Source organism: Pseudonaja textilis, chromosome 2, assembly GCF_049901715.1.
Source record: "Pseudonaja textilis isolate UNSWEBS1 chromosome 2, rPseTex1.2, whole genome shotgun sequence".
Classification (NCBI taxonomy): Eukaryota; Metazoa; Chordata; class Lepidosauria; order Squamata; family Elapidae; genus Pseudonaja; species Pseudonaja textilis.
The window spans coordinates 157,337,104-157,455,324 of record NC_141991.1 but is presented as its reverse complement, the minus strand read 5'-3'; the positions used below and the strand labels follow the sequence as shown (position 1 = coordinate 157,455,324).

General features: G+C 36.5%; 5 protein-coding genes and 1 long non-coding RNA gene across 12 annotated transcripts; 4 read left to right on the top strand and 2 right to left on the bottom strand.

The window, feature by feature from the left end:
• Positions 1–455: 455 nt before the first annotated feature.
• On the bottom strand, positions 456–9,241 carry GTF2E1 (general transcription factor IIE subunit 1). Of its 3 annotated transcripts, none has more exons than XM_026713261.2 (5): positions 9,071–9,241; positions 7,759–8,289; positions 6,278–6,479; positions 4,048–4,289; positions 456–1,159 (listed from the first exon to the last, which is right to left on the bottom strand). In XM_026713261.2, exons 2-5 carry the CDS (start codon positions 8,204–8,206, stop codon positions 729–731), a joined length of 1,323 nt encoding a protein of 440 aa, XP_026569046.1. In that variant the 5' UTR covers positions 8,207–8,289; positions 9,071–9,241; the 3' UTR covers positions 456–728. The 3 variants fall into 3 exon arrangements, with proteins under 3 accessions (XP_026569046.1, XP_087782293.1, XP_087782294.1); XM_087926167.1 differs by having other exon boundaries at positions 7,759–8,215; positions 9,071–9,203; XM_087926168.1 differs by having other exon boundaries at positions 7,759–8,208; positions 9,071–9,203.
• An 86-nt stretch (positions 9,242–9,327) lies between these two features.
• Positions 9,328–27,774, top strand: RABL3 (RAB, member of RAS oncogene family like 3). Of its 5 annotated transcripts, none has more exons than XM_087926169.1 (8): positions 9,328–9,381; positions 10,627–10,718; positions 12,272–12,401; positions 16,452–16,566; positions 18,331–18,481; positions 21,398–21,469; positions 24,741–24,779; positions 26,376–27,774. In XM_087926169.1, exons 1-8 carry the CDS (start codon positions 9,342–9,344, stop codon positions 26,439–26,441), a joined length of 705 nt encoding a protein of 234 aa, XP_087782295.1. In that variant the 5' UTR covers positions 9,328–9,341; the 3' UTR covers positions 26,442–27,774. The 5 variants fall into 5 exon arrangements, with proteins under 5 accessions (XP_087782295.1, XP_087782299.1, XP_026569156.1 ...); XM_087926173.1 differs by having other exon boundaries at positions 12,253–12,401; XM_026713371.2 differs by having other exon boundaries at positions 9,328–9,451.
• Positions 27,775–29,883: 2,109 nt separating this feature from the next.
• Positions 29,884–65,504, top strand: HGD (homogentisate 1,2-dioxygenase). Its single transcript, XM_026713369.2, has 14 exons — positions 29,884–30,053; positions 36,987–37,058; positions 38,047–38,135; positions 40,508–40,613; positions 41,893–41,952; positions 42,717–42,808; positions 47,491–47,525; positions 49,290–49,369; positions 51,165–51,264; positions 59,381–59,505; positions 61,413–61,517; positions 61,768–61,894; positions 62,973–63,154; positions 65,239–65,504. Exons 1-14 carry the CDS (start codon positions 30,006–30,008, stop codon positions 65,362–65,364), a joined length of 1,347 nt encoding a protein of 448 aa, XP_026569154.1. The 5' UTR covers positions 29,884–30,005; the 3' UTR covers positions 65,365–65,504.
• Positions 65,505–69,188: 3,684 nt separating this feature from the next.
• On the bottom strand, positions 69,189–76,294 carry NDUFB4 (NADH:ubiquinone oxidoreductase subunit B4). Its single transcript, XM_026713374.2, has 3 exons — positions 76,023–76,294; positions 75,307–75,453; positions 69,189–69,336 (listed from the first exon to the last, which is right to left on the bottom strand). Exons 1-3 carry the CDS (start codon positions 76,221–76,223, stop codon positions 69,274–69,276), a joined length of 411 nt encoding a protein of 136 aa, XP_026569159.1. The 5' UTR covers positions 76,224–76,294; the 3' UTR covers positions 69,189–69,273.
• LOC148127201 (uncharacterized) lies at positions 76,030–91,336 on the top strand. The gene is made up of 3 exons (XR_015742064.1): positions 76,030–76,493; positions 87,821–87,892; positions 89,774–91,336. It is a non-coding gene; the product is annotated as an uncharacterized LOC148127201 (long non-coding RNA).
• Positions 91,337–94,463: 3,127 nt separating this feature from the next.
• On the top strand, positions 94,464–117,685 carry FSTL1 (follistatin like 1). Its single transcript, XM_026713293.2, has 11 exons — positions 94,464–94,735; positions 94,827–94,889; positions 102,641–102,745; positions 105,563–105,692; positions 108,976–109,008; positions 111,173–111,303; positions 111,939–112,057; positions 112,346–112,458; positions 112,933–113,043; positions 114,671–114,765; positions 116,248–117,685. Exons 1-11 carry the CDS (start codon positions 94,733–94,735, stop codon positions 116,290–116,292), a joined length of 948 nt encoding a protein of 315 aa, XP_026569078.1. The 5' UTR covers positions 94,464–94,732; the 3' UTR covers positions 116,293–117,685.
• Positions 117,686–118,221: the final 536 nt, after the last annotated feature.

Sequence of the window (118,221 nt, the reverse complement as noted above, 5' to 3'; positions counted from 1 at the left end):
TCAAGTTATATTTTAATAAAGTCACCTCCTTGAATATTTTAGCACTGCAGATGAAATTATTAAAGGAAAATTTTTTAGCAAAGAAAAGTCACTCACTGATATCATTTTCTAAAAAATGAGATAAATTTGAAAAAATTGCAGTGCCTGGATTGGGGTTTTTTGTTTGTCCTTTAACAATAACTCCTCTCTTCACCACGCCTTCTACAGAAAAAAAATGTAGACTATAGTCCTCAATATTCACCGATTTAACGTGATCGTTCTCTTTCTCCCCACCCTCGCCAAAGATAGATGGCAGGCAAGCATTTAGCTTGTCAACCCATTGGAAATAAGGAGCCCATATAATCACTATGCTTGCGAGGCAGTAAGTTCTTTCAACTATATGATATATGTGTTCAGAGTAAACTAAAGATAATGTTTTCTATAGTACAATCCTCTTTTCAAGGAAGAAAAATAAGCCATTAAAAGAGCATTCATATTTTCCAGGCAAAATAAACAAAAAAAATCAAGTATAATGCAATGGAAAACTTGTAGACCAAACACAGAGATGTGTGTACGTGTCCAAATATGAGAGACATCTGGATTGACCGCAGGTTTCTCACACCTCCTTGCATTTGTGGCAGCTCCCTCCCTACTTTTTGATCTTTGACTCCTCTGTTTGTACTAATTCTTTTGTCTTTTCAGAATTTCCAGTTGAAGATCATCTATCACTGCTATTCGGGTAGAAGAAGTTAATCAAACATATCCTCAAACATACGCTGGCCCATAGCTATATATTGCTCTTTCTCCTCCACAGTCATCTGTGACACAAGCTCCGGCCGCTGATTTACTTGGCTATAAGAAAATGGATGTCCTGCCACCATAACAATGGGGTCTTCAGTCACTACCTCAAATTCATCCTCATCATTGTCATCTGTCAGCCCATAAAGCGTTGTGGGAGCACTGGCTGCACAAGGAAGGGAGTCCTCATCCGATTCACTGGTCTCACTCTCAGAATCACTGGCATTTGTGGCAGATAAAGGAGCAATCCCTCCCATAGCAGCCGTAGAGACAGAGGAGGTTTTCTTTTCATGGATGAGCAGAGCACGCATTACTTCTTCATTATTATCTAGTGCTGCCTGTCCTTCTTCATCTCCATGTAACATGTTTATGTCTTGCCCACCTGCAAGAAAGTATTTAAATAATTTAATTATATTCATTAGGACATGACAGTATGCAGATACTTCCTTTGCTGCAACTATGTTGCTAGGTACTATGCAATCTAATTTATTGGATAATGATGTATAGCTTGTAGTTGGGACTACAGATTCAGTATGCTCCTAATTAGTCATATTAAGATGTTTTATACCTTGACAAAGTCCAAAAAAATGTTAGGCTCCACTATACCCATCTAACATTACCGCCCCCTTTTAGATTCTAACTTTAAGTATGTATTTTTAATTTATCTAGCTTTCATATCTTCTAGCTTTTTATAATTCATTTTAGATTTTCACTTTTTAGATCCCTTATGTTTCTTTTGGTGTTATTATCCCACTCTTATGCTGGACTATGACCTTAATAAATATTAGATTGGATTTAAAAAATGCTTACAATTTAAAACATCAATAAGGGGGTATGTAACAATTTACAGCAATCTTGATGATTACAGTCCCAAGTGGGAGTGGTGGAATGTCAGGTTATTGATCTTTTCCTCTTGGCAGATTGTTGGGTTTTATTGTGGTCTTTATCTTTAAACATTTATAGGCTGGTTGAATGCTGATCTATTATAGACTATTTTTTCCCTTTTCTCTTTCTGTTGTTTTGAATAACTTTTGCTTTTCTGTAAGGAATTCATAAGGGTCAGGTAGTGAAAGTGTTTTCATTAATTTACATGTATATTAGACTTTCACCATAGGGATTTTGAGGAATATTACTTTAACTTTGTTTTCTGTGTTCTCTTATATATAATTGCTAAATTACACAGAGCAATAATGTATCAGATTGTAGACAAGCAAATGTGGCTAGCATTTGAAAAAAGACCATTTGATAATATACAGTCCCTAGCTGAAAGCTTTTTTAAAAAGTTTGGTGAAATGATAATGGTTGAGAAAAATATTCAGATGTAACTATTTGTAGATAAACTGGATTCATAAAAGGAATTGGATTTGAAAGTAGAAGATTTGATGGGGATTGAAAAAAAATAAAGATCTTAAAAAACTACAATGAACTGAGTGGACTGTACCTGCCTCCCTAAAGCTCAAGCCTGCATTCTTTTACAACAACAAAAAACTAAGTGGAGAAGTGATAAATGGTTTTCCCTAAAAGGATTCTTTCAATGCATTGGGGAATATATTTATCATACTTAATTGGAAAACAACTTCATTTGGATTCTTTTGGGAAGATAAATGATCTTATTATATTTAACCAGACAACAATTGAAAAGAGATTATATTAAGAAGCAAAAATGAATATTTTATCCAGGACAAATTAGTGTTAACCTTTGGGGTGATTTGGGATAGATAAGAAACCGGTAAACTTTCTAGAGTTGATTACAATAACATTTTATTGAAATTGTAATATTGCTTTTTTATTATTGTTCTACCTGTTAACTGTTTTGTCATTAATATAGTAGTTAAGACAAGTTAATAATCTGCAAATAGAATTAGTAATTTAAAATGGGGGGGCTGTTTCACAAGTGGTAGGAAACTAATTTCCTTGTAATATATTTATCAGTATTCAACTAGGAGGGAATAATATGTATATACGTTAGTGCTTTTAATGCGCTTTTTAAATGTTGTGTTTTTTTGTTTTAGTTTAAAATTTTTGCAGGTTTGTATTTTAACTTTTTTAAAATAAAATAAAATCTTTGAGAAAAAAAGGAAGTCAATGATGACATTTTGCTGTCCCACCCACTGCATAATACTGAAGTGGTATAGTTGCACTGTCATATGCCACCTGGTTAACTGGGAGTTTGTATTCTTCAGCAGCTGCAGTCAGGTGTGTAGTTGGTAGTCAATTATCACAGTGAATTCCCAATCGCAGAGTTACACACGCAGAACAGTGATTGCCTCCTTCATTGCATGGGATTTTTTTTTATGGTGCTACATTTTTGTTTCCCTGGAGAAGATTCTTTGACAGTATAAGTTGTGGTCCATCCCTTCATGGTTTTGAAGGAGTACTAAGCCTATGTTGGATGTATCTGTACAACATATGGTTGGGACAAATCCAGCCCTTTTATTACTGGCTTCTTACATAAAGCATCTTTTAATTTCTCCAATGCTTCCTGGCATTCTGTAGACCACTGTACTTTGGAGGATTCTGTTTTTCTCATTAAGTCTGTTAGGGGTACTAGAGAAATGAGGGATAAACCTTTGGTAATAACCCACCAAACTCAGGAAAGAGTGAATATCTTTGTTTTGGAGACTTCCACCTGTTTCAGGGTTTCCACCTTTCCCATTTCAGGCTTTATCTCCCACTTATCAACCACGAACCCCAAATATCAGGTTTCCTATATCCTAGAGACCACTTTTCTGGGCTTATGGTTAAGTCATTTTTTCTGAAACAATCCATTGTTAGGCTCAGGTGTTGAAGGTCTTGCCCTCTCTGCGATCCAGATGGCACTTCCTATGTACCCTCCCTGACCAGCATGGAGCCACTAGTGCACTCCCTTTCTTCCTTCTGCACCTTCCCAATCTGTGCAGCATCTCTTGTACACCATCCCTGACACTTCCTCACACCCTCTTGCTCCATCCCTCATCCAGCAGCAAGCACTTAACTGCCCGAGAGCCTGAGACTTGCTATTTCCTGCTGGTTTCCCCACTGGCTTTGGTTGTAGGAAGTCAAGCAGGAACTACCTCGCCTAATGACAATGGGATTCATTAACGATGGCAACTGGGACTGCATGAATTATCCTCACTAAATGATGTGGTCATGCTTTATAACCACATTGCTTAGTGATGGAAATTCCAATCCCAATTGCCATTGAAAGTTGAATACTTCTCGTAATGTACATGCTTCTCTGTTTACATCCTTTTGGATTTTATAATGCTTTTCCTCTTATAACTTTCTTACCTTCAGTGACCTCATTAGGATCATAAGCACCTTGCACTGTGCTTTCCCGCAACCAGACTGGTCTCTCTCTGGGTAGTTTCCCTTCATTGGCTGGCTGATGTGTATCTTCTTGATCCTCCATGTTAATAATGACATTCTGAGTGTACATGTCCCCATAAGAAGGACCCTTTGTTGTCCAGGCTTCCCTGTGCTGCCCACTTGGTAAACTACTGTTTCCCAATGCACCAACAGCTCGTTCTTTGCTGCATACAATCATAAACAGACATGTTTGGATTAGAGAAATATTTTACATTATTTTAATAAAATTCTTATAACAGTACAATTTAAAGGCTAATACATATGGTTTTACCCAACATTGTAAAGGTCATTAAGACTTCTCAACAGGCTCACTAATGATACCCATTTTTAAAGGATTTAAAAAGCACTACTCACTTATTACAAATGGATTATAGAAATGCTATTAGTTCTAAAGGAATGTTAGAAGTAATGGAAATATAAAGTTCGGAGATATTGCAGCTCTTACCCATTTTTGTCCATAAGCTCACTTTTGACCTTGCTTATTTTTTATTTATCATATTTAGAAACCACCCATCTCCCATACAGAGGAATTCTGGGCATTGTACAAATAAAGACAGTTCCAGACAAACACATGACTATCTCTAATGTTTCTTTTCTAAAAATGCCACTAAGAGTCCCCTATGCACTCCTGGAAAGGTAGTCCTCAGTGATAACTCAAATCAGAATTTCCATCACTTAGGAACATGTCTGTAAAATCATATGACCGAGCCACTTAGCTACGCAGTTCCAGCACTTCTAGTTTCTATTATTAATCAAATCCCATAGCATTGCTGAGCACAATTATCATGTGATCACCATTTGTAACCCCCGCTGGCTTTCCCACAGATTTTGCTAGTTGAAACCAGCACTGAAAGTTGCAAATGGCAATCGTGACCATGGACTATCCTAAGTATGAGGACTTTGTAAGTTAAATCAGTTGCTGAATAAGTGGTCCTTAAGTGAGAACCATTGGTAATATTGCTGCTCTGCAACATGACAGCTTCCCATTTATTTTTTTACTTAACATGATCTAAAAGATATTAGTCAGGCGGGGTACAAAATGGAATAGGCATCCTGCAGGCAACAAGTTGCTTATTTCTGCAGACGGGATTTTATCAAATCTGCAAATGATCTGAAATTGGCCAGTGCCAAATAAAATGGAATTAGTACTGTAGAATATTTGAGTTCAAAGGGGCCTGTAGGTTACTGAATCCAATCCCTGCTTATTGTCAATCAGGTAACAACTGTATTAACAACATAAAGTGTTATATATTATGTGACTTATTTTGCTAGTTGTTAGTATATTACTGCATTCATTTGCTTCACTCTGTTTCTGTTCTTTTACATTTTGCTGGTCATTGATAACATAAATATTATTGAACTCCTGCTTTCTGCAGAATACCTATTAAAAAAGCCTAACAGATTATTTTTCAGTGAAGAGTCTACAAACTTTCAGCAATTCACTCTGTCAATCTGCTCTTATAGTTGTATGTTAATATTAATATGTCACTATTGTATTATTGTTTAATATTGCTTAGTAATTGAATCTATGCATTCAGAAGCAAACACTGCTATAACTGGTGGAACTGAATCTCAGGTACATGCGGATAGGCTTTCAGATATGCAATGAAAATCTTTCAGTCTTTGAGATACTAAGAACTTTTTTAAAAAAGCCCTCAAGACTCTTTTAATTTCACAAGATATTAACTTTTTCTCTATGTTAAGATTTGTATTAAAGAACAATCTTTATGTACTTTAATACTCTATTATCCTATCTAAATATGTATTTGGAGGAATAAAAAATTGTCTTGAATTCTGAAAAGGAAAATCACAATAAAATGAACCACAGAGGAGAAACAACATTAAATATTGTTTTTAGATATACTTTATATAAAGTCAAAAGGTATAATTCCATGCATTAGTTGGAAGTCCAGCTCAGTTAAATATGTTTTTTTTTTTCTGTGAGTGCATATGATTACATCCAATTTATTAAAATTTATCAGATATTTATGCTGGCAAATGTGTTTAGTATCATACTGGGATTATACAGCCAACATCTGCAGACATAAATCATAAAGGTCCATACCCAATCACATATATTTTTAGAAACAAAATTTGAGAAGTCTGTCAACATTTGACTACCAAGTTCAGACAAATTAATACTCTGGCCCACCTCTGCTTCAATGCAAGAATCTCCATAGGCTCAGGCTCAAGTAATTCATAAGCTAAATTAACATCCTCAGTCTCACGAAGCAATGCATAAATAGGTTCTATTTGTTCATTAAATCGTGCTACAAGAGTCCTTGCATCCTTTTTAGGCATTGCAGATTCATCTTCTTCCACTTCAGTCTCACAAAATGTGCAGCGAAATATTCCTATACAGAAAATAAACCAATAAAAATTAGGAAATATAAAAATGCTAATTGTTAAATTATTTGATGGTTTGTGCGGAGCAAAACTATCATGGAAAAGATGCATTTTATTTATCAAGAAACTAAAGCATAGACAAGGCAAAAGTATTTTACTTTCCATTTAGGTAGTAGTTTTTTAAAAAGGCAAGACAAATTCATGGAGAATGAGTGGCTAACTGACTTGAAAGTTGTTTTATCTTCTCAATCAGAAGCAATCTTCCTCAAATAGCAGCTGCTGCTGCTGCTTTCCTGGCTAGACTCCTGAGCTTCCTGTCACTTTGTTGGTCAAAGTGCCTCAAAATACTGGACAAAATGGGCAGTAAGTCGACAGCAGGGCTATTGTTTTCTCCCTTATGCCAGGCCTCCAAGTTCATGAATGTGTATACATGGGAGAGAGAAAAATGTATAGAATTCTGCTGTGAACATGACAGAAAATGAAGTGCAAAGGATATGGTGGAGAAGAGGATATCAGCCCTGGTTATGGTGTCAGTCCAGTTCTCATCCACTATCAGGCAGTCCTCAACATGTTCTGACATATGGCCTTGTGGCAAGAAAGCTTTTACACATAAAAAATGCAAGGATCCCATTTCTGCCCTCTGGTACATCATTCCTACAAATGGTCCATTTGGCGCTAATCTACTTTAAAAACACCACGGATAGCATCCTTTGGGTTCCAGCCAAACATTTTCACTGAAATGAACCAAAATTAATTTTTATGTAGTTCCCCATTGCATCATTTCATTTTTATACCTTTTGCATTGATTGCTTATTTTCCTGAGTTTCTAATATAAGCTGTGTTGAATGTTTCCAATTTTGCAACTGAACAAGTCTGATAAATAAATAACTTCTCTCTTATCTAATGATACATTTACATGTTTGGGCAAGATTGCAACCAGACTATCCTAATGAGGCATGCTCTCTCAGATGCATTTTCTTTGCGGTTTTCAATGTTTACTAAGCCTATGATATGCATTGAGATCATGTCTTGGTTACATGCTTCTGTAATATTTCTCTAATATTTTCCCAATATTTATATTATAAATACACTTCCATTATTTTCATTTCTAAAAAGTCTTAATGTCTAGCTAACTCAATTGCTGTAAAAACTGTTTACCTCTGCAACCCTTTTTAAAAAATCACTCAGAACCACCAAATATATAGATTTTTTCTATCCCCAAATCAACTCTCCCAGATAAGATGGCAAATTATTATTTCAGCTCTTTGAGGAATTCTTGTATCTTACCTGTATTAGGTTCAAACAACTGATTTGCCTCTAAATCTGTGAAGGTACTGGAACAAATAGGACACCTGAAAGAGGCTCGGTTGGTGGAGTCTCTTTCATCTGTCTCAATTCTCCTTCTCATGTGATCCAACTTGTACTTCACCACATTGACCAGTAGACGATAATTAATGAAGTAGAAATTGTGCCTTGTGGTCTTCCCATCCGGAGCTGTCTCCACTCTCATCCTACATTTGATAAATTTGTCACTTTTAAGAGTGTTGAGAATTGCTCGCAGCTGCTTCCGATCAAACTTCAGAAGCTCCAACATGTCTTCCTCCTTTACACAAGGGTTCCGAATTAGAATGTCCAGGGCCAAAGCATGTTCAGTACCATAAAAACCACGTACTACATACTTAGCAAGGCGTTTCAGAGAAGCTGGGACCTCTGTGAGAATGTCTGGATCTGTCATAGCTGTTATCTTGCAAACAAATATTATATTCAAATTCTTTTCTTCCACTTAGCAGTATCAAATCCACTGTCCACTTTAATTCACTATAACCATAAATAACAGAAAATTAGAAAACTGCATATGTAACATTACTTCTAATCTTCTTGCCTTCTTCACTGTTCTTATACATGAAGAAAAATATCTATTGTATTCCTGTGTTCCAGTCTGTACAAGATGTACAAGTCTGTCAAGACTGTATCAACTAATATAGCATCTAAAGACACACTGTTTCATTAAGAGGACCAATAGATGAAAGATTACATTACACGTGGACTACTGCTCTATCAAATGTGAGCTGCAAACTTCCTGATGGTCACTAGATACCCTTTTGTAGCCCACATTTGGTAGCTTGTGCCATTGCACTAAGCATCTTTCTTCGAACAAAATGGGAGGGGATAAAAGGATTTTGAAAGATTGCAAGATTGAAAAATGTGGGAGTATTTTGCTTAAACCACTTATATACTTTTTTCCAAAGGAAAAGACAGACCTTTTCCTTTGCGTGTGATAAGTGGATTGAATGACCAACCAGTAAGTTTATTTAGTCAATGAACAATGAAATGGAATAATCCAGGTTTGTGCTATAGCAGACGCACTTGACTCCCGATGCTGCCAACAGAAAGAAACTGCACAATGGAACCAACTACACAATGGGACCCTTCTCCCTGCCATACTACATTTCAACCTGCAGAAAACGGGCTATTACGACCGCGTTTCATGGAGGAGGATTCAATCCGAAGCCCAAACCCTCAGTGAGGGACAACGACAGCTTCCTTTCACTCCCAATCGCCTCCGCGTTCGGAAACAAGCAAATCAAGGCCGTCTCACCCAACGAGTCTTTACTGACACGCGAAGCTCCCGAACAAATCTCCCAGTTGCCGATAGTCTCCCCAGTTTTCCTTCAAGGCGGCTGCAAACGAAAGTCCGGCCCTCCCGAAACGTCACTGCCGTGCGACACACTGTGTTCTACTTCCTATCTCATTAACAGCAATTCCCCCCCGTCAGCTCTTGAGGCCAATTGGAATGAATATAGTGTGTGATCGGCCAATAGAAGATAGGCTTGTACGAATCGATTTGTGATTGGTCTATTTTAAGAAGAATGAAAGTAGAGAGGTGGCCTACGTCGGTAGCTGTTTCTGGTAATTGCCTCTCAAGGGAAACAAATGGCTGCCTTAGAAAGGGTGAAGGTGCTTGTGTTGGGTGATTCAGGTGAGTGGGTGAGGGCGTGAGGAGCGACCACAGCCGTCCTCCACGAAGAAGAACCACGCTCTTTAGTGGCAAGGGGCAGAAATAATGTAGCAAGACTCCAAATTGGCTGTTATTTGGAATTTCTTTCCTGCTTAAAATGTGGTTTCTTAGAAAACAGAACAAGAAGCAGTGTAACAGACAAAACAGCTGTTTATTTTCTGATTTCTAGAAAGTGTGGTTGTTTAACGCACCCATATTCTACTTCCCGTCTCAACTGGTCTAAGTCCAATCAGAGTTTTGGATCTATGCTCTGCTGTGTATGTAAATAAGGCCAAAAATGTTTCTACGAACGCACTAACTACCTAGTTAACCTGTTTGTTTCTCGAACTAACTACCGTACAGAGGTGCAGTTGCAGAAACATTAGCCCTTCATTCCTACAAACATATTTGCGCATAGTGTGTTTGCAATAACAGTTCTTGCGTGTCATCATTCTGCAGTAGGTTAATGGAGCTCAGATCCTCCCCGTGTGCATTTTGCTCCCTTCCTTCTCACCTTTGTCAGCTTTAAATCAAGTGTAACGTGATTATTTATTGTTTTAAAATTTAAATATTTTATTGGTGTTTTAATGATTGGTAAGCCTCTTAGAGTCACCTTTAGGCAAGATGGGGGACATATAATTTAATAATAGAACTGTTGCCTCCCCCACCCCCAATTTTTAGGACATGGAGAACTGATAAGATATTTCAAAATATATCTGCTGGGTGCAATAGAATCCCAGAATTGGAAAGAGCCATTTATAACCACTGAATCGGTCTAGCTCAGTACAAGAATCCAGATTAAAGCATTTCCAATGGATGACTATTTACTTGAACTCAAAATGTATGATATCCTATTGTAATTAATTTGTTTCATATATCATTCTGTGCTTGTGTATTTGATACTTGAGGGGGTAAAGAACTTTGCATCTGTCTCTATTAAATTTCATTTAGTCTTTTTCTTCCCTATTAAAGCTATCAAGAATATAGAATTCCAGAGTGGAACACAGAATTAATCCGTGCAGCCCCTTACTCACTGCAGAAACTGTTAAAGTATGATGATTATGAAGCTGCACCTTAATTTCAGTTATATAGCAAAACTCAAATGACAGCAGAAATGTTTGTAAGTTTTGAAGATATATTTTATTATTTTGTTTCAGGTGTGGGAAAATCATCACTTGTTCACCTATTATGTCACAATCAAATGCTGGGAAATCCATCCTGGACTGTGGGCTGCTCCGTTGATGTCCGTGTATGTGGAAACACCTGATAATTTGTGATATTGTCTTTGAAATAATATATTTTACATACAGAAAATTAGTGACATTTAACTGCAGAGGTAAAGCATAATTGCAATGTCTCTAGTTGATGAACAACACTGCCCATTATTGATACTCTAACATGGCCAGAGGTGGAGATGAGAAGGAAAGCAATATAGAAAAAGAAAATAGACAACAGAAAAAGACCTAATGATCCATCCAGTCTACCCCTTGAGGGTTTTTTTTGTTTTTTTTTAAATTATTTTAATTTTTGTTGGATGATTATCCCAGGCATGTTTAAAATATGATGGCCTAGGGGAGGTATTTAAATATGCATAGACTTGCCAGGTTTTCTATAACTGATACTGTTTTCTTCTGCATCTTTGCAAAAATATGCAATAAAAATTAATTAAAAAGATGTACTGTATATAAAGTCAGTGGGATAGGAATTGAATAAAAGTAGAAAGAGTGGGGAAATTATCTTTCCAGAGTTTAGCCAATATATTCTGACTCTGTGATTCTCATTATAGTTCTTGTGGAGAATACAGTAGTCAGCTAATTCTTTGAAAGATGGTGTTTTATACTGGTTGGCTGCCAAGACAAATTTAACCATCTTTATTTCATAAAAGGTTTCTGAATACAGAAATATTCTTAGGGGAAAATAATGAATAGCTACTAACCAGGCTTCCTTTTGAGGCATTCTCTGACCAGAAAACAGAAAAGTTGCAATTGTTGTTGAGTAGAGTTCTGGAGACAGAAAGAGCAAGAGAAAATGATCATGAAATTGTGTCTGTGGTGCATGTTTTTTGTAATGTATACTTTGCTTATTATACTTTGACACAGGTTATTTTTAATTTATCTGTAGTATAAACATGCATGCAAAAATTAATTAGATCTATGCAAACTATTTGGGATGTATTTGAGCAAACTGTAAATAAACTGGCTCTTAACAGATATCATAATGTTTGCATCCACGATTAGTGCAATTACTTTGAGGGCTCTTGCAGATCATCTTTGTGTGTATATTAATGCTATTAATTTTTTTCACCAAAATTGGTAATAAAAGGATTGCCACAATTAAATGACTTCTCCAAATAATTTATGGAGCCTATATATCTGTGTGTTTGTTTTGTGTGTATATACATCTCACACTCATAGATGTGCCAGATATTCTGTATACACTCTCTCTTCCCATAAAAACTAAATCCAGATAATTCATTATCCATTAAAAAAAATGGATTTTTTTCATCAGAACAAGTAAATATAATACAACAAGTATCTTTAGGAAAATGCTTATTTTCTGCTTTTCCAATTAAGGAATATTTCCCCTTGTTACCTTCATTACCATTTGGAAAAAAAATCCTACTGTATAGTGTGCATAGGTCAAAGAAGCTGAATTCATATAAACTCACTGCAGAACCTAACTAGTTGTCTCCTTAGCCCACCTTTGCTGTGTTCTGCAGAGGTACTTCATTATGTAGTGGAATGCTGGTTTAATTAACTGTCATTTTACATTTATTTATGCAGTGTGGTTTCTTATTGCCAGATTCATGACTACAAAGAAGGAACTCCAGAGGAAAAGATCTATTTCATCGAATTATGGGATGTTGGTGGTTCTGTAGGCAGTGCTAGTAGTGTGAAAAGCACACGTCTTATGTTCTACAATTCAGTTAATGGTAATGGATGCATTTTTAAGATCTGTTACATTCTATGGAACTTGGTTTGATTTATGTAGATCATGTTCCATAAATATTGCAAACAAGAATTTTACATTAAAGAATCATTATTGGCTGAATTTCAATTTTAAATACTTTACTTTCTTGGATACAATGTATATTTGCAAGTGTTGACAAATTTGTTTAACTTTTTCCCTGAACAAATTTCTGGGCATATTTATTATTCATAATGTTTATTTGAAAACCAGTACATTCTAGTTTGCAATGGATTAAATTTATTTATTCATTTACATTTATTTATTCAATGTGCATGCCACCCATCTTCCCTGAAGGCAATATGAACTTGTATATATTCTGTATCTGTATCATTGCCACACATATGTACCTTAAAGTTTCTGGGCCATTCTTTATTTATATTCATGAGATTATGAAATAATGCATAACCAATACTATTTTCAAAGTAGAATAGCAATTATTCCTATCAGATGTCTTAATCTTTAGCTACATATACTTGGAGCTAAAGATATTTTATTCTAAATTGGTATTAGGACTAGCATGTGAATTGTTACCAAACACCACCCATTGATGATCACCCAGATTGTATGATTCCATGTATAGATCTTATAATCCTATTTCAAAAACAATCCGGTATTTCAGTATAATTTTTTTAGTTTGTTTTTCTGCACAAGTGATGCATAATATATGCTAATCGTGGATCAATTTTTTTGGCTCAGTGTCCTTTCTTTCTTTCTGCCAGCCTTGAATTACATTGGCCAGCATGCCTTACAGAAGAGTACAGTGTAGGATAGTGCAAGTACTTCTTGTATCTAATCAATTATTTCTTCTATCTAATCAATTTGATTAGGTTGGGACTTAGCTTGCATTGGTGCACAATTTACAACTGAATGGCTATAGTTCAGGAACTGCTGAAACAAGTAAAAAACTAAATGTGGTTTACTTTAAATTCAGTTGGCATATAGTTAGTTTGTTTATTCCCCTTGAAATTAGGAATGTCCCATTTTTATCACATTAAATTATAATTTGGTAAAAATATTTAAGGGCTCCATAAGCTACTTTCAAAGCTTTCAGGGACTATAAATGATACATTTTTGATTCAGTATTCATATTATCTAATAAAAAACATTTGAAAATATAAATAGCTTGTATAATATCAATATAAAAAAAACCTGAAGATATTCCTTCCTTACCAACTGCTTATTCAGCAACTGTTCAAAATTGTGATAGTGCTGAAAAAGATTTATGACCAGTTCTCAAATTTGTGGCTTTCACAATATTTTTGTGGTCATTTGATCATGATTCAGTTGCATGGCATGGCAACTAGCATGCATGTATGACAGTTGCAGTGTTCCACAGTCCTGTGGTCATTTGCAACCTTTACAGGCAGCTTCCAATAAGCAAAGGGAGTGGGATGCTGGAGAAGTCACAAATGGCAGTCATGTGATATTGCACTGAACCATGGTGATTCACTTGATGTCAGTTGGAACCAATATGTCAGGTGTAGTCATGTGATGTTTCCCTTTACAACTACATGGCTTCTCTAGTTGCCATTCTCAAATGCAGTCAGTAATTGAGGATTGTCTGTACCTTATTGTTGACAGACAATTTCCCTGTTTCTGATATTTTTTCTGACTTAGTAAGAACGTTTAGTCACTGTTAATTTCTTTTGATCTAAAGATGTTAGAGATTCCCCCTTGTTCCTTACCATGGTAACATCCTTGATTTAATTTGGGCTAAGGCATTTTGTGCTTTATTCAATGGAGCCTAATCTTAACAATTTCATTGTAAATATTTCTCTTCAAGGCATGTTTTCAAATTGATTAGTAGTTTTATCCATTCTATGTCAACATTGGTTCTTACTTCCAATCTTTGAAAAGGAGCTTTTATCCATGGCTGGATTTACAGAAAATTCCAAGTTACATACATAAACTGAAATAGAAGTGTAGAATGGGGCCATCTGCTCTTACTATTTTTTTATATTTACCAGAATCTAATTTCAGCTCAAGCCAAATGACACTTTTTTACTATGTTGAGGTCTTTCTATTGTCATCTCTGCTATTTACATTTGAGAACTTTTTTGTCTCCAATCAAGATGCTCCAGTTATCCATCTGTATGCAGGGCTTACATGCTTCTTCTGATGCTGCAAATTGTTCTTCGTCTAGTTTTTCATTTTTTCTAGTTACTGAAGCAATGGTAACTAAAATAGTTATAGAAGTTCCCTGTATTACTTGCCCTTCTTTTCATCATTTTTGATGAAATGACGTTTTCCAGTCATTTTTAAGTATGCTGATCAATTGTTCTCTTATGGCTGGATTTTTTCAGGACATTCAAAAATATACCTATCTTTTCTTTCTCTCTTTTGAAAGGTTTCCTGATTGAATTGGTTTGTTTAGTTTTCATTCATTCTTTTTCATCTGAGATTATTGAGGTAGTTCTTCTCTTCCATCTTTGTAATTGTTTATCAGTTAAATAAATTCACTGGGTTTCATATGGGTTATTCTATCAAGTCAGCATTAACTTGGGCCACTGGCAATAGAAAAATCAGTGTTGGTTCTGTTAGACTTATCCATGGCATTTGCCTCCACCCCCAGCCACCGAAGTTCTGTTTCCCATTATCTGCAGTGTTCTTTCGCTTGTTTTTAACTTTGTGAATGAGCCTCTGGGTTCTCTGATATCTTCCTTTCAATTGAAATCCATCCAGACATATATGTGTCTGGCCCTGTCTTCAGTGATGCAATGTGGTCTTCTCTTTACTTGGAATTTCCAGCTAGATGTATTCCTGCCACCTTAAATTAAATTTGGAAAATATTGTTCTTACTTTTTTTCTATTCATTGTTTCTTTGTTTCTTTTATTTCTTTGAAAATAAATTGCTGACATATGTTTTAAATTAGATCCCACATTTAGTAAAATTCCAGCTGTAGTAAAATTCTCTGGTGCAAACATGTTATTGTACATTTTTACTTTACTTTGAATTCTGATTTTTGCTTGTATGTTGTACTGTTTTCTTTGAAGATTTTTACATCGATTTACATGGCTTACTTTTGTGAATGCTTTAACTATAAAGTTAAATTTGAAAATTTCTGTTATTGAGGATTATAAAAGAACAGCTAAGGAAAGTCCTTCAGATTTAAACTAAAAAAACAAAAGATGGGGAAGGAAAAGTAATTGTCGCAATCATTTCTTTGATGATTTTTAACAAAGTTTTTAAAACTGTTCTTTTGTTTTTATAATATTCCAGAATAAATCCTACATAAATTTTATTGGTTAGTTTTACTTCACTTTTATTGCTGAAATAGTTGCATCCTCATCTGAAAAAGGATTGAATCCATGCACAGCATCTAGTAATTCTATAGCCAATAGCATTTGGTTTGAAGTGATTGGGAATTAGAAGCGGAAATTTTTCCAGGAAGTTAAACCTAAGAATATTTCAAATTTTTGTGGGAACATAAGACCAAGGTATAAACCAAAACCCCCAAATAACCAGGAAACAGGATCATAAAGCAGTACTGTGCAAGAATAACACTTGGGGGCAATGTCTTATTAAAACAGGGAACATGCTATACCATACTTCTTTCAGTTCAAGAAAGTCAATTAAGGAAGAACAATAGGAACTGAAAATATTTACATTGCAACATTCAGTTCTATGGTTCATTATATAGTGCTATCATATCTAGACCAAAAACCTTCCAACTCAAGCCTTAGTACTGTTTCCTTACATAATTCTATTTTATTTTCCAATTAATCCATCAAATTCCCTTGTCCTTTCTGATTGCTTCATAATGCATCATAATTGGTTTTATAGCCTTGTTTGTTAGGCACAACTGGCTTTTTAAATTACCTTCTGCAATAGTTTACTTCTAAACGTGGTTAGCTTTGATTCTGATTCTGTTCTTAAGAAGAGGCTGAATAAATATTCTCATTTTTATGCTCTTTTGACATCTGGCTTTGTTTCTTTAATTGCAATCTCTTTCAATATGCTTTTGATCATTTTAGGGGGAAAAATTAAAAAAAAAACCCTTTTCTTACTTAGGAATAATTTTAGTGCATGATTTAACCAACAAAAAGTCCTCCCAAAACTTATATCGATGGTCTTTGGAAGCTCTGAACAAAGATGTGACTCCATCTAGCGTCCTGGTGACAAATGGGTAAGTAGGCAGAATATACAGCTGTCTATTATCATTGTGATAACCATGTGAATTAGATGGAGGGATGACATGAAAATGGGGGAAATGGGTAGGCACATTTCTATCTGAAAAAATAAGGTCCACCTCCTCTAGCAATATTCTCTTTAGAAATCTGCCCTTAAAAGATACAGTATGTGAAAGTCATAGTATATATTTCATACATAAGGAGTAGCAGTGACCGACAATTTTAATAGCAAAAATACATCTAAATATATTCAACTTCACAAAGTAGAATAGGAAAAATACATTGTTTATGGAAATTCTCAATCATCCAAGTCATGGTGGTCCCAAAGGTGTTTTTCAATTCCCCACCATTCAGTCAGATCTGAAGAAGCTTCTTGGATGAGAAGTGAAACATGAATTAGATGGAGTCTAACAAAGTTTTGAAAAGCACCTCCTTTGGGATAAATACATTAATTTTGGCTAATGTTCACAGCTAGTCAGAATTTACCTCCTAAACAAACTGAATACCTAATTCATTAAATAGGATTCATAGCTTTGCACTGGATGCATTTTAGTAATGAAAAATATATAATTAAAAATAATCTTTCCCCCAATCTCCCCCTAGGAGATTGCTAAAGAACAATTACCAGAAAGAAAAGTAGCGCAACAATCCCATTGTCAGCTTATAGAATGTTGAAAACTAGAGATGAAATCAACTTGTCCTTATTTATTTAAAACGTTTTTATATTCTCCCATCTTATAACATACTGTGTGGCTCTCAATTAAAAATTAAAACAACATAAAGACCACGTTAAAACAATAACAACCAAATACAAAACCCGGCATGAAGTCAAAGCTTCCAATAGGCAGGCAGCTCACCCCAGTGTTTGGGAGAAAAGCCAGGTCTTCAGTGCTTTATGAAAGGTAGGAGGGTAGAGGTCTGCCTCATTTTAATCTAGGTGCATGTGAAATGCAAGTGCAAATGGTTGCTTTTTTCTGGGTATTTCGGTAGTTTAAAGAGTATACAATTGGATTCCACTATTGTAGCTACATTTCAGAGTTGATCAGATCCTGCCTTTGCAATGGAAGAGTTAATATACATTTAGCTTTCTGAAACTTGGGCTGAGTTGTGATGTAAAAGACCAGAGAACTAACCTTAAGGCAGATATGAGACAGCTGTTAAGGAAGAAAGGAATGAGCAATTCATTCCATTAAAAAGAGGCTTGATCAAGAGAGTACTCAATCCAGAGATAGAAGAGAGTATAAGAATTTTTTTTTAAATAACCACATCTTGATTTTGTTTAGTATAAGATGGAACCAAGAAAAAACTTAGACTGGCTTTCAAAATTATGTTACTACCACAATAAAGTATCATTTTTTTGAATCCTTGCAATGATTGTTTCCTGACCTAGCCTACCTCGAAGGCCTGACACTGGATTATCATAAACGTGCCTTGTACATGTATATTATCTGTACTTTCCATTTGCCATATCCATCCTAGAGTTGTTTGTTGTTATATTGTGATGTAAGAGATCTTAAGCAGGGAAAACATGTAATAAACAATTAAAAATAGATTAAAGTTCAATCCAGACATGATGGAAATGACTTTTGTACTCAGGGATTGGGGTGAAGCATCTTAAAGATGGGGTTGCATTCCTCAAGAAAAGAGCAAATCTTGATACATGGCTGTAGCAAAGGAGCATATTTGGGAAACTGTTGCTAGTATGTCACCTGCAATACTTCACCAACTGCTTTGTATCTTATCTTCACTTTCCTTCACAGAGACTATGATCGGGAACAGTTTGCTGATAATCAGATGCCACTGCTTGTCATAGGAACAAAATTAGATCAGATCCCAGAGACAAAACGCAATGAGGTCTTGAGCAGAACTGCTTTTCTGGTTGAGGATTTCAGTGCAGAAGAAATCAATCTGGTTTGTGTTATCCTTTATTTTGTCAGCTTGGATTAATGCTATTGTTGGCCATGAATTTATTTCAGAGAATAATCCTTTCCCTGAAATAAATCCTGCTCGTTTCCCATTATTGCTGGAGGGTACCCTTAAGCTATTTTTTTCACTTGCAGACAGAATCAAAGAATGTTATGGAACCCTTAACTCCACACAGCAACTTTCCCAGCAGTTCTTTGGTCCTTTCCAATTTTATAAAGAGGCAGCAGTAAGGCAATTTATGTCTATCCATTGTAAATTCCTGTCATCATAGACACTTGGTGCTTCACAATAACCCGTGACTATGTCATAGAATTTCAAGACATTTATATTTTCTGCCAAATTGCAACAGAAAAGCATTTCCAGATTTAGATCAGTCATCTGCTAAAAATCAAGGCCATAAAACTAGTTCCACCACAGAATAGAATTTCTCTGTGAAGTCTAAAAGGAATGAGAATTTCAGAGACATTCTGACTCAAACAATTCTTGTCTGGCTCAAAAGATGTATGATCTAAGGTCAGTGTCTCATGTGCCAAACAATCAATCCTGACCTGCCTCCCAAAACATTATGCATTGACTCAGTTCATGCTCCATCTTAAGAGAATTTACCCAGAGCAAGCATTCTTTCTCTTACATAAAGTTATGAAAATGGGGCATCGTAATAAAGTTAAACTTGCATTTGAAATAGTCCTTCAGATAATAGAAGTCCTAGAATGCTAGAAATTCATTTGAGAGGTGTCAGCACACAGCCTAAACACCACCAATGTAAGTTTTCTTGATGTGTGACTACCTGACTAGATGTTTCAAGGTTTCTGAACAACAGAGTACAAGCACAGTATAAATTTTTCTCGTGATTATCAGCGATTGGACTAGCCAATCTTGAATTTAGGCCTCTAATATGTATTGCCGTGTTTGTCCTTGACAAAGCACAATACAGCCCAAGCACATTTTTATACCTAAGTAGAATTGAGCCCCAATCCTTCATGAGGAAGTTCTCAAGAATGCTGGAATGACCAGAGTCTCAACTTCTTCAAAACTCATCCAATATCTATATCTTCATTCATAGGTTGTCATGAGATCACCACAAGATTTAAAGCCTTGTATTTAAAGCCACAAGATTAGTAGACTTGTATTTCCAGCTAACCGTAAGCTGAGCCAGTTTATCTTCCAGTTGCCTACAGAAGGAGCCATAGCATCAGATATCTTGAACTTCAAAACAGCCCAAGGATCTGCTCTGCATCTTTTCTCCATTTCCTCTAAGTGTGTGTATTATGCAAGATTTAACATGGAGAGGATGAAAGTAGGGAACTAGCCCAGAAGATCTTCATAACCCTGAAGAACGATTCCATCCCTTTAGCCAGGAAACAGTTTTTCCCAACATATTTATAGCTGCATGCCAGGATTAAGAAATCAAAGTTTTGTAAACCTTAGGCCATAGCACAACTTCCACTTCCAATGACTTTTGTCAAGACCATCTTTAGTTTGCACAGAATGTTGTTTGATATTTGAGATCAGTATGTTCTAACCACATTGGAGATCCACAAGAAAGGCATAACAGTCACTCAGATTCCTTTATCCAAGCGAACTTTGCTTCAATGCATTTAAATCTGCGGTCTCACTTTCAACACCTGTCCTTTTATTGTTGGTTTTGTTTTAATTAAAGGTTGTTATTTATTTATTTAGTATACATCTCAGCTTCTTTGAGGGAAGGCAGACACAAAAAATAAAAATGTTAACTAATGCACTTATTGCATATTTGTTTATAAGTCTAGATATTAATTTTTACTATAAAAAGTTATTGCTAATTATACAGTGTTAAAACAGCAAGCTAATAGCATCAGAGAATATTAGCAACCTACCCCTCTACCCCTTCTCCAAAAACATTTTTTTTCACTGATAATAAGAAAATTTGTAGCTCTGTCCTCCTACTTTGCTCTACAGCAATCACTCTGTGACACGTTTGTCTCAAAGAATGATTGGCACTGGCCTAAAACATCTAGTGAGCTTCCATGGGGGGATTAGGAATTGGATTTTTACATTCCTAGTCCAAAGCCTTAACCACTATACCACATTGGCTGTCTCGGTGAAGAATGATCATTGATCACAACATGCCTAAATAAGGATGTCACAAAATGTGGTTATATACTCTGACAAGTAATTCTGGGATGGAGGGTTCAGGTTTTCTGTCTTCTATCTTTTCAATCAATACAAGTGTATTGATTTACAAAACAAGGTATCAATACAGCAGTGGTGGGAGGGAGATGGTAGTGGGATGGATACAATAAGCTGCCAAAGAAAAGAACACTGATTATGTTGAGAGAAAGACTATTACTGTTGGATTTGAAAATAAAATTTTGCTTCGGCTTGTATTTGGTGGAATGAATACACAAAAATGCTAAGTATAAAAAAAATTAAGAAAGAAATATTATATTTTAGTTGTGAAGGGTTACTAGTCGAGAATGAAAGTGAAAACAGGATTGAAGTTTTAGAAAAATAACTATCGTCCAGTTAATTTAATAGAGCACCTAGATTAGAGAAACAGAGTTTCATTTGTCTAAAAAAAAATCAGGGATTAAACTATTATGGGATTCGTGATAGCTGTCTGTCTGATGTTCTCTCTAATTATCTGAAAGCAACAGGTAGATTGTATTCTACATGTGCCTCTCCCCACCAAAAAGAAAGTTGTATTATGTTCTTTGGTCTTGCTTTTTCTAGTGAATACGGCATATTGGAAAAAATATTTTATGAGAAATGCCTGACACATTATATTGACATTGTAACAGTAGCTTCGTTTGAACACTTGCTTGTATCACATACTTCACAACTCCTCTGTACTTTTTAGGGACTATCTACCAGTGAGAAAATTAGGAAATTAAGGAGAAAATTGATGTTTTGGTATTTCAGGATTGTACAAGTCCTCGTTATTTGGCTGCAGGTTCCTCCAATGCTGTCAAGCTCAGCAGATTTTTTGATAAGGTAAGCCTTTATTCTTCTCAGTTGACAGAATACAGAATGAAAAACTTCTGCAACCTGATCTAAATTACACAGGTTTTATTGCATAAGATGTGCACAGACCTCTCAGAGCATGCAGCTAGGTTCAGCAACCTATTGAGGAAGTAGAAGAAATTGTAGGGTTCTAGCACAGTTTCCCCAATTTTATGCTTTACCTGAATTTGCCTAATAAAAATGTTAAGCCCTTTGCTGTAATATTTCAAATCTGATTACTTGAACTGCACTCAGAGATGTTATATATCTCAGCTGTTATTAAGGTTGTTGTGCTATCTGTAGGCTATGCATTTGTGCTTCCTTTAGACCAGGGTTGTCAAACTCCTGGCCCATGGGCTGGATGCATCATGTGTTGATCATGGCCACACCCAGTTTAGCAAAGGGGGGGGGAGTCCCACTACGTCACATGACACTGCCATGACGACGTGAGTTTGACGACCCCTGCTTTAAGAGAGTCAGCCTGATATTTCCCATGGTTTTATTATCACAGTTGGGATTTTAATGCAGAATATCTTACTTTGATTGCTTGACAGTTCTGGTATCACTGATTGTTTTTCTGAGATGTTACGATCAAAGCAGTGCATGCTCATGATTCTTTGGTGGTGCATTCAGTCCTGATCTCCTAAACTACTCTTGAGAGCAAATGGTATTTTCCCCTTTCATCTCTCCTTTCATAAAAAATCTCCTGTCACAAGATTTGTGGATAAGTGTTTGACAGCCTGGAAGACTATCTTATGCCACCCACTGAATAAGAAGTCTTGATGCCTCTCAGAAACCTTTTGTTCTCCATTCTTTTAATTCTAAATGGGCTTCTTTTCAAATCTCTCTCTCCACTTTCTATGTAAGGCCATCCATTCAAGTTTGCTGTGGCCTTTTTTACTATTCATTCTTTTATTCAGAATTCATCAACATTCTTGTTTGGTTTCAATTTTTTTGTTAAATTTAACATGTATCTCCCCATTTCTGTGATGGGCTTTTTCTTGGAACACTTCCGTAGTTCTGTCTTAGTTGACTTTTAAAGTACTTGAGGCCACTCTTCTTAATATTTGCATACTTTGAAAGTATTTTTTCCCCCAGTTACTTCTATGCATCATGCTGGTGAACTTTGTGCCCTTATTATTGATCCATCTTATCTTATCTGGCAGAAAGACAGTTATACTCTGACCAGATGTTTCTTTTTTCCAAAGATAATCACTGCTTTCTCTCTGCCTCAGAACATTGCTCTGCCAACCTTTTCCCCTAACTCATCAGTCAACATGCAATGGGTGCTTTGTTGTTTATATATACACACATTCCACAGTGAATATACTTCAATATTTCAGAAAACATTTTTAGCTCTTATAATGGCTCCAAGGCTTGTGAGTTTCCAGTCATCTTTTGTGTTAGCTAATTGGCATGAAGATCTTTTGGCATTGCCATGTGACTCTATGAATGCTTCTGTATGGTAATCTCATTATTCTTTTATATATGTGAATCACAGAAGGCACATATCTGGTCTCTTATTATAACAGGTCCTTTAACTGATAGTCTAAGCATTCATTCATATTCCTGGTAGTCTTCCCTATGAAGATTGGCTGTAAAGCATTCCATAATGCTAAACTTTGGCTTGTTGCTACAATCCAAATTGCAATATAATGTGAATTTTATTATACAGAAGTACCCATGGTGATTATTGTAATTGTATGACAGGGAAGCATGCTAACAGAAAACACTAAGACTTGAGAAAAGATTTGAAAAACAAATCTTGTTCCCAAAATTATGAACCAAGTTAAGATGAGAACTGATCCTTGTTTAACCACCACACAGGGTCTTTTAAGGAAATAGTACAGACTACAAGATAAGAAGTGAAGTTTGGTCTCCCTTTGTTGCAGGGTGGACTGGTTCTATAAAAATAACGCTTTAAAAGAAAATGGAGTATCTCTAGATCTATTTCTAAATGTTATTGTACATTTTATAGTGTGGATTTCCTGTGGATTTATCCATAGAGTACAAGTTTGTTTCCAAACCTTATTTACTATGTATCTTATTCTATAAGTTTCTTCTTACTGTATCGTTAATTGTAGTTTCTATTAATTTCAATAAACATTTCCTTCTTTCTTCTCTCCTCCACTTTTTCCTCTTCTGGTAAGCTTGAATCATCCATGCCTGCCTTCAATATCATGACAAGCTGCTCTCTCCATTGTGCAGAGAAACGTAGGTCATTTCCTCCTCATCCTAAGTTCTACAACCCTTCAGCGCCAAGGTTTGGCTGCTTTGATTGCTAAGTAATGCTTTCTGGGCACATCAGCCATGAACTGATGTTAATGTCTCCCTGTTCCCAGTGGGGAAAGGTACAAAACATTTGCTAGACCAATACTCGAATACAGCTCATCAGTCTTGAACCCACATTACGTATCTAATATTAACACAGTTGAGAAAGTCCAGAAATATTTCACAAGAAGAGTTCTCCACTCCTCTACTCGTTGCAGAATACCTTATGCCACCAGACTCGAAATTCTAGACCTAGAAAACCTAGAACTACGCCGCCTTCGGTCCGATCTAAGTATAGTATATAAAATCATACATTGCAATGTCCTACCTGTCAATGAATACTTCAGCTTCAACCATAACAACACAATAGCAAACAATAGATAACAAACTTAAGGTTAATCGCACAAAAACTTGATTGCAGGAAATATGACTTCAGCAACAGAGTGGTCAATGTCGGGAATACTCTACCTGACTCTGTGGTTTCTTCCCCAAACCCCAAAAACTTTAACCTTAGACTGTCTACTATTGACCTCATCCCTTTCCTAAGAGGTCTGTAGGGGGCGTGCATAAGCGCAGCAATGTGCCTACTGTCCCTGTCCTATTGTTTCTTTTATTTTTCTTAAATGTATCCATGTATTCATAACTATGTTTTTACTTATACCTATTATCTTGTAAGCAATTGACAAACCAAATAAATAAATAAATAAAAATTTGCATCAGAGCTGTTGGTGCTCCTATAAAAGTGAACATGGCTGTGGCTCTCCGCTTTGTTTCCAGCCCTTTATACTTCTAAATCATCTACTTCCTCTCCCCCCCCCCACCCACCCCCCGTGCCTCCAATGTCTGCCATTTCCACAGAGTCACCAGGGAACATTGTTCTTGTCTCCAACCTGCACAAACCCAGTTTTGGAAAGTAAATTTCTCTATCCTGCATGACACAGTATTGTGGATGGATCACATTCAATAACATTTCTTTTTTACTGTGTTTTAGGTTATAGAAAAGAGATACTACATACGAGATGGTAATCAGGTATTTGTCCTTTCCCCTTTTTATTTTATAAATAACATGAGTGGAGATGATGTTTAAAAACTTTTAAATACAAGCTTCTTTGTACAATGCACTGGCTTATAATTTCATTGGATTAGGTAAAAAGAAAGCGGTCCTCACTGTCTCTGAAGGTACAAGTGGTCTCTGGCAATGAGTGTGCTTTGTCAGGAATCAGATGTATTTAATCCTTGCATTTGTAACTTCTAAACTACGTATATGGATCTTGAAGTAGGTTAAGACGCTGTAGTTACTGCAAAACGCTGGGCTATTTGCAATTCATTGAGAAAGAGGAAAGGTTATAAAAATGCTGGATATAGAGACCTAGTAAAAAATCACAAAACACAATTGGCCCATTAAAGTTATTCCTGGTTTACTGCTCAAGCAACAGAATCCCTAATGCTAAAAAACCGCTGATAGATTGCTTCAGTTTAGTTTGGGTCTTCATAGCAGCTATATGGTTGTCTCACATGTCATCAGTAGAACAAAGCATAGCACAGGTTTTTGCCCCAAGGGGTGGGATTAATTTCAACACATGTAAATTTATAGTAATTGCATTATCATGACCAGATCCTTTCCAAGTAAAATCCAAAATGAGGAGGACCCTGGTGGCATTTTTCCAACTAGCACATTTTATTAAAAGGCTCACACTTTCATGAGTTACAACTCATTTCATCAGATGCATATAGAGTGGCTAGCTAGACTGATCGGAGATTTAAATTACTGTGAGGTGGGAGAAGGAAGTGAGGGAAAGACAGATTGGCTGTGGAAACAAGCTACTTGTGAAACAAATTACCAATTATTGAACAATTGAATCAAACAATTATCAGTTTAATAGCTTTCTGAATAAAGTGGCTGATATTTCAACAGCTGAAGTACAGAGTCTCATGCTAGACAGATGAGATACAGTGGGTCACTGATTGCTTCTCAGTGATCTCTGCAATATTATGAGTTGTAGGCATGATGGTTTTCCAGAAGCAGCTAAACAGATTGGAAAATGGCTTGAATGCTGGCGATCTAACATTAAAATATGTCCCTGCCCAAGTATTTTTAAATACTTGGGCTGCACCCCACCCAACCCCCCGAGGACAACCACAATGCTGATCTGGCCGTCAGTGAAATTTGAGTTTGACTGTAGTTGGTAGATTGCCATTTAGTGGCCACATACACAATGGCCTCCTCTCTGAGGGCACCTATGTACAGGTTGCAAGTGTATTTTATATACTACTTTTCCCAACAGCTAAATGCCTTTTAATTGATTGAGTTTTTAAAATTTGTAATACTGTTTTATGCAAACGTATGTCCAGAAGTACTACAGGAAGTTTTTAAAACTCTGGATACTTTGTAGCCTTAAAGAGGCTACAAGGAGGAGTGCTTTGTTTGTTCAATAATTTCTAAAGGCCTAATTTGTATAAGTTATTTTAATAACAATTTGTATAAGTTATTTTAATAACATTTTAATAACAATTATTGTGAATTCTTTTTTTAAATAAAGTTTATTTAAGTTTCATATATTTAAAACATTTAAAAAGAAACAAACATATAAACAAATATAACATAGATGTTTTTATCCATCAACAGATCCCGAGTTTTTCAGAAAAAAAGAGAATGGGAAGTGGCTTTGTAAAGAATTTTCACTATGACTGATCCTCTGCTGTGCCATCTGTAGTGTGTGAAAAATGAAGTGAATTACCTTGTGTTGAATGCAGCGCTCTGGTGCTAAGCAAAATTGGATCCTATCCCAATCAAAGAGTGTCTTCCCAGATTTATTTAGAAAGAAGCTGCAATTCACTATCCGAGAAACATCATGACTACCTAGCTTTGTTGTAGAGTATGCTGTCTCATATTACATTTTTCTTCATTATTATTAATTTACTGTTAACAAATGACAAGTCAGTGATGAGTGGATGGCTAGAAAAGAGATTCTACAGCAATTATATTAACATCATTCCCATTTATTCCAGCAGATACTATGTCACTGACAGCAATCAGAGCTAAGGGATTTCTGACTGAAACCTATCTATGAATAATAATGGCTCAAACATGAAGGAATAGTATTGGCAAAGCAAGCTTGCAAATAAATGATACTATTCAGGACTTTAAAAATAACCATGCATACCTGTTTAATAGTATATTGTACTTTTCATACAATTTCTAAGATCATTAATTAAATAATAAAATATACAAAGAAAATTTGGGGAAGAAGAAAACAAAACTCAGTGAAAAATTACACATTAATGGCCACAAATGTTTTGTGTTCCTGTTTTATAGTATCCTCTATATTTTGACACAATCAAATCTTGCCCACGAGATAGAAGAGTCTGAAAATTTATGTATATTTTAGGGGTGTGCAATATTTCAAATTCTATTGGAGCCTGCCCATAGGAACTGGGTACAATTTCATCTATTCTTTTTTTGGATTTAAACATTTTATTAGATTATAGAATAAAATACAAAAGCAAATAGTAAGACACAGGAGTAAAAGGGGAAAGACAAATGAGAAGGGGATGAAGAAAAGGAGAAAAAAAGTATTGACTTCCAACTCTCTGTGTGCAGAAGAATAAAGCATTAACATTGAACCTCAATTTTTTACTTTTCATAATAATATAAACTAGCCATTTCTATAACAATGAATCAATCTAATAAGTAAAACCCAAAATCAATGTTTCTTTTTTTTCCACCTCAAGCACAAAGTCCAGAAGCAGTCCCCATAGTACTTATATTCTTTTCTTTGAGCAAAACAGTCAACAGCCATCTCTGCCAACTCTATCAACTTCTGCAGCCATTCGTCCATGGTGGGAATCGAAGCGTCTTTCCATTTTTGTGCAAACAGTAGTCATGCTGCTGTCAACATATATAAAATCAAAGTTCCAATTTTTAAAATGTCTTTTTCCATTCAAGCCAAAAGAAAAGTTTCTGATTTTATCTTCATCTTCATTCTAAGAATTTTCTATATTAAAATATGACTCTTACTCCAAAATTTCTTTGTTTTATTACATGTCTATTATAGATGATAAAAGGACCCTTCTTTGCTTTTACATTTCCAACATTCATTTGGAATACCTTTATACATTCTAGATAACTTATCTGGTGTTAGATACCAGCAGTACATCTTATAAAACTTTTCTTTTAAATTATAGTTTAGCATGAAACCTTTCGTCCACATATATTCCCATTGTTCAAGCATCACATTATATCCAAAGTTCCTTGCCTAAATCATACAGTGTTTTACATGTTCACTTTCCAAATTCAATTTCAGTAACATTTTATCTATCTTAGCAATAATATGTCCATCACTACCACACAGTAAGATTTCCAATTCATTTTTAATAAAATCAAAACCATAACACACTTTATCTAGTTTAAATATTTCAGTTGTTGATACATAAACCAATGGCAAATGTAACCTAATTCTAGCTCTTCCCTCAACTTCATAGAGTAGGGACACCAGAGTTGACAGGTATTATTTTACCATATGTCCACCAGTCTAGCTTTGTCACCATTTCTTTTGCTTAAAAAAAAAAGCTTCAGGGGAAAGACACCGAAAGAGAGAATTTCATAGAAAACTTATTTTATATTTATTCCAACTCTTAGTATGGCACACCTAGCAAAGTGATTATTAAAATTAACTTTGTTGTACCATAGATAACCATGCCATCCAAACCTTAATTCATGGTTCTTTTAACCAGGCCAGACAGCATGTATCAAAATACAATTTCAAATCTGCTAAATCCAACCACCCTCTTTCATTAATCTTTTGCAATAACTTTTATCTAATTCTAGGGTTTTTCCCTTGCCATATAAACTTTAAAATGTCCCTCTGCCATTGTTTAAGTGGATTATCAGTGGCAAGTACTGGTAATTTCTCCAACAGAAAGAGCATCTTTGGTAAAGTTTGTCTATTCCTTAGCAGCTGCCATTAAGTCCACCAGAAGAAATCCTGTTGCATTAAAGAATGCAGACAAATCTGGCACCTGCCTACTCTAAAGCCCATTTAGAAACTGAATTTGAATTTCAAGCATTATGCAACTATAATAACTGTTATCCCTTGTGATTATACTTTGTGAGAAGAAGCTCAAAGTAATAATTGTACTATCAAAATTAGGATAACTTACATGCAAGTCCTCTGACAAAGAATAAAGATTTTTTTTTAAAAAAAAAGGTTGTTCCAATTTGCCTCATGTGTAGAGGTCTGAAGATGAGGTGCAGTGATATATTTCCTGTTATTGAGAGCAGTATCATAGTAGACCACAGCTGGGGTGGAGAGCTGAAACAGATGTTGGGTTTAATGACACAAAAAGATTTAATTTATATCTTGCCTTTATTATTTTTTTATAAACAACTCAAGATGGTGATGATATCTAATGCTCCTTCCTATTTTCCACTCAACAACCACCCTGCGAGGTGAGTTGTTGAGAAAGTGTAACTGGCCCAAGCTTATTCAGCTGACTTTCATGCCTAAAGCAGGAGTTGAATGGATGCAAGCCCTTTGTAAAACACCCGTTTTTGGAAATCAGTGTAAAAACTAAGACCAGCCTGTCCATTATTTACTAGAGAATTATTAATAGAGAACATTTTTAATAATTAGGCTAACGTCAACCATAATAGTTCCACAGCATTTCCTTTGACCTGCCTGGTTTTTTCTTCTCTGCTTCCTTGATTTCAGCCTCATAGGAAAGCCTTTTACAAATAAAGGAGGCTTTAATATCTTTCCAGTTCTACAACTTAGTCAAATGCCTAGAGACAGATGTGCATAATATAAAGAAAGAACAATTTCTTTAATTTATTTCATTTTCCTGTGGAGTGGGAATGAGTAGCAATAAGCTTTGCACTACTTAAATATTCTTTGCTGCTTGTTCTTAGTTTAGTTTTGAAGGCTTAGGGATAGAATTGCTGTTTTTCTTACGCATGTCTGGGTTCCATTGCTAACATTGTCAAAATAAAATTACAAAAACGAGCCAGCTTTTTCCTCCCCCCTTTTCCTGGTTATTGATTTGCAGACATCCTTCCATGGTTCCAGAAGAGAAGCCTGTTTCTCATTAAACCCAGGCTCAACTGAGTAAATAGTTTGAAATCTTTCTTGGACTTTCTCACTTGCAGAATAGCTTGTTTGCCATCGTGCTATTTTAACTTTCTCCAGCTGCTGCTAAAAGAAAATAATTTTGGAAACCATTTTGGCAGTCATTTGACCAAACACACTTAGTTTTTGTAATGGCCTCAGGAATGATAAGAAACATGGAAGAAACAAGAGAGTTAAAGGTAAGTTAGCAGTGAAAATCTGTATCTGTTACTTTGACTAAAAGATTTCAGAATTTTTTCATTCTTATTCATTTACATACTTCTGAATAGAGCGGAGTTCTAGAATGCTTTTATTGTTTCTGAGATGAACTGGTGAAATCACATTTTTATAGTGAATCCTTACTGCAGATAAAAATGCTTTATGTGAGCAGACAGAAACCAGCCCCAGACATTTGCTAGAACTTTGATTGCTGATGTCCATGGGGTCATTTGCTTGAAGTAAGGAGTTTTTGCCCTGTTCACTTAAAGCTGTATATTTAAATTTTCATTCTCTGTTATTCCTTTTCAAATTTAGATTGTGGCAGATCTGACTACTGTACCGTTAGATTTTTAACATGTTTAAACTAGATCTAAATCTAGGAAATGTTGGGAAACAGGAATCACAACACCCTTCCCTTTATAAAGTGCTATTTTAAAATTATATGGAATATGTTAAACACATGAGAAGAATATTTAACAAGCATTATTCAGTATCATGCTTTTATACGTTTCTTAACATTGGGGATAATCCAAAATAGCTTTGTATAATGATTTCCAAATGAAGCGAACCATTTATTTCACCAAGAGGGTCTGATGCAACAAAACGGATTTTGAATAAGAACTTCATTAACTGTTAATAGCTATCTCTTAGAAAACTATTTGGAAGGTTAAATTTCATCTGCTATACAAAGCTAAGAGATAACTGATTCATTAAGGCAGGAAAAAAGATTCTGACCATTCCATAAAATTCATGTTTTAACAAATTGTAGAAAGGATATTTCTCAGCTAGCTCATCGAGCAAACTAAATGTATTAATTGCACACAATTATTTTATCAGTGCAGCTGGAGGAGTGGCTTTTTCATTATTTCTATAATTCTTTCAGTACTAATGAAAAAGCCACTCCAGCTACATATATATGTATATATATATTCATGCATACACACACACACACACACACACACACACTATTTTTTGTTGTTCCATTCAATTGTGATTCTTGGAGATTGCCTAGGCAAATCCCTGCAATTTTCTTGGTAAAGTTTTTCAGAAGTGGTTTGCCATTGCCTTCTTCCCAGGGTTGGGCGAAAGTAACTGGCTCAAGGTGACCCAGTTGGCATTGTGCCTAAGGCAAGACTAGAATTCACAGTACAATACTCAACTTAAATGAGGCATATCTAGCCAAATCTTACCAATTAGTTTTGTTTAAATCAGTTTACTCTGAATCACAGCAAACAATTTCATTTAACAAACCTCAGTTTAGCAGACTTCAGATTAAGTAGATAGGGATATGCTGGCACTTTGTCAATAGTAAAAGCTGTAGTAGCAGGGAAGGGAGACTGGGGGGTTCAGTATGGGATGAATACGCCAAAAGGATATTAATCTAAATCTACAGTCAGGTTTTATTCATTTCTTTAAAATAAGACATGCTTTTATCCTTTCAGAAGTAGATGAATATAGGAGGAGAATTGGCAGAGCCAAGGGGAAGGGTAAAAAGAGGGATTAGTTTAGAGTCATTACTTAGCCACAAACAAAATAAGTCCAAACCCTTTCCCCATTTCTGTTGACCCTTATCTAGCTCTAACCAGTTGTTGACCATTAATTGAGAAGATTCCTGTGCATAGGCCTTAGTAATTTTAACATTAGATCCAGCGATGGGATTCAAATTTTTTTACTACCAGTTCTGTGGCATGGCTTAGTGGGCATGGCAGGGGAAGGATACTGTAAAATCTCCAGTCAGAAGTGGTATTTGCCAGTTCTCCAAACAACTCAAAATTTCCACTACCAGTTCTCCAGAACTGGTCAGAACCTACTGAATACCACCTATGATTAGATTCTCCCATGCTACATAGCATATCAGGTACAGGGCTTAGTAATAAATCAGTTAAATTGAACCTTCATGTATGGTCCTGTTTTTTTACGCCTGACAATGAGGCTCAAAAAAAATCAAAAAAAAAAAAAAACGAGAGCTCAAAAACAGACAGCTCTGTGGCCTCACACTTCTGCAGGGTCATTTGCAAAAATGAATTAAGCAAACGTAAATTCATTTATACTATAAATTCACTCACCAAAAACAACACCAACCGTAAAAACCTCCGATCTCATCCTGACCTAACCTTACAGCAACATGCCCGCTCCCATATACTACGCACAGAACTCAAAAATCATCTAGACAATGGAGAGAAGGACCTGTACATTGACTACCATGCTGACTGTATCAAAAGAAAGTCACACAACCCACAACTCAGCATCCAACCCTACTTCAACCAATCCACCATCACCCAAGACTAGGCATGCATGCCCCCAAATACCTCAATTCAAACCACAACTGGCCTTAAATGCAAGCTACTCAGTGCAAGAAGCCTTGTAAATAAAATACCCAAATTTCTCTTACAGCTAAATTTGACATGATATTTGTCTGTGAAACATGGCTCAACGCATCTCTCCCTGACTCCATTACCTCAGTAAGACACTATCATGTTTACCGATCTGATCGTGAAATCACTAGAGGAGGTGGTGTTGCTATCTTCTATAAAAAGTCTTTACATCTAAAAAACATCCCAGTTACCCAAGAGCTTGCTCTTCCTGAGAGCATTATCTGTGAACTGATCTTAAATATCACATTTCGGTTCTTACTATGTTACAGAGCCCCTGATAATGACATCGAACATGTAAACAAGCTAATTACACCACTAACATAGGCAGAATCCTGCCCACACGCTTTTATCTTTCTTGGTGACTTCAATCTACCTCATATTAACTGGACCCTAAATGAATGTACAACTGAACCCATACATGCAACCTTCTACAATGCTGTAACAAATCTGGGACTGGAACCAACAATACTAGGCATAACTGCCTCGATCTCATCTTCTGCAATAGTTTGAATTCAATTTACAGAATACAAATTAAAGAACCCTTTTCCAACAGTGACCACAACATGATTGACTTTTGTCTCAACATACGTCCACACAAAAATCATCACAACGACAAAATCCCCAATTATAACTTCAAAAAAGGCAACTATGATCTTATAATCAACTATCTCTCTTCCCTTGATTGGCAATTTCTATTCACTGAATGCAATACTGTTGAAGACCATTACAACATATTTTTACTTGAAGTCAAAAGAGTCATCAAACTATATGTACCAATAACAACTCCCAAAACCAGGAAAAACAGATTATCCATAACAATAAGGAAGCTTCAATCCAAAAAGAGAACACTTTGGCAAAAAATTTGGTCACCTTGCCAACTTCAAAAGCTAATACAAAAATTTATGCCACCAGATAAAAACAATGCACTAATTATCGCATTAAACAAGAGGAAACCTTATACGCACAAATTCCACCTGTGCTTTCTACAATTTTGTAAACAACAAACTAAGAGATTCAAGGTCCATCCCACCCCTGAAAGGACCTAATGGCAAAGACTGCAATGACGAAACCATCAAAGCAAACCTCTTTAACACATTCTTTGGCTCAGTATTTGTAAACAGCAATGGATCAAGCCCAGTACTTCCTAGTCGAACCACAGACAGCTACAAAGATCTAATACATATCGATTTTACAGAAGACATTGTTGAAAAAGCACTGCGCAATCTAAAACCATCCCTATCTGTTGGACCGGACGGAATATGTGCCTACTTCTTAAAAAAGCTATCCACTGCCATAGCCAATCCTCTAAGCATAATCTTTGAAAAATCTTTCAGGACCAGCTCCTTACCAAAACTATGGTCACAAGCCACAATCATCCCCATCTTCAAAAAGGGAGACCCCAGCCTAGTTGAAAATTACAGGCCAATCTTCTTATGCTGTGTCACCTGTAAAGTCATGGAATCAATTATTAACCAATCCATTATCCTTCACTTAGAGACAAACAACCTACTCTCTTATAAACAATTTGGTTTCAGAAAAAAACTCTCCTGTAATCTGTAACTCTTACACTGCAAAAACATATGGACTACACAACTCAATCAGGGCAAAGCAATAGACACAATCTACATAGACTTCTGTAAAGCCTTTGATTCAGTGGTACACGACAAATCCCAAAACTAAAATCTTATGGTATCTCTGGACAACTGCATAACTGGATAGAAGTATTCCTGTCAAACAGACAACAAATGGTCAAAATTGGGAGTGTCCTATCAAATTCTGTACCTGTCAATAGGGGTGTCCCCCAAGGCAGTGTTCTAGGACCAACTCTCTTCATACTCTACATAAATGACCTCTGTGATCATATTAAGAGCAACTGCGTTCTCTTCGCTGATGATGTAAAGCAATTCAACACCACAGACAATACTATTATCCTCCAAAAAGACTTTGACTATGTATCAGAATGGTCAATCAAATGGCAACTTCAAATCTCAACAAATAAATGCTCTGTCTTACATATTGGCAAAAAAAATAAGAAAATAAAATGCAAGCTAAATAGTCAAGACCTTGTTGATGATCCAAACTCTGTCAAGGACCTTGGAGTACTCATCTCTAATGATCTAAGTGCTAGAGCCCACTGTAGCTACATAACTAAAAAGGCATTAAGAGTTGTTAATCTAATCCTACGTAGCTTTTTCTCTGGTAATATCACACTACTAACTAGAGCATACAAAACATTTGCTAGTTCTATACTTGAATACAGCTCATCAGTCTGGAACCCATATCATGTATCTGATATAAACACAATTGAAAAAGTCCCAAAATATTTCACAAGAAGAGTTCGCTGCTCCTCTACTCATTGCAGAATACCTTATGCCACCAGGCTTGAAACTCTAGACCTAGAAAACTTAGAACTATGCCGCCTTTGGTCCGATCTAAATATAGTATATAAAATCATACATTGCAATGTCCTACCTGCAAATGAATACTTCAGCTTCAATCATAACAATACAAGAGCACACAATAGATACAAACTCAAGGTTAACCGCACAAAAACTTGACTGCAGAAAATAGGACTTCAGCAACAGAGTGGTCAATGTCTGGAATACTCTATCTGATTCTGTGGTTTCTTCCCCAAACCCCAAAAACTTTAACCTATCTACTATTGACCTCACCTCCTTCCTAAGAGGCCTGTAGGGGGCATGCATAAGCACACCAATTGTGCCTACCATCCCTGTTCTATTGTTTCTTTTTATTTTTCCTATAAGTATCTATCACATGTATTCAGAACTATGTTTATTCTTATACCTGTATCTTGTAAGCAATTGACAAATCAAATAAATAAATAAAATAAAAAATAAAGTAGATGCCATCGCCAACTCTGCTGTATCACAAGTTGGAAGCTTTTTCTCAGTTTTAAATTTAAACTTCAAAGTATTTAGATGGCCTGAAAGTTATTTCCCAATTAGATTTTTAAAACCTGAAAATTAGCCAACCTTCTCTTTATCAGTTGTAATGAAGAGGCTATGCAATTCTGTAGAATCAATAAAACAGAAGACAATAGGAATTAAAATTGCAGCCAAACATACAGACTTCTTGACTGCAGTCATTTCATTATCAGATTCTAGAATGGCTAGACTTCTCTCTCATGCAGCATTAAAAATGAGTAGTCCTTAATGGGTCTAATCTATGTGGAGGGAAGTAAACAGTGGGGTGCCACAAGGTTCCATCCTAGGCCCAGTACTCTTCAAAATCTTCATTAACAACTTAGATGAGGGAATGAATAGAAGGGGAACTTACCAAATTTGCAGATGATACTACTGGCAGGAATAACTAACACCCTAGAAGATAGGCTCAAGATCCAGATGGATCTTGACAGACTAGAACACTGGCCCCTATCTAACAAAATGAAATTCAATGTAGAGAAAAGTAAAGTCCTACCCTTAGGCAAGAAAAACCAAAAGTACACATATAGATTGGGTGAAACCAGGCTCAATAGCAGTAACTGTGAGAGGGTTCTTGGAGTTTTACTGGAGAACCAGCTAAATATGTGCCAGCAGTGTGCAGCAGCAGCCAAAAAAGCTAATGCAACCATAAGTTGCATTAACCGAGCAATACAATCAAAATCAAGTGAGATACTAATGCCACTCTATAAATCCTTTGTAAGACCACATCTAGAGTACTGCATCCAGTTTTGGTCACCACACTATAAAAAAGATGTTGAGGCTCTAGAAAAAGTGTAGAAAAGAGTAACCAGGATGATTGGAGAGACTAAAACCTATGAAGAACGGTTACAGGACCTGGGCATGGCAAGTCAAGTTAAGAGAAGAACTAGGGGAGACATGATAGCAGTGTTCCAATATTTGAGGGGCTCCACAGAGAGGAAGGGGTCAAGCAATTTTCTAAAGTGAGACAAGGAATAATGGATAGAAACTGAACAAGGAGAGATTCAACCTGGAAATAAGGAGAAACTTTCTGACAGTGAAAGCAATCAACCAATGGAACAGCTTACTTTCGGAAATTGTGGGAGCTTCATCAATTTCAAAAAGATATTGGACTGCCATTTGTCAGAAATGGTGTAGGGCCGTGATGGCAAACCTGTGGCACGCGTGCAGCAAGTGACACACAGAGCCATCTCTCCGGGCATGCCAGCCATTGCCCGTTACTCTTCTGAGTTCCGACATGCATGGTCTTTGCTTGCTTGGGAACACTGGAAAGCAGAAGAGCAGCTTCCCGGCGCACATGCACATGCTGGGAAGCTGAGCTTCCAGTTTCCAGCGCTTGCCAGGGAGCTGTTATTCTGGTTTCTGGTGTGCATGTACATGCGCTCCCATTTCGGCACTTAGTGCTGCAAAGGTTCGCCACACTGGTGTAGGGTCTCCTGCTTGGGGGTGTGTGTGGACTAGATTACCTACAAGGTCCTTTCCAACTCTATTAATCTGTAAATCTGTAAATCTAATGATAAATCTGAAAAAGCAAAACTATAATTTTTCAACAAGGTAGGAAATACTTCTTTGTATAAAGTGTATTTTTGTTTTGCAGTACATGTCAGGATTTGGTAATGAATTCAGCTCTGAAGATCCACGCTGCCCTGGAGCTTTACCAGAAGGACAGGTATTTTAAATATTGGGAAATGGATTTAACCAAAAGACCAGAGAATTGTTCAGCATGGCCTTTTGAGAAGGCAAAATTTAAGAGAAGTCACTTTATGAATAAAACTACATATTGGGGATAGGCAAACAAAGGGGGGGACCCCCCCCAAATGACAACATAACTAGAAGAATGTGTTTCTGTTTGGTAATGGATTTTGTGTGTGAAACACATTAAGTCATCAATTTTAAAAAATGGGGTTACCTCTTTTGTTTTAACAAAGTAATCCTATCAAAGAAAAGTTACCTGGAGATGAGAATGGCTAGATTTTTCTGCTGCCTGTTGTAGGGATTGAAAACATTGCCTTTACCAGGGAGCTCATCTTACCTGGACAACCTTGGTTGAGAAGGTGAAGTGACTTCCTAGTGACTTCTTTGTGCTTGAAGATGTTTCAATGATTTTGCCCAGTAGGAGGAATTTCCTTCAAGTTCAACCTGTGAAGTCATTTGCCTCTTCTAGAGAGAAGTAAACTCAGTCCTTAGTCCAGATTCAAATCTTTCCTTTCTTCTTGTAAAACAAACTTTTAAGATAGCTACTCCTGTTCTGGGTATAGTTGGCTTCTGCCAGTCATTTTTCAACTCTAAGTTCAAAGATACTCCCCCAAAGCATGGCTGACAATAACTATCTAAAGTTATATTTATGTTATTTACAATAGAATCAAAATTGGGTTATGTTCAACTAGAGCCAGATTGGCTCATTATCCTTGTTCATAAACCTTGGGATAGAAACTGCATTTTTCTAGTTGTATCTTTGGATAGGTTTACAGGACCTACTGGTCTGTACTGGAATTTTATAAGTATCCTATGGAAGAAGATGCAAAGTGTTCTTGTGGTCTTTATCAAAATATGACACAAAATATGTCATCACTCTCAGTTGAATCCAGGAGGAGTAAAATTTTATGTAATCTGCATGTTAAAGAAAAAAGTATAATTAATTATTTCTATTTATTTAGAATAATCCTCAGGTCTGCCCATATGGTCTGTATGCTGAACAGCTCTCAGGTTCAGCTTTTACCTGTCCACGATCCTCCAACAGGAGAAGGTATGTGTCAATTTAAGAGAAATAGCATCATTATATTGGCCATGGAATCCACTTCAATATTCTTGAGAATGTGAGAAAGAGAGAGAAAGGCACTTTGGCTTATGTATGCATATATTAGTGATAGGCTTAGCCATCAGAACAAAATGTAAGCCATTAAGGTATTGGACTAGAAGCATGGAGACCCAGGCTCTGGTCTTTTGTTACGCATAGAAGCTAATAGGTGGCCTTGAGCCAGCCACTCCCTTTCATGCCAAATCAACATCTACAATAAGATGGATGGAAAATAAAATTCCTTATCACACCGTGCAATGATAGTTTCACTCATGAGAATGAAGTCAGCACAGAGCTGAAACAAACAGATGCTACAACTAAGCAGAACAAACACATTTTCCATAGCATACAATTGAAGGGAGAAGAGCAAAAGTCTGTTGAGTCAGACTTTAGTAGAAAAGAAGGACGTGTGGGCTGAGAGGCAAAGGATTTTTTCGTACGTCCTTTTTCTCAACATGGCACAGAAACTGTACCTTTATATCTGAGAATGGCACTGTGTGCCTTTTCCCTTCCCTTTTCCCTTCTATGGGGAAAAGTTGGTGTGTACAAGAAAATACATGTTTCCTGTTGAAAGATAATATCTAATGACAATGAATGCTGAAATCAGTTGACACAACTGATGTGTGTTCATATGTGTTCTAGGATAGCTTTCCATAGCTTTGTCAAAAAAAATTTTTTTATGAGTGTAAAAAATGTAAAAGAAAAGAAAAGTCAAAGAAGCTTACCACATCTTTACACCAAAATCAATTTCAACTATTATAATGAATTCTTTGGTACCTTTAGATACCTGGATTTAGAGCCTCTGACAGTAACTTTGTGCTTCTTTTATATTAAATTCTGACTCATACTCCCATCCAGGAAAACCCAATTCTCCAAAATGGTGTATGGTAGTATTCTTTATTTACCCATGCAATGATGAGACATATTATTTATTAAAAGTAATAAATTATGGTGCATCATTCCAAACAAAATCCCAAACTTTTCAAATTTGAAATATTTTTAGCTCAAAACACTCCATTTTAAATTTGAAATAAATTGTTCCAACTTTTCTGTAAGGGATATTTTCTTTTGAATTGGAAGTGAGGGTGTTTCAAACAGATTTCAGAATGACAAAATGGGGCACTTGACACTTAAAATGTTTCAAATTTAAATTGTTTTTATGTATCCCAAATAAAAGAAGCCTTTTGGAACAACATTTTAATGTTGCAATATTACTTTCTTCAGGCAGGGAGTAGTATCAAGTACTGGTATGTAGCATACAGGTGACCAGCTCTGATCATCAGTAGTTCTGGACACCAAAATGTTGCCACTCTCTGCAATATACATTCTAATCAGCAAGGGGCAGTGGAAAGGCTTCTAAAAAAATTGCAAGCTCAAAATTGCCTTAGAAACACTTTTTGATTAAATCAGCTGTCTTTCTGGAAAGGATGACTGTGCTGCAGTTCATCCATTTCTTCCTCCACATAAAAGTTCAACTAGCAGGGCATGCACGCAGTCAAGTACTGGGGAGGGAGACTGAACAATTATGAAAGAACTGATTACAGCAGTGTTAAAGGTATTAATGATTTAGGAGTATTACAGACAAAGTAATAAAAGACTTGAACAATCTGGTTTAGATTATTCCAATTTGCAACATATAAAGCAGCCCTTGAAAATCACCAAGAAAGTTCAGCTGATCCAAAATGCAGCTGAGACAATGACAACATGCTTATTGTTGGTGTCCATATTGCCATACACCATTGCTATTTCTGAGTATCATTGAAGGCGCTGGTTACCGTCTCTAGATGACAGAATTCATATTAAATGTACATGGATTATATTCATATATTAGATTCTTTCGTTTCCATTAAATTTCCAAGTAAGCTTTGGATTGATGGCATAGATCTTAAAGCAGGGAGTCACAATCTTCAGAAATCAGAGCTATCTATTCTTCTCAATTGTCCACCATCTGAGTATTTGCATCAATCTAGAATCTCTACCAATGAAAGGGAAACTCTCTTTAAGTCCAATTTCCTAGGTCCTAGGACTTTACTCTTCAAGTCAAGGCCATAAACATTGTTCCTTTGGCCATCACTGTACATTAATTACTTCCCCTCCTTTCGAGTGTACTGGATGTGGATTTCCCCTGCCTTTTGGGGATACTGTGCAACTGCTAATGAGTTCAGTGTAAAGCACAGGAGGCAGAGAGCTAAGGGACCAAGGATGAATGCATTTTCTAGATTTTATAGAAAGAGTTGTAGCTTATTTCAGAGATCAGCGAAGTACTGAATGTTATCATTGCTCACATTTTCCTCTTTTTTCTGCATTTATTTTCTCCCTAGCTGGCTATATAGAATTCTGCCTTCTGCTTGCCATAAGCCCTTCCAGCCTATTGATCAGGGTCATCTGACACACAACTGGAATGAAACTGAACCCGAACCCAACCAGGTAATCATATCTAGCTAGAAATCTCCTGTTTCGGTATATTGGGTCCAGAATGCTATTGTTGTTGTTCACTTTTATAACTTCTCAACAGGCTTAGACAGAGCTAGCTTGGCTGTTGTTCCCATATTTTTCTGGTACTTTTCCACTTGAGTGCCATTTTCCTTATTTAGTTCAGTTTGGAATCATTTGTGCTTACCTCTGGCTGACTTTTTTCAAGTTTTTGTTTAAGTGTTTTCCCATATATAGCATAAACTAAAATCTCCCAAAACAAATCCTTCCACTCTTGTGATCTGCTTTGAGTGAATCTCATCAAACATTATCCATGTATTAAAGTGTGCAGAACAAATGGACTGAGGAATTGCTTATCAAACTGTCAAACATAAATATCTGGGGAAGTTTGGGGGAAGAGAACTCAGTCAGTAAAAGTTTGCAGATAAATCAGCATGGATTATTTAGAACAAGTCCTGAGAGTTTAAATTTATCTAATGCTTTGATCTTCTACATTGCTTAGCAGATGTATTTTGATTTCAAGAAAGTACTTGTCAAGATACCATCATTACATTTACCAAAGTCCACTGAGGTTGGGTGACCAATAAATTAATAATAAATCTGATAATCAGGTGATGGCTGAAAATTAAATCTGCTGGTTACAGCTGTTTCAAAACTGTGAGAGTGACCATTAGTGGTTCCTCATCCTAACAACTGGAACTGAGATATCAAGCAGATTAATATAGAACAATAGGGCTCAAAAGAACCTCAGAAGTGTTCAAGTCTTGCCCCCTATATAGGAGGTAAGAAATTATCAAACCATCACAGATAAATCTTTTCTTAAAAAAAAAACCAACAGTGATGAAACATCCACAATTCTAGGGGACAGTCTGTTCTATTACTTCATAGCTTTTACATTCAGTAAATTATTCCTTATTTCAGATATGGATCTTGCTCTGCAAAGCATTAACCTACTGGTTCTTGCTCTTCCTCAGACTTTCTGGAGACTAAACCCACAATCTCTTCCCTGTAAAGTCAGTTATCATAAAACTGCTACCATGTCCCTCCTTAGTTTTCTCTACTTTATGCAAAGCACATGGTTCTTTATAGGATTTAGTTTCCAAACTTCTTGCCATCTTTGTTGCTTTTCTCTATACTCTTTCCAGTTCCTCAGCAATTTTCTTGTACTGTGATGACCAAACCTGGACATTTTATATAAGAAATATATTAATTGTAGTATAAAATAAGTCAGATGGTATCAATTATTTTAGAATGGTGTTTGTCTTTCTTTCAGTTGAGATGGAAGCCATTTGAGATCCCTACAATCTTTCAAAAAAAGCTGGACTTTGTAACTGTAAGTAACCATATAGAAGCACTAAAAACATTTTTCACTTAATCTTTCTAATATGACTAAGAATGGAGTTTTCAGCTTCAAGGAAAGGTACTTGAGGTCATGGTAGACTTACCTTCAATCTTAATTCTTGCATGCATAAAGATTAACCTGCATGTAATCTTCATTTTGTAACTGTTTTGTTTTGCAACCACTTGCTAATTAATAACTGTAAAATGACAACTTTTACAGACTTGCAATTCCCACAACAATGGCAGATAACTCTTTTGAATATGTACCTATACAAAAAGCACTAAATAAATTGTTTTTTCAATATTTAAAACTCTCCTTGATAATTAACTTTGATAATATTCTCCACATTAATTTCACCCTGTGCCTTTTCAACTGCATGAACACTTTGCCAACTCATTTCTGCTGTTCAGCTTTTTACAAGGTCAAGTCAGAGTCTTCCAATAGATGTCTATATAAACTAGAACCCAGGATACTCATGGCAATTAAGCCTTATGTTAAAGAATTTCTCAATTCTTCTGAAACAGCAAGCTAAAACCTTGGCTGTTAAATCCAGAAGTATTCATATTCTGTAGTTTTAGGAAAGCAAAATTGCTCAAACACCAGTGCCCCACAGTTAAACTTCTCCTCAACAGAGAGCTCATTAAACTGCATTAGGTTCTGAATTTCTGGTTCTGCCATGCATTATGATGGTAACCAAAGGAAATCAAAAGGATTCCAATGATTATACTTGTATTTTCTTATATTTTTTTTCATAGGGACTATATACTTTGTGTGGTGCTGGTGAGCCAAAGTCAGGGAATGGGCTGGCAATTCATATCTTCATCTGTAACAGCTCCATGATTAACAGGTCTGTATGAAGTCAGACTATCTCATGGATTCTATTTAAATTTCTAAAAGTGTGGATATATGTAGAGAACCCAGATGCTCTGACTATTCATTGAGATTTGACTACTATTAAGGAACTTTTCCTTTCTTTCCTCATCTATGTAGTATGCATAATTTATGTCACAAAATGGGGCAGATGGGTTCCAGCTTGATTCTTTATCAAATGTTGTTATAACTTTCATGAACCTTGTCTTTCAGGCCTTGTCTGCTTAGAAGAAGACCCTGACTTTAAGTTTAGCCCCATTCCCCCCCACCCCAAAAAAGGGTTAAACAGAACATTTTACTGATTTCAGATTTAGGCTGGTTATTTCAGGAAATCACCTTTTTTTCAAGTAAATTTAGCAAAAGAGTAAAAGTGACAATAGGCAGAGGGAAATGTACAAGAATATTATTCTCTAAGGGGGTCTGAAGCAAGACATAGCAATCTATTTGACAAAAGAATTTTTAGAAATCTATGCATCACTAGAACAAGAAATTGACCTTGCTGGAAATATTGTAATTTGACTTTGTAAGAAGGAAAGCCTATTCTCTAGCAATAGAAACCAGGAAATTGATGATAAGGAGGGTTAATATTTTACACAAAGGAGGGAGGGAATCCCAGCTTACTGAGCCTTGTTGTCTGATTGATGGATACAGTTCTTTCTTTTAACCTTCTTATTACATGAGACCTTTAGATGGGAAGTTATTGATATGCAGTAAAAAGTATTTAAAGAAATCTAGCATTGGCCAGCTGGATCGGAGGCACTCGCGGATTCCTTCCGCTGCCGAAACCTGACAAACCGGAACTGGATTTGGAGGCTATAGTTATCCCATAGAGATAACTGAAGATAGGGGAGATCCAGGCAGGGGGCCAGGGGCATCGCAACTCCCTTCCTCAGCTGGCTTAACTCCCCTTTCCAAAGGCGGTGGAGCAGTGGTCAGCAATGGTCGCCACAAAGAACCTCTCAGCCGGACAAGTTTGTGCAGGAGGAAGTTGAGAAAGTGAAAGTTTTTGGCTGAACTGGGACAACAAGTAACATCTGAATACCCTGGAAATTTAGCTTTCTAAATGATACATTGTTTCCCAAGAAGATCATAAAAAGCTGCAGATGAAAGTGAAAAGGGAAAGTTTTTTTCTCACTCTCCTTCCCTACAGAGATAGCAGATGGAAATCAGAAATACCCGCTTTGGCAACAGAAGGTAACTAATTTTGAAAATTAAAGCCAAGGGGACATTAAAGATTTCTAAACACTGACATTTAAAAATTCAAATCTTTTTGCTATAAGTGGGAAGGGAGAGGTAAATGATTTATACTAAGATTTTACTGGAGGAGACTGCTTGGAGCTTATAAGATCAGAGACTAAACTGCAATAAGACTTCTAAAAAATCATCTTGGAATTGTGTAATTGAATTCTACCCCAGGAAGAGAAAGTATTAAAAGAAGAAAGTGCTAAATGAAACAGTTTGTGTTGATTTTGATTACTTGATGACTTTGGGACTTTTGCAAACTATCTTTTGAAAGAGTAAAAACATTTGGATTGTTTTAAAAAAATCACAATGGCATTATCTGTTGAAGAATTGAAAATGGAATTTAAAAAGCTAAAAGAAGAGGAACAAGAAGGCAAGGGCTCTTCTGGATCTGTTTTTCACTTCTTAGAAATGGCGATTTCTACTTATCAGGAAATACAGCAACAAGAAAGCTGGGATGAAGAAGAAGAAGAAGCCATCTTTAATGGACAAACAACTTTAGTTGAGGAAGAAAAGGGGAAAAAGGGAAAGAAAATGGAGAATTCAAGATCTAAAAAAACAACCAAGAAAGGGAAAAATAAGGTGAAAAATCGATATAATGTCAGAAAGCAATAGAAAAGAGGAATACAACAGAGAGGGGAGACTAAGAGGGCAGATATTGAGAGATGGGGGTGTAAAAAGGCTAGATTCAACAAGAAAGGGAAAAAGGGAAGAGAAATTATAAAGGCTTAAAACAAGATGTTAAAAAAACAGGTTTTTTTTTTAGAGACAAAGGGTAAAACACAATTTAAAAAGAGATTCTGCAAAAGTACATAAGATTGTATCATAGTATTTGTATTTGAAATAGAGTTAGAAAATTGGAATATTATATGTGTTAATAGAACATTGTAGGGAATGTGTAAAATGTTTAAGATTTAATAATAGAGTTTAATTAATTAATTTGTTATGGAACATTGTTTTTACTATACTATAAGCTTATTATGATTTTATTTTAAAATGTTATGTAGAATGTACTAAGCAGAATCAGAATGGAAATTATGTATTATTTTAAGTGTTAAATTTGGGGGAAAGATAGAAAGGCGTCATACTTCAACCAGTGATTACAGAAAAAATTTTGTATTAAAGAGAAAAGATAAATAGATAATTGAAAAAGAACGGACAAAAGATACAAGTATAATGATTTAAATTGAGATGAAGTAAATGAAATAGAATTAAGAGAGTGAAAAGAGGGGAGAAGACATATAGAAAATATAGAATGTTAAATAAGATATGAAATAGTATATAAGGTGAGCATGAATTTGATTTATGTCTATACAAAAAGATGTAACCCGGGGTTAAGCCGCTTTCTAAAAAGAAGTTTTATGTCTTCATGTTACGTGTTTTGTTTGTTTATATTTGTTTATTGAGAATTAATAAAATTTTGGAAGAATGTTGGATGAGAACATATGAAATAGTAAATAAGACAGAAGAAAGTGAATAAAATTGAATAGAAGTAAAGGAAGAAATAGTGAGAAGTTGCAAAAAGAGTAATAAGATATGAAGTTGAATACATAAGATGCATATTAAATTGTGTTTGTATGGAAATGTGATAATTTGGAATTATGCTGTACTTAAACAAGATGTTTTATTTGTTTTGTTAAAAACTCAATAAGCAGTTTTTAGAAAAGATTTTTTATGTTCTTACATTTTATGTTTTGTTTGTTTGTGTATTGTCTTTGAAAATTAATAAAATTTGTTTTTTAAAAAAGAAAAAGAAATCTAGCATTGGCAGCTATATGTGAACCCCACAAAAAACCATGTAGCAGAAAAATGAAAGGCTGTTTTCAATAAAACCATAAAAAGCAAGTAATTTGACATGCAGCTCCCTCACTGATTTTTCTGACACTTAGCTGACTTGAGAGGAAAACAAATCTTGTCAAAGGTGACTCCCAGTGCTTGCTTCTTTGATTCATTAGAACTCACTCAGAAAGATGATCATATTTTCCCATTTTCTTCATATCAAGCCAAAAATTCTAGTCTCCCACAGGAGTTTTCTTCCCAAGTCCATGTGTGGCAGAAAAGACTGGGTTGAGGGAGACAATATCCTACTCCAACTGAAAACTGCACTCCTACACACCCTCCCAGGGTGAATGTAGTGCAATTCCTAGTCAAGAAGGAAGCTCAGATCTAGCCTGCTTTGTTCCATGGTAGATGAACAAGACTTTCTTACAAATAGAAGCCTCTGAAAATTATAGATTTAAGCTTTAGCAACATAATATACACTGTGATTGTAATGTCTAGCAGTGCACCAGAAAGTTCTTATCAGGTGATTAGAGCAGTAGTAATACAGGGCAAACCCTATATTTTCACTGACTATCTGATGGATTGATCCAGAGTTTCAAATCTAGCATTAAGAGGGAGTTGGAAGAAATTGGGTTTGTTTACCCAGCTGGAAGAGCAAAGGTGCCATCTCTTTAAAATGAGTCTCCAAAGGCAGCTGCTGAAAGGAGGCCTTTATCTGTGGTTTAGAAACTATGGTGGCAGCAACGTTCCTTTCTGGGACAGCTGACCAAGTAACCTGATAGGTGCAAGGATTTTTATACAATTCTAGGGCTTTGAAATTGAACTATTTTGGGTTGTACAATATTTATTGAATGTGTGTGTGAAGATGTGTCGGATTGTTGCCATCTCTCTGGTAAGGTGTCTTTTGAAGGCGGATGGGAATGTAAATTTAAAAAGGTCTTTCATCTGTCTGCTTTGTAAAAGACTGGCTGTTTGTGGATTTGGTACTCATGGATGAAACAAAGTATCTTCTTCTATTTGCCGGTGCCTAGCTGCTTCAGTTCTTTAGAGGTGTGAATAGTGCCTGAAGCAGTTTAGTGCTATTGCTGATAGAGACACCAACGGAGAGGCTTGGATTGTTTCTTATTCTCAGGGAAGTTTTTCCTCTTTGATAGAAGTGACTTTTACTGTTAATTATTTTTGAAGAAGGGGGGTACCTTCTTACAAGGGGAAGGTGTAAAAGCACCTTTAACAGGTCAAAAACAAGCTTGTGGATTCTCATCTTTCTATCCAAATGTAAAGCAAACTATTGATTTCACTGAAGTTATTAGTAATTCCTGAGTGTTAGATATACTAAGATATACCAAGTGATTTAAATAACTCTATCCTGAATATCCTATGGGCAGAACAGTGGAATCTCTGCACACATTAGCATGGAATTTTTGTACGAATTTACTTGAAAATTAAGTTTCATTGACCTTCTGAGGAAGAAATGACAAACTGAAGACAGTTCTGTTGATGACCAGAGTGGAATGAAGAGCTGGCAAGTATAATTCCTCTCCGGACATAGTTTCTTCAGACTATGACTTTAGAATCTAGAGTACATAATATATTCCCCCAAATTGTGTAATAACTTGGGTTTTTTTTTCAATATAGATGTTTTTGTAATTCCGATGGAGACTTTCTGATTGGTGAGTTGCAAACTATTACTCTGAAAGTTTGTATACTGTTATTTCTTTTACAAACTGGAATGTTAATTGGGCCAATGAAAGAATATGAAGAATCTTAATTACACAGTCAGATGACATGCTGATCAAATAAAATAAAGTTTTGCAAAGACAGGTGTCCCTAGAACAAGATCCTGTAAATACTGTATATTCTTCCAATATTTTTTCCATATTAGAATTAATTAAAGGATATCATCTATGTCATCTAGACTGGCAAGTTTATCAGAAACTTAGAAAATCATCCAATTTCATAGCAATTTCATAGAAAAAGTTTATTAGCAATCAGAGATAAAAAAGGAAAAATTAGCCTGACTTGAAAAAAGGAAACCCAAATATCAAACATTATTTTAAATAGTTTGGGATTAATTCTATAGGCATCAAATAAAAGTTCTTGATACTCCAAGTCCAGCTTTTCTCCCATTATAATGCTACTTATTATAGTGACTTACTTTTTTGTCTCTTCAAGTCAACAGTCAATTCAGTTTATTGCAGTCATAGACCAGAGACCACAACAAATAAAAACACTCTGTAAAGATACAATTAAATATTATAGTATAAAATAATAAATAACAACTAAAACCTATGATAAAATCCAGTCTGTAACTTATAAATGGTCTAACTATACTAAAATCACAAACTATAAACCATGTGGCCCATTGTCAGTTTAATACTAAAAGGGAAAGGAATAAGCAGTGCAAAGAGTTTGCCATATTTGTTACATAACATAATTATGGTGGATTAATCATGTGTTTCCAATGAATCCCCAGTGCAGAATCTAGCCACCTGCACTGTAGTTATGGGCTGTTCATACTTAAGCAGCCCCTGGAGATAACAGCCAGAATACCTAGCAATTATTGGCAGAATATGTTTTTCCCAAATCTCTGAGTAAAAAGAACACTGAAGGAGTACATGACCCACAGCCTCCACCTCCATCTTCAAGTCAATGTTGACTCTGGGCAATTGCCTTAATAAGTCTCTGCCATTTTCTTGGCAGGATTTTAAATCTGGTTCACCCTCGTCTGCTTCCTAAAGCTCACAGAGAGGGGCTGCCCCAAAGTCACTCAGCTAGCTTTGGCCTGAGGTGGGACTACAACCCACAATTTCCCAGTTTCTAATCTGTTGCCTAACTGGCACTGGAACCACACTGGCTCTCACTATAGTGAGTAGTAATGCCTCCCAAATTGTTTCTGATTATAATTAGATGTTGCTTCCTCTGAATCAGGGTGACTTTGTGAAAATGTCAATTCATTTTGCATCTCACCATAATTACTCTTACAAAATATTTTAATTCAATGAACTAAACCCAAAATATTTCAACCAGTTCATTTGGAACAAAATCCAAAGTCCATAATCAGATTGCATCCCAGTTATGAATGCCCCTGTTTATAATATCCATTATTCTGGAAATTTATCCTGTGTTTCTAAATAATCATCATTCCTGGCAGTTCTGTTTCCACATCTTTAATGCCGCAGTCTTTGCCTTCCCTGTGATCTCAATATGTTGGTTGCTTATAGAGGCAACACTCAGGCATACCTAGTAGGAGTTTGGAATAAAACATAATATCAAAGGGAGTATTAAAATATAGAAACTTAGAGATTTCAATATTTCTCCTAAATTTATTTTATAAAATTGACAATATTAATTTAAAAATCAAGCACTTTTTAAATTACCACTATACTATCTGGGATAAACAAACATAATTCTGTGCTTGCATTTTCTTTATCCAGTACCACAGCAAGGCAAACTGCTCATCACTACAGAGTTTGGCAAGCTGCTAGTGGAACCAAATGAGATCTGTGTCATTCAGGTAAGCACTAGACCCATATGCCTATTCTTCACTCTTCAACTCATAATTCCTGAGTGAAATGGACAGAGGAACATTGATATGTATCCATGTTTGAATTTATTCCAAAAATATTATTCATTTATTCCTGCTTGTTATGCTTTTTCTAAAAAGATGTGATTGTGTACACATGTGTAACTTTTTAAGGTTCTAAGTAATGTGCACATATTTCCTTCTGGTTGTTTACGTGCAAGACTAATACTGCATCATTTAAGAAATGTTTCATATACTGTCTCTCTCACATTCCTACCTCCCTACCCCCTCCCTCTCTCTCTCTGTCACATAAAGATATGATACATCTGTGTGAATAAGAGCCAGTTTGGTCAGGAGATGTTCTATAACCTCACCTTAGGCATAAAAGTCTTCTGGATAATTTTGGGCCAGCATTCTCTCTCTCAGTCTATGACAAGCTCAGGTGACAAGCCAGCAGGCCATTCCTTTGGCAACCACTGGATCAATACTTGTGTCAACTCATAAAATATTTCTATGGTCTTTTTAGAGTTGCCAACAGATAGGGAGGGGGGAGCAGTGTAGCAACTTGCAAACCAAAACTGCATTCCATAAATGTTTTCAAAGATAGTAACTAGGTGACTGAAGTTTCTGCTGCGCAAAATTCTAACTGGACAGCATGATTGATGACTCTTGGCTATGGATGTGTCCCATTGGAGAATATGAATTACGATACACTGGGGGGGGGGGAAACAAGGGTCAAGGGTGACAATGAATTATGTGTCTCAGAGTCGGCTGCACCCAGGCAGTGCCAGACAGTTTAACTCCCAATAAATCCTTTTTAAGTTTTGGAAGTTTGGTTCGAGACTCATGATTTAAATGGGGTAGGGGTAACTGCTGGAATCCTGACAACTTGGCTGATCCAAAAAAACTTGGACCCTACATTTGTGAGAAAATGCTAGGAAGAAAAATAAATTCCATGATCTGTCAAGTTTCTTTTACCACCACTCTAAGCATAACATAAGCTCAAGTATCTTCTTGCTTTTTCACAACACTTATATCCTACAGCTGAATCAAAGTTTGGGAAAAGTGCCTGCCTGCTTTGAGGGGAACCTCTTTGTACTGCAGTCTTTGGTCCTTCTTCAAGTGGCTTACAGTTATTCACAACCAGCTCAAAAATTAGCACATTTTCAAATTAAGATAATCTTTGTATGGGCAATAGAAAAATTTTCAGGGGAGAGCACTCAGGGTAAGTGTTCAGAAGTTATCATCTCAAAAGGATTTTATTAGGAGAAAAAGAAAAGAAATGTGAGTTATGAAATTGGAAGGCTTCTGAAAAGGAAAGTGGATTTTCAGTTGATACCACCTCACTTTGGAACTCCCTCCTGGCAGAGAGATCCTTCATTCCTCTGGGGTTTGGGGGAAATTACGCTGGACGATAGGAAAAGTGATGTTTGTGTCATCTACTTTTTATCTTTCTTGATTTTGTCATTATTATATCTATGTTCTTGAAGGTTGGGAGTTACTATTTTATGACAGCTTCCAGGAATTATAACATAGAAACAAAATAAATAAATAAGTAGCTACACGTTTTTGTAATATTAACAGAAATTCAGATGCTTTTGTAGATACCTCCACATCTGATAAACAGAGCTTTTTTGGTACTTTAATGCAATGCAAACTGCATTATTTTCAGGAAGAACTTAGTGGAGATAAGCTGGAATTTGATATATTCTCTGATAGTGTATTTTCATTTGGAACAATAATAATTAGTCCTAATGTTTACATTTGTATTTTGTCTCCTCCTTAGAAAGGAATGCGTTTTAATGTGGAAGTATTTGGAGAAACTCGAGGCTATATCCTAGAAATATATGGTGTACATTTTGAGTTACCTGATTTAGGACCTATTGGTAAATATGCTAAATACTATTTCTGCTTCCAAAAATAATTATATCATTTTTCTTATAAGGACTGTCTAGTAATATACATTTATTTAACACTCCTAACATGCATTAATGTTTTTATCTATAAGACACGTGGAACTGGTAACAAATGATTCATGACAGCAAAAAATAAAATAAAATGTAAAGTTATTTCCCAAGGTATGGAAGGTATTAAACCTAGTGCAAAGAAATGGATGAGCATCTCTGTTCTTCATAATGCTAATAAAGGCATTGAGAAAACAACTACTGGTATTAGTCATAACAATAACTGTAATTCTGTTGCTGCTTGCTGGGAATTTTGAGAATAGTGATTTAAATAGCCTTTGGGGAAAACAGATGTACATGATGATATTATGCACTGAATCAAAATATGCACATTTATAGTTCTTTCAGTTTCTGACTGTGCCAACGTTGTTACAATTTATCAGAATTCATTTTCCAGTTTCTTCCAATTGATTTCTCTTGATTGCAACCAACCACATTTTTGATCTATATTATTTTCCACATCTCTGAAGAGAGAGGGAAATAAAATAAAGAGGCTGAAACAATCAAAACCATTATTATGATCATATAGCCAGAAATAAATTCCTGTACAGTTAAAACAACTACATGTAGTCCTCATTTAGTGACCATTTCAATGACCATTCAAAGACAGCACTGAACAAGGAGTCTTATGGCTGGTCTTTGAAGATGCCAGCATTGCAATGTTCCCACAGTCACATGGTTGCAATTTGGATGCTTAGCAACTGGTGCTCAATCATGATGATCTCAGCATCCCTCAGTCAGGATCACCGTTTGCAATCTTCTGCTTCTGAGGAGTAGTGTCAGTGGGGAAGCTCTCAGGAAGTCTTAGTCATGTGTTGTGGTCATGAGACATCACACTTAATGACCCTGTGTAATTTGCTTAACGACCGCAACCAGACCCACAAGAACTGCCATCCAAGTTAGCATAGTCTATATTATTATTTTTTGTTTTCTGTCACATTGCTTAGCAACAATTTCTTGTCCCAGTTACAGTTATTAAATGAGGACTACTTGTACTTCTCTTCCATATGCACATATATCTCCATAAGTATAAAAATATGAAATATATTTTAAAAATGCATATATTTCTTCAAACACAAGAAAATAGAGTGCATAGGGAAGCACAAAACTCACTTGTTTATTTAGTGTATGGCAAATACATGGACCTATAGTGGCTCAATGTTAATGTCCAGTCCACCCAGCCATTCAAGGACAGGGTGGTCTATGTTGAAAAAAATCAGACATTGGGCCAGTGTAAGCTCTTGTTGGACATTCAGACACAATGTGATGGATATTTTGTCAAGGAGCACCATAATAACACTGAGGGGTAGAGACAGGACCCCACATATACAAGGAGTCCTGGAAGACATCATGTTGGGTACGGATCCTGTTCAGAGTTGACCATTGCCGGTGAGGAAGGTCAAAACCTGGCATCTTCTATGTAGGATCATCTACGTAACTGCCTGTATTTGGGCGTTCGGCAGCCCATTAGCCCTTCCACTGTGCTTTGATGTCAAAGTTGTTAGACAGCTGTTGAGTAGTGCCAGAAAGGGCTTCCTGGATTTAAGCCTGCCAGTTAATAGATGAAGAAGTTCAGCATGCACATGAAGAAGTGGGTTTCTCATAATTTGTTGTACTCCTTCACTTAGGCTTCCTACCTTCGTAGAGCTAGTGGTGCAATGTGGCTCAAGACGGGGACCCAGCAAGTAGGAGTAGATTTTATGTAACCACTTATGATCCTCATTGTATCATTTAGTCTAGCATTGATCTTGCTAGTGTGGCAGCTATAAGCCAAACAGGGGCATAGTATTCAGCTGTGGAGTAGACCAACCCTAGTGCTGATATTCTGAGAGTAGAGGCTGAGGCTCCCCATCTTGATCCTCTTAGTTTCTGGAGTAAGTTGTTCCTGGTATTGATTTTACCGGACATGTTCTCTAGGTGTTTCTTAGAGGAGAAACTCACTAACAAAACTCACTAACTGGAAAGGATGTACTTGGATTCCCACCATGGAACCTTTGCCACAAAACTTATTTTGGATGTGATAGATAAATTTGAATGGGTCATCACAATGAAGAGTCAAATCCATTATTTCAGTATTTTCATTAATTGCTTGACTAAAATAGAAAATGGAACACTTATAAAATTTGAGAATGACAAATATGGATTGTTTTGTATCCTTGAAAACTGGAAGAAATTTCATAACCAGGTACATAAGGATTGGACTAAAAGTAACAGAATGAAAATTGTTGAAATCAATGTGATATAGCTGCAAAATATAAATGCAATTTTATGCTGCATTAATAGAAGTGTAATTTTCAATTCATAGAAGGTAAAACTTCCAATGTATCATGCATTTATCAGACCCCACTTTGAGTATTCTGTCCTGTTGTGACATGTTTTAACAAGAATTCAATAAATTAGGATAATTCAGGAAAGGGCAAAAAGGATGATCAGGGACTATGGAAGCTGCTAAGTATGTTTAGCCTTCAAAAAAGATAACTGAGTGTGGATATGATTGTACTCTTGAAATTTTTGAATGCATGTCTTATAGAAGGGTGTTATGCAGAAAAATGGAGGAATATTTTCCATGGAGTCGTGATGGGTCAGACATGACTTCACAACTAACAAAAGGATGCAGAAAAAAAATTTCTCTTGTTCCAGAGTGGAAGGCATAGAATAATGCATTTAAACTTAGATGAAGCCAGATTCTGATTCAATGTTAAAAATGTTAAAAATACTCCACAGAACGCTATACATGAGGCATTTTATGAAAATGAACTGGAAACTAATATAGCAATTAGGTTTCTCACTGGGATTGGCTAATGTGAATGTACTATGCCATCTAGACTGGCTGGCTGTTTTGGAGCCAAAATGCTGGTTTTGACCTTTAAAGCCCTATATAGCTTAGAACCGGGTTACCCAAAGCAGTGGTGGAATTCAACCAGTACAGCCCGAGTCTGCTGAGCTGGTAGCACCAATGAGCAGCGGAGATCGAATCAGTTCTCTCCTGCGTTCTGCTGTTGGGTCCACCCGCTTGCCCGTGCTCCCTTTATTTCCTGCTTTTGAAGCGCAGCTGCTTTGCGTGGCACAGCAGATTGCCCACGCGCACCCAAGCCACGCCCACCAAACCAGTGGTAAAAAAAATTGAAATGCACCACTGACCCAAAGGGCTTTCTTTTCTTTTCTTTTTTTTTGTAAATTTTATTTGTTTTCACAAAGAAAAAAACTACAAATAAAACATATTTTTTGAAAGTAGCATAATCCCAGGTTACATTTCTTTGTACAGACACAAATTCGACTTCATGCTCATTTTTATATTCTATTCCATATCTTATTACTATTTTACATTTTCAGCATAGCTTCTCCCCTCTTTTAATTTTCTCAATTTTATTTTAATTATCTCATCTCAATTCAAATCATTATATTTATATTTTTTGTCTGTCCTGTTTCAATTATCTATTATCTTTTCTCATTAAACAAAATTTCTCCTGTAGTTACTGATTGGAGTATGACGCCTTTATATCTTTTAAGTTTATCCATTTAACTCTTATTTAGGCTTCGATATATACCCTAAAGTTATAACATTCAATATAATACATAACTTCTATTCGGATTCTGCTTGGTACATTCTTAAAATACACACTGTATTCTTAAAAAAAGAAAAAATTATAAATGTATGCAATTAAAACAACACATTCCATTCCAATTCAATTCTATCATTAATATTAATATTCATTAAAATCTTAACTTTTTTACCATTACTTTTCAATTAAATATCATACTTCTATGGGAACAATTATAAGCCTTCCATAATTAATTCTCCCCCTCTTCACTTATATTTTATAAAACATTAACTAATTAAGATGTTCCCGTTCCTTCCTAGTTCAATTTTCTCATTTATTTTATTTCACTTATTTTATTATCAAACATTTCACTAAATTACACTATTTTATCCCTCATTTTAATCATACATTGTTTCCAATTTTCTAAAGTTATTTCTATTACTAATATAACAATACAATCTTATGTACCTTTACAGAATCCCTTTTTCAGTTAAATTTTCACCCATTATCTCTAAATAGGTCCTGTTTCTCTATATCTTGTTCCGGTCCTTTGTAACTTCTTTTCCTTTCCTTCTTCCCTCTCGTCTCTCTCCCCTTTTTACCCCCTTGTCTTTCTACCTCTATTTCTCTCTTCTGTATTCCCCTTTTCTGTTGCTTTCCAGTATTATACTTATTTTTTGAATTATTTTTCTTTGGTTGTTTTTTTTAAGTCTTAAATTCTCCATTCTCTTTCCCCCCTTTCCTTTTTCTTCCCCACATAAAATTACTTGCTCATTAAAGATGGCTTTTTCTTTGTCCCAATCTTCTTGTTCTGCAGGCATTTCTTGTTGTTTCTCATAGTTCCAAATCTCAATTTCTAAGAATTGAAAAATGAAGCCAAAAGAACCCTTCCCTTCTTGTCCATCTTCTTTGTACTTTTTAAGTTCCATTTTCAATTCATCCAGAAGTAGTACCATTGTATAAATTTTTAAACAATCACCCGATTAATTTTAGTCATTCAAATGTAATAACCAAGAATCCAAAGATCACCAAATAATCCAAATAAACGCAAGCTGTTTCTTTTTGCTCTTTTTTTCACTTTTTCTTCCTGGGGTTACTGTTTAGTCACAAAGTTTCAGTTAAAATGTATCTTTTAGAAGTCTTTTTTTTTAAACATACTTTATTCAGTTTTTCACATTAAAAACAAAAATCTCTTTTTAGTGGACAACATATTTCCGGGTCATCATCTTTACATACAAATATGACAGAAATTATACATTGATATATGCATACTTAATTCTATTATTACCTTTTCCATTCCAGATTTTCAGTAAGGAGAGAAACAAACACATTAATTCTAGCCTCTTTCATTAATCTCAATCAATTTTGTTTCATTTCAATTATTTCAAAAATAATCCTTTAGTATTTATTTTTAAACGTAAGGATAAACAATATGTACTTGCCTAATAAATAATAATAAAGTTTAATTCTAAATTCTTTCATTAATCTCAATCTAAACATCTTTTTATTTCATTTCAATTATTTCAAATATAATCTTTAATATTTATTTTAAAAATAAAAATAAACAATATATATTTGCCTAATAGTAATAATAATGAAGTTACCAATGTCTCTCCTTGCTTTTATTAATCTATATTAAACTTATTAATTTAGCTGGTTCTTTAGTCTGCCATATTCCCTTTCCATTATAATTTTTTTTTTTATAAATTCTAAATTAATACAGATCTTAACACACCCACACAAAAAGAAAAAAAAAACAAGTATAAGTTTTCCCTCTTTTACTATTTTGAGTGTAACACCTTAATGATTAGAATATACCTTTATTCCCTCATCTTAATTCCCAATAGACCATTAGTCATTACATCTTTTCAATTGGATTCCACAGCGTATTTCCCCCCCCCTTTTAATAAGAATTATCAGTTTCTATATTACCCTATTTTCTAAGTATTTTTAATTGCAAAGATATTCTTATTACCCCATGTCACCCTGCAGAATCCCCTTTTTAATTCATCAACCATTATCTCTGAAAAAGCCATTTCTTTTCAACATTTTACTAGTTCTATGTTTCTTTCTTTCAAATGCCTGTTTCTTACTGCTTCTCCTCCCCCTCTTTTCGCAATGTCTTTTGTCATTCCAATTTATCTCTTTCTTAATACCCTCCTTTCCCCTTTTCTGCTGAGTCTTTCTGCCTTTTCTGACTTCACAAGTATTCCATCTTTTAATTGCTTTCTTAAAACTCAACTTTTTAACCTTCCTTCTTTTCACACTTCTTTGTAGTGTTCTTTGTGTTGTCTATTTAAAATGCCTTCTTCTTGAATCGACTCCTCCCCCTCTGAGAATCTTTCTTCTTGCTCTTCAATCGCCATTTCCATTTTTTCTAGCACAGAGCAAAATGATTCGCGTCTTTCCTGTAGTAGTTCTCTCATATTTTTAAGTTCCATTTTAAATTCCCGAAGAGATATCATCATTCTTATATTTTATGATCATTAAAGTCCACAAAAAGAAACCACTTTTACTCTTCTTTCTTCTTTCAGTTTTTTAAAGTTCTCAACTATTCCAGTCCAGGGTTTATACCAAAAACATCAATCAGTCCCACACACAGTCTTTCCTTCCTTGCTTTCTCTTTTATTCTGGTTCTGCTTTCACTTTCTAGAATTCTTACTTTGTTTCAATATTTCTGTAATATTATATCCACACCAGTTCATTCAAAGACAAGATGCTTTCCCTTTTATTTGAACTAAATTTTTATCAAAAGGTGACACTCTCCATTGTACAAAGTCCTCACTTTTTCCCCCTTTATTTTTATTTAAGATTTTTCGAACCTCAATATTCCAACACAGTCCATCTCCAATTTGTAAACGTTGTTATTATTATTCTTTGACAATCTTAAGTCCAGCTTTAATTTTCTACTTGTTTATTCCCAAATTATTTTAGTCCAATTTCATAAAATCTTTAATTCCAGCTTCTTCCTTTCCCGGTTCGAAGCCCCATTTAGCTGTCAAAAATATTTTTCTTTTTTTTCCTGTCCCTTTGTAATTTCGCCGCTCACTTTTCTTTTTTAAAAAATTCTATGTTACCTTGATCCTGGGGTACTTTTATTTGGTTATGTTGCCCGGTTGTCCCAGTTCAGATGTTATCCACCTCTTTCTTCCCTCCTGCACAAATCTTAATCGAGCTGAGTCATCCTCTTTGGGATGGCCATTTTAGACCACCGCTGCAGTCGTCTTCGGGAGGAAAAAAAGCCAAGCCCAGTGGGGGGGGAGATGCGGCTCCCCACAATCAGGCTTGCTGATTCCTCTTACTCCGCTGCCCCTCCAAGGCAGTTTCAGCCCCTAATCAAGATGATTGGGGCTCTCCGACGAAAGAGCACGAACGATAGCCGCAGAGAGTTGCGATCTACCGTCTGTTGGCGAGGAGGCTCCGCCTTCTTCCAAAATGTATCTTTTAGAAGTCTTATTGAAGTTTTACTGTAGATTCTTTTTAATTCCAGGCAGTCTCCTCCCTCTTCCAGATCCTGCCCTTATTCTTTTTCTCTCCCTTCCTGCTTATGAAAAAAAAAAATTAGTGTCCAGAAATCTTTATTATCCCTTTGGCATTTTGTTTTATTTTCAGCTTAATTGCCTGTTAATGTCAAAGCGGATTTTTCCGATTTCTTATTTAAGTCTCTTAGTTGTCAGTATAGGGAAGGGAAGAGAAGAAAAAAAAAACCCAAACCTTTCCCTTTTCACTTTCCTTCACTGCTTCTGACTCTTCTTTGGGAGTGATGTTATTTTTTTTGTAAGTTTAAATTCCAGGGTACCTTAGTTGTTGCTTTTACAATTTAACCCGGTCAGCCAAAACTTTCACTTCTTATCTTCCTCCTGCACATTCTTTTCCGGTCGAGTTCTTCTTTGTGGTGGCCATTTCTGACCACCGCTGCAACCGCCTTCGGGAAAGGGAGTAATGGCCAGCTGAGGAGGAGAGATGCAGCTCTCCTCAACCCTGCTGGCAGTCTCCCCCCCCTCTTCACCACCTCTACAGAGTGGCTTAGCCCTGAAAGCAGCCGGCTCGGGGCACTCCTGCAGCGAGCCCATACCAAAACCGCGCACGATTGCAGATTTCTGTCTGTCACCGAAGAGACTTCAAACCGGAAGCCCAGGGCTTTCTTTTCTTGTAAAACTCTTAACTGGACTTAAAGATCATCTAATGAGGCCCTCTTAATAGGGGAGAGCTTTTTCTATAGGAGCACCCTATTTATGGAATGCCCTCTCCTGGATGGCTTAACTGGTCTTCACACTAAAATAAAATTTATTTTAATTCACATTGTTTTATATGAATTTTATTTGAATTTTAGACCTTGCAGTTGACTACTTTTTATGAAATTTTTATTGTGAATTTTATTCTTTAAAGTTGTGTTTTTAGTGTGTCTAATGGTAAACTATCAAGTGACCATGATTAGACTGATCTCAAATTTCAAATATACAAATGGTTTCAAAGCCTTTATGATTTTTTTTTAGGAGCCAATGGATTAGCTAATCCACGAGACTTCCTTGTGCCGGTCGCCTGGTACGAAGAAGGCCAAACAGCTGAGGGTTACTCAGTGATCACCAAGTACCAAGGGAAACTCTTTGAGGCAAAACAGGTGGGAAATTAGAATACAGAGAATTAAGAGTTTCATTAAAAATTACTTTGGAGAGGTTCAGATATTAACCTAGCCCACAGCTAGGCTTTTCTTCAAAACAAGTGAATGTTTCTTCAAAGCATTTTTTAACTTGAAACAAAGCTGAACGCTTCTGGAACTCAACACTGAAATTCATTTTTTGGGTAGAGGAACTAAAAAATATTTTAAAACCCCACACATTTTCTGCTTTAACTGATAGAAAAATATAAGGCCCCCTCCACACAGTATATTTTTTTTCAGAGAAATTGAAGCACTTGCTTTTATTACATTTAAACATAATTAACAGTAAAAACAAGGGATTAAGGTGAGGTGCAAGTCAAGTTTAAAGCAGAATCTGTGACTAGCTGCAGAAAGAGCTAGTATAACTGGAATAGTATCAATGATGGAAGAGGAATATATGCATTGATGATGGTTGCACTATCCTAGTTTCACGTGGATCACCTTTTGCAATTTTCTTTCAAGAAAGTCAATGGGGAAGCCAAATTCATTTAACAGCCATGTCACCAGTGCTAAATTAATTTCAGCAATTTACTTAACTGTGACAAAAAAGGTAGTAGAAATGGAGCAAAACCTGCTTGAAAACTCTCTTGGCTTAGCAATGGAAATTTTTGACACAAACTGAGGTCTATCTGTATGACAGTGCAACCACCTATTCCAGTGGTGGGTTCCCTTTTGCTGAATGTGTTCAAATCTCTCTGTGTCTGTCTAAGATGCTTTAATATGGATTACTGCCCTGAACAGGACTGGCCACCTGGCTTCATGACCCAGCTCCATGATTCTAGTCAGACATATAAGTGAGATGGACATCTATGTACATTGAAATAAATGTTTTCCTACTTCTAAATTCTATTGACACTTTTATAACTTGTTTCTTCCTATATTTATGCATCTTTGCATTAATCATTACTCTTATTTTTGTCAATCAGAAATTAGATATGAGTTTTACAACAAAATACTAGTCCATCCCATACCACAAATGCTCTGTTTATTATCTTCAAGCAGAGTGCTCTGCTTTCCCTAAATATTTCTTTTCAGCAAATACTCAACATTTAAAAACTGCTGAACATACTCCATCTGAGGGATGATGGATGGCCCAGGCTCTGACTCTGTCTGTCTCTCTACCAGCTCCATTCCCACTTCCCCGCTAGGAGCTCCCAGGTTGCCCTGATGCTGACCCTGACTCCCATGCTTCCTCCTCTTCCTCTGACTCGGCTGCTGGAGGGGCCATTGGGCCAACAGGCCACAACATTCAGTAAAAAGTGGCCAGGACAGAAGGAGAAAGATCTGCTCTCCTCATCTGACGCAGGGAATGCAGACACTGGTTTGTACACTTCACTAAGGATGACATGTGGAGAGACCAGTTCAGATTGTTAATTACTTTCACCCCCAGATACTCGATACTGTTGACCATCTCTACAGCTGCAGGCTTGATACTGAGTGTAGTAAGACTATGCCAGCTTTCTAAAGTTTACAGTGATCTCCTTTGTTTTATTAACATTTAGAACCAGGTTACTTTATTGGAACTATGGGAGTCAACGAAATGAGTTGCTGGTTTTCCAGTTTGCTTCTGCTGGTTAATTATCAATGGATGAGGAGCATTACTGGCAGATAATGCTTTTAAGGAAAATACCAATGTTACACTCCCGAGGTGGAGTCCCTTTGGAAAAACTGAAAAATACGGCTGCTGCTGCTGTATTTCATTATAGTTATACTGAAATGGTAATTTGTATTATAAATTTACTGTATGCTTTTATCTATGTTGTCAGCTCCTGTGGTCTCCCCTCCCGCCCAGTATATTTTTTTAATGTGGTTTTGGATTAACAGACACTTTCCATGTCTTAAGATAGGTGTGTTGTTTAATCTTTCAGAACTGCTCTCCCTTCAACGTTGTGGCTTGGCATGGGAATTATACGCCATACAAGTACAATCTCAGCAATTTCATGGCCATAAATTCTGTGGCTTTTGATCATGCAGTAAGTTCTTGATAATTCTGCTCTTAGAATACTTTGGTTAGTCCTTTTGAATTAAACAAAGCAGACTTCTGATTTCAGGAAGCCTCAAATAAATTATAAGCTTCTGCTTTGTAATTTACACGGAAATCAAAGAGATTTAATTATGATTTACAATTATGACTCCGAATTTGCCTTAAATGTTTTTTGATTTTTCAGATTAGCACAATTGTTTTAATAATGGCCAATTCCCCACACCCCACTTTTTTTTTAGGATCCTTCCATCTTTACTGTCTTAACTGCAAAATCAAACCGTCCTGGAGTGGCAGTTGCAGATTTTGTTATATTTCCACCCCGCTGGGCTGTGGCCAACAACACTTTCCGTCCACCTTATTATCACAGTATGTATGTCATTTTTGCTGTGTGGATTTCACATAGATAGTTCTTGACTTACAGTCACTTAACAATTGCTCAAAGTTATGACAGAGCACCTCAAATGTTGGGGGAAAAAATCAGGACTGTGTGTTAAGTTCCACTTATGCTGTTTTATTGCTTATGCCTATACCTAAGATGCTACACTTGATCTTAGCCAAAAGTCTGAGAAGTAATACTCTGGTTTCTCTTCAGATCATATAAATTTATACCTAAGAATCTAGTCAAAGGTCACCTCTAAATTGGCACTAGATAAAAGTGAATAGAATTCAAGAGAGGCTGTACTTGGACCACTTATGGGAACGCAATGACTCCAAGCTGATGCCTCTCTTGACACTGCCCCCAGGCTCTGCTTCTCCTTCTCCTACACCAAACCTACTTGTGACTGGTTTTCAGAGCTATATCAGCCGTGCACACACATTTTCATTTGGGATATTGGGCAACTGCCTCACCTTTATAGCCATTTGCAGTGCTCTTCAGTTACGTGACCACATTTTGTGACATTTTCTGATAGTTTCTGGCATTTACTTCCAGTTTATGGCAAAAAGAGTATTGGGAGAAATGGATTTGCTTAACAACAAAATTTATTTAAGAACTGTAAAAAAAATGGTTGCAATTTCAAATCTAATGATGTGCTGCCTTGACTTACAACCCAACAATTTGCAGCTGTAATTCCAGAGTTAATTATTATTATAAGTCGAGGGTTATCTGTATTTGAAGATACAGAAAACTTACTAACAGAATTTTATAACTAGGCCAGATGCCTGAAAGATCCCTGATAAAGGGCTGCAAATTCCAATTCCTGGAAATACAGAATATACTAAAGTGAAGGGAAGGAAGAAATATCCATCCTGCTGTTTGCTTCTTCTGAAAAACAACACCCAGTGTGACTTTGGACAGTTCTGGTTCTGTACAACTAAATGCTAATACCAAATTTGTAGTGGTCTCTTTTCATATGTTTCAAAGTCAGGCCAGACTTAAGCTACTACAATTTAATAGATCAAATCTCAATAAATTTAAATAATTTTTCTTTTAAAAAATTCACAGGAAACTGTATGAGTGAATTTATGGGCTTGATCAAAGGGAGTTATGAAGCAAAGGAACAAGGATTTTTACCAGGAGGAGTCACCCTGCATAGCATGATGATACCGCATGGACCAGATGCTGAATGTTTTAAGAAGGCCAGCACAAGCAAGCAGGAGCCTGAGAAAATTGCAGAGGGAACTATGGTAAGCATTTGGAAAATCTAAGAATTTTCACATTAATGTGGAAGTTGATGTTATGACCCAGGTGGTTAAGGCAAGGCAGGCCTAGAAAGTCTTTTATTGCTCTAAGAAAATGTTCCAACAAATGGCCATCCAATGACCAGTAAGGTTCTACCTCACACTACCCAGAAAGCAGCCAGCCTCAGTCCCCCAAACAACAGCCTGCATATAACAAAAAAATCCACAGAATAGGAGCACGCTCACAGCAAGGTCTAGGGTTCCAGGTCCAGTCCACCCAGGTGAGTCCATGAGGCAAACTATAGTCCACAAGGCAAAGGCGAGGCACAGTCCTCAGAGCAAAGGCAAGGTACAAAGCAAAAGGCAGTTCTCAAGGACAGAAAAGGCAAAAGGCAGTCTTCAAGGCATGGCAAGGCAAGACAAAAGGCACTAGTCAAAGCCGGGAAGTGTAAGCCAAAACAAACTATTGTTCCTGGCAAAGACTAACTCCCCACAGCTTCTCAAGACAATCCACTCCAGTTTCTTGCGAGGAGGGATGGGGCCACCTTTTCTTGAGTAACCTCATAGCCCTTCTCTGAGCTCGCCTATGCTCCATGCCCTTGGATTGAGTAGAGGCGGCAGCTGTTCTTCATCAGAGGAGATCTACTCTGTCAGCACCACTGCCTTTCAGCAGTCCATCCTCCCCTATGTCTGTGAGAGCAAACAGCTCTCCATCCAGTTGACCACCTCCCCCAATGCCTACGTGGCCTGGGACAGCATCGTCCTCAGCCCCTGGCTTCCTCCAATGGGGCTATGACAGCTACCCACATATCTCAGTGGTTAGGACCCTGGACTTGTTGGCTGGTAAGCTGACAACCTGGTTCAAGACCCGAGCACCATGTGACAGGGCGACTCCTGTTATTTGCCTGGCTCCTGCCCACCTAGCAGTTTGAAAGCATGCAAATGCAAGTACATAAATAGATATCTCTTCAGTGGTAACAGCATTCCCTGATGTCATGCTGGCCATGTGACCACAAAAATTCTTTGGACAGCGCTGACTCAATGGCCCTTGAAATGGAGATGAGTACCACCCCTTATAAATGGCAATGATGAGCAGAGTAAAATCTGCTGGGACTCATCCTGCCCACACTGAAACTGAGAGCCTTTTCTTTTCTCAGAAAAAAAAAAAGTTTATAATCTCATAACTTTTTGGAATATTAAGATGGGAAAAAATATAGATAGTGGCAGTTGTGTTGACAATTCTAAAGAGAACTGTATGCATGAATGGAAGCACAGCTAGTTGGAGTTCTAATGAGGAAATCTGCCTATATTCCTCATTTTATGCTGAGCTGAGGAAACCAACAATTTGCTCTTTCATAAGACCCTAAATACATATTTGTAAAAAGTGTTTTAATAGTTTATTTCAGCATGTCTGCTTTTAACTCTGATTGTATGTAAATCATCACTTTTATTTTATACACTGACACCGTAAGCATCAAATTTATTAAAGAAAATATTTCCTATTACAATTTTAAACTGTTACAAAACTACAAATCTTTGCAATTCTCATATGAATACTTGTGGTCCACTGAGCTCATGGAATAGCCCATTTCATTGCACAGTAGCACTTCCTACTAAACTTGTTTTAGTTAAGATATGTTCATAAACTAATTTTTTGTCTATCAGCTCAATAATTCCTAGTTTTTCTAACATTTTATTTCATATTAAAATCTAACTTCTTTGCAAAATTATATAAAATATAACAAGCCAAAAAGTGGTGGGATTCAATTTTTTTTTACTACCAATTCTGTTTGGTGGGTGTGACAGGGGAAGGATACTGTAAACTCTCCAGTCAGAGGTGGTATTTGCCAGTTCTCCGAGCTACTCAAAATTTCTGCTACCGGTTCTTCAGAACTGGTCAGAACCTGCTGAATACCACCTCTGGAGCCAAATGATAAAATGAGCACCAACATATGATAAAAGCAAAAATAGCAATAACAACACTCAAATTAGTTAATAGTGTACAATAGGCAAAGTGGTAATTTTTTTGTCCATTTCATTCAAAACAAATACTGTTCTACTTACTTATGCCTTCTGTTTTTTTCCCCAAGGCCTTCATGTTTGAATCTTCCTTTAGCTTGGCTGTGACCAAGTGGGGGCTGAAAACCACCTTGGATAAGAATTACTACAAATGTTGGGAAGCGCTGAAAATCAATTTTAATGCCAAATGTAAATGAAGATACCATAAGTATCCACATCCAATTTCTTCATTCCCAAGTAGTTCAAGAAAATCATGGAACAATATCTTAACCATTTTGTATAAACATTTGCAAGAATGAACGTCTAGCATCTGAAAAATTAAAATCACCAATGTGAACTGTTGATGTAAAACTGACCATTATGAAATTGGGAATATCTGTAACATCTTTTATGAGGTGATTTCTCAGATACATAATATATCATTGAGCTCTAGAGTGAGAAATTGCCATTTAGGGAGGGATGCATAATCTCTCATTTTGAAACAAATCTATGTTTATGTTCAGTTTAATTCTCTACACAACACAGCAGATATTTCTGCTGCCCATCTCTTTTGCAAAAGAAAATAGCTGTAATTTATGTTTCATCAGGAAAGAATGCAATTAACTCACCAGGCTCATTTTCAGGGCTACTAGTCCACTTCGTTTTTAGGAAAAAGCACAGAGGCTAGGAAGAAAAATTAGTGGTGGTGGGGGAGTAAAAGAGAGAAACAGCATCTTTTTGGTTCTTCTTGGAACATGTATGGTTTGCTGAAACAGTAAATCAAAAATCAAAATTCAGAGAAAAAAGGTGCTATGGCCCAAAATTGCAGAAAAGGTGGATTGGAAAGGATCAGGAAAGAAAAAGGAGAAAGACAGAGTCTGAATGGCAGACCGAAATGTAATGGGGGAATGTGGAGAGAGAAGTGGTATCAGGAACATATGATACAGTCCATGTAATCTGGAACTTTATATTATATCAAGGTTAGCATATGTTCCCTAAAATTCTATTAAGCGTCAGCTGGAATCCTGCTTTTCCCAATTGCTGGTGGAACTCTTGCTAGAAAGTTCAAGCTAAAATAGGAACTGAATAATTCTACTTTATTACCCCAAATTACTGGAATACCATTTTTTCCATTTTATTATTTTAAATGTATCTGAAGGAGCCTTTTTTGTTGTCCCTAGCATCCTTTGTTAATCTAAGTGGTTCTGACTTTTAACTTTCATCACAGCATCTAAAAATCTAGGCCACCTGTATGTATTCTTAATTACTTGCTTCTTTTTATATTTTATATTATAGGTGCCTTTTTAAAATTCTTTCCAGTCTAGTAGAACTTGGAGAAAAGATTAGGTGAAGAGGATTACAATTTTACTTGTCAACAAGGTAACTCCAAAACATAGTAGGGTCAAATGTAGGGTTGGGGATGAAGGAGAGAGTACAGGTAAGAACTGAATATGGTCCGCTAGATCAAGACAAGGACTGCAGAGAAAAACATTCCCCCCAAAAAAATTCTGCAATGCATTCCAGCTCTGGACAGTTAGCTAGAACTGATGCTGTGAGAAGAGACTTCAAGGCTGGTCAAGAACATTATTTGAATTGAGACCTACATGGTTGGATTGAGATTATTAAAATGTGCTCCAGATGGCAACCAGAGGGCACTGATGAAGACTCTCTTCCCAAGAATGTGAGAATGGGAGGACCTCTCCTTTTGTAAGGGGTTGCAACTGCAACTCAAGTAAAGACGTTGCCTTTCTGATTGTCATTAGGAAAGAGCTAGATAGGCTAGAATAATTTATTTAGGGAATAGCAGGGATGAATGTTGATAAGTTTATTCACACACTGCTAAACCCTCAGAGATATTTCCACACGATAGCTTATCCTGAAATTAGAATACAGGAAAGTGGATGCAAACACTTTCATGGTTTTGAAAAAGATCTATATACAGACATATGTCTTAACTACTACTACCATGCCCATCATTTAAATTAAAATGGTGTTTATTAGGGCTGTATATTGCTACAGATTGAAAAACACCCACATTTATTAACTTTATTTGCTGCCTATCTCGTTTCAAAGTGACTGAGTGGCCTACAACATTAAAAGCATTAAAATAATAAAAGAAAAATATTTCTAAGACAAGAAAAATAGAAACTACAATGAAAAATAGAATTTTAGTTAAAAATGGGAAAGGAAAGACAGGATGTGCAGTGGGGAAATGGGATTGCCTCTTTACCCCTGTTGGGGCACCAAGCCATCTGGCAGAGCAAGGTCGTCAGGCCCTTACAGAAGGCCAGAAGAGAGGGAGCCAATCTCATCGCAAGTGGCACAATGTTCCAAAGGGCAGGAGCCACAGCAGAGAAGACTCTTCTTCTGGACTGTGCCAACTGGGATTCCTTGGCTGGCCCACAGCATACCTCCTCTGCCAGTACAAATGGGGTGAGACAGTTGATCAAGTAACCTAAACTTGTGCCAGCTTAAATCCCATGCAGGGTTTTAAAGATAATAATCAACACTTTGAATTGTACCTGGAAGCAAACCCACAGTAAGGCAGTTCACAGAGTAGTGGTGTTACATGGGCCACCTAGGGGGCCCACGAATTGTCCTCACTGCCACAGTCTGTACCACTTGGAAGCATTTGAATGCTCATAGCACATGGAAATGCAAGCATAACATTTGTCAAAATTACTTAAAACAAATGCACATTTCTCAGGAACTGTATAGCAACTGTGCAGGGCAGCCAAATAATCCCAGAAAAGGCAAGACTGCTTTAATGAATTGCAGGTAGATGCCATGCTCCTAGTTCCATGGACTCCAAAGCCCTTTATGACTCTAGCTTGTTAAAGATGTATGGGTTTCAGTAACTTTGCTGGGGCTTATCTGGTTCTTTTCTTGCCCTTGTGTGGCATTCTGGGGTGCTGGTTAAGCCAGAAGTACAACTGGAAGTTTATTTTCGAAGCTACTAATTTTGGCTACAGAACTTTTTCCCATTCAATTAACAAGAATGAACACCAAATGTATCAAAAGGAATCCTTTACCGAGACCAGACAATTCATGTAGGAGTTCAAAGCAGCGTCTGAGGTCCCCCAGGCATACAGGGGTAGATAAGGGAGTTTAGAACCCCTCCCCTTATCTTGATGTGTATTTGGTGAAACCAAAACCAGTATGTTAATTCCCCGCTCCACCCCTTCTGTAGAAATTATCTTTTTCAGTTTCCCAGGGCATACCTAATTTCCCCCCATTCCCTTTTTAAAAGGGACTTTTCCAGAGATTCTCAGGACACATCTTACTGTGGAATTTCTATGATCTTCTCATCTCCTGGCTGTGCCCCTCAGAGGTGATAGGTTCCGGCCATGTGGCTTTTTTCCTTTCATTGTATCATGTGTGGGTTATACAAATTCGATATAAGATTAAATATATTCAGGTTACATCAAGGAAGGATTTCTTTATCAGTCTCCCCCCCTTTTCTTCTTCCACTGAAGAAATGACAGATACACGGATCTGACAGACTCTTTTATGACTCTAAATCTGAAATACTGTACAGTTATATTTTTATTCAAAATACTCAGCACAGTGCAGTATTTCTGTGAGAATTCCTTCACATCATCTGAACCAGGTTAGAGAAAGTTCAGAACACATTAAAAAAAGAAAGAAATGGATCTATCAGACAGAAATGTAAAGATGTAACAACAATGGAATTTTTTTCCTTTGTCACTAATACAGTAGGACTTTTGTGAGAAAGGAATTTATCAGATATTTGAAACAAATCCATAAATTATGATGTGAACAGTTCAAGATGAAAATATCCAAATCCAGTTGAAATAAGAAATGAGAGGAACATTATATTCAAAATATCTAAATAGTTAAAATTACTTTAAAAAAAAAAAATTCATAGGGATATGGAAAATCAATCATATAAGGGCTGGATTTCAATGACATAATTGCACGCCATTATAGGAACTAGGGAGGAGAAATAGAAATAATTTTTTAAAAATGTTATTAATTCAACAGGTCTCATTATAAAGTAATGACATGAAATAAACCATAATTTATTTAGTAAGTTTTATTTTGAAAGTAGACTTACAGAGAAATAGTTTCTCCAGCAAGATTTTCATACAGTTTTACTCATAGACTTAACAGCTAGTACGGAATCCTTCGTCGTATCTGCCTTCTGATTTGAGTCTTTCTTTATAAGCCTGCACATAAAAGAGAAATTCCAAGGATTAAAGTCATTTCAAAATAGAAACCTTCCAAGCACCAAGCAGAATCACAGAATCACCGTGTTGGAAGGGACCTTGGAGCTCTTCTAATCCAATTCCCCCGCTCGATCAGGAGACCCTGTACAATTGTGGACAAACAATTGTCCAATCTCTTCTTGAAAACCTCCACAGCACCCACAACTTCTGCAGCATAAGACAGAATCCTTACTTGGAGAAAATCTAACTAATAATGCAAATTTATGAGTTAGCTTTTTGTTTTATTAAAATATTTTATACTAGTCTGTTTAACATTGCAAGGCAGTTTAAAAAAAACCCCAGTACTAAACATAGGTAGGAATAAACTAAATGTAGACACTTTAAACTATACTTTGTTGATATTGTTCTTCATTTTTAATGTTTACTTTCACATGGTCCAACAAATAAGGATGATGACAAATATATTTGAAAAATCTGATATAACTAAATAAAACTAACAGTATAAATCATATTACTGATCAAGACTGAGAGTATTGAATGCTTGTTTCTCAGAATTTCAAATACAATTAAAACTGTATTTTAATTTAGAAATTATTTTTATCAATTCCACTTAAGTAAATTAAACCAGCACGCACAGGGCTCTCTGTGTTATCTAAGTAGTCTTAATTTAATGGTAACACTTCCCCACAAGATACAGGTAGTCCTCAACTTAGTGACTGTTCAAAATTACAACGGCACTGAAAAAAGTGACATGACCATTTGCAGCCTCCCCAGGGTCATGTGATCAAAATTCAGGTGCTGGGCAACTGGTTCATATTTGTGACCCTTGCTGAGTCCCAAGGACATGTGCTTGCCTTTTGTAACCTTTTGACAAGCAAATAAATGGGGAAGCCAGATTTAATTAACAACCAAGTTACTAATTTATCAACTGCAGTGATTCACTTAACAACTGAGGCAAGAAAGGTCATAAAATGAAGCGAAGCTCACTTAACAAATTTCTCACTTAACAACAGAAATTTTAGGCTCAATTGTAGTCATAAGTCGAGGACTACCTGTAAATGAATCAGAAATCTGGAAAACTGTAAGGATTAAAGAAACAAAAATACTGCAATTGTTAAAAAGACATAAAAATAGTTAACAGCAATGATATTTACACTATTTCTATGTGGTTTGTTTTTTGCAGCAGCAATAACTGAAGAAAATTCATTGTTTGGTTACCTACAACTAAACTTCCAGGTCTCTTGAGTTTCAAAACATATGCCTATATGCCTAATGGTCTTTTCATTTAAATTTAATAAGATTTATTTCCGAGCCAAAAAAAAAAAAGAACGCTCTTTTCTTTTAGTTCACTGTATAGGCAAACTCTAATTTTATGAATCAGAGAAAGCATGTGCCAAGGATTTTTTTCAAAGTGGGTTACAATGTCAGTGAAGAGTCTCTTTAATATTAAATTCAGAAATGAACTATACCAATTGTCAGAAGGACCTGGATTTCAAAAGGCCTCCACTGATTAGCCCAAATGAGATAAGCATCTTCCATTCAGATATTTTCAAACACAGAATTTCATAGAAAAGTTGCAATAAAAGAGAATATTTGTAGCTCAGGGTTGAAATGAGGGTACTTGGTGCTCTCTGAGCTTGCTTGTTTTCTTGCACGTCTTCATTATCCTAACTAGGTAACCTCATCAGTGCTATCTTAGTAAGAAGTGCTGTTTGCTGTCAGTTTATATTCTGGTGTCTTGCCTGTCTAGGTGGGTGGGGCGATCTTAAGAGATTTTTTTGGTTGGGCTGTTTACTGATGGCTCTTTGGCAGTTCCTTGATGGGGTATTGCTTACTTGATCATTGTTCTGAAGTTAATCTCTATGCCTGTAATGGTGAATCTGTGGCATGTGTGCCGGAAGTGGCACGCAGAGCCATCTCGGCTGGCATGCAAGCTGTCACCCCAGATCAGGTCCACTGCACATACACGCACGCCTCCTACCAGCCAGCTGATTGTCTTGTATCTGCTGTGCATGTGCGGGGGGGTGGAGACGCCTGCGCATGCACAGAGGCACGTGCATGCGCAGAGGCATGCATGCATGCAGAGTGTGCGGGGCACGCGCAGGGCATGCACAGAGACTCACAGGCATGCGCAGAGGTGCAGGGCACATGCAGGGGGTTGTGGGGCACACGCAGAGGCGCACAGCGTGCAGGGGGTCACGCGTGCATTGCATTATGGATGCAGGCACGCATGCGTGCACACGCATGCACTTTTGGCACACAAAGGTGAAAAGGTTAGCCATCACTGATCTGAGTGATTACTGGTGGAGAGGTGCTGGAGTCTTTTTCTCATCTGGACTGGTTGATTGTCTCTTTTGCATAATCTATAGATGTTGTTAATGTCTATTGATGGCTGATTTGTCAGAATACCAGGCTTCTAGAAATTCCCTGGCATTTTTGGATTTGACTGGCCTAAGGTAGTCACATTTTCCCAATTGAAACTATGGTTAAATCAGTCTATATATGTTGTTAAATTAAATAATTTTCATCATGCCTTCTGACTACCAGTTCGTGTTCATGTATTCTGCCAGTCTTCTGCCTGTTTGACTTACATAGTTGCAGTTCTTACATTGTATGTTGTAGATGACTCCTGTTTTTTCTTCTCGAATTGCTGGGTCTTTTGGTTGATGCTCCTCCTGGTAGAAACATCCTAAGCAAATCAAAAGACCCAGGAAACGACTCAAGAAAAAACAGGACTCATCTATTCTACAACATACAATGTAAGAACTGTAACAATCACTATGTAGGACAAACAGGCAGACAGCTGGCAGAACTTCAGACTAACAATCAAGTAAGCAATACCCCAATCAAGAAACTGCCAGAGAGCCACAATAAACAGCCCAACCTAGAAAACAAAGTACAGCAATATTTACAAGAAGCAGAATTACCGAAAATACCTGATGAAGTAAAGACCATGTTAGATGAGAAAATAACGATGGAACTGACATAAGCAATAAACAGACAAAATATTGGAAAAGCCTCCGGTCCGGATGGGCTACCAGCTGAATTTTATAAGACAATTCAGGAAATAATTTCTACTACAATGTTGGAAGTATTGAATGAGGTTTTGACAAAAAATAAAGTACCCAATTCATGGACAGAGGCATACGTTACATTTATACCAAAAGAAGATACTGTCCCACAACAAATAAATAATTATAGACTAATATCCTTGCTAAATGCTGATTATAATATATTTGCTTCAATAATGGAAGAAAGACTAAAAAGATATTTAAACTATTTTATACACTCAGATCAAAATGGATTTCTGCCCAAGAGACAAATAAAAAATAACATGAGGATAATATTGAATACTTTGGAATATTATGAAACCCACTCAGAGAAACGAATGGCATTAGTGATTTTTAGATGCACAGAAAGCGTTTGACAATGTGAATTGGCAGTTTATGTTGATGCAATTGGAGAAGATGCGTTTTGGAGACAGGTATACGAAAGCATTAAAAGTGATATACAATAAACAAACAGCAAGAGTAATGATAGAGAATTGACAGAAAACTTCAACATCGTAAAAGGAACTAGACAAGGCTGTCCATTATCCCCATTATTATTTGTATTGATGTTCGAAGTTTTGAATAGAAATATTAGAAAAAATGGAGAAATAAAGGGAATGAAAATAAAAAATGAAGAGTACAAACTACAAGCTTTCGCAGATGATTTGGTTTTTATACTGGAAGAACCATTGGAAACAGGCTCAAAATTGATTGGAGAAATAGAGGAGTTTGGCGAAGTAGCAGGACTGAAAATAAACAAAGAAAAAAAAATCTTGGTGAAAAATATGACAGAAAAACAAAAGAAAAGATTAATGGACAAACTAAATATTCCAATTACAAAAAAAGTGAAATATTTAGGGATACAAATGACAGCTAGATGTGGAACACTTAAAGAAAATAATTACGACAGATTATTACAAAAGATTGCGATAGATCTAGAAAAATGGAAAAATCTACAACTATCTCTAATAGGTAGAATAGCGACAATTAAAATGAACATACTGACAAAAATATTGTACTTATTCCAAATGATTCCAATAAGACTGAAAAAAAATATTTTGAAGACTTAAATAAAATGATGATGAAATTTATTTGGCAGGCGGAAAAGGCAAGAATTAAGATAAAATTATTACAGGATGCAAGGTTGAGAGGGGGTTTTGGATTACCCAATTGGGAATGATGTGGATGAAGGAATGGATCGTATTGAAAAATGCCAGATTATTAACATTAGAAGGGCATGATTTACAATGGGGTTGGCATGCATTCTTATGGTATAAAGAAAGTAAGGTACATGGATATTTTAGGAGACATTACATTAGAGATGCTTTAATAGTATGGGGAAAAAATAAGAGACTATCATTATATGAAAATACCAGTCTTTACATATCCACAGCTATTTAAAAAGGAACATATAATTAGATATGAAGAAATTCTAAATGAAAAGGGTGAACTCAAAATAAAGCAAGAATTAGACTTACAAGGGATAAATATAAATTGTATTCATATTTACAAATACATACAAGGTATGAAAAAGACATTAAGATGACTGGGTTTCACAAGGAATTGACTGAATTGGATAAAATCCTAACAGGCACCGAAGAGAAGTTGATTAAAAAACTATATGGTTATTTATTAGGAGTGAAATTAGAGGATGAACAAGTAAAAGAAACAATGATTGCGTGGGGAAAATTTTTTGGATATAGAATAGATTTAGATAAATGGCAGATATTATGGTCTAGAAATTATAAATTAATTATGTCAACGGCCTATAAAGAGAATTTGTATAAGATGTTTTACAGGTGGCATTTATCCCCAATGAGAATTGCTAAGATGTTTAAAGACAAGTTGGCGAAGTGCTGAAAATGTCAGAAGCTACCAGGATCATACTACCATATGTGGTGGACATGGACAGAGGCTAAAAAGTATTGGACACATGTGGCTGGAGAAGATGATAAAACAACCTATAGACTTAAAATCAGAGACATTTTTATTGGGAATTTTGCCTGAGGGTTATATCAAAGAGTTAACGTATTTGATTATCAATATATTAATAGCAGCTAGGATTGTATTTGCACAAAATTGGAGAAATGAAAAAATTCCGACAGAGGAGGAAATAATTAAGAAAATAATGGAATGTGCAGAAATGAGTAGATTGACAATGGCGATTAGAGAACAAGAGGAAAAAGACTACTATAAAATTTGGAATTTATTTTATGAATGGCTGGATAGAAGAGTAAAGAATTGAATTATATAAGTATAGTATAATATATTGTTATTGATAAATGAGTTAGATAAAGTAAGAAAATGAATTTGAAATATATTATTGAAAGTCAATGATTATAAAGCTAAGGATAATAGAATAAGTAATATATGCGATATAAAATATTGATTAGAATGATTATAACATATGCACGTTAAATATGGATGATAACATTATTTTATGCACGAAGAAATATGTATCCAACTGACACACTGTGGAACAGAAAAAAGGTTTTAAATGTTTGCTTTTTGTTGTTCTTATAAAAAGAAAAAACTTTAATAAAAATAAACAAACAGCCCAACCAAAAAATTATGACCACCACTCACCCACACAGACAAGATGCCAGAATATAAACTGACAGTCAACACCACTCCTTATTAGCACTGATGATGTTACCTAGTTTGGGTAATGAAATATCTGCAAGAAAACAAGCAAGCTCAGAGAAGACCAAGAAAAGTACCTCATAGAAAAGTAGCTATTTGTCTGGCTCTTGGAAAAAAGATAATTCACGAAAGTAATAGTAAAGGGATTATGAAGCTGCGTTATGCATCACATCATTCCCTAGGCTTTAGACATTTTAGCATTTACAGGCAGAAAGTCACTTCTATCAGCAAACCCAACTATTGATTATGCAAAGTAATGTAAACTTTTAAAACTTACCCTACTGGATTTCAAGACATAATACCAGAAAACAAAGGGCCCTGCTCCCCAAAGAAGACTCAATAGGGAGCTTTTAGGAGTAAAACGGTGACTAGAATACACGTTTTGCCTTCTGGCATAATCCCAACGAAGTACAGCAGTATCTTCCTAAATCAGAGAGAATGAAAAATTGCCCAGTTACACAACGAAAGGAGTCAATTATGGCAGCAAGCACCTGTGCTCGCCTTAATACTATCACTCATTTCGTGGCTTTTTCTGCACCACCTACTACAATCGGAGGTCTCCAAGCACGGCAACTTTGTGGACTTCAAGTCCCAGAATTTCCCAGCCAACTTGGCTGCCTGAGGAATCCTGGGAGTTGAAGTCCACAAAACCCCCAGAAGTCGCCAAGGTTTGGAGATGCCTGTGCAGGATGAAAAATGTGCAAAACTGGGGGTGTCTCCGGCTGCCGCTTGTTGCGAGATTCAGTTTGACTTTGCGCAGCGGGCTGACCCCTGGCCTGCATCCCACGGCCGATGGGGGGGGACAAGAAACAAGCTCTCGGAGCAGGCTCTTCATAGGCGCCTCTTCTTCGGAGGGCGAAGGCCCGACCTGGTCGACAGCCCTGAGAAAGGAGAACTAACGACCCCACACCCACGCATACACACGGCGCGCCTGACGCCTCCCTTTCAGGAAGGAAGCCCAGGCTCCCACCCCGCCCCCCCGCCCTGACTCACGAGGAGCTCCGTCCGTCGAGGGTCATTAAGCCGCAGGAAGAAGTCGCGCTTGAGGCGGGAGCGGAGGGCGACGCGCTCGGCTTCCGCACGGCGTTTCTCGGGGCTCCATTGGTATTCGTTGGGGTCCAGCTGAGGCGGCAAGGTCGCTAGAGGCGTCGGGCGGTATCGGGACGCAAAGCGGGAGACAGAGGACACGACCATGGCTGAGGGCAAAACATAGGCTCAGCTTGCTCTTCCGCGCATGCGCGCGCACACGGCGCCTTGCCTTTCCTCTGCGCCACAGAACTAAGAAAGTTGAGAACTCCATGCGCAGAATTCCAAAAAGGACAATGAAACCTTGACCCCCTATATGGTTGCAGTAATAAATGGGAGACAAGAGTGTTTTTCAACTTTGGCAAATTTACTCCCACTACACTGTATTTGCTGGAGAATTCGGAAGGTTTAAGGTCTGCATATCTTAAAACTACCACGGTAGGTGAATACCATTAGACAATCTGAGAACCTTATTTCAGGTTTATAACCGTTTATTATACATTTAAAAAACTATGAAAGAAGAGGACACATTGTCAAGAGTGACGTTTTCCTGGCCAGTTACAGCAAACTCTTCATATAGGACTAAAACTAGGATTTCAAATTCCAGGTCAGAGTACAATAGAGTACATGCTGTTATTCATTGTAAACATTCAGGGCAAGAAGAAGCAAATATCTGAGGCTGTGCAGATGTCATAGATGCTCAGGTAATTCCGATATTGAGTTTGGAATTGCAGTAGTAGTTTAGAAGGGGAGAGGCAAAATGAGCAGTGTTGGAATATGCTAAAGTCAAAAGGCCTGGGTATCTCATGTTAGAGTTCTTGGATGTGGACAACAAAATGAATGTCAAGCATCGTTAAACAATACAAAAGGCAAGGCACTACTCTTATGCACCAAGTTGGCAAATAATGATATCAGTGCTCATCATTTACAAGGGACCTAGCTTTGCAATCTTGCATTGCTGCAATGGTGTCTGTTACTGTGCCATTATATGGTGATATTGCTCTTCTTAAAGTCACGGCCAGTGGAATTTGCTCAGATTAGTGATGAAAGAAATGAAGTCCCACACCAGCAGCAAGTCTGTGGCACGTCCCAAAGGTGCTTTTTCAAGAGGCAACTGGACTTTCTGCTTTTTCTCTGAAGACATTTTGCTTCTCAGCCAAGAAGTTTCTTCAGAGCTGAAGAAACTTCTTGGATGAGAAGTAAAACTTTTTCAGAGAAAAATCAGAAAGTCCAGTTGCCTCTGAAAAAAACATCTTTAGGACAACCATGACCTGGATGACTGATGATCTCCCCAGACAAGTCTGTGGCATATTCTGTAGCCCCTGTTTTCATCCCATCACCCCTTTCCTCACTTTGGACACAAGGCAGCCATTTCCCAAGAAGAATGAGAACAGATAAACCAACAGGAGCTCAGCAAGGAAGATCATGCAGATGTCTCCAACAATTTTTTTCCTGTAAATGTAAAATATATCATTTAACATAGAAAATAGAATTAAATAGAATAAAAGCATTTATACATAAGAATTGTAGTTCTGTGTAGGATGTGGGTATTTTTAAAAAAAGGCAGCTGAGTTCACAACTACAGTAGAGTGAATGAACAGAAGCAAAATAATAAGAGAATTCTGAAAGGGAGCTGTTGAGACACAAGGAAAGCTCCAGGTAGGAAAAGGCACCGACATTGCAGAAGTGTGTATTTATTGGCATGTGACAATAAATAGTGGATGAACTAGGAGAAAGTTCATAGTATCAGAACTGACCAATTTGAGGCTCTGGGCATGAAAAACAATTGCGAACCAAGATAATTCTATTATCCCAAGTTTTCCAAATCAATGGGAAAAACTCAACAAAACCAAAACTCTCCATTAAGTAGGAGAAAAGGATAGTAATACAAAAAACACTACTCTGAGAGACAGCACCGAGAAAAGACTACTATAACTCATTGATCTGACTAATCATTACCCATGTTAGATTAATCACATAAATGTATGAACGTACTGGAATGTTTTGTGATTCAGGGTTTTTAAGCATTTGCTATTTCAAGAAGTCCCCAAAACCTTAGAATCTTTTCCCATTAATATTTCCTGCCATGGAATCCTAGTTATCATTGTTCTAAACCAGGGGTGTCAAACTCAAGGCTTGTGGGCCAGATCCAGCCCATGGGGTGTTTAGATCTGGCCCACAGGACCACTCTGAAAACAGCAAAGGACTGGCCCATGGTACCTCTGCCAGTGAAAATGAAGCTGAGGAGGGCTGGGCTCTGTTTTCAGCCGCAACAGCTTCTTGCAGCCCTCTGCTAGCAAAAACGAAGCTCAGGGGGGCGGGCTCCATTTTTGCTGGCAGAGGGATAGCAAAACAAACTAAAAACAAAACAAAAGGAGAAATGTTTCCCCTTTTACATTTGAGCATGGAAGAAGAGACTAGAAAGGGAAAGAGGAAAGACAAAGAAAACGAAGGAAAGATGGGAAGAGAGCAAGGAAGGAAAAATAAGGAAAGAGGGGAAGGAAGAAGAAAGGAGAATGAAGAGGTTAGGAAGGAAGGAAGGAAGGAAGGAAGGAAGGAAGGAAGGAAGGAAGGAAGGAAGGAGATTAAAATGAAAATGAGGGCAGGTTTCCCATTACTAGTTCTTTGAAAAATTTGCAATTTGATATTTTCTTCCTTCAGTGGTCTGTAGAAAACAGTAAGGTTTTGCAGATCTGGACTAATGCCATCCCAATTCTCTTAGTGTAATCTACGCCCTGAACGGAGATCAAAAAGAGTTTTTTAAGCATCTTTATGGAAAAATAGTAGGATTGGAAAAAAGAAATATTTGTATCATAGGAGACTTTAATTCTATTGCTGATTATCAGAAAGACCACAGTAATGGGGGGAAGAACAAAGGAGGGAACGAGAGCTTCCCAAGATATGTATGGAAATGATGAAGGAGTTAGATTTGATTGATATATGGAGAAGATTACATCCCGAGAAAAAACAATTTACATTCTATTCAAATCCTCATCAAATATGGACACGAATTGATATGGCATGGATGAATGGGGAAATAGCAAATGAGGTAAAAGGGATTGAAATTTTACCTAATGAATGGGCAGATCACAATCCAATTCAGATAATATGGAAGGGTAGGGAAAACCCCAAGAAAAGATGGACGTTAAATACTCAGTTAATAAGAGAAAAAGAATACACCAACAAACCCAAGGAGGAATTAAATTATTTCTTAAAGGAAAATGATAATGGAGCAACTACAAAACAAAACATTTGTGATACAATGAAGGCAGTAATAAGAGGTATAACAATCTCTTATAACGCCAAGAGGAATAAGGAAAAATACAGCCAGCAAAACAAATTACAACAAAAAATTAAGGAATTAGAAACTCAATTACAGAGTACCCCAAAGGATTCAACATTGCAAAATCAGATAATAATAACTAAACATAAATTGAATATAATTGAACAAAAGAGAATGATTATAAATTTGAATACAACTAGACAAACTTATTTTGAGCATGCTAATAAGCCAGGGAGATGGCTATCATATAGACTAAAAAAAGGAAAGAAAAGAGATTGATATACCAGCTAATAGATGGAAAGGGGGATATACAACAGGAGATAGAACAGAAAAAAGAAATTGCCCATAAGTATTTTGAAGAGTTATATAAAAAGGAAGAAGTTAACGAAGATGGAATAAGAAATTATTTAGATGGAGTGAAGGATAAAGCAATTGGGGAAGAAATGGAAGAATTATTAAACAAAGATATTACTTGGTTTGAACTGAAATCAGCAATAGAGAACCAGAAAAACAATAAATCCCCGGGATCAGACGGGATTCCAGGGGAGCTGTACAAGGCAATAGCAGAACAAATAGGACCTCTTATGGTGGAAGTTTTTAATGACGTCTTATTGGCAGCCAGGATGCCAGACTCATGGAGGGGGGCATTGATTTCGCTGATCCCGAAGGAGGATTCGGATCCCCAATATATACATAATTATAGGCCGATTTCACTGTTAAATACTGATTACAAAATATTCACTTCTATTATAGCAGTAGACTAAAAAGAACGTTAAATGAGCATATATATGAAGATCAAAATGGATTTCTCCCGACCAGACAAATCAGGAACAACTTAAGAATAGTACTAGATTTCTTAGAAAATTACGAAGCCCACCCCGAAAAACAAATTGCACTTAAGTTTTTAGATGCAGAGAAGGCCTTCGATAATTTAAATTGGCAATTTTTAATCCAAAAAATTTATAATATGAATTTAGGCACCAAATTTGAAAATATTATAACAACTGTTTATGATACACAACAGGCTAATATTATAATAAACGGGGAATATACCCGCCCAATAAAAATAGAAAAAGGAGTCAGACAGGGCTGCCCACTCTCACCCCTGTTCTTCATATTATCATTAGAAGCATTACTAACGCGAATTAGACAGAACCCAGACATAAAAGGATTAAAGGTTAAGAAAGAAGAATATAAGTTGCAAGCGTTTGTGGATGATATGATTTTTTTCATTGAGGAACCAATAGAAAGAGGACAAAAATTGATGAATGAATTAGAACAATTTGGAGCAGTAGCAGAACTTAAAATTAATAGGAAGAAAACAAAATTAATGACTAAAAATTAACAGAAAAACAGAAAATAGAACTAGAAGAAGTTATGGGAATACAAGTGATAAAGAAAGTTAAATACTTAGGAATATGGTTGACAGCACATTGTAAGATACTTAAGGAAAATAATTATGATAAATTGATGCAACAGGTAAAGAATGATTTAGAAATGTAGGGCAAGCTGCAACTTTCATTATTAGGCAGGATTGCTGCTATTAAAATGAATATTCTTCCAAAATTCCTCTATATATTTCAGATGATCCCAATCAAAGTACACAAATTTTTTTTTTTGAAGAACTTAATAAAATAACTAAAATTTATCTGGCAAGGGAAAAAACCTAGAATAAATTTAAAGGCAATGCAGGATATGAAGAGCAGGGGAGGGCTGGCACTTCCAAATTGGGAGTTGTATTATAGTGCAGCCTCTTTAGTATGGTTGAAGGAATGGGTGAATTTAACCAATAAGAGAATATTATTCTTAGAAGGCCATGACTTGCAGAGGGGGTGGCATGCTTTTTTATGGGATGTAGGGAAAACTAGCCAGAAATATTTTCACAGACACCTAATCAGAGACTCATTATTAACTAATTGGAAGAAAATATGGAAAAAACACTATTTAAAAATACCAATTTGGATTTCAACAATGGAGGCGATGATTCACCCAAATAATCTGGATTTCACTAAAATGATTAAATATAAGGACCTATGGGATACGCAAGGAAATTTGAAATCACGGCAAGAACTTCAAGAGCGGGGACTAAAAATTGATCAGTGGGCATATCTTCAAATTCAAAGTAGATATAAACAGGACAAGAAAGAATTTGGAATTAACAATAAATTCCAGCAATTAGATAAAATTTTATTAGGATCAGGCAAAAAAAATATAACAAAATTTTATAATTATTTATTAGAAGTAGAATTAGAAAAGAAATTGTAAAAGGGAACATGATACCCTGGAGTAGGAATATAGGACGTAGCATCACCATAACAGAATGGGAAAAGGTCTGGGGTAGAAATAATAAAATTACAAAATTGGTACTATACAAAGAAAACACCTATAAAATGTTTTATAGATGGCACCTTCCTCCTTCGAGACTAGCGAAGATGCACCCCAATATGAGTCCGAATTGCTGGAAAAAAGAGGGAACTTTTTTCCATATGTCACCACTTCCTGTACAGAAGCTCAAAAATAGCAGCCTCATGTTCCATCAGAGGAGATGATCATTCAAAAAATTTCAAGTTGTGCAGAAATGGACAAATTAACTTTGTCATTAAAAAATAAAGACACTTCAATATACTACAACAGCTGGAACTGCTGGTACAAATGGATAGACCAAAGATAGACTTCACACTAAAAGGCAAAAGAGGATAGGATAAACCCATAGTAGTGATACACAGATATATGTAAAGATTAGGTGTGTGTATATGGCATAAAATAAGGATAAAAAAGAGGTCTTACAAACTGTTGAAGATGAGAATGTTTTTAATTGTTTTCTATTTTTTTCTTTCTATTTTCTTCTCCCTTCTTTTTCTCTCTTTCATTTATGTATGTGTTGTTGGTTTGTTTTAATTGTAAAATCAATAAAATTTATTAAAAAAAAGAAAAGAAAACAGTAAGAAAGGAGCTGCTTTTTTCTAGGAATGCGTAACCTTACAATTGTGAGGACAAAATGCTCTTGGAAAAGAAAATCATTTCTTTTAACATACAATACATTTTCTTTCCTTTTATATTGCTTCTGTTGCTTCTGTTGCTTTGAGCAAGTTGTTTCTTGTTCGTTTTTCAGTCAGGGGAGTCATCAAATCAGGATTTACCATTTCACCTAATAAATCAAATCTGATTTTTGGTAATAAAACCTTGACCCATCTCGCTTATTTCCCATGCTCTGAATACTAGTATGTAAACTAACAGTGTACACAAAATGGTTTCAAACCTGGAGCAAGCAAACTCGTCCTGCTGTTGTAATGACGAGGCAGTTGAGTTGTTTGATCATGAACAACTGAATTATGATGATGATGATCTTTATTGGAGTATAATCTTGCATTTATATACATTTTTAGTTATCCTCCATCATTAGTTAACTTTGGTTACTGCTTAACTTTCGTTACTGTTTAGTACAGTAATCCATATAATTAATTATCTCTAGTTAAAGTCTAACATATGTTTACTTCCCTCTCTAATCCTTCTTTATCCATAGATTAGTGACTTTGTTTGCCTGAGTTGTATTTGCTTGGAAACATTCTTTATCCGAGGTTTGCCATCCGAGATTGGAACATTCCTGCAATTACAACTCTACATCCAGCAAAACCAAAAGTCAAAATATTTTGACTGTTCTGAATTTCAGAGAAAACAAAATTTAAACAGGGCAAGGAGGTTGTATATCACTTCCTCCTCCCATCTGCAGTTCCTGTTCAGCAGCTCCCTGTCTGCCCTTCAATCTTCCTAGTTCCGTGATGGCGAACCTATGGCAGGCGTGCCGGAAGTGGCACACAGAGCCATTTCTGCTGTCATGTGAGCCATCACCCCCTGATCAGATCACTGCACATGTGCATGCGCCTCCCACCAGCCAGCTGATTGTTGGGTATCTGTCGCACATGCATGGGGGTGGGGTGCGTGGGGGTGCAGGCATGCGGGTGTGCGTACACGTGCACATGCATGCACTTTGGGCACATGAGGACAAAAAGGTTAGTCATCACTGTCCTAGCTTCTCAACAACTTTATGATGGTGAACTTCAATCCCAGAATTCCCTAGCCAGGATCTTATTGCAGAATTCTGTGAGTCCAGCCATCTTAACACTGCTGAAAAAACAACTGTCCAAGTATGTTTACTTCTTTAAGCCATTATATCTTAGCTCCACTACCCTGCTTGCCCCTCATCTTCCCAGTCTTTTTCCCATTTCCTCTTCTCAATTGCTGCCATTGCTAAGTTTCCAGAATGTCTTATCTTTCCCTCCTATCCATCTGCCCTCAAAGTTCCCAGCATCCTGTTTCTGCCTTGCCTCCATTCAATATTTATGTCTTTGTTGTGGTTTTTTTGTCACCCTCCCCTCTACACCATCTATACCTAAATCAAGCATGTGTTGATCTATGTTGAATACATCATTTCTTACATCAAAGTGTTTCCTTCCTATGCAGAATAAAGGAGAGGTAACCTGATGTCCTACTTCTATTTCCATCTCTATTCTGTTGCTGTTACCAGCAGGTACATTTCAGTGTTAAACTTAGAACACTCAAATGCTATGCCTTTGGGACCCTCAATGGTAATTAATCACAATTTTGTTTTCAATGGCTCTTGAAAGTTCTGTTCCTTTTAAAAGATAAAGCCATAGATAAGATATAGTATAAATTCTTGATTATTGTCTCCCCCCTGCCCTGTTTCTCCTGCTTTTTATCCTGTTTTACCACTGAACTGGTTTAATACAGATACGTCAAGCTATATTTTTGCAAGTTAATCTGAGTGTTGGGTGTGTTTGCTCTGATATAGGGATTGACTGGGTGTGTGCTGGATGTAAACTAAATTGGAAATTGCCCATAGTAATTTTTCAGCAATCCATGTTGAGAATCAAACAGCTGTATTTTGTTCTGTACATAGACCACATATAAAATGTCTATTTTACAGTATTTGGGCAGAGACCAACAGAAACCTCCTTTTCAATACATAACATTATGCAGTGAACAGTTCGTACATCACTGACGTAGACAGTGAAAAACATAAACAGTCATATACAGCTACATTTTTGTTGTCAGAAAATTCATCAGTTTGATGCAAGGGCCAATCAGACCCAGATGCAAGAGATGGACTTTTGGAGAAACCTTGATTAAAGCATTCTAGTAAAAGGATCCCAACCAGTAAGGGGGCTGAGACCCTGAATAATAGCGAAGCATGATCTGTACAGTGTTTTCAAAAAAGTAGGGAAGTAAAATTTCACATAATTATTACTTTTTTTGGACTTCTACCTTGCTTTTAGCATAGATGTCTATTAGTATGTGGAGTTGTGTCTCACCTGAGTATACAGTTTTCCCTATAGACTTGCACAAAGCTCAATGTATCCTTTGTCCCTACGTGCAGTTACTATTGCTTCTTTCTTGTTGCTAAATTTTTGTAACTTAATTCTTGACAGTGTTGTTACATTTCCTTTTTTTTTTTTTGAAGGTAGTACTTTCTTAGGATTGGGGTGTATTGATTCTCAATTGATGAGCCATCCTTCCCCCCCTTTGAATCTGCAAAAAAATTATTTCCCCAAGATTCAACAACAATCAGTATCTGATTCTTAAGGGTTTGGGTACTATGTTGGCAGGCAGCGAGACATAAGGGTAAACATTGCCGATCGTGACAAGTAAAAAAATGAAATGAAAAGAATAGCCAGGAGATACAGAAAAAGAGATTCAGCCATGAAAAATTGGGTAGCAGCTAGTAAACCAATCCCAATTCCAGCCATCCCATGTAGGCTATTTGTTGGATACCCTTGGTAAGTTCTAAAATAACTTGGTGGTGGTCAGCAATTTGCAAAGAACTATTAGTCCTGTTAAATTTTCCCCTCCTTCGAAAACTAAAAACTAGTCAAGAGCCATCCTATTTTGAAGGACTACTTCCTTAATCTGGGTCACTTCAGAAGTAATTAATTCTAGATCTATGGTAGTTTGGTTAGCTATGGTAATTCTACTGCATCTTGTCATTGGATCAGGCCATTAGTTAAGGCCCAGAGTCCCCTGACTCCCATAAAGCTACATGTGACTGGTCCCAATTCCTTAACTATTCTCGTAAGGGGCCAATCTTCACTTCCCTAGGTTTGGGCACCCCTCTCTCCATTTCTATTTTAGCCTGCTTTTGCTGTTGAAAACGTTGATGTGCAAAGAGGACCACAGCCTCATTGGAGATTTTTGGCAACAGGAACCACTCAGGGAAAATTATGCCAGGTAGCAAATTAGGGTCCCGATAGGGGGTAATCTGCGATAGACTTTATTACCACATATCCAATAGTTGCCTCATAATGCCAGGCACCCATGTTCAAAATGACCTGGCCATGACTGAGTGGTGTCATAAGTAGACCCTTCATGAATGTATTGGGTATTTCCCCTAGGGTGGCCATAGGAGGTTACTGTGGCAATGCCACAGGAGCCACTCAGTGTCCTTAGTACAATGGGTGTCTTAATTGAACCAATCTTTGTCCAAAAGTCCATCCACACAGGGATGAAGGTGGCATTCTTGTGCTTCCAAACCCAGTGACATTCCATAATAATTCTCTTTTACAAGTTCTGTTAAATTTTTCACAGAGACATTTAGCTTGGTCTATAGAGGTATCCTCATTGGAACAATCCCCAGGTTTAGAACACAGGTGGCTACAATTAAGGGGTATTGTATGAAGGTAAATCAGGCTCAAAAGACTTGAGTCCAGAGGCATTTTCTGGTTCTTGGGAAGTGGCCCTGGACAAGGGTTTGATTTAATCAGAAGACAGCCTCTGGGACCTAATGTAATGTCCAGGAATGACCCTGCTCAGTCCAATTTACCTTCAGTTGAGTGTAGCTCAGCATGTCTATGATAATGATGGGCTTGATCTTTATATAATAGCAGGCTAACTTTATAAAGTGATGTTTGTGCAATATCATTTTCCATGGTTTCCTTACCTGTAGTTTATTCAATTAATCCAATTTTTGGGGCTCACACAACACGCTGAATCATAAACAAACCACAGAAAGAAATTCATGCAACAAATTAGACAAAAATATGATTAGTTAATAGTTCTGTTGCAAGATGGACACAACCTAAACATTTTAAATTTGGGAAAAAGACAATACAAAATAAGAAAATAAAAGTAAAATAGTTTTATTCTCTTTCTGTTTTTTCTGGGTTTTTCTATTTTTCTTTTTTTAGTAGGCAGATTTGTTCTCAATCAAAATTTCATTAAAAAGCTGGATTTCTTAGCAGGAATGATATGGCATCATGATGATTTTTTTTTTAAAGTTTATCTTGTGTTGACTTTGGTTATCTGCGTTCCTGGCATCCTGTCAACCGTGTTGAATTACTGCCATTCCTTCACATCTGGAATTCCTTTTCTTGTCCTGCTAGACAAATAACCTCATCTTCCCTTGATTGGACTTGTAGTTACAGTTTTTGCTGACCACGTTTGGACTTGATTCTCTGCAGCCAAAGTCTGTTCCTGGGAGAGTTTTTCTCCAGCCCAGAACGTAACCAGGACATTGGGGGCAAATTTGGAGCTAATAAAGGGACTCCTACTGATTATCTGACTGTGTTGACATGCTTTAGAAAATCTTACAACAGTAGAAAGACGTAATTGTGCCAATTGTGCAACACAATCTGGAATTACTATACCCACTCTATTCCATAGAAAAAGAACACCTAGCCTGGTTCTGCTTGTCCCTCCCATCTTTTCAAATTAATAAAGCCATAAATAATTTGACTCCTGGTTTTATTCAGTAAGGAATGGTAGTTTTTAAAATTGCTAGTTCAAGTAAAACTCTAATTACTTAGATGCAGTACATATTGACTTTTTTTCTTAGGTTCAACATGGCTAGAAAATATTGAATGCAGTCATTCAACAATATTAATTTATATAAAATATGTATTATTTATTCTTGAACTCAATTATTTGCAGTTGAATTCCTTTCTACCATTATATCATAGAATCATAGGGTTGGAAGGGAGCTTGGAAGTCATCAAGTCCAACCTCTTCCTTGGTTCAAGTTGGGAATTATCTCATTGCACAGCTTCCACCCATTAGTCCTCGGGTGGTTCTTACTCAGCTTTAATTTAACTTCATTATTGATTATAGTAGATACCAACAGAAAAGAGTAATCTGATTTGAAAGAGTAGAGTTTTGAAGAAATCTCTTAAGAGAAATTATTTTTAGTGAATTCCAACCAGCCTCAGGTTAGTCCTGCCAACACGTATATTATTGCACTGATTTTAAAGCCTCTAACTTCTCAAGTCTCAATGTGTCCATCTCTACTGTCTAGTTTCCCATTTTGTAAAATAATAACAATTGTATACTAAGTCTGGTAGCAGCAAAAGAATTGTCAAGCAGACTTCTAAAACAATAAAGCAATTAGTCTAGAAGCATGTAAATAATGGAATAGTTTGAACATGAATTTAACAAGGCTTTGTAGACTGATTTCTTTCCTTCCTTCCATCCATAGATTATGGAAGCTTGGCTGCAGCAAATCTTTGCTATAGCACCACATAATATTATGATTGACAAACTACTTATAGTAAGTCTGAGTTGGATGGAGGATCAGGTAGATAAGCAACAATAAAAACTGAAATCCATAGTTGCAGGAAAATATCAAAGTTTCTGATACTCATCATCATTTTTATTAAGGAAAGTAAAGTAAAAAGAATATCAGACTTGCAGAGGATACAAAATGGGGTATAATAATTAATATTCTATCTAATGACTAGAAATGATGTGGAGACTCTTTAATATAAATTTCTGTGCTGAGAAGAGTTCAGTTTCTAAATGGTTCCTTGCATCTGTGTGCCTTTACTGGTTTTATTTATATTTGCCAAGATTCCAGGTTAATTTGTACAGCTTTATTTAAAATTAATATTATAAGTAGATAACAAAAACATATTAAATAATAAAATTCTTGGATTTTTAACTGCTGCAGTTCCTTGGTGCTCTCTGAGCTTGGTGTTTTCTTGTAGATATTCCATTCCCAAATTAGCATTGATGATGTTACCTAGTTTGATAATGAAACATTGGTAAGAAAACAGCCAATTTCAGAGAGCACCAAGGACCCCTCAGTTCAACTCCAAGCTACAAATATTCTCTTCTATTGATTTCTAACTGCATATTGCAATAATTATATATTGGTTTTGGAGAAGGATTATAATATATAAATTAGTTTGCGTAATTCCACCGGGGCATCTCTAGGAAGTATTTGGAGAGGATTTTTCTGTTGATGTCTAGATGTTCCCTAGATATATTCCTTCCAAACCCACTATTGACTTGAAAGACTAAGTCCAAACAAAATCCCAACTTGTATGAAAAGCCAGCATAATATTGAATAAGGTTTTTATAACTTTGGTGCAAAATATACAATGCATTTTGTGATGTACTTGCTTTTCAAAGCACTAGTGCAAAACACTGTATTAGAAAATACATTCTATCTTAAACTGAATATGAATTACAGTAGTAAGGCATTTTAATCTGACAAAAAAGACAAGCTTAGGAAGAGACATGAAGGAAAGTCAAGAATTAATGACACAATTGGCTTGAATCAATGTATGAAATTAACAGTACTACCCATCCCCTAGTGAAAAAGTTTTATAAAAAAGGAGAGTGAGTTGCATTATAATAAGATGATATCATAGTCTCAGTTCCTAGGAGAATTACTTCTCCACCCTTTTCTAAGCAGGGAATTAGCTGCTGAATTCATGTGGTTTGGAAATGAACCATTCAAATATGGTAATAAAAGACCAACAACATTGTTTTCTAACATTGCTGTTCCCTTCTGTCAGCCACCCAATAAATCTGTATGTTTTTCTTTATTTTCTCAGCAGCCATAAAGGCATCCTTTTTCCAAATATTACTTTCCATTTATCACCTTAAAATTGTGAAGCCTTTCACCTAGGATTAGTAAAGTATATAATTAAGAAATGGGGGGAGGGGTTCATTTTCATTTATTTACTGCAATATACTGCCCTCATATACCACAAATTTCAATGGTTTACAAAAAAGAAAATTTCAGGGTTGTCAGCAATAACCCATCCCAGAGCCAAGAAATACTCCTCCCTCTTCAGCTGCATGACAAAGCTGGTGGCAGAGGACATCTTACAGAGCACCCTGTGCGCTTCTTTGGAGGCAACAGGTCAAAAAGAATCCCAGACAACCTGGCAAGTAATTGTCAAAACTCAAGCAAATCTGAGTCACTTTACTTGCAAAATGCTGTCTTAACTAGTGAGAGGGGCCAGGGAGAAGTTCATACAACTGGGTTCCACCCTCAGTAAGGCCACTGGATGACAGCCCATTGATGCAGTAAGGGAAGGAAGAATGTCCCATCTTTCTTATCACCATGTTGTAAGCCTGAATTATTGGCACATACCCATGTTCAGAGCGTTTCACTCTTTGTTTTCCATCTCTTCTCTAGGAGTTGCTTCTGCTGTTCATCTCCCAAAAGATCTTTGAAACCCAAGGGGCCACATGGGATCAGCCAACACTTACAAGGGTATTTAGGAGTTACTTAGGGCTGTTAAATTGTCTTGGAGGGCAGCTCTATATAGAGCACATTGTGATAATCCACATGAGAGGTAGCTAAGATGTGAATGCCATCTCTGGTCAGGAAATGGCATAAGTTGTGTGTAAGGCAAACCTGTGCAAAGGCCTCTTTAGTCATGACTGCTTCTCCGCATGTGTCAGAAAAAACAATGATAGCAATATCTTTCATATCTAAATCACATAATGACTGCTCCAATGCAAAAGTGAGGTCTAATACATAGCTACTTATATGTGCTGGGTCCAAGATTACCAGGACAAGCCACAGTTGCCATGGAAACCATGAACTTCTGGACTGTAACGTCCCCAGCTACCATAATATGAAGGCTGACATTGTTCCACAATGTAGGATTGATAATTTAATAGTGTGACTTCACATGGGGACTCAGAGCAGCCTCTCTTGGGAAGCACAGGATTGGATCACTTTGGTCAAGAAAATATACAGAGTATATACAGAGTAATACAAGCTATGTAGGACTGTAAAGGTTCAAATGAACCCTTTGAAAAGCCTGATGCAAAAGATCATTGGTAATCAATACGACCTCCTATCAGCAGTTGGACTGCTGCATTTTGGATCACCTGTAGCATCTGAATTACTGAGTTACTATGTAGTTCTAGCAGCTACAACTACTGCAAAATGCTTGACATTAGGCTCCCTTGAAGATCATTGCTGTAAGGGCTTGACATCAAATCAATAGCAGTAACCGTGAGAGAGATTTTTTTTTTAGAAAAAGTTTTTTTATTTTTATAACAAAAACAAACAAAACTATCTTTCAGTTTTCCAGTGTGTTGGTTGGGTACATATATCTTGTGCACATAATAATATCATACATTTCTTACTTATTTATATTTATAACAATTCAATCATTCAATTCAATATTTTATATCACATTGGTCGATCGTATTATCATTAACATATAATTATTATCTTTCAAAAGTATATTCCATCCTTACCTAAGTTATATTCATTCTCTTATTCAATCCTAATCAATCAGTTATAATATATTGTTGCTGTTATCACATATTTAATTTCTTACTCTTCTATCTATCTATTCATAGAATAAATTCCAGATCTTATAATAATCTTTTTCTTCCTGCTCTCTGATTGCCATTGTCAATCTACTCATTTCCGCACATTCCATTATTTTCTTAATTGTTTCCTCCTCTGTTGGAATTTTCTCATTTTTCCAATTTTGTGCAAATACAATTCTAGCTGCTGTTAATACATTGATAATCAAATATGTTATCTCTCTGTTATAACCTTCAGGTAAAATTCCCAATAAAAATGTATCTGGTTTTAAATCTATGTTGTTTTATCATTTTTTCCAACCACATGTGTATTTTAGTCCAATATTTTTAGCATGTCCACCACATATGGTAATATGATCTCCATGAGAGGGATATTGAAGTCCTAGTGGACAATCACTTAAATATGAGCCAGCAGTGTCCAACAGTTTCAGAAAAAGCCAATGCAATCCTAGGTTGCACCAGCAGAGATAGAATCAAGATCATGTGAAATATTATTACTGCTTTATAAAGCCTTAGTAAGACTGCTTTATAAAGCCTTAGTAAAACCTGGTGAAGAAAGCTTTTTAACATTGCCGAAGATTAGCTAATATGCTTGAGCTTAACAGTATCTAGCATGTTTTATTGATTATACTCTGTTCCAGCAGATCTTTATAACTGTAAAAAGATTTTTTTTTAATGAAAGAGGTATCTTTAGGAAAAGTAGACTAAAGATGTACAGGCTACTAAATGATTGAAGAACTACAATACATTCTTTTCATGGCTGCCTTTCCTAATTGGGCATGCTTAATAATGAATTGGAACAACACACTGAGCCAGTTTTGATCATAATATAAAAAAATGTTGAGACTTTGGAAAGAGTGCAGAAAAGAGCAACGAAGATGATTAACAGGCTGGATGCTAAAACATATGAAGAATAGTCACAAGAATTTGGTGTGTTTAGTGAAAAGGACTAGGGATTATACAGTATATAGCAGAGTTTCAATATTTGATGGGCTGCCACAGAGAAGAGGGGGTCAACCTATTTTCCAAAGCACTAGAAGGCAGGACAAGAAACAATGGATGGAAACTAACCAAAGCGAGAACCAACCCAGAACTTAAGGAAAAACTTCCTAATAGTGAGAACAATTAACCAGTGGAACAGCTTGCTTAGAGAAGTTGTGGATGCTCCATCACTGAAGCTTACTGGACAGCCACTTGTCAGGAATCATATGAGGTCTCCTGCTTGAGCAAGGAGTTGGACTAGAAGACCTCCAAGGTCCCTTCCAACTATGTTATTCTGTTAAATGCTCAACATCAGCCTCTGTTGAAGGTCATTGTTGTATCCCAAAAAGTCTCTAACTAATGCAATGACTGAAGCTGGGCAAAGGACTTCCTGATCACAGCCTCCACCCGCTATTCAAGCAATAGTCATGATGGTATGAAGATCCCCAAAATGGAAACCTACTTTTTCAGACAATCTTGTCTAGAGTTAACATAGAAACAAGCAACAATGCCATCTTGTAGATATTTAATCTATTTTGCTTTGATCTACTTTATTTATTTTTATTTTATTTTATTTGGTTTGTCAATTGCTTACAAGATAATAGGTATAAGTAAAAACATAGTTATGAATACATACATATAAGAAAAATAAGAAAAAAGAAAAACAATAGGAAAGGGACGGTAGGCACGTTGGTGCGCTTATGCATGCCCCCTGCAGATCTCTTAGGAAAGGGGTGAGGTCAATAGTAGACAGTCTAAGGTTAAAGTTTTTGGGGTTTGGGGAAGAAATTACAGAGTCAGGTAGAGTATTCCCGACATTGACCACTCTGTTGCTGAAGTCGTATTTCCTACAATCAAGTTTGGTGCGATTAATCTTGAGTTTGTATCTATTGTTTGCTCTTGTGTTGTTATGGTTGAAGCTGAAGTATTCATTGACAGGTAGGACATTGCAATGTATGATTTTTATATAGTATACTTAGATCGGACTGAAGGCGGCGTAGTTCTAGATTTTCTAGGTCTAGAATTTCAAGTCTGGTGGCATAAGGTATTCTGCAACGAGTAGAGGAGTGGAGAACTCTTCTTGTGAAATATTTCTGGACTTTCTCAACAGTGTTAATATCAGATATGTAATGTGGGTTCCAGACTGAAGAGCTGTATTCAAATATTGGTCTAGCAAATGTTTTGTATGCTCCAGTTAGTAGTGTAATATTACCAGAGAAGAAGCTACATAAGATTAGGTTAACAACTCTTAACGCCTTTTTGGCAATGTAGTTACAGTGGGCTCTAGCACTTAGATCATTAGAGATGAGTACTCCAAGATCCTCGACAGAGTTTGGATCCTCAACAAGGTCTTGACTATTCAGCCTGTATTTTATTTTCTGATATATATATTTTTTGCCAATATGTAGGACAGAGCATTTATTTGTTGAGATTTGAAGTTGCCATTTATTTGACCATTCTGATACATAGTCAATGTATCATGGTCTTTTTGAAGGGTAGCAGTATTTCTGTGGTGTTGAATAGCTTTACATCATCAGCGAAGAGAACACAGTTGCTCTTGATATGATCACAGAGGTCATTTATGTAGAGTATGAAGAGAGTTGGTCCTAGAAGACTGCCTTGGGGGACACCACTATTGACAGGTACAGAATTTGATAGGACACTCCCAGTTTTGACTTAGATCCTTACAACCTCCCAAAACCAGATCAGGACCTCAACAGCCTAGTCTCAGGCCAGAATGGCAGCATATACAGGTAGTCCTCAACTTACAACAGTGACCATTCAAATTTACAATGGCACTAAAAAAAGTGATTTATGACCGTTTTTCAAACTTGCAACCATTGCAGCATCTCCATGGTCATGTGATCAAAATTCAGATGCTTGGCAACTGATTCATATTTATGACGGCTGCATTGCCTGGGGTCATGTGATAATCTTTTGTGACCTTCTGACAAGCAAAGTCAATGGGGAAGCCAGATTCACTTAACAACTGCATTACTAACATAATAACTTCAATGATTCACTTAACAATTGCGGCAAAAAAGATTGTGAAATGGGGCAAAACTCATTTAAAAAACATCCCACTTAGCAACATAAATTTTGGGCTCAACTGTGGTCATAAGTCAAGGACTACATGTAGTTATCCAGGAAAGGAAGGAAGGCTAAAAGGTTTCCCTGGTCAGTTTTGGTTTAAAAGACTGCAAAAATAGGGAAAAACTAAAATAAAGCATCTTCTGGTACCTGAACAAGTAATTTAAAACAAGAGAACTGTCAAAGCTCTGTGCAAGCAAAGAAGTTACAAGCTAAACTGGTGGTGTTCCAGAGTAACCAACCATTCTTGTCCCAAAGAGATGATACTGTTTTTCAGGGCAGATGTTTGGATTATTGTATTGCATCTGGTGTTCGGTCTGTTCTTTACTGGTGTGGAGAAGGGCAGTTACAAATCCAATCCAATCGAACGAATGAATGTACATTATTCCCAGCTCATATTAGCTCTCGATTGAAATGGATCCAGTTTCCTTCCCTGCTGCGCACGAAAGCTTTTTTCCTCCGCCCAGAGCATCGGTCTCCACGGCCCGCTTGGCCTCGCTGGGGGAGCCGCGCGTTCCGCCAACTTCACAGACGACCCTCCTCCGCCCTGTCGGTCTGTGATGCATGGTGGGCGGGCAAGAGGGAAGGAAGGAAAGCAAGCCAAAAAGCTGCCGGAGCGTCTGGGTGGAGCTGCTGGCCGCGCCGTGCTTCCATCCCGAGAACTCGCGACCCTCGGATTCAATTCCCAGACGAAGACTAGGTCCTCGCGAGCCCCTCAAGCGGAATCAGCAAGATGGTGAGGGGGCTCGGCCGACGGGGAAATGGGGCCTGGCTCCGAGATTAGGGGACTAACCGGATTTCTCTAAGTTCTCCTCTCTCTCTTGCAGCTGTGCAACCACCTCTTCATTTTCGTCGTTGTGACGGGGATCGCCCTGGGGCTCCAGACTTCGGTAGGAGATGCGTCCTCGCTCGGCGCTTATAGGCGCAGCCGCCGTTAAGGGGAAAGATGCCTCCCAGGATTAGGCATCGGGACTAGGATGGGAGGAAAGGAGGGAGACTCCGGGGCGAATTCCAGAGCACGGCCTGCTTCAGGCCAGGGCCTCTGCTCTGGCCAGCTCTGGGAGGCGGAGGAGTCGTCCTCCCCACATCCGAGGAAACAAAAGGGTCTTCTTGAAAAATCGAGGTTCTGGACCTAAGAGAGGGAGAAATAGCTAGTTTTGCCATTTCCGTGCAACAAAAAGTTTTGCTTTGTTGTACCAGAAAATACGTTGTACACAGTGAGGGCTTTGTGAAAGAAAAAGAGGAGGGGAGTTTCTTTTTCTCCAAGAAGGAAAATTCACATTTCACACAAAGGCAAGGTGGACTCTTGGGCATCTCTTAACTACCGTTGGAAACCAGGAAGAGTGCTGTGGTCTTTGAGTACTTTGAGCCCATATTTCTCTGCCTACAATTGCAGAGTTGGAAAGCGAGGAAAACTCCCTGTAAGAGAAGGATGCACAATGTTGAAACCCGAGAACTATATCTGGGCTCTTGAACTCCTCCAGAATATACCACCAAAACATGTTTAATATGAAGGGGAGAAATAATTATAGAGGGAAGAACATGTAATTCATTATATGTAAATATAAATAGATTTACAATTTGTAAATTTGGTCCTGTGCATGTTCCTAAATGTGCATGCTTCCCAGCCTCCTCAGCCCCATCTAAATTTTAAATCTTGCTATTAGACCATGAATATAGAGCAAAGTAATGGTAGTAATGGTCAGACAACAATTCACAAAGGCATTATTATAAAGTGTCGTTAACATTTCAAACAATGCACAAAACAGTTTTGGTTTTTATTGGAGCAATGCCTTGAACTCTCTTTCAAGAAGACTATAGGGATAGACATTTAAGTAGGTGAAAATAAAATATAAAAAAGGTGAGAGAATTAAGAGTGGGAAACAGATATAGCACTATCATATTCGTGGCATTTTAAAAGCTCACAAAGTTGCTTTTGGAGATTCAGTCAGTTCAAATCAAATTTCTCAATAACACCAAGATTTTGCCTGTGAGTTCTATAACTGATACCTGAGTACCACATTGGCAGATCTCTCTGTTTCCTTCTGTCTCTCTCCACCCCACAATATGTATACATAGATAGAATTAATTAGAATTAAATAATGGCCAGCACATATAGTATTTGTCTCCTTTTACATGCTTGGTGAACATTCTATAGATGTTCTGCTAAAAATTGCCCTAAAATACAAACAAAGCTGGTTTAACCTCTTATCTTCTGACTCAATGTTTTCAAAAGCAAAAGAAGTGATTATTGAGTTCTTATTAAGTGTTGTGCATGCTAATTTAAAATTAATGTGAAATAATTGACTACTGACCATCTGTATCCATATATCCAGATGGTCCATATCATTTTAATCAATTATGTGAGTTCTGACTGAATCAGAAGAATTGATTTAATATAATTTATTCTGAGGAAGGGGATTCTTCCCTACCCCCTGTCTACTCAGGTGAAAAAGTCTACATGTTGAAGAGATGTAAAGAAAAGCCCTCTGGGAGGAGTGCAACCAAATAAAAATCATGAAAGAAAAGCATTTGTTACATGTTCCCAGCAAATGATTCATCCTCATCTGGAAACAAAACACATTATCTTAGGTTTGCAGAAGGAATTCCTTATTAAGTTTAAGAAATTAAGTAGATAAATTCTAGTAACTGGAATAATGTCTGGAAGGCCTTATAAAGATGCATAAACTTATTGAAAACCTATGAATTTCCACAGTTTTTTATTGAACACATATTAACATATTACTCTTGGAAATAGGGTTCAGAAATGGTGCTTGAATTCCCAGAATTAAAGCTTCCCTAAAAGTGAGGTCATTGACTAAACACTTAATAATTGCCATAGAAAATGTTTTAAACAAAATTTAAGCTGCTTCAGGCAAAGGATCAAAATATCCATTATAAATATTTCTGGTGAGTTGCATGCTGTCCTTTATACAATTTTCCCTCCCTTTTATATTAACTGCAGAACTGATCAAAATTACATTTGTAAGGAATGATTCTTTTTCTGGTTTATCCTGAACAATTCTTTCTCACTGTGAATATGGTGGTCTTAGAGACGGCCTATGTTATAGTAGTGTAAGCAATTTTATCTCATTCTCAGATCTGCTTTGGGAATTTACCTTAAAACACTCTAAAGATTCATCAAAGCAATTATTTAAAAGTGCAAGTGTTCTAAACTTCTGCAGCTCTTGAATTTCCCACCCTTTATTAAATTTATGTATGTATGCATGTGTTTGATTTATATCCTGCCTTCCCTCCATAAGCTCAAGACTACTTAACTGGGGTTCTCCCATTTTTCCATCCCAACAGCAAAGATATGCGATCCTTAGCTTAGGGTCATCCAGTGAGTTCCCATAGCTGAGGGTGGATTGGATTTGAATCCAGATCTCCCCAACCCTAAAATGACCCCTAATCATGGCATTGAATTGGCTGTTATTCTGAAGATTTGAATCCAGATCTCCCCAACCCTAAAATAACCCCTAATCATGGCATTGAATTGGCTGTTATTCTGAAGAGTTCTCAAAGCAAGCAATTTGGGTGCTATGGTGCCAGAATGAAAGGGAGCAAAGGAGCAGTGATAGAAACAAGCCAGAATGGTGATAGTTTCTGCGATAGTCAGGATGTAACATGTTTAGAAGGTATAAAAGTAGAAAGCTGAGTGCGAGTAGCAGCATCACTTCATCTGGCCAGCAATATCATGTATTTCAAAGAATGTTTTTGGATCTTTTACAGGCTCTGTAAGTATTTTATCTAATATCTAGCCAGTATATATATTTGGAATTTTGAAAATAAAACACTTGTGTACAATGGGTGGGCAGAAACAGGGGCCCTGTCCATTAACAAAATGGCTGCCGAAGAAGAACAGCCATGAAATGTCAATTTCTATAAGACCTTCTGATAAACATCCCCTCTAGCCTTCCAGAGTTGTCTCTAGCACCTTGTACCACCATTTGCTTATCTTTATCTTTTTTCTTCTTTTTTATGAGCAGCTTGCCTATACTAACTACCAGTTTTCTTTTCTAAAAACTATTTAACAGGCCTGATAAGGTTCACAAACATTCCTTGAAATACATATAATACTGCTGACCATAGCTTTATATAGCAGAAATACAACTTCCTGAAAGTTTTGTTGTTAAAATAATAGTTTCTATGCACTATTATTTTACATTTATGTCCTTGCCTTTGTTATTAGAGACCCCAGCTTTGTGCAGTGATTTCATACCAACAAATTTAGCAAAAAGTATTATCTGGAAAACCTCTGTAACAAGAAAATTTCAAATCCAATGAAAGTCCTATGAACCTTAGGTTCCAGACTACTTGATTTTCTAAAGGCAAGAGAATGACTTTTGAGGAAATGCAAATAAGTGGAAGGAACTGGTGTTCAGGAAATCTGTGCCTCCTGGATGGTGTTAGATATATAATAGAATAGAATTCTTTATTGGCCAAGTGTGATTGGACACACAAGGAATTTGTCTTGGTTTAAATACTCTCAGTATGCATAAAAGAAAACATACATTTGTCAAGAGTCAAGAATCATAAGGTACAACACTTAATGATAGTCATAGGGTACAATAAGCAATCAAATCATACTAGGAAACAGTCAATATAAATCGTAAGGATACAAGCGACAAAGTTACAGTCATACAGGCACAAGTGGGAGGGGATGGGTGATAAGGAGTGATGAGAAGATTAACAGTAATAGTAGTGGAGACTTTGTAAATAGTTGAACAGTGTTGAGGGAATTATTTGTTTAGCAGAGTGGTGGCATTCAGGAAAAATATATAAGTGACACAACATTAGCATGCAACATGGTACAGTGGAACCTCAGGTGATGACCATAATCCATTCTGAGAATTCAGTCGTCAGCTGATTTTGACATCCCTGGAAGCGCATGCGCAGGAAAAAAATGGTGTGGTGCAGAAGGGGAAATCGGCATGGAACAGCAAATCGCCCCACCTGTGCTTGCACCTGTGATGACCTTTGGTCATCATCCGAATTGGTCACAAACGGAAGCGTTTGCGACCAGAGGTTCCACCTGTATCTGGATTAGCAGTCCTACCTTGCATGTAATAGCGTTAGCATGTTTGGGAAATGTCTGGATTTTAGCATGCTGGAATAAATATGCACAAACTGGCCAATAATGTTCCTTGCTATCTTCAGAGTAGGCACCATGTGGCTTGGAACAATTAAGGCTGAAAATGGAGTATCCTTTTTATTTTACTAAAAGTATTACATACAATAAAAGCAATAAAAGCCTTGGTTAACCAAAGCCATGATATGTTATGGTGGACAATAGTTTATTTCATAGCCTCATCTATTGGTAACCCAGAGGGTAGATGTTTTGTTGTAGCTCATTTTATATCAGGTGTAATAGTTCGCTGATATACAAATTTAGTAAATGATGATGACGACGATGACAACAACAACAACAATAATAATATATGTAACTTGAAATATAAAAGGAGGATGCAGTTAAGCACAGAATTAATAAAATGAAAAAAAGAAAAACAGTATGGGATGTGTTTGTGAAACTAAGAGGAAGCAGAAGGGTGTAATAGAACTGAATTAAAGTAATTAACCGAAGAATACATATGAAGTGAAAGTGTAGATTTATTACAAATGAAAGAGCTAAAATGTATCAGAAAATATGCCTTGGTGTTAGCTAGATTGTTTTGGTGTGTATGAAAGAAGAAAGTATAGTTTGGTAATAGTTTCATGTTATGATTCAATGAATGGTGATACTCAAGAAAAGCAAATTCAGTTTACTCCCAACAGAATGAATGGAAGATGGATGTAAGGAAGATTAACCCGGAAGTAGATTGAAACTTAATGAAAACTGTTATAAACACTATACAGTTTCACTAGTGGGAAGCATTAAAAATATGTTTCCCTTTCTAAGAGTGAGCAGGGAATAAGACAGTAATGTGTGATGTCCCATTGTTATTTAATATAATTATGAATATGGTATAAGGAACACTTTTGATGATGTGAGTGTGAACATGCATGATATTTTATATATAGATAATGCTGTGTCCAAATGAAGATAGATTATGTAATACAACAATTACGTATCTGAAAATTAAAAGCCAAGATAGATATCTTAGACAGAAAGGATACAGTGAACAAATGCAAACAGTGAAAAACTAGAGCAAATATCTTGGTTGAATGTTTACTAAAATGGGGAAATGGACAGAGAAATGTATTAATTGGTTGAGGGGAAAAATCAGGATTGGGTAGTTAGTGAGGTCCTTAAAAAAAAGATGAGAAAAAAAATGCAATGGCAAAAAATGCAATGGCAAAAAATTTTTTATGGCTGTGATGGAAACAAAATGGTTTGCAAAATAAAAAGATATGAAAGAGATATAGTTATTGGTAATTTGTATAAACTAGATTTAAATAGATTTTATTTTCATTTCTTTTATGTTTTGCCTTTCATTATTTTTATTATTAGATTTTTATTCTGCCTTTATTACTGTGTAAGTAGCTCAAATGTACCTTCTTCTTTCCTTCTATTTTTCCCATAACAACCGTGCAAGCTGCTTTCATGCCTAAGGTCGGACTAATATGTCCATATGTGGCTTAATCAGCACTTTTTAAACCATTATGGTTTAAACTTTTTTAAACTTTTATGATGTATTTTATAAGATGGGTGCCATACAGTTTCACTAGTGGGAAGTATTAAAAATACAGTATGTTTCCCTTTCTAACAGTTTCTCTCTCTCTCTCTCTCCCTCCCCTCCCTCCAGCTCTCCCTCCCTCCCTTCCTGCCTCCCTTCCTCCCTCTCTCTCAAACACACACACACACACAAAAGTGTGTGTGTGTGTGTGTGTGTGTGTGTGTGTGTGAGGATGGTTATATTCAGAGTCATTTTTTAAATAATTTTTTACAAGCCTTCTCATTTTCATAATATGATAATGCCTGTCTTCAACATTCAGCCCTAACCTATCTAGCAATGTTGAGAAACAGAGAAGGCAAAACTAATATTCTGCCTCTCATTATTAGTCATGGGATAATACAGTATTTATGATCCATTTCTTTTGATCCATTACAAACCTTCTGAAGAGGATTTCTCTACAGCCCAGTTGCTGCAAAATGGCACTATCAAAAATGCTTTGCTATGCAGCAGGAGACTTAATTTCTGCAATAAAGTCTTTTGCTAATAGAGGCATCAAGTCTGTGTTAGAACTGAATGGGAGAAAATTTTATTTTGGAAAGTGCCATACCAAGATCAAGCCAAGTAGGTTGATGCAAGTCTATCTGATAAGGCTGTAAATATGTTCAAGATGAAAAGAGCTTCAAATGGAATTCATTTGTGGACTGTTTTCAGAAATATATCAAGAACTGTATAATTATATCAAGAACTGGTGGTGCTATGTAAAGAGCTTTATGAAAAACCAATACAATATTCATAGTCAGACTTTTCAGTAATGGAGTAAAGAAAAGGATTGTATTATGCTGGCTCTCCTGAACATTTTCCCACTTAATCTCAAACAAAACCTGTATTGTCATTTATGTTTGGAAGAGTTGAAATTTGAAAATTGAAAGCAGAAATATGCAACTGCAAAGTATAAGATTGCACACATTTTCAAAAGTCCAGTGGGAAAAGTTGAATGTTATCACAGGCATCCTTCTGTTAGACCAGCAACTATAGAGAATGGCTTTTTTATTTTATGGCACACATCTCTGTTACAATTCTGTTTTATCACTGAAAACTTTAAATGCAGCCGAGGCAGACATAAAAATGTCTGTTAGTTGTCTTATACACATTTGCAAAGGCATTCTAATCTTCTGACAGAATTGGAACACTTTTTTTTACTTGATAGCCAGAAACTTAAGGAGGCTCTTGCTGCTTTTAAAATGATTTCAACCACTCTGACCTTATAATTCTGGTATGTCCAAATTGCCTAACCTCCTGGAGACTTGCTCTGATTGAATGGGCATGGTCTCTTTCCTCCCAAGGGGTGAGTTTTGCAGCTGTGTTTGGCTGATCCGTAGAAAGGAGTGGAAACATATGAGACATGCAGAAAAATCTTTAAGAAAAGTGAACATTTCAGTACTGAAACTTTGTAGATTGCTTCAGTTATTTGGCCAGATGGGTGTAGAAAACAATCAGTATGACTTGTAGAGAGTTTCCATTCTCGACTAACTATGGGAGAGGGCAATCAGTGGAAAGCTGATCATAGGCATATATCACTTGTATTTGCTTAGTTGCAATTGCTTGAATACATTTATGCATATCTAAATTTATTTTTGAAGTAGACAGCATTATGTAAAACATGATGTAAAAAATAATGAGCAAGAGAAATTAAAGACAGAAAATAAAAATAACGTTAAGTCAAACTTACTTATATCAATACCACTCACTGTTTCTCTATTGTTTTTGCAAACCTCTGCTTTTAAGACATCCCTACTCTATATTCATATTTTGCTTGAATACAGGAGGAGAAATATTTTCATCTGTGCCATCCTTCTCATTTAGTGCAATGCATGGTTTGTATATATTTACTACACAGTTTATATGTTCTAAAGAAAACATAATGTGAAAAAGCACTAAACTATTATATAAGGGAGTCTCTTTGAGAAGCAGTTTTTCCTGAATTATGTTATTTTAATAATGTATTTTGTTTTAACATCTTATAGGAAGAGCCAGTTAGCAAATCTAAAATCTGTGCCAATGTTTTTTGTGGAGCTGGACGGGAATGTGCTGTAACAGAAAAGAGTGAGCCAACCTGCTTGTGCATTGAGGTATGACATTTTAACAGCAAAAATCCTTTCATAGCATAAATATTTCTGTGAATAAATTGTTGTGTTGTTTTTTTCTTGTGGCAGTTGTAATCATATAGTCCTACAAACTCTTCTCAGCCATGGATGGACATATAGAGATAAACCAGATTTACATAACATTCAAAAGAGACACCGCAAGCTATAGTATATAAACAGGGGTCAAATTCCATACTCATTTGCACTAAAATGGTGTCATGTATTTGTGTAACAAAACAACTACAAACAAACAACTACACTCAGAGACCACCAAGGATTCCTAACAGTTTTCTGACTATGTCTAAACATTTATGTCATTGTTATCAGTAGTCACTGTTACTATGACAGCAGTAAGTGACTTAGTGTTTTCTATTGGTCTGGACTTGACTCCTATCAACCTTAATCAGCCCGGAGAATTGTATGATTCAAAGTTAGATCCTTGCCATGAAAGGCAGACTTTAAAGCAGGATTAGGAACCTATGGGCCTCCAAATTTGCTGAACTATAATTTCCAGTAACAAGTCTTTTTAAGTCTGAATTGTGGGTGTGGGTGGTAGATTATCCAAGAACCTCCTTTTCCATAAACAAAATCTTCCTATAAAATCATCAAGTAAAGAAAAAATTATATATAATATTCTTAATTGGGTCAAAGAATTCCTGCCAAAAAGTAAAGGGACATAGTTAAAGTAATTTTCATACTCAAATGGTTTTCATTAGAGCATAGCATGGAACAATCTTATTGTTTCCATACATATACCAAGTTGAAAGGCTACACTTTATGCTGTATTTATATACTTGTCTTGATTAAAATTGTTTCAGGAATAAATAATTTATATTATAAATTCATGCAATTAGTTACTGAAAAACAAAGCTTAATTATTATTTTAATAGCAGAATTTAGTTTAATTGTAAACATAACACTGCATTATAAAAGAAACAGATGTATTAAAGTAGATCCAATTATTGTTCTCAGGTATTTGTTTTGAGGGAATTTTAAGTCAAATTATGTGTGAAAACCTTCAAATTGCATTACTATATAAAATATGCAATCAGTTGGTTGCAATCTATAAAATATATGCAACCAATCCTGCTTATATTATATGAAGAATTGGCTGCATTTAGTAATCTTGTGGTGTTTGGGCAAAATGTTCTGAAACATGCAAAATATTTATAAAGTTCTTAAATGAGATAAGATAATAATTTCAGTCTCCCACTTAGGCTTGAGAACTAAAGATCATAGTTTTTGTTTTTTTCATAAACACTAGTAAATTTCCACAACAGTAGTTACCAGTAATTAATAATAATTTGATTTGTGTGTCTTTGATGGTTTGCTATGATGAAAAGGTATGTAAGGGAAAATTAATTGTAAAAATAGAGAAAATGAATTTAAATTGTCCAAACACCTGCCTATCACTCTGTTGCATGCCCTTTGTTGTCCCTGTGATTTATGAAAGTGAAATTACTGCATCCATCTCAACATACAACTATGGTACGTTGCTACAGCAGCTACTTCATGGGAAGTGTTGAAACTTGTATGTTAGTGTGGAGATGCCTTAAAGTGATTTGAGTTTTCGACAGGATATTCAGGATTTAAATGTGTTCAGATTGTATATATGTTGTGTGACAATCTGCTCAATCTAAAGAAACAAACTATTTGTGATGCAATCACTACCTTCATTGATCTAAAGAAAATTGTTTGCAACAATGCCCAAGAACATGACATTGTTTGTTGCCACTGGTTTATCTGTAAAGCCATCAGGAATGAACTCAGGGAAACATGGCTTTTAATTCTGTTTGCTCCTTGGCTCCAACTCAATTTGAATTTTAAAAAATGAGCTATTATGTTTGAAGGAATAATCTCAACATGTATACATTTGTCAGAGAAGGAAACCTTATAGTTATATTAATTATAAATATATAATAATTATGTAACTGCTACAATGCATAATTGGTATTAGATGAACTATGTTTTCAGGGAGTTTGTAATTCAGCAATATGTGAAGGGCCATGAGTTCTCTGCCCTTTTCCTCTAAAATTGTGAGGCAAGGAACAATGCACTCCTTCAAACACAAAAAAATGTTCCATAAGACCCTTCAGTTTTAACAGGATGTGAGACAATCTTTTGGTTAACTATATTCTTTTAATAAACCACAACTGGATTTATACAAATCATTGGCTGTGTTCATATAACATATCCAGGGTTAACTGGTGCAATGGTTAGAATGCTGTATTGCAGGCTAATTCTGCTGTCTGCCAGCAGTTCAATCCTCACCGGCTCAAGGTTGACTCAGCCTTCCATCGTTCTGAGGTGGGTAAAATGAGGACCCAGATTGTTGGGGGCAAAATGCTGACTCTGTAAAACCGCTTAGAGAGAGCTGTAAAGCACTGTGAAGCAGTATATAAGTGTAAGTGCTATAGTGCTATGGACTGAGGCTGGAAAACACTTCAAGCTAAAACCACATAATCATAGCCATTAAATCATGATTTCATTTACTATGATTTCTAAACCACAATGGGCAATTTCATACAAGAATAGTTAAGCCAAGGAAAGTATTTTACAATTAAGTACACTATCTGAATCCAGGCAAAATCAGTTTTATAATACCTGCATGTCATGACCTTTCTGTGCCGTTTATAATCTAGTCAGTCCACATCATTCAAGATAATGAAATTACCAAATTAGAATCTAAGGCTAAAAAAGTAGATCGATCAAGTTATTCTGTAAAACTCAATTTTCAAAATTAAACTCAGACCTTCCTTCATGAATTCCTTGATCCCCCTTTCCTGGCTTTTTCTTTTATAGAAGTGTAAAACCCACAAGAGGCCTGTATGTGGCAGCAACGGCAAGACATACCTGAACCACTGTGAGCTGCACCGTGATGCTTGCCTCACTGGTTCCAAGATCCAGGTGGACTATGATGGCCATTGTAAAGGTAAACAAGAAACCTGGGTGCACCTTGGGCTGCATTAAGGCGAACTGAATTCTATGAGGCATGGACAACAAGTCTTAAAACTTGTCAGGCAATTAAAATTAACACGTTTGAAACTTCTGTTGTTGAAGGTCTTGGGGGAAAAAAGAGGTTGGACATAGCAAAGCAAACCATAATATGGGATTTCAGATTTGAAGATTCGCCCAGCAAGGGCTGAGCAAGTTCCTGAACAAGAGTGTAAATAAAGCAAGCCGATTAAATTTTGGGCGTAGGGTGTTCTGGGTTCCACTTGGACTATCTAAGCTATTTCAGTATTTACACTTTTGTTAAAGTGTATTTGCTATTGTAAAATGTTATTTCTATGGGACTAAATGTATTTTTGAAAAAGATCACATCATGCCAGGAAACATTTTATTTAAGGCAAAGAACTTTAAATTGATCATCTTTGATAGCTAATGTAAAAAATTCATTTAGTGTTGATGTCCTTTGTTACTCAAACAATAAAAAAGTTTTTAAAAATCCACAAAAATTAAAAACAAAAAGTAGACAACATTTAACATTTGAAAACTTAACACAAAGGAACAGGTTCTGCTCTTGCCACCTCAATAAATTTAACACTGACTAATGGAAATATTAAGAAGAAGAGTTTTGCTTTGTAAATATACATAAATGCAAAAAAGAAACAATATTCAAGGATAGAAGGGTAGAAAAAAGAAATGAAAATAAGACATTAGCCTATAAGAAATTTAAACCTTTAATATATATTGAAACGACCACACAGAAAAATCCCCCTTTTCATTAGATTTATGAGAATTGGTTCTTGAATACAAGGTGAAACATTATAAATTCAGAATGGTTCTGTCTTTCCAATGTTCAATCTTTCTTGCTGCCTCAAACAGAAATGTAATAGAAATGAAACATAAATATTATATTTTTGGAAATTAGGGTGCAAATTATTACTAGCCTTTATTTTGAATAATTTGCTTCACTACGTGGCCTCTAGTAGATCTGTGCATTTTGTCACCTTGATCAAGCAGCTTTTATTCTGATGAAGAACGAGCCCCTTTTGTGATTCTGTCACCCAATTAACTCATTTTTTGCTGGAGCCTTCTTGACACCATCTTTTGAAAAGGATCAGCCACATGTTTTTGGCTTGGGAAAACAGTAGTAGACATCAGCAACATTTTATTCAACTGGATTTCTAAGCAGGAATGAATACTTTTACAGTAATGTATAATGCAATTCCTTCTCCCTTTCTGTGATTGTTTGTTTTGAACAGATGACATAGCTTAATTGCTATGATCAAATTATTGTAGTCATATCATATGTTAATAGCCCACTCATTTATTTCTCACAGAAGACTTTAGTACATATGGAAGAAAAACTTTGCAATTTTAGAAGCCAATGTTCTTTCTCATTTTTAATTAGTTTAAGAAGCCATTACAGAAAAGTCCAGTTTCTTTCTACCATGATGTTCTGGTTAGAAAGTCCTCTGAATTGAGAATACATTAGTTTTTTAAAAATATTTTTGCCAATGCAAAAAGAAAAACATTGGAGGAAAAAAAGAAACACACAAAATCATATCTGCCTGGCCAATTTGATTTTGTAGAGTTGGTGTGCTCTGGGCTCTTTCAATTAAACACTGTCATCTCTCAGAATGCCTGTAGCAGCACCTACCCTCTCAAATGAAGTTCCTCTCCAAGATCTGGTGTTCCCCTCCACTCTGCAGTTGTATAAAAAGCTGCAAAGGAAATTAAATATAAAGAAATATCAGTAGTATCAATTCCTTAATAATTCTCTAAGCATGACCCCTGGTATAAAAGATTTGGTCAAACATAAAAGTGCACTTCAGATTACTAGGTAATAATTATTGTACTATTAGTAATAGTACTAATAACAGTACAATATTATACAGTAATAGTACAATTAAAGCCATTGTTCTAGGGACTGAAGAAGACTCCATAGCAGTGTTTCTTAACTTTGGCAATTTGAATATGTATGGATTTCAACTTCCAAAATTCTGGGAGTTGAAGTCATTATATCTTCAAGTTGCCAGGGTTGAGAAACATTGTTCTACAAGTTCTGCAAAGGGGAGGTTCCCTGCCTTTACCCCAAAATTCTGGTGGTAAATGATAGTGATCTAAGACTGTTGTGAGACAGGGAAGCAACTTGACATTTAGAGAAGTTTGCTGCCTTCCTGAAGTTCATATTCTGAATGTAAGGGAAAGGCTCCCAAGAATCCTTGTTCCTACATTGGCCATCTCACTTAAATGACTGATATTATTAGATAAAGTTTTTGAAAATACCTCAACACTTCATCATTATGAAACATTGGATAAGAAGGTGAAAAAAATGGAGACAAGTGATTTCTTCACTTTTCTTATTAAAAGGCCTGGCTCAGGAAAAGAGAGAATATTGAAAGTATGTAGTGTGGACTGTATTACCATTAGACATACCTGGTTGAACAATGATACAGGTGCGTGTACATTGGTGGCTCAGTGCCAAGCTAGAACAAGACAAGGGACAAGTGATCCAGCAAAGGTCTCTACAGATGTTCAGTAAACAAACTCGATGACAGTTAGAAAATAGGATTATAACTTCTCCTCATTTAGCTACTGCAATTCGTTCCTCAAGTTGGAAGCAAAATAGTCTTAAATGAAAAATGAAGAGGACGGGGAGATAATCCAGACAAAAGTTTTCTCATGGCTTGCTAGCATCAGTCTTACTACTGTGTGGTTATCAGGTGCATGAAATTGGATTATAAGGGTACGTGTACTTTGGACAATGATTTTTAATATATTTTATTATTAATATTTCTTACCATCACATTTGCAAATGGTTGCTAAATGAGGTAACTGCTAAACAAGGCACCTGGAAGGAAAAAAAATATTATTTTTAGCCTGGAGAAGAAAAGCCTGCAAAGAGACATAATAGTTCTCCTCAAGAATTTAAGGGGCTGTTGTTTAGAAAGGGGGAGGAGAGAATTACAGGTAGTCCTCGAATTATGACCACAATTGAGCCCAACATTTCTCCTGCTAAGTGAGACAGTTGTTAAGTGAATTTGTCCCATTTTATGATCTTTTTTGCCACAATTGTTACATGAATCACTGCAGCTATTATGTTAGTAATACCATTGTTAAGCGAATATGGCTTTGCCATTAACTTTTGCTTGTTATATCGCAAAAGGTGATCACATGACCCAGAGGCATTGCGACTATCATAAATATGAGTCAGTTGCCAAGCATCCAAATTTTGATCAAATGACCATATCTTTTCCTATTAATAGAGAAGAAGCCTGAGGACTCAGCTGCAAGTCCAGGTAAATATATTTTTATGATATATATTTTTTTTATTATTATTTGTATTAACATTCTGATTATTACAGCCGGTTCTCACTGGTTCAAGTGAACTGGTAGATAAGATTTTGTGCAGTTCGGTGAACAGGCAAATCCCACCACTGACTGGCCCCACCCTCACTCATTTTGGGGCTGTTTTCTGGGTTGTTTTCAGGCCATTTTTCGGGATGGTTTTGGCTGTTTTTCACCCATTTTTGGTCCATTTTCAGGCTGTTTTCGGCCCGTTTTCAGGGTTAGGGTTAGTTTAAAATGGCCCTGAAAACGGCCCAAAATGGCTAAAAAACAGGCCAAAAAATGGGCGGGGTGGGGGCCAGCCAATGGTGGGTTTAGCCCCAACTGGCTGAATCCTACCTTTGCCTTTGAGGTGAGTGGCTGGGAGGCGAGACTGGGTGTGATGAGTGATGTCACCCACCCAGTTACATTTAAAAAAATTCCCCACCCCCAAGATTCAGAAGATTGGCAACAGCTTTTCCAACTAATACATTTTTAAAGGCCTAAACTGTTTAATATCTAAACATTTTTTAAAATTTTTAAAAATAAAATTTGTTAGGAAAGTACTATTAGTTTTTTGTGATATTTTGCCCCCATAGACTAAGATGGTTCTTCTCTTACAAAGCCCCTCAAAAGAAGAACACATAGGAAGAGAAGACGATATAACCAGAGAAACCAAATAGGTAGAAGTTCTTTAGCCATTGCTTTGGATTAATCTATAAACAAATCATCTATTGTCAGTCCTCCCAGGTAAATCAGACGGCTAGATGAAATCACACGGCTAGATGAGCTAATCCTACTTTATTGTAAGGTTACATTAATAGAACCTTGCAAATCTGAAAATATAAATTTGCCACCACCACTTTTAAATGCTTGGTCCATTACTATGGGTCTTTCCTAAGTTTCTTTCTCTGACTATTAAACCACTGGGGAACCTGCTTCTCTCGCCTGATCGTTTCCTCTTCCCCTTGTCCCTCAAGGTCATACTCATATACCATTACATCTATTAAGATATATTTCCCTCAGATTGTTTTTACTGTAGTAAATGAAATAGATGGAAATTCAATAGATGAAATACTACAACTGACAGATTTCTGCCTGTTGCACATTGATCATATTCAATGTCCTATATATGAACTCCTAGCAAATGAAGAATCGATATGTCTAAGTAAATGTTGTTTTGAAAAACAATGGCAGATTTTTTAAAATGTAAAATATCAATAATTTGGGACAAGTTGAAAATGCCTAAATGGCACATATCATAAACTGTGTTGTTATTGAATGTATTAAATGAACATTTTCCCATTTGATGTCAAACAATACCTTACATTTTATATTGAATTTGAATCCTTTGTTAAAATCTTTTGGTATTTTAATAGGAAGTGCTCCGTTCTTAAATGCTGTCCCTTCCTTATCTTCATAATCCTGATTTTTTTATTTATTTAAAAACAGAACTGTTGAATGTCCCTGAAGACAAAGGGGTGTGTGTGTGAAATTATCTTTCTTTTCTCCTCTTTCCCTAATTCTTTCATCATTTTTTTTGCATTCTAATAAGATGCAGTCATAGCACTGAAGCACAATTAACTGTTCAGATAACTTGCAGAGAGAAGTCTATATGTGTTAGTTCAGTTGAGAGTCATTAGGATAGGATGTAGTATTTTAATAATCTTATCTATATATAGGTTAATATTCATATTAGCACTGTTTGCTAAAATATCTTCCAAGAAATTTGCTATTAAACCAAAGTAATTGAAAATCATAAGGGACTCAGGAAAGTGTTGAATCCTTCTCCCTGTCTAAGACAATGAAAGGCTTTTTCCCCTAAAAGTAGTTTCTTTCAGATATGTCATGCACCTAAAGAGCAAAGCAAATATCAGGAAATAAATATATGCTAAACCATTTTCTTGTAAAAATTAAAATAGAGATTCTCAAATTTTTGCCTATACAAGCTTGATCAGATTTTTGCAACTTCCCCCTCTAAGTTGCTCATAAACCAATGTTTGAAAACAGATGGTTTAAAATAAAAATGTTCTCATTAGCCTAATTTTAAAAAAAACACATTAATTTTTCCTTTCTCTGTTATTTCTTTCGCTTTACCTTCTTGGTCCTACCTCCCCCCGCCCCCCAATTCAATAGTGGTCTGCTATCAGACTGACCGTGATGAACTTCGGCGTCGTGTCATCCAGTGGCTTGAAACTGAAATCATTCCTGATGGGTGGTTCTCCAAAGGCAGCAACTACACAGAAATCTTGGAAAAGTACTTCAAGGTATGAATGAGATAGTTGATGTATTGCGTCTAATGTAGCATATGGGGTCATGAATAATTGTTTTTACTGTTTTAAAGTGCTTTTTATTGTTTTTATATTTTGGAATTATAAGTCATTCAGAGACACTGTGATGGACAGCTACAGAAATTGAATAAATGAATGAATAATAAGGGATAATCAATCTTCCTCTTTTGAGAGTATCAAAACTTTTAATGCTAACTTTCTGATAGAGGAAATTTAATAAGCTTAGCCTGAATTTCAGTAAAGCATTGTTTGTAAGCCATCCAGATGAGATGAGCAGCACATACATCTAATAAACAATAAATAAATAAACTAATATATGTTACATTGGAAAGAATATGAAAACTTGTATGCCTCCAAATAAGAACAGCTTGAACTATTTTAAAAAAAAAACAAGAGCAATGTGCCATTGTGCTGATGTCCACAGTTGGATGTCTGTGTGCAGGGCCTCACTCTTGTGGACGGGGAGTGCAAAGTGCTGAAATCTCAGATTTTCCAACACATTAAGAAATCACTGGTTATCAAGTCTGTCAGTTTATTTCAGGGAAAGGGAGCTGATGGAAACTCCAGATAGTTTAACCTTTCTTAAATGCTTTTTTTTGGTGATTTTATAGAGTTTTGATGATGGAGATTCCCGCCTTGACTCCAACGAATTCTTGAAGTTTGTTGAACAAAATGAGTCAGCTGTCAACATTTCTACTTATATGAATCAAGAGACCAACAAGCTTCTCAGGTAGCCTCGGCTGGAAGAACATAAGAATATATAACTATGATTAAAAAGATGATGAATTATGAGATTATTTGTTCAGAAATCTGCTTCTCCTGAGTACTAGAAATAAGCAGATTTATGCTTCAGGAAAAATCTATTACCACAAGTTGTAGATAGGCCAAAAGTCAGGTTCACATAAAGTTATCTGACATGACAGCAATAGATAATTTAAATATTAATTATTCACACTTTCCTGTGATGTGTTTGGGAGTCATTTCTAGGTTGGATAACTCTATATTGTATGTCTTCCAGGGGACTCTGTGTAGATGCTCTCATTGAGCTCTCTGATGAAAATGCTGACTGGAAGCTGAGTTTCAATGAATTCCTGAAGTGCCTCAACCCAACCTTCAATCCACCAGAAAAAAGTAGGAGCTCTGTGCTTGCACAAAATGGCCCTGGACTTGTTAAGAGAGTGGGGAAAGTTGAGTAGAGTAGGGTAGAAGTAATATGCTGCACATTTGTTTTAAAATGTAGTTGAAATAATTGCAACATATTTGGATTTCTGGCCAAATTTGGAGTTTTGAGAGTATGTATTGCTTATGTTTATAGAGCGGCATGGTGCCTAGTGGTGAAGACGCTTGCCTTCAACTTGGAAGGCTGAGAATTCTCTCCTGGGGCACAAAGAAAAAATATCTGCTGCAAAATACATGTGGCGTCAGGAAAGGCATCTGGCCAGTAAACACTTAGCTCCATCCAGTCACTCCGACTTTTCCCTAAATTGTGAATAAAAAGGAAGATGAGCACTGCCCCCTAGAGTCAGACACGGCTGGATAGGGGAAACCTTTATCTTTATATTTCTTCCCATATACATTAATTGCATCTTTTTTATGGTTATTTAGAATGTGCCTTAGAAGACGAATCATATGAAGATGGAGCAGAAACTCAAGTGAACTGTAACCGCTGTGTCTGTGCTTGTGGGAACTGGGTGTGCACCGCCATGACCTGTGATGGTATGGACAATGCAATTGGAAAATTCAGTCATTTAGAAGGATTCACCCCACTTTTTAAAGAAAAGCATGTTCTGTTTCAACAAGTGGCTTGAAATACTAGAGGTTAGAGAAAAAAGAGGTAGAATAACATATTGATCTCACTGATAGCACATCATGCCAGATTAATCATTTTTTATCAAGCAAACTGATTTTCTGGGGTGAAGAACTTACTTGATACAAAGAAGGCAACAGAAATAATAAATTCCAAAATTGATGAATAGCTTGCCAGGGTCATAGCTTTCTTATTTAATTCACTGTCTCACACTGATCATTTATTTGTCTATTAAGGAAACAGTCCTGTCTTCAACTGGCAGCTGAATTTCTTTCACTTATGGGTATCTACTGTATAATTGAGATGATTCCTATGACCTTCAAGAAATGAATATAATAGAATATGTAAGCCATAGTTGTCAGTCATTAATAGTTAAATATTACTGGAGAGTGGAGTCAAAATTGGGAACAAGAGATTTTGCAATATTTAAGGAAAGGATTGCTTTATCTGAATCGGAGTGTCCAGTCAGAAATCTAAGCTTGCCGGTCCTCCCATTGATTAGCAAAGGAAAATTGATATTACAGACTATAAAATGACTAGACAAAATAGTTATTTTTAATAGGATAAAGAGAATTCATTTGACTGCAGAAGCATACCCATTGCAAGGGGAAAATTGAAGAATATTCATTTCATCCTCATAATGTCTAATGTATGAGCTGTGGTGGTGCAGTGGTTAGAATGCAGTACTGCATGCTAATTCTGCTGACGACCTGCTGACTGCAATTTGGCAGTTCAAATCCCACCAGGCTCAAGGTTGACTCAGCCTTCCATCCTTCAGAGGTGGGTAAAATGAGGACCCAAATTGTTGGGGGCAATATGCTGACTCTGTCAACCACTTAGAGAGAGCTGTAAAGCACTGAGAAGTGGTACATAAATCTAAGTGCTACCGTATTGCTATAACTGCAGAGCAGAAAGTTTGGAGGGAGAATATCGAAGATATAATGAATGTTCTTTAAAGCAGACAAAATAAGACAAAACAGAGGGCTTGATCACTTTCACATGGAAGAACTGTGCTGATCCAAAATTTGGACTGCTCTTGTAGATTCCTTGTAGATTCTTGTAGATTGGAACCAACAGGTCTTCAAGAGCTCAGCCTTCAGTTTAGAGGAAATGCACAACAATTTTTGTCTTTGAAGCTACAGGGTGAACCACCTGGGATTCTCTTTTTTTGCTTCTAAAAGCCAGAAACTTTGAGTACTACAAAATATCGGAACTGCTTTGCCAGCTGCACATCAGTAACTTGGCTGCTCTTTTTTCCTTAAAAAGAATAAAAGCCATCCATAGAACAAAACTTTCCATGGAAGAATATTGAAGGTTGGGTTGTGTGTTGTTTTTGACTGGGCACAGTCAAAATAAATAGCATTATCCTCTGCCCTATCCACTGTTAGATGGCACATTTCTCCCTTATGTTTTGCCAAAAGATCCAACATCCATTATTAATGTGAAAGAACACACTACAGTTTTCTATTGCTCTTTTGTTGAGTATGTGCAAACTCAGTGTGCATTGAGTATTATAAACGCTGCTTCTGCTCATAGGTAAAAACCAGAAGGTCCCTTTTCAAGAGCAGCCTGAAGAGAAGCTAACTGAAGAAGAGCTAGCCAGATATGTTCAGGAGCTGCAGAAGCATCAGGTTAGAAGGAGCTATGTGTACAAGCTTATGTATTTCGGTACATTTATTCTGCTAAATTGCTGAAAAAGTGTCTGTTATTTGTTGGCTGCTAATATATCTGAAACCAGTACTGTATGTTGGCAAACAACTAAATGGGAGACAAATGCATGTCATTCCATGCAAATGAACACAGGCATCTGGTACCAACCATGAAAACCTCAAAAAGCAGCAATGTTATGCTGCTTGTTCTGACATTTGCCCTCCTATACAGGTGAATGGAGAAATTGCATAATTTTGCATGCCTTTGTTATGTTCTCATTTATGCATTTTGCTTCTACATGAACAAAAATCTCTAACATGTTCCCCTTTTTCTCATAAAGGAGTAAACCAGTTCTCTGAAAATCTTGGTAGCCCTCTTGAGATGTAGCAGGAAGAACCATACTCTGTAAATAAAACGAAACTTTCTCAAGTAACCCCACTTCCTGTATATATTCTGCACATGTCCATGTACTTTTCTGTTTCAGTACAAATGTGCATTGCTGATGTATTCATGTGGCATGTTTTTTCAAGTTCCCAGTCTAGCCGGTTATTTCAACTTCTCAGTGACCTCCCATTTAAGTACTAACTGGGTTTGCCCCAGTTAAGTTTTCTGAGATAGCCAAAGTTCACTGGGGCTGCAGTAAAATATAACACCCTAAAATGCTAATCAATGTTACTTACAGCCCAAAGTTAAAAATACATTTAATACAGTATTGTGAATAAAAAAGAAAAGAAATAAAGTTACAAGGCAAGCCTGAAACATTTAATAATATAATGAAAGAACCAAATTACTTTAATAAATTATTGCTATAAATGTTGCAACCTTCTTGGAAGTGTCTGGAAATTAGTCAGCGAAAAGGACTGTTAAACTTCTTAATCATAAGAAAAAATTAATTTTTCGGCAACTGGTTTTATAAGATATGTTCACCTTTGAGTTACAGTGGAAACTTTAATAATCCATGTGATCCAGATTCTGCCCCTGTATCAAAACAGTGCAGAGTTTATAAGAGACACTGGCATGTGTGTCCATTGTCACCCTAGTGGATAACGTGCCATTTTGAGCAGGGAGAAGAATGGGGCATGAAAGATGTTGGAAGATCTAGGGATAATTAGGGAGGGAGTGGGATGATGCAGAGAGATAGGATACTCTACTCAATGCTTTATTAATGTCAGTGGCACATTTTGACAGAATGGAAAAGCCTTAATAATAGTTATTAATTTGGACACGAGGGTGATTTGCTGCAATATCTGTCATATCACTAGTTACCAGGCCTGATTGGGTGAATACAGTTGAATGTGAGAGTATCCCCTTCCTCCCTTACTATTCCATGTGCATCCCTCCTGATGCTGCATGCTTGTGGAAGAGGATGACCATATCAGATAGAAGGGCTGTACCATGCTTTGGTCAAGGGTATATAATACCTAAATCCTGTTTTCTTTTTTCTTCTTCTCATTTTTCCTTAGGAGACCTCTGAAAAGATCAAGCAAATGACTACCAAAGAAATGTGAGAGGTACACACCAGAAGACAAAGTGTGTTACCTGTCTCACCTACCAATCTTCCTTCAATATGCAAACAAGTTTAGAAATTATTGCTCAGTCACAGATATTTACATTGTGTAGCAAAGGGAGGGAGGTAAAGGAAAATGGATTCTTTTGAAATTTAAAAGAATCTCCCCTCCAATATTATGGCTTCTATAGCAAGGATATGAAGTTGAATCGATAGTGATTAATGAGGACAGCAAGTTACTCCAGTTCTGGAGCTCCTAGAACTCAGGGGAAGCATCACTGTAAACTAGGATCATGGTGTCTTCTGTGGAAGTTGCATTGATGGGGGAGCATTGCCCTATGACTCTCTTGCTACAGCCTAAAATCTTTTTTCACAAATATTACTCTTAACTGGAGGAGCCCAATAAAGAAAATGTAATAGCTATGCATATATTCCATGGCATATCACTTTTCTACACTCCATTTTGATATTTAGCCTTTCTGTTTTCTTCTGTCCTTCACTCAACCATTTTTTTAATATGGTGTTTCAATCAGTTCCTGCAGAATCCCCCTACCCCTGCCATTGATTAACGTGCAAATCAATGAGAGTCCCTAGTAAATATAGAGCAAGCTCTTTATCCCTGCCAGAAGCCACATAACTTCATGAGTTTCAAACTGACCTCATTTTCTTTCCTCCTCTCTTTGCAATGGTGCTACAATATATTTTCTTATCACCTTCTTACACTCTTTTTAACTGATGATTTTTAACTGAGCTTTTTGTATCTTTGATTTATATTGTTTATAGTTTCTGGAAAATGCTGTACTTCTGTGTTCATGCTTTATATTATAGCTACATGTATCAAGGAAGTAAAATCAGTGCAGCACCAAGGGGACCAAGACTGTATATGGCTGTTCTAAATTTGCCATTGCACCTTTCGCTGTAAACAGAATAGTTCATGTATGGACAGAGCAGAATAGAGTTTTTGAGAGAGATGCCCTACAGCTTCCTACAGCATAATTCTTTCAAGGAAGTGAGGAATGGGAGAAGGATGCAATTCCTGACTTTATTCAAGAATTCACTCAACACTATTAATTAAATAGAAGGAAATAGTAATGTTTGTCAAGCATGAAGTAAGTATTCCCTACGCTGTTGGGAAGATAGATCAACAAGAAACATATGTACATATCTAGTGCTTTATACTGAGGCACTGCTGCTGTCATTCCCAAAGGGAAAGATATATACCTGAGGTTTGCAGACTTAGAGCTTGTCTGATGGTTTTTGACAACTAGTCCCTAAGTAGAAAAGGAGAATGCACAATATCATAAATGCATTGCATGTTTTGATGCAAAATCAATCTGTTTAGGAATTTTGGCAATAAAATCAGGAGATCCAGTCTCCTCACTTGTTATAACAAACATCAAAAGCATTGTTATTGTTTTTGCATATGCTTAAGAATTGGATTCTTGTTTCTGTACAAGTGTATAGCTTGAGCAGGAGGTTGGATTAGAAGACTTCCAAGGTCCGAAATCATGTTGAAGAAACTCATCATTAGGATTACATTCTGTTGGGCCATATGTACTGTAAAGTCCAAAGAACTCTCCACCTAGTGATCTTTCTCTTTATAGCAATAGCACTTAGACTTATATATCACTTCACAGTGCTTTACAGTCCTCTCTTAAGTGGTTTATAGAGTCAGCATATTGCACCCAGCAATCTGGATCAGAGGTGGTATTCAGCAGGTTCTGACCAGTTCTGTAGAAAGAGTAATGGAAATTTTGAGTAGTTTGGAGAACCGGCAAATATCACCTCTGACTGGAGATTTTACAGTATCCTTCCTCTGCCACGCCCACCAAGCCACATCCACAGAACCGGTAGTAAGAAAATTTGAATCCCACCACTGATCTGGGTCCTCATTTTACTGACCCCGGAAGGAAGGCTGAGTCAACCTTGA

Coding starts and splice junctions, on each gene's coding strand:
- HGD (XM_026713369.2), top strand. CDS start 30,006: ATGGCCTCAGGAATGATAAGAAACATGGAAGAAACAAGAGAGTTAAAG. Junction 40,614..41,892: donor CTGAACCCGAACCCAACCAG/GTAATCATATCT, acceptor TCTTTCTTTCAG/TTGAGATGGAAGCCATTTGA. Junction 59,506..61,412: donor AACTCTTTGAGGCAAAACAG/GTGGGAAATTAG, acceptor TTAATCTTTCAG/AACTGCTCTCCCTTCAACGT.
- FSTL1 (XM_026713293.2), top strand. Junction 105,693..108,975: donor CTATGATGGCCATTGTAAAG/GTAAACAAGAAA, acceptor TCCTATTAATAG/AGAAGAAGCCTGAGGACTCA. Junction 114,766..116,247: donor AGGAGCTGCAGAAGCATCAG/GTTAGAAGGAGC, acceptor ATTTTTCCTTAG/GAGACCTCTGAAAAGATCAA.
- NDUFB4 (XM_026713374.2), bottom strand. CDS start 76,223: ATGGTCGTGTCCTCTGTCTCCCGCTTTGCGTCCCGATACCGCCCGACG. Junction 75,454..76,022: donor CTCGACGGACGGAGCTCCTC/GTGAGTCAGGGC, acceptor TCTCTGATTTAG/GAAGATACTGCTGTACTTCG. Junction 69,337..75,306: donor ATGTCTTGAAATCCAGTAGG/GTAAGTTTTAAA, acceptor TTTTATGTGCAG/GCTTATAAAGAAAGACTCAA.
- GTF2E1 (XM_026713261.2), bottom strand. CDS start 8,206: ATGACAGATCCAGACATTCTCACAGAGGTCCCAGCTTCTCTGAAACGC. Junction 6,480..7,758: donor GTTGTTTGAACCTAATACAG/GTAAGATACAAG, acceptor TTTTCTGTATAG/GAATATTTCGCTGCACATTT. Junction 1,160..4,047: donor TCCTAATGAGGTCACTGAAG/GTAAGAAAGTTA, acceptor ACTTTCTTGCAG/GTGGGCAAGACATAAACATG.
- RABL3 (XM_026713371.2), top strand. CDS start 9,406: ATGGCTGCCTTAGAAAGGGTGAAGGTGCTTGTGTTGGGTGATTCAG. Junction 12,402..16,451: donor GTTCTACAATTCAGTTAATG/GTAATGGATGCA, acceptor TTTCTTACTTAG/GAATAATTTTAGTGCATGAT. Junction 24,780..26,375: donor ACATACGAGATGGTAATCAG/GTATTTGTCCTT, acceptor ATCCATCAACAG/ATCCCGAGTTTTTCAGAAAA.